The 133,795-nt window shown below is 38.7% G+C and overlaps 5 protein-coding genes and 1 non-coding gene across 12 annotated transcripts; 4 read left to right on the top strand and 2 right to left on the bottom strand.

Annotated features, from left to right (window-relative positions):
• Positions 1–4,511: 4,511 nt before the first annotated feature.
• Positions 4,512–28,072, top strand: LOC145774239 (alpha-1D adrenergic receptor-like). 3 transcript variants are annotated; one of them, XM_082585424.1, is made up of 7 exons: positions 4,512–4,648; positions 6,275–6,472; positions 8,519–8,656; positions 12,848–13,031; positions 14,246–14,407; positions 17,854–18,008; positions 27,683–28,072. In XM_082585424.1, the coding sequence occupies exons 1-7, from the start codon at positions 4,605–4,607 to the stop codon at positions 27,840–27,842; spliced, it is 1,041 nt and encodes a 346-aa protein (XP_082441550.1). In that variant the 5' UTR covers positions 4,512–4,604; the 3' UTR covers positions 27,843–28,072. The 3 variants fall into 3 exon arrangements, with proteins under 3 accessions (XP_082441550.1, XP_082441549.1, XP_082441551.1); XM_082585423.1 differs by having other exon boundaries at positions 17,842–18,008; XM_082585425.1 differs by lacking the exon at positions 17,854–18,008.
• Positions 10,939–11,045, top strand: LOC145774933 (U6 spliceosomal RNA). The gene has a single exon (XR_014290105.1). It is a non-coding gene; the product is annotated as a U6 spliceosomal RNA (small nuclear RNA).
• Positions 28,073–45,764: 17,692 nt separating the features above from the next.
• On the bottom strand, positions 45,765–50,950 carry LOC145773806 (protein FAM200A-like). Its single transcript, XM_082584934.1, has 2 exons — positions 50,226–50,950; positions 45,765–45,873 (listed from the first exon to the last, which is right to left on the bottom strand). Exons 1-2 carry the CDS (start codon positions 50,948–50,950, stop codon positions 45,765–45,767), a joined length of 834 nt encoding a protein of 277 aa, XP_082441060.1.
• Positions 50,951–71,232: 20,282 nt separating this feature from the next.
• Positions 71,233–92,914, top strand: LOC145774823 (uncharacterized). Of its 5 annotated transcripts, XM_082586145.1 has the most exons (7): positions 71,592–71,731; positions 72,203–74,403; positions 74,554–74,679; positions 79,883–79,957; positions 81,350–81,565; positions 81,689–81,847; positions 86,239–86,578. In XM_082586145.1, the coding sequence occupies exons 2-4, from the start codon at positions 72,232–72,234 to the stop codon at positions 79,910–79,912; spliced, it is 2,328 nt and encodes a 775-aa protein (XP_082442271.1). In that variant the 5' UTR covers positions 71,592–71,731; positions 72,203–72,231; the 3' UTR covers positions 79,913–79,957; positions 81,350–81,565; positions 81,689–81,847; positions 86,239–86,578. The 5 variants fall into 5 exon arrangements, with proteins under 5 accessions (XP_082442269.1, XP_082442270.1, XP_082442267.1 ...); XM_082586143.1 differs by lacking the exon at positions 86,239–86,578 and adding an exon at positions 92,903–92,914 and having other exon boundaries at positions 71,233–74,403; XM_082586144.1 differs by having other exon boundaries at positions 71,233–74,403; positions 74,554–74,673.
• Positions 92,915–98,861: 5,947 nt separating this feature from the next.
• Positions 98,862–101,686, top strand: LOC145774622 (uncharacterized). The gene is made up of 4 exons (XM_082585905.1): positions 98,862–99,433; positions 99,742–99,865; positions 99,992–100,139; positions 100,449–101,686. The coding sequence occupies exons 1-4, from the start codon at positions 99,355–99,357 to the stop codon at positions 100,761–100,763; spliced, it is 666 nt and encodes a 221-aa protein (XP_082442031.1). The 5' UTR covers positions 98,862–99,354; the 3' UTR covers positions 100,764–101,686.
• Positions 101,687–119,288: 17,602 nt separating this feature from the next.
• On the bottom strand, positions 119,289–120,683 carry LOC145774419 (5' exonuclease Apollo-like). Its single transcript, XM_082585669.1, has one exon. The coding sequence runs from the start codon at positions 120,633–120,635 to the stop codon at positions 119,289–119,291; it is 1,347 nt and encodes a 448-aa protein (XP_082441795.1). The 5' UTR covers positions 120,636–120,683.
• Positions 120,684–133,795: the final 13,112 nt, after the last annotated feature.

The following is a 133,795-nucleotide window of genomic DNA, read 5'->3' as shown; positions in this document are numbered from 1 at the left end:
AAGTAAAATTTGTGACGTTTCAAGAAACATCTTATGCGTCGATGTCTTCACATATAGGCAGACGTTTTTGATGTGTGTCAGCTGTAAGTGTTCTATTATAGGCCTACCAAGAAATAAAATTAATAGGGCTAGTTGAAAAATGGTTGATGGACTTAGTTGGAAAATGTTTTTGATAGTAGCCTAGTATGGCTATAAAGTATGATATAAAAAAGTTGTCATGATATAGACAGTAGTATATGCTCTAATTATAGCCTATATGTTTTCAGCAAACATAGGCCTACTGGTAAAACTTTAGTTTGAATATTTGGAAAGTGCTATATATACGATATCACAAGTTTTCACAATAAGTTTATATTAAAAAAACGCTTTTGCGGCGATTAGGTGTAGAATTTATCATATCTTAATTTCAAAGCAAGTAAAAATATTTGCTTACATGTAAATGTTTGGTGATTCTAAAATAGTATCCAGTTAATTAGTATGCAGTAAACTGAGTTTTTTCAACTAATCTCAGGTATGGGGTTAGTTGGAAAATCAATTGTTTATTTTAAATTTACATTAAAAGTTGAATTAACTCAACAGGCTAGGCCTACTTTGTTGTTGTTTTATTTGTTTATCTTTATCCTGCATTGCGGTAAAGCGGACTTGAGCGCTATGCATCGGTGTACGCCTTCCGAAGTACACCTGACCCACGCTGCAGCCGACTGCAATGTCTGTTTCCGGTTGTCTACTCTACTTATGACTTAAATTTGGTACTACCCATTACTCGAAATTGATCACTGGGTAAAGGCAATTATCGTAAAGTTTCTTGCCCAGAGAAACAACAGCAAGTGCGGGTGGCTGGAGTCGAACATGCAGGCTCTCGACTGCGAGCCCAACGCGCTAACCATTCGGCCACTGCTGCCGATTACTTATTTCTGGGTGTATGCTGCCGACTACTTATTTCTGGGTGTATGATTGAGGACACCATAGACTAAATAGATGCTTTATAAATTACTGCTTTTAGGATGAACTTTTCAAATCTGGAAATCAGAATCTCAAATTGGGAAAATAAATATCTTCAGTTCGCCTTCTACTATGTCAGTAGCCTGTGTAGTGTAGGCTATATTTGATTTGCTCATATTCCACACAAGGAGCATCTTGTCCACTCTTCACCTTCACCAGGTTTCATCCGCTCTTTCTTATGCGTCAATGCTCAGGATGCAGAAGTAATTACCCTTTTCATCGTTAGAAAACAATAGGTTATTAATTTTTTGAAAGATCTTTGTATTGAAATCTTCTTTTGTTTGATGTCAATTATTTTTCTTTTATTGCCAAGTAGGCTAAATTATTTTTCTTTAGTTTTTTTCCTTCACTTCCACATAATTAGAGAAAAAGTTGACAATTCTGATTACAGTTAAAACATTCGAGTAGGCTAATTTTACCACAATTTTAGTTTCAAACTCATTTATCCTACTGCATAGGTAGCCTATTACTCCAAAGGCATTTTTCAGCAGACAACGACAAGGCTCAAAAAAAACAGTCAAAACTTATACATTTAGGCTAGAACAGTGGTTTTCAACCTTTTTGGTGAAACGGAACTCAATGAAACATTCCAAAAGCTCGAGGAACCCCTGTTCAATAATTTAATTGCCTTACGCAAAAAATATTGTTTGATTAACAAGAACTCCTTGAAGCGAAGAAAACACGTCGACAAAGTTTGGCGGAAAAGCATAAAGTTAAAGATAATCGCACCACAAGAAAACAACAAAAATTCGGGATCGCAGCGAACGTGTTAAAGTGTAGCAAAAGACTTATAGGCCTACTGGCGGAACCTTAGGGTTCCGCGGAACCCTGGTTGAAAACCACTGGGCTAGAACAATTAACTTATCAACATTTTTCAAAACAGTAGTTTGACTTAGTCCATTGAAAATGTTCTTACGGTATTATTTCATTGATTTGGAAAAGTCAAAAAATTAAAATTGCTTTTACAGCTATAGTTTAGAAATTGGAAATCGTGCAAGATACATATTAGTCTGTAGCATTTTTAACCACTTAAGCCTATTGGAAATGCAAGGAAGTAGGCTATCCATTGTTTCATAACGGCATCTACTTCTGTGCATTGCTGGTGCAATGTGTAAAGCAACTATTATAAATCAGCTCCAAAATAAATCGAACTGTGTTGCGCATAGCCGTAGGAGAGTAAAACATTTTAAGGGGGCAAACGAAATTTGTCTAAATTTTTGTCTTTGTATTTTCTAACAAATATTCTTGAACTAAGCAAAGCTGTTGTTTTTTTATTTTAATTGCATAACAACAGTACGATACTTTACACTTTTTGACATTATTCTCATGGAAATATATAAAATGATTTTGTCGGTAACAAACATCCATTGCCACTATCGCGTTACATGTCCTGAACATCAACAACACCATTATGATGATGCATTTCTTACATAGCCGGAGGGTTAAAACATGAAACTTATTACAAGCTTTCTTACAAGTCTGTAAAAAACCTGTGAAATTTGGTTCTTCTTTGGCAACACATCACTCATCACTGTATTCTTTTTTGTTTTTGTTTTTATTGCATTAGAACTCACATTGGTGGGTTACACACGTTGAGCAAATGCCTGGTTTGGTTGTTGCTTGTTTGTGTCGTTTATCTGGACAACATGGCCTTCTGGAATGCTAAGTTACAATGCTTTCGTCGACGCAACGCTAAAATTACGAGCAAACTCACAGTTACAAGATCAAAGAACGCAGCCGTCTGAGTCTACAGTATCAGCAAAGCGTATAGTTTGGGAAAGGTTACACGCTCAATTACGTTTATTTTCGAACTTTTTTTATAGCGTTGTTGTTTTTAGAATCTGATATTGATTAGCAGGCACTGTGGTAACTAACCACAAATTCATCTAATTTAGATGGGCAGTTGAATTTCAAGTTTTTGAAAGTTTTACAAGGTAAAAAATAACTTTAGTTGTAAAAACTTTTTGGAACTTTCGTCACGGATGGTATATGTTTTATTGTACTTGTAGGTTAGGCTGCTTAAAAATTGTGGGAAAACCAGACTGAAGTCAGGTCGGCACCAAACACAACTAAGGATAAAGGATGAAATTCCTTTTTTCAGTGATAGGTCTAGGTCAGTGTTACTCAAACTGTGGTACGCGTGCCAGTGCCGGTACGCAAGCACTTAACTACCGGTACGCGATTAGCTAGGAAATAGTTGATTGATTATTGAGATTTTTTTGTGTTGGCCAGCATGTGCTTTTCACCATACCCAGATGAAAATCACATAGGCCTATTAGTTTTTCTTTCTCGAGAGAATTTGCGTACTTTCGTATGTTGGGAAAGCGATGACTTAATTTTTCAAATGGTAAAAAGTGGTCACATGGACAGGTATCCTAAATAAATACAAAACAATTTTAAACAGTAGGTTCCGCCTTCCGGTAAAAAGTAATATTGGAAGTGCCAAAAAGTTAGAGGTAAAAAAAAATATTGAAGTTTTGTTCGACGATAGGATACATCTTATTTAAAATTTGGCTTTATAGCAACAGATGATGCTAGTGTGCTGAAATCGCAGTATGTCGCTACTCGCTTGTGAAGCTGTACGCAGCAATGACCCCATGAAACTTCAGATCTAAACAAAGCACTTACGGACACAGTGCTTTCGAAACATGAAATTAGAAATAATTCAAATGTTCAAAACACAAAATTGGACATAATCCATTAAAAGCAAAACAGGTTAAAGCTGTTCAAAAACAAATATACAGACACGCTCACATAAATATAAAAATTTCACGTGCATACTGTGATGTAGGCTATTATATAAAGTAGCGCCAAGGATTACAAAATCTCGAAAATCACACACCCTTAGTGAAATGTCAGTGAAAGACTGTTTGTGAATTTGTACATTGTAAACTTATAAAACCAAGGTTGAACTTGTTATTGTCGGCTTGATTTTGTTAGAAATGTTGACCGGCACACCAAATGACACTAAGACCTCTGCCGCTACGAGGTATTATGAAGTTTGAGTAGCACTGGTCTAGGTACTGAAAAATCAGGTAATACTCTAAACCGCTAAACATAATACAGAAAATTTGTTTGACGAAAAGACGTTTGATGTTATATTTGTAGTCTACATGAAACTTTTATGTAGCTGCAGTTTTGCCTGGTTTGCCTGCTGAAGGAAAAACAAACATTAGCATATTGTAGGGTACACAAAGTCTCTGTTTCGAATGTTTTCAATTTTAAGTTTAGTTTCCGAACATCACAACAAAAGCAATCAAGTGGAATAACAAGTTGACATCACACTACTGTGACGTAACGTTTGCACTACAATTTGAGCTAAAAGGAAATTTAAGCGCTTGACTAACGAACCCAAGCTTTCTATAACAATGCTTTTTCGTCAAGAAGACTTGAATTGACGTAAAAATAATCTATTTGGTAAACAGCGACGTTACACCAGACTAAATCAATACTCTACGCCTATTGCTCAGGCTACTTTTTCTCAATGCGAAACGAGAATAATACTTTCTTCGTAAACAGTGCTGAAATATCGTGGTAGTTGTTCTGCATAGGCTTCTTGTTGATGAGTGTTACTGTAATAAAGGAAGACTGGGGATGCAACTATGAACAACACCACAGAAATAATATCTGAAGATGTCAAAGCGAGGTAAGAGATTTGGTTTGACATGATTGATTCAAATTCAGCGACACCCAGATGCGTCGTTTGAAACTTTGATAGGCGTCGCATAAAGATTTAGTTTCTCATCAAAAACATTCATATCAAAGAGTTAAATCTTTTTTATAGGCCTATGCATGTTTGACTTAGTTATTTTCAGGCAGGGGTCACCAAACTTTTTTCTCTGAGGGCCGGATTGCTGCGAGATTAACAGCTGCGGGCCGGATGCAAATTGCGAAAAGATATATAGTACAACTATTAAAAATCTTCATTGACTTGAATTGAGCACAATAAATAACAAAGTCAGCAGTGGAATAGCAAAGTTGTGATGAAAATCGAAAGGTTGCTGGAAAAGTTATCCCTTGCTGTGATACACTACAGGACACCGTGCTCTTGAAAAAACATTACATCTTTCTAAATTTGGCCTAAACTGTCCCTATTTGTGGTGGCCTAATGATAAACAGCAACGTCCCCATAAACATTGGCTCGTAAAAACACGAGAAATATACGTGTATTACACGAGTTTCCTCAGAATTTCACGTGTTTTTCACGACCAATGTTTATGGGGGTCCAGTGGCGTAGCCAAGGGGGGGTTTTGGGGGTTACAACCCCCCCCCCCTTTGGCACGCGTGTGACGTCACGATACTGAGAATGATGCTTTCAGTCTAAAAAAAAATTGCCTAGTTTTAAACAAAATTGCATTAAAAGAGCGAGTTTTGCCAATACCAAACATCTCAGCCAGGAATTAGAAACAAGAAAACATAGAGACTTAGCTTTATTTCCGAAAAATGCCGAAGAAAACATGATCTTATCCTTTTGCTATGCCACCGGACAGCACCATTTTACAGGAATATTCAGACCCACATTTTTGTTGAAAATGCTCTCAGAATGCACCAAATTCAAAGTAATTTTTCAAAATTTTCTGGGGGAGGCCCCCCAGACCCCCCGTCGCTGGGTGGTCAACCCCCCCCCCTTTCAAAATTCCTGGCTACGCTACTGTGGGGGTCAGTCCTTTACAAAAAGTTTGGTAACTTTTTCCTTAACAGTTGTAGTGCAGCTATTATTTACGCAGCACCTGGCGGGCCCGATGAAATCAGCTTGCGGGCGGTTTCGGCCCGCGGGCCGTAGTTTGGTGACCACTGTTTTAAAGTAACAGATTGTTGATCAATACATAATTTAGAAACACAAATGTTTGTCAGCATCTCACTAGTAGCCTACTTACAATTGCCATGACTGCGATTAAAGCGAAATATTGATTTCAAATAAAAACGTAATAAAGACCACAAAAACTCTATCAATTTTCGATAAATTTACAGAAAATTCAGAATATCGTTAGAATATAGATAACTGATTCTTAACCCTGTCTGCTAACCTGTAGCTGATACCATAACTTTGTCAACGTCATCAATCGTCATAAGTGATTCGCGAGTTCAGCAAATTCTTCTAAGTGCATCGGTTCGGAACTTTTATACTAAAATTTCAGACACGTTGATTTTTAGGGGTCCTCAATCGTTTTGAGGGCACCAAAACGTGACCGCTAAGACAAAAAAACAGAAAACAACTGCTTTAGATGTTAGATTTGCAGCTATGTTGATCACCACCCCATTATTGTCACAGAGGTATTGGCATAGCGATTGGAATCCTTAGCATTATTTTCGGCACGATTGGGAATTTGTTGACAATCGTGGTGTTTTGCCGCAACCCTGGATTCCTAACCGCGTTCAACTATTTTATTACAAACCTAGCTGTTTTTGATATGGTAACATCAATTTTGGTGCTTCCTTTCTCTGTGGCGGGATTTGCACTCATGGAATGGTACGTCATATGATAATAATGGAAATATTCTATTGAACTCTGATTCGTTATACAATCTTAGTGTGTGTGGTTGGTACCGTAGCTGACTGTTTAGCAATGCTGTTTTGCTTTTGCATAAAACAATGATAGCAACGAAGTAGCAACTGATTAATATCTAAATCAAATTAGATTAACTACTGTAATACAAAAGCAATAATGTTGTTGATTTGCCTGTCTCATCTCGGTAATATAATAAAAACTCAGTCTTCTAACTGCCAACATCTGTCATTGGCTATCAGTTGTGGATCAACAGCCAACCAATCTATCCTCATATAAAACTGGATAGGCAAATTACCTTCAAGCAGTGCTGGACTTTACGATTAGCCTCAACTGGACAATAATCTTTTTTATTATTGTGTGCTTCCATCTGAACACCACAGCTATATCCAGCGGAGTTGTCCGGCATTTCGCCGGCTCATGTGCTTACTGAAAAGTTGGGCTCTGCAATATAATCAACAAACCCTGCGTTTTAAACAATGTATTGCGTAATCGCATATCCATAATCGACAACCCAACTAAACAGTGTACGTATTATACCAGCTCTGAGCTTGGATCGTCGGTTGCAATAACCGAGCAGTGAAAAACTATACACCCCTCAAGAGCATACGGCTGCATCTTTGGCAGGACACTTAATGGCATACATAAAAGTAAACTCGAAGATTGTGTTTCCATATCTTTCGCGTCCAGTTAATGTAAATCTGTAAAACACCGGCCGTAGGCTAACCCTGAAAACGACAAAGAATTGTCAAAGCCCCTTTCTGAGACATGTTTCAAAACCCGGGTTTGCGAATATTGACATCTTGGATAGCTGGGTTGAAAAAATCAGTAACCTCTTGCACCAAACGGAATGTCCCTCCTCTGCCTATTTGCTGACTCTTCCACCATCAATTGCCCACATGGTTTCCACTTCCAGAGGTAGGGCTGTGAGACGTAGAACCGTCGCCCTCACAAGAATAATTGGCTATTTAAACGACTATTGACATCTTAGGGTATGAGGAACTCTGTCGTATGTTAGTGTGGTAAGCCTACTGTTAGGCTGTAGCCTATAGTGCAAAAACTAGCTAATAGCATAGGCTACGTTTGGCAGCCCCACATTGTATTTTATTTTCAATGGAATAAACCGTCTCTATAGCTCAGTTGGTTAACGCTTGACTAAGTGAAGGAAAAAGCTTCAAGATTAAACGGCGCTAGTTCGACTCTCGGGGTATGCGCTTGAGCAAGGCACGTGAAGGATTGATATTCATTCAGCGGCATCTAATGGATAAGTTAATTCTCCCGCAACAGCACTTCAACGCTCGGAAAGCTTCACTCTGCCAATCTCGGTAACCGGCCCTGCGTCAAAAGCATCTACAAGCATGCAAAACTACCATGAATAACCTATCAAGGCTTTGTCAGTCCGAGAATAAAGATTCAAAACCAACCACGCCTTCAATACTAACAATAAAATGTCGTAGACGTCCGACCATCCAGCCAATAACAACATTTTTGCTTCATGTGTACGATGATCAGCCCCTGCATCTTTCATTCAGTAGCAGACCCCAAAGGGGGCAGTTGGTCTCGTGCCCTTCTTCTCGTCCCCCCCCCCCCCCCGCCTAAAAAAAAACAGCTAGAAACGCATGCGTATGATCTTTATATTTACCATGGACACTAACGTTGTTTATTACTGTTTTCTCGTAATTGTAGGCTACGATGTCATAAAATATTATATCGTTTTATTTTTCGGCATTAAAGCGTCCGGAACGAAAAAGCTACTACCAGTTACAACAGTCGCTATACCAGCACGTCAATGGATGAGAAAAGGTGGCAAAACTTTGAAAGGTTTAAAACGTGCCTTAGCTGTAGACTGATCAGGTGCCTGATCATGTAGTGCGGGTATATCTGCAGTTAACACGGCCACACAACCCAAAAACAAACAGAAAAAATACAACAGATTAGATTCGCCCAGTTTTGACAATAATGTTGCATTTATTATATTACTTTTTACCAGACAAACGTTTGTGTCTACAGGCCACTAGGAACACAAGAAAGCTTTTCCGCCTCTTTACACGCATACTCCAGCATCTGTTGCAACTATACTTCTATTTTATGTTTACTTGTGATCACAGTCAATCGATTTATTGATGTTTTTCATCCGAATGCTTATCTGTGAGTATCAAGAATCTTTTGAATTTAAATGGTCATTATTATGCTTTACCAGCAAACATCAATGAAAAGACTAAGCACGTGGTGTTGTGATCCAGAAAAAATGTAGCCTATTAACGACATCAATTATATTGTGGAATATCTTCTCAAGCCTGTTTTTACAGAATTAACTTACCAAAGTAATAACAATGTTATGGTTATATTTATTTTCGCTCTACAACAGCTAAGGTCTTTAGCGACAGGGCTTATTTTTAAATTTTTATCAGGTTTTACGATATTATCACATTATCCTCCGACATTCTCTTTGTGTTATGCAATAGAGAATACAATCAGTGCCGCTTTTAAAATCTTTGGTATGACCTGACTTGGAATCAATCTCAGATCTACCAGCAATAGAGCCGAAGGCGATAACCGCTCGGTCACTGAGCTGGTTTACTTACCACAGTGCACACTTTATTTATCTGGCCTCTGGAGTAGTGCTCTTCGAAGTTGTGCGCTTTCAAGGTCAATGATGTAAAATTATTAACGGTAAATTTTCAATTTCTTCAACAGTCAGAATTTTTCTTGAATGTTTTCAGGTATTGCTTGGAGGTAAACCAATGTTTTCCAACCTGCTTGATATAAAAGTTTTATACTTTGACAAAAAAAAAATGAAAATGAAGTTGTTTCTGGAAAATATAATGCAGCAGGCTAGAACTCTTGTTTTGTATGATTATGAGTTACAGGTAGCGTCGGCATGCAGCCCACCAACCATAAAATTTTAATGCATTGCTAGACAGCGTGTTGCTTCGTTCAAGTTACGTTACTATATAAGCAAATGTCATTCATAGAGGCAAAAGCCAAAAAGGTATTTAGGTGATTTGGTTAAAATAGTAATTAAACTGCTTTCTTCTAAAAAAAAAAGGTATTATAAAGGTTGTGCATCCCCTGCAGTTCTTATAGACAAGCCGCCATTGCTGTTTACTGAGAACGCTAAGTAGATAGCTGTCAAGCTGTCTAATGTGCGAACACGAAAAGTTACAGTAATTATTTTGATCGTTCTTTCGGACGAGAAAGATTTAAAAAAATGGTTTGCTTGTTCTTTATTGATTTTTTCTACTCATTGCATTTTCTCTTTTATCATAAATAATTTCTTGACTCATTCTTACTCATTTAATAAATTTTCTTACTCTGTGTTTGGTTTCCACTATTCAGTCTTTGCAAATTAGGCTACATTTCTTCATTTGTCTGGTAATCACTGACATTTCCTCGTTGGAAAGATGATGTGATACCACTGGAAATTGGAGTTCTGAGCCTAACATTGTTGTATAGCAATATCACTAGTTTGCAATCGGCAAAAGGCCTATTCCTCTTTATGTAACAGAATAAAACCAAGTGCGACGTGTAAATTATTATCGGTTTATTTCTTGAACGTATAAAACTGTCTTTCCATGTTTTCACACAACCTAAAAACTATAAGAAATGAAAGACCAACTTTTTTAAGTCAACATTGGGCAGCTTGATTAAATTCTTTAGTTGTTTCGTTGGTACTCACACGTAGGTCTGCTACTGCATGTTTGATACTCTAGAACAGGGGTCACCAACCTTTTTTGCATGCGGGCCATTTTGGCACTAAGGAGAGCTGTGGCAGGCCGCACTAATAAAATTTTAGTTAGGTTGACTCTTATGCTAGAAAAGAACGCATTTCGTACCCAGTAGCCTATCCAGCGTTACATGTTGTTCATGTTTATGTTAGAATACCGCAGCAACAAAATTAATCGAACAACGCTACTGTCAGGCCAAGCTCCTTTTACAACACTTTTGACTTTTTAACAATACCTAATAAACGACTTGTTTTGCGCACTTATAGCGAGGCTACTTGTTTTGCGCACTTATAGCGAGGCGAGCGGTTTCATCAGAATAATCATCGCCAAGCAAGATTGGTGTTGTCACTTCGCTTTACAAAAGATATCTTGCAATTAACAATAATTTCAGTAAACAAGGAAATGTTTGACACATCGCAATACAGGCAACAATAGTGATCTGCAAACATATCAGTGAAAAATAGGCTCCAATAAAAGGGAAAAATAAACCAGTCACTATGAAACAAACGCTTGTGGAAATCATCGAAACATCGTAATTCTATCGTAATTCATGAACAGTGTTCCCTCTAAAAAAGCAATGAGTTGGGTGTTCATCCTTTTTGTGAGAGAGTATAAAACCGTCGTCTTTCTTTTATTATAGACAACTGTCGCTTGCGGTGCTTATCAGCGTTGCAAGAATTTGTTGATTAACAACATTTTGCAGTACTTGCTTCAGCAGTACATATGCTAAAATTTGAGCGATACAGAGAAGATTAGTACGGCCCCTGCGCAAGGATGACACGAAAAATCGTGAAGCGTTCCATATTTCTTTAAAAACAAAAAACATTTTGCCGTACTAAGCTAAATATTTTCATTATACAATCAGAAAAAGTCTTTAACTTAAATATATAATATTTTGCCAATTTATTATAAATTGAGTTGGCACACCGACCTAGTTTGCCAACAAAAACTTGCATAAAGAGAAGACTGCTCGAGAAACGCAATAACGGTGAAACGCACACTAGTGTTTACATGACATTTGCAAACTTAAAATAAGCAACCCTATGCTCACAGACAATTTCGAAAACAGACGTTTTAATCAACCACTGGGATGGTGTGGCTGGACATCGCATTGGAATAACTTTAAGCAACCCCCACCTAGAACTATAATCTGATTGGTCGGTCGGTGAAATTGCATGCAAAGCAAAAATATGATTCCCGGAAAGTATTTTTTGCCTTCGTGCTCATTAACTCCTCAAGAAAAGTATTTTTGGTTATACTTGTACGCTGATACCTTCCGCGGGCCGCAATGATACAGCGTGGCGGGCCGCATGCGGCCCGCCAGTTGGTGACCCCTGCTCTAGAAGTTACAAAAGAAAATGTGCTGCCGTGATCACACTTTTGATTGTTTATCATATCACAGCTCTTCTTTATCATCGCAAAAATATGCTGTCTCTACACATTAAAATTAGGCCTGGCAGCTAGAAAGAAATCATCCCCAATAATGATAGGCATCATCGATCCTATGATCACACATCACTGAAGCAGGAGCGTTTTGCTGATATAGTTGGTACTATTTGTATGCTAAAATGGACAGTGTTGAAGAAACTAATGGTAACCGTGGACACTGTTGAAGAAACTAGTGGTACCGCACCATTAGAAGAACTAGTGGTGCGGTACTGATGAGCCCAGCCTCATGGGCGAAACACGTGTCTATCGCTGAGCTCCTGCTACACTCGACTGCCGAGAAACAAAATGGACACTGTTGGAAAAAGAGATCGACATAAGTAAACTAGTAACAATAATTAACAGCAAAAGGAAAACTGTTGAAATAGACAAGGCGTCAGAATTCTCCATCACCACCGGTAACAGGCTTTAACCCTACTGCATCTTAATACGAGCTGTTTTCGTACGCGGAAAGCACGTCACGGGATATCTTGGCCCCGTGCTAATTAATCGCTAATAACGGAAGCTATGAAAATCACAGAGCCAAAATATTTTACAAGATTAAAGCCATGTGTATTGTGCGTATAGAAATTAAATTTTTACCCAACAAATTTATTGAAATAAATTGTTTGAGATGAAGAAACGTCAGAAAGTCGGTTGTTATTCTAAATTCCCGAAAATAGCTTCAAAATTAAAATTTTTGAATTATAACCTAGAGTAATGCTAAACTAAACAAAATATTACTTTTTCTCATAAATATAAGCCATTTTAAGCGTTTTTACATTTCAAAGTAATTGCACTAACATTAACATAATTATATATAACTACCATTGCATGAAAATGTCTAGCCACCTGAGACGAAATGCTTATTGTGAAGGGCAGGAAGGTAGAAAAATGACCAGTTTAGGTTGAGAAAATTCGCAAAGAATAAAACTAAAAGTCAAGAAATTTCACATTTCTAGCATATTTCCTTCTGTGAAATATTTCACTAGTAGAGTGAGGTGTTCTCATAAAGTACCGTGTCGCTACAGATAGGGTTAAATGTTATCATTGCTGCCGCACCTGTTAGTCACGCAATGGAATTTTTAGGCAAAGTCTACCAGGATAGCCTCAAAATAACGTGACTGAACTAAGATCCTCTTTTCGAAGTACCGCCATATCATAATGAACTAACTATCTTCTGCAGATCCTTGTTCACTAAAAAGAGAGTTTACATTATCATTGCTTTGTTATGGTTTACTGCACCTGCAACTCTACTTCCTGGCTTGGTGGGAAAAGATGCAAGCGGACGATCAATCATGGGTTGGCGACCTGATGAATACATGTGCACATTCACTGTTGAATCGGGAGTGTGGAATACTTACAAACAAGTAACCCAAGTTATATTTAGTGATTTGCAAACAGCAAAATATCACGCACCCAGCGTATGATTTGGAAGGGACAATTAAGCCTAATTTATAAGTATTGTAACTCTAAAGATATGCTTTTTAGAGTGATATTCCACCAATTAGTACGTTTAAGTGGTTATCTTGTGCAGGGTTGAAGGAGAGACACGTTTTTTACTTTGATGAACAGACTAAAGGAAGTGTCTTGAACCAAACCCGATTACTTACTTACAGTGTCTATTTGTGATCATATGTAATTGAGGATTGGCAATGTTGGCCAATGTGTCCAACTGTTGGCAAGCTATAGGGCAGGCTATAGCGTAAGGTAGCCGACGGCTGCATGGATAAAGCTTTACAAATATTAGGCGTAGCTTATAGCAATACCTATCACGTTGAAAGATGTGCAAGAAATTCCAATGAGTTGTTATGTGTAATTGAAAACCCCTCATTACTTTTAAACCAACTATTTGTTACCAAATGCTTCAGCCTGGTGTCAATTAGGGGAGATGCGAGGGAGACCTTTGAAGCAAAAGTAGGTTTTTCAAGTCCAAAAGGTTTACTTTTCAAGCAATTTCTACAAAAATTTTACACAACAATTTACGTAACAATCGCATGCTCATGCTTTTATTTTATTTGCGTCCATTGCGATCACAGATGCGATGCAATAGACAATGACAGGAAGCAGCGAAGTGGCATAGCCTTCGAGTCAGCTGCTCCCCTTAGTTTGGCTTGTCATTGAGTGTCTTTGCCGAGACACAGCGGCCTGCTCTGGAGCAGTGACGAACCCACGTCCTTTCGAACGTCGCTCAGACGTTCTCACCTCTCGGCTACGCAGCCGACTAAGCTTGAATCTTTTTTTTTACTTTTATGTTTTGTGAATTTGCAAGGATTTTAATATTTTTAGAAAACTAGTTTAAAGGTTGCATTAGAGTGGGATCTTCAAACCACCTCTGTGAGACCTTTAAACTGCTTGGTGAATTCAAATTTGGAATAAAGGGGTAATTAAAAGATAGTTATATTTAAGTTTAAATACAATGCAAGCAATAAAATAGATTCTTGTAGCTCAAATCAGTCTAAACTAGTATAATTTTGTGTTGTTATCCTACACTTTGTGTTGTTTATGTTTGATTACATTGACCAAGCGTTCCAACTATTTTTATCTGTTTCAAAAACTTAAAAATTGAAAATACAAATTTCAGGTTGTCCAAATCATATTCATGGTGTTGCCAATGTGTTTCATGGTCATTCTCTATTGCGCTACACTTTGGAAATTAAAGTTGTTGAACAATTCCAAAAAAGCATTTTTACCGGGTGGAGATGCAGCATCAGCTTGTGGAGAAAGAAATAATCTTGTAACAATGGTAAAGATAAAAACTTAGGCTATTGTTTTTTGTTACACAAAATTGCAGTGATATTTAACCTATGATTGCAGGTCAAACGACCGTTGGTCTAAACGACAGAGAGATTTCAGAGGTGACTAGGATTTTGTGAGATTGGTGAATTTCGGGGTAGGCTAGCCTACTGATGGTAGTAATTTTGGATGCATAAATCCTTCAAAATCACCCCAAATTCCATTCACCAAAGTCTTATTGTTACATAGTCTATATCCCGTAGCTTCAATCTCCCAAGTGCACCAACCTCAAAATTTTCCAATAATTACAACCTTATCCCAATCTTCCAAAAAATCTTAATCCCATAACAAATCCCTTATCCTAATGTCCTTGTCGTTTCATTAATTGTGATTCGATCAATTGTTATCGTTCGACCAACTGTCGGGATATCATTCCTTCATGAGGTGGTGGGTAAAGAGGACGTTGCATCACTTAACCGTTCAAAAAATAAGATTTTCTTCTGGAATATTCAGTGTAGTCGTACAGTGGCTGGTTTTCAATGCGTTATAGGCTTTAGCGCGCGTCAAGTGACGCTCCTGGCTACAGTCAGAGATGGGCAAGATCACCAGTATTGGTGATCTTGAAGATCAAGATCACCAAGAATAGGTGATCTTGAAGATCAAGATCAAGATCACCAAACTATGTGATCTTGAAGATCAAGATCAAGATCGTGATCTTGAAGATCAAGATCACTTTCAAGATCACTTTTTGTGTACTTGAAAAAAAATGAAGTTTTTGATCAATGATGTAGTAAAAAATAATCACTATAAGCAACCTGGCCTGGGTAAAGGTATATAGTTGGTATTGCTAACTTTTACTTTTAACTACTCGATCGCTGGCCTAAGAATTGTAATAAGTTAGTGACTGTTGCTATCAGGCCTATCAATTTTTGACGTAGTTTGCGTAGAATCACAACGTCACACCCAAGGCCGAGGTTAATTACAGTAGTAAGTTACTGAAAAAGTCGCAAAATTTGAAATTGTTTGTATACTTTTTATTTATAATAAATGAAAATAAATAAACTTTAAACTGCATAATTTTTTACCAAATTTTTGTCTGGTTCATGTGGGAGTTTTTATACGTGTTAGGCTTACTAAGTAGTTTTAGCTTTCACTGTAATATGTCAATGTTTATTGCACCATTTATCCATCTTGCAACCTTGATAGTCTTGATACTGTTGTCTGCTATCAAAAAAGTTCAGAGGTTTGCGGTCAGACAAACCGCTCCATACTCAGACCCTAAACAAGTCTTGGTCTGGTTGATTTGCTGCAATAAACCACTTTGCTTGACCAAAGTCGGCTGGAGTCCAGATTTTTTAACACCGCCATTCTAGACTTTTGAAGCATCTAAAATTGGGTCAAAGAAAGCAAACATTTCTATTAATTCACACATGGAAATTGTGAACAAAGTTAAATCATTTTTTATTATACGTCAACATAAAGTACACGGAAGTTGACTTCTTTATTATGACCAACACAGAAAACTTTTTCAATTTTGAAATGGCAACACTGACCAGATTAGATGGAGACTTTAAATCGTCTTTTGTTGGACACATATCATATTAACAGTGGCTCAATGTTAGTAGTTACCACTAACTACTTTGTGCAGTACGAGTTCTAAAAAAATGCCTCTATCTACTAAGTAAACTTCAATTTTAAAGTGATCTTGATCTTATTGTTCTTCAAGATCAAGATCACACAAAAAAAAGTGATCTTAGATCAAGATCACCAAAAAAAAAGTGATCTTGAAGATCAAGATCTTGATCTTCAAGATCACTTGTGATCTTCAAGATCAAGATCATGCCCATCTCTGGCTACAGTACAGTTGTGCTTGGACATCTGGAGTTGGCGGATAGCTGCAATCTTGCGACTGGATCGAAACAAAATGCTTAGGTTGAAGAGAGATTATGGTAGAACATAAGAAAATTCTTTTTGGCGGTAGGCTACTAATAAAGATCTAAAGTGTTGAGGAATGTTGCTACAAATGCTGCACGATAATGAGTAACAACAACTCTTAAACACAGCCAGATAAGCGCGCTGAGAATTACATATAAATCACCTTCTCTCCATTTTCAAGTTTGGTACCAATAACTAACTTGTTTGTTTGTTTGGTTCAGTTCATTTCAGCAAGTAATGGCCTTAAAAAAAACCCGTAGGCATTTCTCTCTAGAGCAGCGCACTGTTTATACATGAAAGATATCAAGGGCTATAGTTGAAGGGACGCCACTCCAGAATCGACGGAGTGTCTTTAAGTGTCTTGCTAAAGACACAGACACATGCTCTTGAGCGGTGTCGAACTGGCGGTTCTGCGAACGTCGACTCAGGGTTCTCACCACTCGGCGATGCAACCGTTTATTTGGTATGTTTGTAACAAATAACTTGTTTGGTATATTTTGGCCCTCTGTCACCTCTAATAATACAATCCAAGGAAGCAAAATTGTTATTATGACTGTGGACTAATCTTTAGAGTTACAGCATGAAACAAAATAATTAAGAAATTTCTAATTCAAACTAAATATGCAAAACTTATCTAGGCCTACTGTAGGCTACCATACGCTATAACTAGATTTTTTCATGATATTACCAGCCTGCAACTGATAATGGGTAGCCTGGCCATATGTCGCCAAATGAACTATCATTTGTATGACCTTTTGCTGCATCTATTGTTCTTCAACAATTCACCTCTAGTTTGACAAAATCTACCAATAGGCTAATCTCTCCGTATAAGTGAGTGAACTCATAATCTTGCTGAAAAAGTGAAGAGTCGTAGGCTATTATGCAGAGATGTACGTATACGCCGCAAATTCTACGCCGTAGACTTGCAGCGTAGACTTTTTGATTACGCTAACGCTTACGGCCACATTTTTTGGATAGTTGTCGCTTGAGGCTACGCCGTAAATTTTTCGCGGTTTTTTAGCTTATAGCGTCAACGTATACTTTCTGATGTATTTTTTTCGCTACAACACGCCAATACCTTCCAACGCTGCAGTTGAAAGAATGTTTGCAATAGGCAAAGACATATTGAAACCCAAACGCAGCAAAATGTCAGATGAACACTCTCAGATGCTTGTGTTTTTTCGTGGAATTTCAAAATAAAACTTGTTTGTTTCGAGTGGTTTTTTCCGTGTGAATGTTTGGCACCTAGCAAACAAAATGAGTTTACGCTAGTGTATGCGCTGACTCTTACGCCGCCAACTTTTTTTTACAAGTTACGTGGACGCATACGGAGTATGGTTTTTCGAACGTTTGCGTTTACGCTGACGGCGTCAATATTTTTTGTATACGCGTACATCACTGCTATTATGGTATATTGATTGTAGGCTAATTTTCATGTCATATATTATTGTGGATGCTAAAAAATTGTAGCCTACATTGGTGCAATAATCTGAAGATGGTTTATTTTAGAACGACTTACAGTTAACAGAAGAGGAATCACGATTGGCAAGTTCAATGAGATCGAAAGAAAAGCTGAAACGGCAACGAAACTCATCAGTAGTTGGTCTCACCATGACACTTGTTTTTATATCCCTTGCTTTGCCAAGTGTTGTTACGTATTTTATGGAAAACGCAAGGTAAGCAAAACGAAAAAAGCTAAACAAATTTGTGTTTCGATCTTAGGAATGTCTGCAGTGCACTGAAAGAAAGATGATTTGTATTGCTTTAATGTTTCATTTTTGGATTCATTTGGCTTTAATTCTTCGTTCTTTGGATATCCTACAGCAGGCCTAGTTGTTTTGGTGACCTAAATGAAGGATCAAAATGCAAAATGAAACGAAAACTGCTGACCTCAGTCTGCAGTTAGGCTAATAATGTCGTATTAGACCTCTTCTTTCTAATAATAAAAGAGTTTTGAAATTATGTAGCCTACTGTAGCCTTAATGTTCACTTTGTGTGTAACCAAAGATGAGCTTGATCCTGATTTTCTAGATCACTTTTATTTAGGTGATCTTGATCTAAAGTGGCTTTTTTTTGGTTGATCTTGCTCTTCAAGAACAATAAGATCAAGATCACTTTAAAATTGAACTTTACTTACGAGATAGAAGCATTTTTTAGAACTGGTAGCCTACTCCCTACGTGGTCATAATAAATAAGTAAGCTTCCGTGTATAGCCTACGTATGATAAAAAAAAAAATTTAACTTTGTTCATAAGTCTGTCTTGTGAATTCTAAAAAAGTTTACTTCTTTGAGACATTGTTAGATGTTTGAAAAGTTTAGAATAACGGTGCTAAACAAAACTGAACTCTACAACCGAACTAGGTCATGTAAGTGGTTTATTGCAGCAAATCAATCAGACAAATATAATTGTTTAGGCCCTAAACAATGCCCTAAACTTTAGGGCATTGTTTTTTTGTTTGTTTTAGATTATCATGAACCATGCTAATCCAAAATAAATGATCAGGGATCATATTTACCACCTCTACTATTTAACATCTGCTTAACACATGCCAGCCAGTAGGCAGTAGCCTACTTGTCAGAATGGAGTAGTGCCAGATCATCAGCATAGCCCTACTGGCGTGACGTAGTTTTTTGCATGTCACTGAAGTGTCACATGTGACAGTAGTCACCACCTCCTCAACCAGATCGTCCTAAAATCGTACCTCCAAACGCCCCAGTGCTTAAAATCTTGACGCTCTTTTTTCCGCCATGCTGCAGCTATATAGGCCTACAACTCCAATTCCACATTTCCGAAGTTTAGAATAGAATAGTGAATGGAAAGAAGTCTCGGGATCAGTTCAAATCACGGCCCTTCTCTATATCAATCCTCCACCAGAAGCAGAACTAACTCGGAAGGAATGGGTGAACCTCAATCTTTTGCGAATTGGGGTGGGCCGTTTCAATAGTAATATGTTTCAATGGGGCTACGCCAACTCACCATCTTGCGCATGTGGCTCAGATTTTCATACTGCATACCACATTCTCTACCAATGTCTTGTATACCTACCCAAGGATAGACATGTGGGCCTATAACGGTACCCGGTCAGTTGGTCGACAGACATTTGGTCGACAGGACAATTGGTCGACAAGACAATTGGTCGACAGGACGTTAGGTCGACAGAAAGATTCATTTTAGGGTTAGGGTTAGTTAACTAATCTTAACCCTAACCTAACCCTAATTCTAACCCTAACCTTAACCCTAAAATGAATCGTTTTGTCGACCTAACGTCCTGTCGACCAATTGTCTTGTCGACCAATTGTCCTGTCGACCAATTGTCTGTCGACCAATCGACCGTACACCGCCTATAACAACGCTCAATGAACACACAATTCATTTTCTGCTGCACCTGGATGTAACCACGTGACCTGCGGCGGCCTCAAACGCAAGAAGAAGAAGAAGGGCAGTGGTTTATAAAAAATAAAAAAACATGTCTAACAATTCAATCCAAAAATACAGTGACATAGCCTACGCAATGACTGCGAGAGTTTATGTTCCACCAACAGATAGCTTCGGCTAACTTAAACCTTGGTCAGACTTTAAAGTAGCATTAGACTACTCTTGATACAAAAAGCCAAGTTATATCGAATGCTCCCCTGCCCTCGTAAGAAAATCCTGCACAGGTTATGCCATTGAACTTACCGTCAATACGCGTGGTTCATTTGGGTTGAGTAAGCTAACCAAGTCGTCTCCATAAAACATGGTATGCGACGCCACGGATGTTATAAGTTAGGCTATTAGGCTACTTTTTTTTCAATACAAAATCTGTTCAAATGAGTAAACTAGTTGCTGCAAACTAAAAAAATTATCGTCAATATGATTTGCTGCTTATTATGAGCACCTGGGCGTTTTTTCAATTCGTTGTCGTTTCGTTTCGAAAAAAATTTGAATGCCCCTCCCCACTTGAGAAAATCCCGCGTACGCCATTGGCAGCAGTCAGGAACTTATTACAATTCTTAGGCCGGCGATCGAGTTGTTAGGTTAATAGCAACAGTTAGCAATATCAACTATCTTTAACCAGGTTGATTACAGTAGCCTAATTTTTTTTACAACATTCTAGATCAAAAACTTTTTTTCAAGTACACAAACAATGATATTGAAAGTGACCTTGGTCTTCAAGATCACGCTCCTTTGGTGATCAAAACTTGATCTTCAAGATCACCAAACCAGTGATCTTGCGCATCTCTGTGTGTAGCCATAGGTGGGCAAAGTTACTTTCAAAAGTAACTGAGTTACAGTTACAGTTACTTGGCCAAAATAGTAACTGAGTTACCGTTACAGTTACCGATTTTAAAAAGTAACTAGTTACCGTTACTAGTTACAGTTACTAGTTACTTTTGGTTACTCACAAATCTGAACATAAAATTCTGCACCTGGCCAGCTCTGCATGCAAGTCCAGTTTAACCGCAATGTTTGATATATTGTGTTAGAGCCATCCATGCTAACATAACAGCACAAGTACAAAACCAACAAGGTTTTATTTAAAAAAAATTCTCAGTGGCTTATATGTTTATTTCCTTTGAGAAATACGAGCATTTCAAAGTGCTCGTCACTCAGGCCTGCCCTTTTGGGCTTTAAAATGTCCTTGCCCAATCGTCGTCGTCGTGTGAGCCTCTGGGGCCGAGAGTCTATCCTTTTACAGCCCCAGATTCACGATGTTCCCGGAATAGGTGGCTTGAAGATGTTACAGTCATTGATGATGTCCGCCCCGATAGTTCAATTGGTTAGCGCGTCACTTCTGGAACGAAGAAGCTTCAAGATCAAGCTGCACTGGTTCGACTCTCAGGGCATGCGCTTGAGCAACGCACGTTAAGGACTGCTCTCCATTTAGCGGCAACTAATAGATGGAATAATTTCCCGGCAACAAGACTTCAACAATCGGAAACTTCACTCTGTCAATCTCGGTGACCGGGCCTGCGTCAGTGCAAAGCCTTTTATAGTCTACAAGTATGCGAAACTGCCAGGATTAAGTTCTGCAAGAAGCTTTCCCAGTCCGAGGATAAAGATTTAATCAATCAATCAATGAATGATGTGGTCTGCGGTCTGTTCCTCGGCACCACATTCACAGGAGGAGGAAGAGGCCATTTCCCATTGGTGCATGGTTGAGCGGAAAAGCCCGACGCCAGTACGGAGACGGTTGAGGCGCACCCATGCCTGTCTTGGTAGTGTCAGGTCGATCGAGCGTGTGTCGGCGTCGGGGATGAACGAGTAAAGTCTGGTGATGAACAAGTGCTGCAATCAGGGCCGGATTTAGCTGATGGGGGGCCCGGGGCACTTTTAGATCAGGAGGCCCCCCGGCAAAAATTTTTTTCAAGCCTACGGCGCGAAAAAACACCTCTGCGTCTACAGTAGCATCAATCCAGCACTGCACAGCATTTTGCAGAAACTTGAAAGGTTGAAAGGAAGAAAAAATAACAAAAAATCACATTTTTTCCATCTAGGGAGGCCCTTCAAAATTCGGGGGGCCCGGGGCACCTGCCCCCTCTGCCCCCCCCTAAATCCGGACCTGGCTGCAATGAAAACAATCTTTCCAATGCATCACTTGACAGAATGGGAGTGTTATGTTTTTAAAACAGTTTTTTCATCGGTCCAATTGTGAATCTGGATCCGCTTAACTTGTCCTCAGGGTCCGCTTCCAAATACTCCTGTAACAGATTCAACGTGCATTGCTTTCTTGGTTTTTGCGTAAAGTGGTGCAAAAAGTCCTCCGTGGCTCTACCTACCTCCATCCACTTCAGTGTTGCTGCTACTCCCCTCTTCAGCAGAGCAGTTTGCTTCTTCAATTGCTTGAAGCATGTTCTGTTTTATTTTGGTCTTCAATTCAACAGTGTCGCTTAATGATCAGGCATTAAACACAGATAAGTCTAAATTGTGGGTGGAATGCAGTCGCAAGCTGAAAGTCGCTGTCCTCGAACCAATGACCAAATCTGGTTTTATTGCTTCCACAAGAACGTCCACCAACGGCAAGCAAACAGCAATGCTGTTGCTGGTTTTAATGTCAAACACTCTTTTTAGAGGCATTGCAAGCGTTACACTAAATGCAATAAATTTCAACTTCATGAAGGTAACTAACTAACTGACTATAAGCATCAAGAAATTGCTTTTAATTGCTGCGTGTTTTTGATGCTTATAGTCAGTTAGTTAGTTACCTTCAAGAAGTTGAAATTTACTGCATTTTTATAAATATTTTCAGGTTCCTGATGAGGGTTTAAGTTAAACCGAAAACGTTTGACTGTTAAACTCATTTGTAAATATGTAAAATATATTATTATAATGATCAACCCTGTTGTATTGTTGTGTCTTGCCCCTCTTTGGTACATATTGATTAATCGCCAAAAACAATTAATTTAGCCACATCAGTTATCAAAAATCGCCAAAAAAGAACCAAATCATAAATATGAAGCTAAACGTCTTAAAAAATCGCCAACATGGCAACCCTTCTCCACCAGACCACAAAACAAAAGTACAACCGCGCATGCGCAGTGCTGCGCAGATACATCTGCGAGAAAAATGCATTATTGCGCAAAACGCAGCAAACACGCATTAAGCAAGACACAAACACGTGCAGAGAAATAAACTGCAATTAAAAACTGAAATTTCAATACAAAAGTAACTTGTAACTGTAACTGTTGAAAAAGTGCTAAAATAGGAACTAGTTACCGCGTTTCGTTACTTTTGGAAAATAGTAACGAAGTTACCGTTACAGTTACTCAAAAAGTAACTAGTTACAGTAACTAGTTACTTTTGTAACTAGTTACTGCCCACCTCTGTGTGTAGCCTACCTACCTACCTATGCATGAGAGGTTGCTGATCTTTTTTTTTTACTTTTTGAACCTATATAAATCAATTTGTATCTTTTGTGGATTCTTTTCTTGCTTCATGGTCCAGTCCTAACTACGTTTTATCGCAACGTCGTGCATGATTAGTTAACCGTTTCATAACGAAAATATGAAAAAACTTGAAGTCCATCAGCACATGTAGTTTTAGGGATTTTCTACAAGCAGAAAAATTGTGAAGCAGGTAAATGTAAAATGGTAGGTAAAAGTAGTTTTGAGAGAAATAAGAAATGTGTTATTTTTTCCTACGATGTTTCATCGTTGTCTTAATCGAAATTCTGGGATAGGTAAGGGTAACTTATTTTGAAAATGGCGGCGATATTAACAGTTGAGCCACTTGCAATGTTCACGGTTGAGCCATGTCTTTGTCATAAGGAATGTAGCTTATGAGCCGATGGTCCTTACGTACTGCCCTAGTTTTATTGTACCGTACTGCAGGGCCGGAATAAGGGTTTATGGGGCCCTGAGCTGAGCTGAAAGTGGGGGCCCTTATTAAGTGACATTTTTGGCTAAAAAGGTTATGGATCAATGACGCTAAAAGCATTTCTCAGCAGCTGGGGGCTCCGACTCCAAACCCCGAGTTGTGTGTATTGTGTAGTTGGTACAGTGGCGTAGGCAGAAAAAAACATTTGAGGGGCCAAATATTTGATGAATTGAAGAGAATAACAAAGTGTTTGATTTAAGACATCGGCACCTGATGTGCTGTGGCGTATCCTGGTGGGTTAAGCAAGGGAATCAATAAAGCTGGTGGCCAAAGGCACGCGTATTCTAGGGTGGTCCAGGGGCATGCTCCCCCGGAAAAATTTTGCAAAATTACACTCAAATAATGGATTATAGCGCTTTCTGGAAACACTTTCAGGGTAATATTTGTATGAAATTTATCAGCAGATAAACAGCTATTAACTTATTAAAGGTAGCTGACACACGAACGAGCAAAAACTGCGGCTAAAATTAGAGAACACAAAAAACTCAGCTACACAAAAACTACACAAAACCCAACAGAGTAAGCGGTTCTGAAATTGCTTCTCCACAGATTAGATAAAAGAAGCGTAAATCGCGTAAACTTTGTGCGATTTACGATTTGCAAAATTTATTGGTGTCTTTCTGTGTGTCTAAAACAAGTCCTGGGGGTGTTAATAGCCATATGTCTTGGAAAACGATATAAATTTATACAAACTACATTATATTTTCAACAAAGGGTTCAATTTCGGAATCCAAACTTTGAAAATTTGGGCGGGGCCATCCCCCTTTCGCCCCCCTGGCTACGTCTATGAGTTGGTACTGTGCTTTTGCTGTGATTGGGATCGAAAAAATTGTTGGCTCTGTAGAGGGCTCATCAAAATGCCTATAACGTTGGGTTTGAAGTCGTTTTGAAGAACCTGCGTAGGTGTTGGATCCACATTTCTTCTTACCTTTTTCTTCATATGTTTCAAAGTTGGATTTTTCGCTTTTGACAAAGCTCATGATAGCCTACTTTGTAACAACTGTACTGCATTATTCAAACACATTTCACTTTTTTTAAGAGACAAGTTTGTTTTTTGAAACCTTTCCAAAATTGCACTCCACATTTCAAGCAAAATAGCTGTCTCCAGTTGTTTCAACTTTTCTACAAATCCTTTGACTTTGCTCTCTAGATTGAACATCATCAGAGGCCAATTCTTCAAGCGCTAAAATGGTCTCACCGTATCCTTTTTTTAATGCAGGGGTGTGCAACGTGCGGCCCGCGGGCCAAATGCGGCCCACGAAGAAAAATTGTGCGGCCCGCGAAGATGTGCCAATTCTGAATTGTGTCCGGCCCGCGCAACGTGTTTACAATTTAGTTTAGTCTGGTACGTGGGAACAATTTGTTGTGGAGCGGATTATTGTAGATTTCACACCTTCTGTTAACCACTTTAGAAATCTTCTACCGGCCACCGCTAATCCATTGTATTTAATTATTTGTGGAAAGTAAAAATGTATGGTCACATAAAAGGCATTATGAACAATTTACGACTTTGAAAAGCTCACATACAGACAGGAAATATTTTTCACTTTCTAACTTTGAGAGACTATGGAATGCATCCTGAGAAGAAAACTGAACTTGCAGACCAACTTGAAAACATTGTATGAATTTTTGGCTCATTTCAAGGACTTCAAATCTCATGAACATTTGTTTGGTATATTCTCTTCGCCATTCAACACAGACATTGACAAAGCACCAGCAGATATAACTTGAACTTATTGATCTTCAAGAAAAATAGGATTTGAAAGCAAAGTATTTAGAAATGAATCTTGGCAATTTTCATCGAAAACATCTCAACTAGGATGACTTTCCACATTTCAAAAAATCCATGGTTTCAAAAATGGCTCTTTTGGGCTCAACGTATTTGTGCAAACATTTTTTTCTAAAATGGGCGTCATGACATCACCCTATCGATCAGTTCTGACAGACAAACACTTGGAAAATGGACTTCGAATTGCGAGCACTTCCATTAAACTAAATTTGGAAAAATGCCGTTGGGAAAAGAAGCCAACTGCAAATTTCTCACTGAACTCGTTTAAAGACGGTGTCACAATAAATTAGAATAGCAGTTTTCTTCAGAAATTTATGTGTCTTAACTTATTATTTCTGAAAGAAGATAGCCCCTAAGAACGCCATAAGAATAACATGAATAACAAAAAAACTACTTTTTTGTGCCTGCAACTACTAGCCTAGAAATCATGTTAAGTAAACGTGCGGCCCGCGGCTTCACCTAGTTATTTATATCTGGCCCTCCTGTAATAAAGGTTGCACACCCCTGGTTTAATGCACTGACTGCATCATATCTAGCTGACCATCTTGTATCAGATAATGTCTTTAAAACAGGCAAACCATCTAGGAATTTTCGATGGACTTGCCAACGATGAGTAGCCTAGACGAGATGAGCCTTGAATAAACCTTTGCAACAATTCAAAAAGCTCAGCGGCAGAGCGGCATGTTTCTACAGCATATTTACGATACACATAACTCGGATATGAAAGTGACTAGGAAAGCCGCTCCTGCTTGGTTTGAGATACGAATTAAAGCAGCAATCTCCAGCTGTGCAACTAAAGAAATTAATAGATTTTTTTCTTTGAGGTGGGGGCCTCCAAAAGTAGGGGCCCTAGGCTTCAGCCCAGTCCGCCCCCCCCCCCCCCCTTAATCCGGCACTGCCGTACTGTGGTTGATGCGTAGAACTGGTGGCGTAGCCGGGGGCGGTCCACTGCCCCCCTTAAACTTCCATAAAAGTAATTCTTTCTGTAATGAGCCAGTTTGAGGGTAATTTTTTTAGTACTCCCCCCCTTATATTTTTCGATAGCAACGCCACTGGTTGCTAATGTTCGTTTTCTTCACAAACCTTGCGAAATCCTTTCAGAAAGGTAAAAGCACCTTCATGCAAAGTTTCCTATTCAATGATTCTCAGTGTTTTCAGTAGTATAAATTTCTGTTCGTTCAGTGTTCACTATTATTTCATTTTAAGACACTAGACGCAATACACAGTTTAAACATTTTTTAATTGTTTATTTGCAAGATGTTCAAGAGAAAAGTTTATTGTGTTTGATGCAGATTGAGTTCTCTTTTGGGATATCTTTTGGAAGTAAAATAATAGTGGATCAACCGTGAACAATGGGTGGCTCAACCGTGAAATTTAGGGTATCATTTGAGCCGGCTGAGTTTCAATTTCAAAATGCCGATAAATGATATGAATCGTGGTCAGTCGCAAACACAAACATGCTCACAAGAACCACTAAAAACTGAAATTTATCATGATGGATTCGAATTTTTGGTAAAGTTTGTCGTTAAATTTTTATTGCAGAAACATCGATTTCTGGCTCAACTAACTAGACCTTTCCCTATACGCTATCATACCGATAATCAAAATTTTGTCTTGTTAATGGTTTTATAAGAGCTCTTTAGTTCTATTAATGTTCCAAAAATTGTTACCGGTAGCAATTGCTTGAGAAACAGCCGTTGAGACTAGCCTACACATCATTCAAACTAAGAAGGTATTTAAGATAATCTTGCTTTACACTGTGGTTGTTTGTCCAATTTTAATAAACGTGTAATTTTTTTAATAAATTAGTATAAAGTTACGTCAGTGGAGTACGGTGATCATTTTTTAGGTGTTTCCATTTTTTAGAAAGCTTCAAACACATGCTTGATTTTCCCATTGACTCTTTTATACCATATCACATCAGTTGGTTTTGATATGATCTGATCAGCTATTAAGAAAACTGCTACGGTAGCCTACCCTAGTGAGTGTTTAAAGCCTGGTGAGAAAAAGTGAACATCCAATAAATGGTCACCGTACGCTACTGCGTGATATTGGTCTTGCATCATCAATTCTTGCATCAATGCTTGACATAAGGGTGCGTCACGTTTATTGAAATAAATACTTCTTAATGAAAGTTCATGATGAAGAAATTTCAAGAAACGTCCTCGATGAATCTTTAGTGACATTTGTTTTGCTTGTTTCAGACGAGCAGTGAAACCTTCCCAAGTTGCGATTTCTCTTATCATCTTGTGGTTAAAGAGCTGCGTGAATCCGATCATCTATTTTACTTTGAGCCAAACGTACAGAGTTCAGTACAACGTTGCACTCCGGTACATTTGGTTAAAGATATCTTGCAAACTGTAATTTGCAAAACCTATTTGAAAAATGTAACAAAACTTACATAGGCTACCTTCAACAATAATGAGTAAACGGTCGTCGTTATCGCCTGATCCAGCACTGATGGTGAAAGTAATGTCACCTGAGTCAATCAAATCGATTGTGGTATTTCCAGGACTTATGGCAATGATGTGAAAGTTTTTTTTACGATATTACTATTTAATAAAGAAAAATACACTCTTTTGAAGTGTTAAAGCTGTAAATGTGTCATGTCTGCTTTGAACCAAACTGTGTGCTGCTGGAGCTTAGCCTCACATTAAATGACCAGGCCTATAGCCTAGGTCAGGGGTCCTTATAATCTAGGCCTACCATATTTTCGTCGCCTTAAAAGAGGACACAAAAAAAACAAGAAACAGATTGACTAAACGTTTAACTTATTTTTTTCTTATTTCTAGTGCTTCCTTAAGACAACAATATGATCTATTTTTAAGAGTCAGCAAAAAGTGAAAAAAAAACATAATTTTTAGACAGTTTCAGTCAGACAACAATGATCGCAAAATGTGAAACATCAGGCACGACCTCCAGGTCAAGCCTCAACTTTTTTCAACAAGGAATGGTCAGCTTTAACAAAATTGTTAAATTATTTGCAAGAAGTATGACTAAAACAGTAGGCTGCACATTACCGTTAAGATGCTAAAAACGGCATGAACTAAAAAGCTGTTCCTTTCCTTGCAAAGCTGTAGGCCACTACTAGGCCTATCCATGCCACGATTTCGTTTGCTGTAGGTTAGGTGTTATAGGCTACACATCGCACTTTCAGACATTCGTTTCGATTTGTTAAAGTACCAAACGAACCAAACTGAGTTGGTAATCAACAACCTCTACAAGCGTTGTATCAATATAAAACGTATGTAGGTGAAAGAATAATTTTTTGTGAAAGTGAAAGTGTGAGCATGGCCTTTAAAATGTCGTTTAATATCTTACAGTGAACCAGGCAATGAACGTTCAACAACGGCTCCATAAAATGCCCCAATTTCTTGTAGAGTTTATAAATGAGCATGTTAGCCTACATTGGTATACAAAATGTTTAGAAAACAAATAGCCTACTGCCCTACGAGCCGTCGCTGTAACGTCATCAAGCAATATAATCCCGTTGAAAATATAAGCATGAAAACCCAAACTGTCAAAAAAGAGGACATTTGAGCATTTTTTAGTGTCCTCGGAGGACAATTTATTTTTCTTGAAAAAAGAGGACAAATCCTCTTTAAAGAGGACATATGGTAGCCCTATTATAATCACTGGGTCGCGAATTGTTACCTAGTCGTAATAACACTCAATAAAAATGGTCGTCAAGAGTGCGAATTGGTTAGGTGTTTAAATTTTAAATAATCTCTTTAGCAATAAAATAAATTAAATACAGTAAAAACAATTGCAGTCACGCACTAAATAGGCTACGTAGGCTACAAACGATACAAACCCCAAGTAGTGACGCACATTTGATTTCATTCCACATTTGATTTTATGTGAGAAAGGTAAATCGCAAAGTACAAAGTGTAGAAACCCTGTCTACAGAGACTATTTGAAATGAGCACTAGCAAACTTGTATAAAAATGCAGTTTATGAATGGGAGCTAGCAAATATGTGCAACAAAGGCAAAAACTTGGTCACCCAGGTCGTACATGGCCGAGAGGCATAAAGAAAGAAAGTACACAAACAAAGATGAAAAACAAAAGGTTCAAACATAAGCAAATACCAAATCACCAGGTAACACCAAACAGGAATCAGAGAACAATAGCCAATAATGGCGTTTATGACAAATTAATTGTGTCTTTCAGCAGGTGATCAAAAACTGATTTAAATTTAACAATGTTCCAGTGCTGATACATAAAAACAATATTAATAGGAGATTAAAACCCACATTTACTTACAGTGCTCTTTCCATGGCGGACAAAAACCAAACAACTAAATTTATCGAAATGTACTACTAGGCGTGCCTTGCGGAAGGCGGTAGAGAGCACCAACAAAACAAAAAAAGGAGCAAAGGAAACTGGCCGCTACACCCGCCCCAATGTATCAAATTATTCAAATTATTACTCAAATTATTCTTTCCAGGGTGGCAACTGACTAGTTGACCGTATGGTCGTTTCGTTGTCTCCCTATCAATAACAAAACCTAAACATTGTATGTATTATTGTTTTATGTCACTTTTGTGTTTTGTTTTTTGATAAATAAACGATTGATTGATTGATTGATTGATTGTAACCATAGATATCTTACATATAGATATGCAACTCAGTGGTGCGTAACGATGTTTGAAGGCTAACAGCGTAGCTATGGCTGTATGCATTGACTTCAAACTTGGCACAGCAAAACAACTTTATTTTTAATATATTTTTTTGGTTTTTGTTTAAATAAAACTTTCTTCGTTTTCAAGTTGACGTATGGATTGCTTGTGATGACGTCACATTCTCGTTCCGCTTGGACTGCTTTATGAAGATTCTGGCGATTGAATACAAATCACAGAGGGTACCTCTAAATACTCATTGTCAGGCATTGTAGGCATTGTCGGGCATTGTCATGCATTGTCGGGCATTGTCAGCTTTTTGGAGGGTTGTGGAGCATTTTCAGGGGTTGTCGAACATTTTCAGGGGTTTCAGGTATTGTAGAGTAGGCTACTTTCAGGCATTGTTGGGAATTTCTAGGCATTGTGTAGGATTTCCAGGCATTGTCGATCATTATCAGTGGTTGACAGGTTTGTGTGGCATTATCGAACATTTTCAGGCATTATCGAACATATTCAGGGGTTGTCGAGCATTTTCAGGGGTTGTCAGGCATTGTAGAGTAGCTACTTTCAGGCATTGTTGGGAATTTCCAGGCATTGTCGATCAATATCAGTGTTTGACAGGTTTGGTAGTCATTATGGAACATTTTCAGGCATTGTCGAACATTTTCAGGGATTGTCTAGTATTTTCAGGGGTTGTCAGGCATTGTAGAGTAGCTACTTTCAGGCATTGTTGGGAATTTCTAGGCATTATCTAGGATTTCCAGGCATTGTCGATCAATATCAGTGTTTGACAGGTTTGGTAGTCATTATGGAACATTTTCAGGGATTGTCGAGCATTTTCAGGGGTTGTCAGGCATTGTAGAGTAGCTACTTTCAGGCATTGTTAGGAATTTCCAGGCATTGTCTAAGATTTCCAAGCATTGTTGATCATTATTAGTGGTTGACGGGTTTGTCAGGCATTGTCAAACATTTTCAGGGGTTGTCTAGCATTTTCAGGGGTAGTCAGGCATTCTAGATTAAGCTACTTTCAGGCATTGTTGGGAATTTCCAGGCATTGTCTAGGATTTCCAAGCATTGTTGATCATTATTAGTGGTTGACGGGTTTGTCAGGCATTGTCAAACATTTTCAGGGGTTGTCTAGCAGTTTCAGGGAAAGTCAGGCATTCTAGATTAAGCTACTTTCAAGCATTGTTGGGCATTTCCTAGCATTGTCTAAGATTTCCAGGCATTGTCGATCATTATTGGTTTTTGACACGTTTGTCAGGCATTGTCGAACATTTTCATGCATTTTTATGGGGCCCGGGGCACTTTTAGATCAGGGGCCCACGTGCAAAAAATTCGCCTACGGCAGGAAACACCCCCTCGACGTCTACAGTAGCATCAATCCAGCACTGCACAGCATTTTGCAGACACCACAAAAGCTAAAAGAAAAAAAATCACATTTTTTTCACGTAGGAGGGCCCTTTAAAAGCCGGGGACCCGGGGTACCTGCACCCTCTGCCCCCCCTAAATCCGGGCCTGTTTTCACATGCTTTTTCTTAAAGAGGCGGCAAAATCTGAATCCACCCCGGGCGGCACATTCCCTAGCTACGCCACTGCCGACAATGCCTGCCAGAAAGAATCTAAAGTACTTTGCAATGCCTGAGAACCCCTGACACCTAAAAATGTTCGACAATGCTTGAAAATTTCCGACAATGCCTAACAACAAGCCTGTCAACCATTGATAATGATCGACAATGCCTGGAAATCCTAGACAATGCCTTGAAATTACCGACAATGCCTGAAAGTAGCTACTCTACAATGCCTGACAACCCCTGAAAATGCTCGACAACCCCTGAAAATGTTCGACAATCCCTGAAAATGTTCGACAATGCCTGAAAATGTTCCATAATAACTACCAAACCTGTCAACCACTGATATTGATCGACAATCAGTGGCTCCGAGAGGGGGGGGGAAGTCGGGCCAGTTTCCCCCCTAGCAAAACATTGTAAAGGAAAAACGAGTAGTTTTTTGTTTTTGCATTTTTGAGGGGGCCCATTTTTAGTACTAAAGTAAAAATGTACCAACTAAATAATCAACAAATTTATAAATGAAGTGCGTAGTTCCAAGTATTTCTCAATCATTGTAAATGTCACTCTCGATGCTTCTCATCAAGAACAAATCATTTTCGTGTTAAGGTAGGCGATGTTGAACAGCTTCAAGACGTAAAATCTGAAGCTGAAATGATTTCTGTATCACTGAACGGTTTCGATTGTATTGATAGTTTCAACTTGAAAACTGATGCCGTGTTAGCTAAGCGGGAACTATTTTTGCTTGACAACTGAACCTTAACTCCAAAATCTGCGTTGGCCAGGCATAGGATGTTGTATCCAACATAAGTTATCTGTGAAAGTTAAAGGTATCAGTCCAAGCACGATTAAAGAAAGTAAATCCTGTATATTTTTTGTTTATGGATCATCATCATCATCAGTCATTTTCTCCGCCTGCATCAGATTGCGCATCAACATGGGTTATTTGCTTCCAAGAGTGACGATTTTGAGCCAGCTCGCCCAGTGTCGCCAAGTTGAGTCCGGTCCATGATTGGATGTTGTCTTGCCATCGTTTTGGTTGTCTGCCACGTTTTCTTTTTCCTTCTACTTTTCCTTCTGTGCAAACTTTGCTGATTCCGAATTGTGATCTTTTAATGTGGCCGAACAGTTTTAAAACTTTTGATTTTATTAACTTATTGCTGGAATTGGATGTAATTTTGTCATAGTTAAAAGATCTTCTGTTTTCGTGTGGTCAAGTAGCCTTTTGTTGGTCATGCTTCTCATGATGTGATTTGGAAGGTAGTGAGTTTTTTCTTTATTTGAGTTTTGTTTATGGATGTTGTTGCTTAAATCTAGTTGGAATTCATAATGTTGCCTACAGACAGCGTTGTTCAAATGTCTTATCCTTTTTTGAGTAATTGATTATCTGTAGGCTAAGTTTGTTGTGGCATCTTTAAAGTTATAGACCAGTCACAGAAAAATTTCTGAAAAATCTAAAGAAAGCTGTCCTATATCATCTTGCAAAGAAAATTGACTTCGAGAATGTAATCAAGGCGGGGTGCAGTCAAACCCAATGCTTTACATTACCCTTTTGCAATTGGTTCTCTAAAGACGTTTCTTAAATGCATCAAGTTAGAACCAACAAGAGTTTGATCGGAAGCTGAGTCAATGCTAAAGTAGCCTACAACTAGCAGTTTTAAATTTGTGACTGCTTTGCATTATGTGGATTACGGTCCTAAACAAGATTCACTGATGAATTTTATAAAATTAAAGGAAGATGTAATCTAAGTAAGAGAAAGCTGAGAAGAGTAGGCTACTACTCGCAAGCTAAAGTTGCAGTGGCAATTATAAATTTAAAAGAAAATGACTTTGTTTTCCTGAGGACAGAACGCTTTTATAACTCCACTTAACTAGCTGAATCATTCGAAGGAAATGTATTCTACCGTACATTGCAAAGGATTCGATCGTTGTCGGAATTGACAAATGCATCAACAAACTTAAACATATCGTCGATGAGTTTGAAGTTCCATGAAAATTTCATCGTATGTCTGTTGTGCAGTTGCGGGCATGTGGGAAAAATTTAAACCATTTGTAGGCTACAAATGGGATATTTTTCAAGACATTTTGGATGAGTTGGTACTTTTGAAAACTTCAGCTGCAAACCAGAACGAACCACCCCATAATCTCTACACAAGGAATCATTGATTGCAACTTTCGAAAGGTTTTTCCAAATAATTTTGTTATGATTTTTTTGTGTGTTCCGGTAGCTACCTCCAACGGTTGTGCTTTGAGAACGTGGTTTCAGCAATTACTGAAATTTGTAAAGAACTGTTTGCGCTCCAGTAGGTCTATGACTCAAAACCGATTGAAAAGCCTAACTAGACATGTTGTGCATCAATTCAGACGTCGCAATATTTTATCATTTGATGCTGTGATCCGTAACTTTGCATTGCAAAAAGTTCAGAAAGGGTTGAATTAAATCAGGGATGTTCAAAGTCCGGCCCGCGGACCAACTCGGCCCACGAAACGTTTTTGTATGGCCTGCGCATGTTGTACAATGTGTTATTTTTGGCCTGCAGACACACAAAAATCATATAAATTCAACTTGCAGTTTTCAGAAAAATTATTGTGGCTGTTGGCCCGCGAACACTTATTATCAAGACTGGCTCGCGTGGGAAAAAGTTTGGACACTCCTGAATTAAATGCTTGGTTGAACTATTTTCGTTGCCTGTCGGCCTATTGTGTGTTTACAAAGCTTTCTAGACAAAATAGTTTGCCTCAATGGCATTTTTGCTGCAAGTGTAATCCAGTGATTATATATTGATGATTTTTACACTGAACGAAGTTCTTTTCATGCTGAGAAAAGTAGGCTAATTTCAGCTTAACACGAACATGCAATGCAATATTTGCTAAAAAATATTATGGGGCCCATTTTTCGTGCTGTTTCCCGACCAGTGCTGATTTCTCTCGGAGGCCTTGTCGACAATGCCTGGAAATCCTACACAATGCCTGGAAATTCCCAACAATGCCTGAAAGTAGCTACTCTACAATGCCTGACAACCCCTGAAAATGTTTGGCAATGCCTGAAAATGTTCTATAATGCCTAACAAACCCGTCAACCACTGATAATGATCGACAATGCCTGGAAATCCTAGACAATGCCTGAAAGTAGCTACTCTACAATGCCTGACAACCCCTGAAAATGCTTAAAATTTTCCGACAATGCCTAACAACCAGCCTGTCAGCCATTGATAAGTAGGTAAAGACCTGTTTTGGAGCTGTAGTTCCAGGACAAGCTGAAGTTTTATTCAATTAATCTACTGAGTGTTACCAAAATGAAAGTTACTGCTGGCTACCGAAAGCTGTGCTATAGCATTTGTTAGCCTAGTTATGGTGTGTACCAAACATTAAAATTGTCTTGGTTTGGCGGTTGGATCCGTGATGCTAATGAAGCTGTCTCAGCAGGGGGGAGGATGCCCCCTGCCCTCAAATTTTCTCTGGATGGGGGGCAATGGTGCCCTTTTAAGGTCATGTAAGCTACTGCAAATTTTGCAATATAGGCTAACAACTTCTGCTATTCGCTTTTAGCCAAATTATAGGGCCTATAGCCTACAGTAGGCTCACACAAATTATCCCGTGGACACATTTTATACTTTGCAGCAGATTGTGATGCTATGAATGTGAAATTTACCTTTCGTTTCTTGTTCAAGCTATTGCAATTATTCATTTGTCTCACATTTCGACTTTCATGGCTAATAGCGGGAAAACGAACGAGTTGCCCAGCATTATCGCTACCGTATATCTCACCCTAAAATCGTTCCGGCGCCCCTCTATCTCAGGTTTGTAAACTGCCTACAGCAAGCTTTAATGAGTCACTGGAAATAAGCTTAAATGAAAGTTCCAACGATCATGAAACAGAAGTTGCATAACCTACGTGAAGAAAGATTATTGTCATACCATAGATACGCTAGCCAAGCTGGCAACCTTGATTGTTGATTAGACGTGTTCCCCTTACGACCATCAGCACTCTTGATAACGCACCATGGCCGATCTTCATAGCAACTGTCCATACAAATCTTAAATATATCAGCTAAAGTTATGTGGGCTAATAAAGCTATAGCCTAAATATATGTTGTTTAATTGTTTTTTTGTAACATTTTATTTTTTTATTTTCTCTTTATATCTTAAATTTTTCTGAAGGTGTTGCGACCGTGCCAAATTTCTTTCAAATCAATAACTTACTTCGGTCTCAAGCACGTTTTAATGTTCGCGTTTTGTCGCTTCTACCCTTTTCTCGACCTTTGCTATGTTGACGTGTATTGTTTTGATATGATGGTCAGAAATAAAAACAACTGAACTGAACTGTGTCCATAAAGTCAGTCGAGCGTGACGATAATTCCACAATTGCTGAGTTGCATATCTATATGTAAGATATCTATGATGTAACCATGCCATCCAATGGTTATATTTAAGTCAAAGTACACGCACAGAAGTATGGCGAACACCAAAAAAAAAAACCCAAAAAACATTAATGTAAGAATGTAAGATATACAATAAAAATGCATGCACACACACAATGGAAAACAGCGATGAAAAACAACAATTCGTCGTACAATAGTCCTTACTCCACGGCCTCCAACAAGCAGAGTTTTTGCACATCTCGACGGGGAACTTATGGGCCGCCCGTTTAGAATTCGCTCCACTTTGGTAACAAACGTCAGAAGTTCTTCATCATCTAAAGCCTTTTCATCAGTTAATGCACATAGGATTTTACGAACCGATCTTATCATTCTCTCCCATATGCCACCTTGATGGCTCGCGGCTGGAGTGTTAAACTTCCATTCGTTCCCACGGCAACTCAGCTTGTTGGCAATTAGGTTTGCATTCATCTTCTTCAGACCTTCTTTGAGCAAGCGGTCGGCGCCAACAAAGTTGCTGCCATTGTCACTGACAATCTGATTTGGAGTACCACGGCGACAGGTAAACCTTTGCAAGGCTTGAATAAAGGAAGCAGTTTCAAGAGAAAGAGAGATTTCTAAGTGAATGGCTCTAGTGGCCAGAGAGGAGAAAACACAGATGTAAGGCTTAACCATGCTTCGACCACGTTTGACGATGATAGGCCCCATGTAATCTACCCCAGTGCACGAAAATTCCGCATTCCCGGGAGCTACGTGGAACTCAGGAAGGGGTGCCATTAGCTGTTGGCCACGAGGGGCGCCAATGCTGCGACATTTTAAGCATTTCCTTGAAAACTTTTTACCGTGGACCCAGCCAGCAAGCCCATATGGGCCCCACATGGGGACCCATATGGGCTGATGTACGGGCCCCATGTGAGCTGCCTATATGGGGCCCATACACATTGTGTCCGCGGGCATCACATTGCCCCCATATTCATTTATGGGTTTCATGTGGGTTGCTCACACTCAACCCACAAATCTAATATGGGCTGCCCATATGTAACCCATAAATCTAATACAGGCTGCCCATATGTATATCAGGTATATATATATCCGCAGACAGATGCCAGAGTGCTCAAACTGCAAGCAGTGAACTTTGCGCAATGCATAGCAAGGTGCCCCCAGTGATATACACTGGAATGGCCATGAAGGTATTATTGAAGGAATGGCCATGTGACATTTTCCTATTTGTGGTACGTAAGCACCAAAAATAGTAGCCTACTACTGCAAACCTTGCCAAAGTGCTCCAACTGCAAGCAGTGAGCTTCGCGCAATGCATAGCAAGGTGCCCCCAGTAATTTTGCTTGTTCAATTTCATTTTGTGTTTGTTTAAAAGATCAACAAAAGTCGTTTAAGACAACTAAAAAATCTCAAAGTCTAGAGAAATGCTGATCGAGGTGTATGTCATATTAGTATGGGTTGCCCACAAACCTTTGAATCACTGTGTGGGTAGCCCATGGTCTGCCCATAAAAAATGTGGGCAGTCCATGGTCTGCCCATAAAAAATGTGGGCAGCCCATGGCCTGCTCATGAAAAATATGGGTAGCTCATGGTCCACCCATAAAAAATGTGGGCAGCCCATAAAAAATGTGGGCAGCCCATGGTCCGCCCATAAAAAATGTGGGCAGCCCATGTTCTGCCCATAAAAAATGTGGGCAGCCCATGGTCTGCCCATAAACAAAGTGGGAAGCCCATCAATATTTCATGCTTAGCCCATGATCAATAATTTTATGTGGCTAAATTTATTAAAATGCATTTATATGATCACGCATTTGAAGATTGGAAGTTTTATATTCCACCTTGTCATTTAGCAACACATTCTGAAAGAAAGCCCATATTGGGCACATATGGCAAAAACACAAAAACCCACATAGAACCCACATGCCCACAAGCCCATTAAAATAGTATATGGGGCCCATATGGGCTTGCTGGCTGGGGAGTGGCCTTTTACAATCCAAAATTTTTCGTGAGTGGTGCAGAGTGTGTGTAATGTGCTACAGTGTCCTTCCTTGCGATGGAAGAAATCTACAATGGGGCCTGTGACATGATGATCACTAGGCAAGATAACGGGGTGTCTCATCTCAAAGCAAAAAGGTGATCTCTGCGGACGACCCCCACCCCGTAAAATACCGCCGAAAAGGATGGGACAAAGCTTTCGTAGTGGGGAGAACTTAAAGTTCACCGTATATGTATGACTTGAGGAAGCATTAAGGGTCTCATGATCAGGCAATTGCGCTATCTCCCTTGCAAAGGTCTGCTTTTGCACAAGCCTCACTATATCGTCTGCTGCCTCGTTTAGCTCCTGTGCGGTCAAGCTTGCTTTACTGGGTTCATCAACCGCACTTTCCTTGACCTTAAATTTCAAGAATTGCTTGAAGCGCCGCATCCAAGCCACAGCCCTTTTAAGGCGAAGGTATGATGAAAAGTGGTGCAATAGCTGAGCAAGTTTAGAACTCGGACTATCAGACTGTTGGGTTAATGCATTTATGCGATACTGTTTTTTCAACTCAGGATATTTGCTTGCCACAGAAGACACCTGATTGGGAAAAGAAGGCCGGTCGTTTTCACTAATTTTCACTGACGTCTCCATTAGCAAAACAGTCCTTTTGTTATTGACGGAGAGAGAAGAATCACCAACGTCAGGGCCATCATTGGAGTCGTGGTTATACATACGTTCCATCTGAGTATGGAGAAGAGAACTATCTTTATGAATGAAGTTAGCATGTGTCAAGCTACTGTTAGGAACTTGGTCATTAATCGGACCTACCAGAGTCCATCCAAGTTCAGTCTTCAATGCTACAGGACCTCCAAGCGGACTTTCTCTGCGCTGCAGTGAACGGTGGGCAACTTGCACATCTGCACCAATCAAGATTTCCACCTTCTCACCCACAAGCTCTGGGAATCTAACATCACTCAAGTATGCGCGTCCTTCCGTGTCCCTCATTGTAGGGATGCTGTCACGTAACTCTGGTAGGTTTGCAACAACAAGTACATTTTTCAAGGGCACCACAGTGCTCTCATTGATGCCTTTAACCAAAAAGGAAAGCCTGTATCCTTGCTCTACACAAGTGCCACTTACAGTAGAAAGAGAGTACTTCACACTTTGTCCTTTCATTTGCAGCCGATCCATTAAACTAGTGGAGCACAATGTGGTATTAGACCCTTCATCCAAAAACGCATATGTGTTAATACAATGCTGACTATCACTTCCATACACTGTGACAGGAACAACCTTTAACTTCACCATACCATCCCCTCGGGAGCACACAATGCTACTTGCACAAGTGACCGCTACGTCTTCAGTATCACCTTCAATAATCATGTTCGTGGACACCCTTGGATGCCCTTCATTCCCACCATGCAAGGGGCCTTGCTCTCCTTCTTTCCCATGAGATCTTCCGTTATGAAGCAGGGAGTGATGTTTCTCTGGACAAATGCCACACTTGCTATTGCTTTGGCAATGGCGAACGAAGTTGTCTCCTAGGCAGTTGAAGCACAACCGATGGACCAACACCAACTTCCATTTTGATCTTTGGGGCATATGATGGAATTTTTTGCAGTCAGCTAACATGTGATTTTCGCTGCAAATTACACATTTAGATCTCTCTATCGGTGAGCCATGGGTGAAGTATGAGGATGCCCCTGTACTCCGCCAGTTAGATGCATCCGGCTTCATTTTATCTTTCCTTTGGCCAATTAATTGACCAAGAAAGCTTCGGTCAACTTCGGCGCGAGCTTGAAGAAACTCCATGAGGTCGCAGAATTTAACCCGGTGACCAGCTCCTAACAGCAAACTTGCTTTGCTAGCAAAAGCCTGCTGCAAATGGACTGGAAGCCTGCTGAAGATCTTTCCAATAGTCTGTTGTGTATCCAGATCAGACATCTCATAACCCTTGCAAGCCATTTCACAATTTCTCATCTCCCTGGCCAATCTGTTTATACCAGCAGGATCATTGGCCCTGATTGGTGGACCTTCAGTTAACTTGCTTACATAAGCACCAACAATGGTATGCCGTTGGCCATAGTGGGACTCCAGTAACTTCCTTGCTTCTTGGTAGCCATGCTCAGAAGAGAAACACAGTACACAGCTCGCAATGCAATCTCTTGCATCACCTGTACAGGAAGATATAAGTCGATCCAGTTTAATAGCTGGATCCAACACACCTCGTATGACAAAGGAATCAAAATGAAAAATAAATTGATGGTACTTAGTAGGCGTACCATCAAACAATTCTTCCTCACGCAAGGATTGGCTTTGATATTGCATGGAACTAGCCATGCTGTAAATAGCGTTGGTTAAGGAATGCAACTCACCAAGACTGGGTGCTTGTAAGCTTGACCCACAAGGCGTAGGCTACCGCATGTAGCAGAATTGACAGATTCTGGTGTCCATGACTGGTAAACACCTGACGACTGTTCACCAGTTGCAGGTACTGGCAACTGCTTGTCGGTATGATGAGACTTTGGGTCGTCGCGGCAAGAAGTCCAACTTCCAGACCTCCCCCCTGTTTGGTCGAGAGTAATAAAGTCACTTATATCGGTCGCTTTGGGGGATTTTTTAAAGACTTGCTTTGGATCTGTTTGACTCGCAGATACTAATGGAGAGGTAGATTGGTTTTGGTTAGGGGCACTCAGCTCATACTCTAGTATGGCTTCACGAGCCAATCTACGCATTCTTTCCCTGTTGTTGTTTTGTATATGTCGCACACCGGTTATCCATTGTCAGTTTCAGTGAATTCAACCTCTCACACTGAGCTCTGACAATGGATTTCCTTTCCATGTGCACATTGTCCGAAGGCATGGCACTCATAAGATCCAAGCAAGCACACATTGTGTCACTATGACTACCGAAAAAATCTTTTTCTAGTTCTCTGACCTTAGGAGCGCTAAAACCATCAGCTATGGCAGCTAAAACATTTCTTTCAGATTCGAGCAATCCCCTCATTTTAGTATTGTATATTGCTTCTAACTTGGAAAGTCTACTACCAAAGGGGCAATTAGGAATTGTCTGATACATGTTTAAAAGAATTAAGACCTAAAGAAGTAGTTTAAACCAACAAAGGATATGTCCTACTGTTAAACTTAAATGATGTAGAAACCCTGTCTACAGAGACTATTTGAAATGAGCACTAGCAAACTTGTATAAAAATGCAGTTTATGAATGGAAGCTAGCAAATATGTGCAACAAAGGCAAAAACTTGGTCACCCAGGTCGTACATGGCCGAGAGGCATAAAGAAAGAAAGTACACAAACAAAGATGAAAAACAAAAGGTTCAAACCATGGCTTACTTAATACAGGCCTTGCCATCGTGCGAGCTGGAGGCGAACAAAAACTCATGTCTATAACTTGCTAAACACACTTTTCCAGGCTTGTTTGCTCTTTTTGTATTTGCGTTACTGACGTTAAATCAATGTTAATAATAGCAGATTATGCTGTACTGTTTAATTTAACACCTTTTCTTTCACTATGTGCTTTATTTAAATGTGTCATTCATTGTAAATCGAACATAGAATGCATATAACTTATCAACTAAATTTAAAAAAAAAGTGATTATTATTTACTGATATGGTATCAATCGAGCACGATTTAACAAAATGGGCAAACAAGCCTTGAAAAGTGTGTTTAGCAAGTTATAGACTTGAGTTTTTGTTCGCCTCCAGCTTGCACGATGGCAAGGCCTGTATTAAGTAAGCCATGGTTCAAACCTAAGCAAATACCAAATCACCAGGTAACACCAAACAGGAATCAGAGAACAATAGCCAACAATGGCGTTTATGACAAATTAATTGTGTCTTTCAGCAGGTGATCAAAAACTGATTTAAATTTAACAATGTTCCAGTGCTGAAACATAAAAACAATATTAATAGGAGATTAAAACCCACATTTACTTACAGTGCTCTTTCCATGGCGGACAAAAACCAAACAACTAAATTTATCGAAATGTACTAGGCGTGCCTTGCGGAAGGCGGTAGAGAGCACCAACAAAACAAAAAAAGGAGCAAAGGAAACTGGCCGCTACACAAAGTCCGAATTATGTGCAACAAGGATACTGATAAAAAAGCACCTTATTATGAAATAAGCGGGGAATTGAAAAATGAATCTTCCCTAGCAAAAACATATGAAGGTGCGTCTACACGAGAAAGTGCTCTTGCTTAGAAATTCTTGCTTAAGCTAGTTTTTAAGCTTGTTTCGTCTATACTCACAATCTCAAAAAAGAATTTTGCTTGCTTGAACGCGGTCACGTGAGTATTTCAACCGCAATGACGTCACGTTTCAAAAAGTTCGCGCCAAGGCAAGAAGCAAACCAGCTGTTTTTTAACAACTAGTCGGCAGTCGCAGTGAGCTGGCACTTTGAGTTGTTGCAGTCATTCAAATGATTCAATGATTTAATAATGGCTTTCAAATGTTAACGTGTGTTATTTTTGTTGTGATGGTCATGGTCAGAAATAAAAGCAACTGAGCTCAACTTGTGTAAAAAATGCTGCAAAAAGATAAGGTTGCAAACGCGCAATGTACTTCAGAAAGAAGTGTTCCGACACCTTAGTGAAGTTAAAAAGTTAGAAACAGGCGTGGCCAGAGAACACTGGGTGCATTAAATACAATACAACAACTACAAACTTCCCACTTACTTGACTAGAAGCCAGACTACTGAGTCATGGACTTCTAAATAGTAGCACTATTTGTGAAGTCCTGCTACTATTTAGAAGTCCATGACTGAGTGTAGACCTGAGGTTTTGCCGCGAAAAGATTTCTAAGCAAGAGAACTCACTTAAGCGCTCAGTTTTTCGCTCTGGAGCGTATTTTTTCTCGGGCACTCGCTTACTCGCTCAGTTTCTAAAAATTTCTGGAAAGATCTGGAATCGAGCCGATAGACCTACTTACCAGAATCAATACTGAAAACTCTATTCTTAACAAACAAAACACCTTTGCGAAAAAATATGGCTACACCCAAACCGACAAAAAAAAATGAACTAAGCTTTTATAAAATTAACTTAATTAAACCCTGCATATTAACCGATCTATAAACTTTACGGCAGTGGTCCCCAGCTGTGTGTTTACAGTTATAAAATTTAAACAGCATTATGATGATAAATCAAGCATGACTTTGTTAACTTTAACTTCAGGTTAAAAAGTTGCTTTGTGAATAACTAAAAATATGTTGGTTAAGTTTTAAAGTATTTTTAGTGTCATATCTTAAAGTTATTGCATCCACCTTATCTCTAACAAAAATCATGATGCATTTAGATTGCATAAACCACAACTTCGACGTCATCTTTTGTTGTTGCGTCCATAAATTGCTTGTTTGTTTGTATTATAAATGAAGTCAAATCTTTGAAGTCACTACGAACTATGTCCCGCTCACAATGTGCAGGAAGTTGAAATGTCCAATGTGTGAGTACTTGAAAAATACGCTCACAGTATTGTCCAAAAAAAAAAAATATGCTCACAACATTGTCTCAGAAAAATATGCTCACATCATTTTGGCTCTGGTTATCGTCACTACACTTACCGTTAGTACTTTGCGTCACCACTTTTTGATGCTTTGATGCTTGGATGACTTGCATCATATGTTTTTGCTAGGGAAGATTCATTTTTCAATTTCCCGCTTATTTCATAATAAAGTGCCTTTTTATCAGTATCCTTGTTGCACATAATTCGGACTTTGTACTTTGCGATTTACCTTTCTCACATAAAATCAAATGTGGTATGAAATCAAATGTGCGTCACTACTTAGGGTTAATACATTTACAAGTCCGTTCATCCTTGTCATTCATATTCATAACTACATAAAATCAAATGTGCGTCACTACAGTAGGCCTACTTAGGGTTATTACATTTACAAGTCCATTCATATTCATAAATATATAAAATCAAATGTGCTTGTGGTACAAAATCAAATGTGCGTCACTACTTAGCGTCACTACATTTACTTGTTGGATCATACTTTCTATACTACTGATAAATCCGCGTTTTTATCAAGTAAACGTAACAAGCAAAATTTTATAAACTTATTTTCGGATACCGGTAATCTTAGTAGTGACATCACTGTAGACAAGGCCGAAGGATATGGAGACGCTGATGTTGTTATCGTCCGTAAGGTGCTGGAAGAACATGAAACCTATGGTCAAATAACTGTGATGGCTGACGATACTGATACACTCACCCTTTTGCTTTATCACGCACCATGCGGAAACAGCATTTATATGAAAACGTCTAAAGCGGAAATTTCCATTAGTCGAGCTCAGTTTGCTCTCGGACAAAATATGTGATCATCGTTGCTATTTTGCCACGCGTTCTCTGGATGCGATACAACATCCTTCTTTTACGAAACGGGAAAAGTAAAAGTTTTTAAAATCTTAAAAAGGCTGGACAAAGTGCAACGTAAATGTGCCGCCTTCGGAAACAAGGAAGCTTTAACTCTTTCGCGACCACGGACGTATACACACGTCTTGGGATTTTGCCATGATGACCAAGGACGTATCCATACGTCCAAGGTAAAAAGGCGTTTCAAGCAAAAAAATGTAAAATGTTTCGATCAAAAAGACTGTAAATTACGTACATTTTTTGCCTAAAATTTTCCCAATTTGTCCATATTCATTCTGCTGTATCTCCTAAAGGATTGCGCGCAGAAACGAAGTAAAAATTTTCTCATGTGCAGATTAGTTTTTGCATTATATTAACCTACATATATTTTCACATTATTGTATCATGCTTGGGTAGTAAAGATTATAATGAAGTATACTTTTCTGACAATTTTTAATTTTTTTAGAAATTAGAAAAAAAACTTTTGGGAAGTTGCTAGTTGTACATTGAATGTTTTAAATTTTATGGCAAAGCTTTGCATCTTTGGGTAGCTGAAGATGTATGCTTTCATTTCATGTCAAGATTGTGCGCCTACGTCATTCATATCAGATGTTATTACGGCGTAAATACAAAAGACTTTTGTGAAAAATGTCTGGTTATTTAGATTAAACGTCTTGACCTCGGTGGTTGCGAAAGAGTTAAAAGAAGACATTTCCAGAATTGGAGCAGAATTTGCCCAAATTTTCTGTACAAGCAAGAGTTTTCCATGAATACTTTGAATTTATTGCGCTACAATTACGCTGTATCCCCAAAATATATAACAGTTGAAAGAATGCCTCCAACAAGTAGAGAGCATGCTACTTTCACAGCCTTCGTGTGCATCTTCAAGTGTCAACATGGCGCCATTTAAAAACTGTGCTGAATCCTACTTTCTATGGATACAAGGAAACAGCTTCTGGTTTGGTCCCAATAATGACAGATAATAATGGATGTGCACCCAAACCTTTCTGAAAGAAATTAGGTACAATTGCAGGAGCGCTAAGCGTTTATGCACATCTTGTGGTTGCTCCGAGAAAGGCTTTAAATGCAGTATTCACTGTGCTTGTGAAGCTCAGTGTGAAAATTCATCACTTTTAGAGTGTTAGATACCCAAGAGCTGTAAGTGTAGAAGTATATTTACTTTAATAAAAATAGTTGTAGCTCTAAAACGGGACCTCAAATTGTCACTGTGGTAGTTTTTGCAAGTAAAGTATTTTTTTGCAATGAATGATTTGTAAATGAAAGTGAACGCATGTATTAAATATACGCTGCCTTTTCTGTTGAAGCAAAGAAATAGTACTGAATAAACGACATTAAATTGTCTTCAGATAAACATTAATCGCTCAAATCGCTGATGTCCATCTTTTTACCATACGTTGATTCATCTGCCAACGTTGTATCATCATTTGTTTCAGTTGCTAATGTTCTTGAATTGTCATATAACCTACATTGAATTACAATTTAACGTAGGCGATTATAATTGCGTGAAAATCATTTTAAACTGTAATAAATGAGCAAATGCATTACAAACATGGGTGTCGGAAGAAAATATGCAGGGGTGGGGAGAGGCAGGGGTTGCAAAGACACAATTTTTGAAGCCAAATTCATCTTGTAAGCTGCAACATAGTTAAAAAAAGTTTTAAATTTAAAGTAACATTTGAGTGGTGATGTGCGAGAATTGTGAAAAAAACTACTGTTAACGTCTGATGTAAGTGATTGTTGCGCCTACGGCGAAAAAATATTTAGAAAAATCAAAAAAATAAAATAGAGTTGGTTGAAAACCTGATGGAAAAGTGTTTGCCTGGAAGGCGAATCCGATTTTGGAAAATTGCACTCTTGCGAGCAAATTACATGTAAAATCATAATCCGGGGAGGGTTAAGTGCCCCTTCCCTGCCGACACCTATGACCACAACCTTTTTAAATAGTTTTAATACACTTATCTTCTTGTGACTGTTAATTACGTGTATATATGTGTCATAAGTTGCATTTTATTTAGAGCAAATATTTACAATCGCTAGATGGCGCGCAATGCAAATTTAAAATGCAGTTTTGGGCAGTTCCTTAGGTCCGATTTTTGCCGAATTTTGGAATCGTTGGTCTGACTACCAGACAAGTCTCCTGCAACCAAAAAACGGTTGTTATCAAAAATGTCCGGGTCCAATGTCACTTCTTACTCGCCTATGTGGAGTCATTAGCATATTGTAAAATTGTGATCGCACTGTGAAACATGCACAGCTGTAATACTGACATATCTCCACGTAAAATTGAAGATATACCTCTACGTCAGTGGTCGGCAACCTTTTTTAACAAAAGAGCGATTCTGTTACATATTTTGGCAGGTATGACCAGCTGAGAGCCACAAAACGCAATACATATTATGTGTTTCAAGTAGATCAGACTACAGTTTCTTTGCAACCGAACAATTCTTTTTTATGCCGTCATCTCTATCTGTGTACGGCTTTCCTCGCTTAACAATCTATTGAGCTGCCACAAAACTAGCAGCATTGGTGTGGCATGGGGCTCGATCGTCGTCGTCGTGTGAGCCTCTGGGGCCGAGAGTCTATCCTTTTACCACCCCAGATTCACTATGTTCCCGGACTACACTGGAAGGCTACTAGAGAGCAGCTAGTCTTTGGTTTCATCATCTATGACACGCAGACCTTCCACTCCGTTAGGTGGCTTGAAGATGGAGCTGTCATTGATGATGTGGTCTGCGGTCTGTTCCTCGGCACCACATTCGCAGGAGGAGGAAGAGGCCATTCCCCATTGGTGCATGGTTGAGCGGAAAAGCCCGACGCCCGTACGGAGACGGTTGAGGCGCACCCATGCCTGTCTTGGTAGTGTTAGACCGATGGGGCGTGTGTCGGCGTCGGGGATGAACGAATAGAGTCTGGTGGCGGTTGACTTCCATTCAGAACTCCATATATGGTGCGCCCAAGCAGCCGCAGAGATGTCTTGTACATCAGCACGTTGATCACAAGAAGTTGAGCGGCTGGCACGAATGAGTGTCTTCATTTCAGTCGACGGGGGTGCTCGTTTGGGAGAGCAGAGATCTTGTGGTGGAGAAGGTGGTTAGGCTCCAGTGCCCGTCGACAGAGGGACAGAGTGGCTTCTTCGCGACGAAGCTCAGCAGGTTGGATGCCAGCGAGAATGGGGAGATTGTCCAATGATGTGAGACGCAGGCATCCGGTCACTGTGCGCAGGGCGCTATTTATGACAGTGTCGATGTTGTGACAGTGAGCACTGCGGCACCAAACAGGTGCACAGTACTCTGCTGAAGAGTAGACAAGGGCTAAAGCTGCTATACGCAAAGTGTCAGTATCTTTGGCATGGGGCTGTTATCCATTTATTGAAAGCTTCCTTAGCCTTCTCTGCTCCGATTTTTGCATAAGTTCGAATACTGCCTACTTTAACTAATCTCCAAAATGGGATAATGTGCAGCAAAATTAATGCTCTATGGCTGTTCTGACAGTGCCTTTTGAAGTCATTCATTTTGGGAGTTTTTCCCACATAGGCTATTAAGCATGCAGATATGCCAACATCATTTGCATTGAATGCAAAGTTCATGTTTATGTTCACTTGTCTATGCTGAATAACATCTCTGTTTTCGCCTAAAACTTTTCTCTTTTTAAAATGTAATTTTGTGCATGGCTACTGATAAAAACGGGTATGCTGTTCAGTGTTCGCGCCAAAAGCTGTAAACTGACCTGATGAAGTCAAAACTTAAATAACAAAAATTGTAAAAAAAAGTCTATTATGTTCTGATAGAGTGTCACTCGATCAGAGTTGGCTCATTGCTGCATCATCTTGCACAACTAGTAAACAACGTTTTGATGCCGTTTTTTTTTTTTTTAATCACCGTCGAACGCATAGGCTATATCAAATCATGTCAAATCTGGAGGGAGCCGCTTCAGAGGAGCTAAAGAGCCGCATGCGGCTCCGGAGCCGCTGGTTGCCGACCACTGCTCTACGTAAATAAAGGTGAACTTTTTGATGACCTAACTCTGTGCCGTTGATAATGTTTTTGTTACAATTGCGTGTAGTTTTCAAAAAGTTTTGAAACACAGAGATACATAACCAAATGGGGAATTTTGTCCTTGATTTTGAAAAAATTCAAAGTCGTTGGAGACGAAAATTTGAAATTAGATAAATTTGAAGTTCCGGGATAAAGTCAGTCCTGCAATTTAAATTTGCCAGAACCGGAGTTTGAGAAAGCAAAGATCTTGTTTTTCAAAGACTATGCGGAAAATAGCGCTTCGGAATAGAATGAAAACAAGACAATTTGCTGCGAAAAATGCTGGTGAAATGGAGTGCTAAAAAAAGTAAAAAGAGGTGCTAAGCATTGTGAGTCAACACTTCAAAGAGTTGGCTAACAATTTTGACGATCATTTTGCGTAACATGAAGATCCTCGACATGAAAACTTTTGGATAAACAATCCATGCATCGATGATGTCAACACATGCGACTTCAATCTTCATGAAAAAGTCTGATCGAATTACAGTATGTTGTGCTTCCACTTTGCAGTCCAGATTCGAAAAACATGATTGTCACACTTCTGGTTATCTCATGCAAACGAATTCGTGCCTAACTTTCAAAACAATCGATTTGATGGTAACTGTTTCAACTAGCTCTTTAGAAACGACAATTCTTTTTCATCTCTAGCTTTAATAACAAAGCAAATTTCCCACTGACATTGATATTGTATGCAAATGGACATTTTTCTGTTTGAGTTGATTTGATTGCCGTTTTATTCCAATTTTTGTCCTGAATACAAATCATATGCTAAAACCTTGCATTATGGTGCGCAACGACAACTTTGGTTAACACAACGTTACAAATATTCATTCTATTCACTACGGTACGATCTTTGGTTGCCGGTCCGGGAAAATTTTTAAAAATGTTGCCGGTCCCCCACTGTTAAAAGGTTGAGAACCACTGTCTTAAACCATTAATAAGTTTTGCCACCTTTTCCTTTTGTTGGTTTTGTTACTGTATTTCTTTTTCACAAAATCATTTCTTTAGCATTCTGACAAAGAAAAATAAATTGAATTGTTGAAGCCTTTGCAACGTCTGAAAGCTTGAAAGATATAATAACCTCAAGTAGAGGAATGGGCGATAGCGAAAAAAACACAGTTTTTAATCTTATCTGGCAAAAAAGAATTGAAAACAATACACTGGAATTTCAAGCGGCTCGCGACCCCCAGGTTGAAAAGCCCTGTTCTAAACTCAATTTCGGTAAAAGTGGCGTCTACGTGGTGTTGGAAATGAGCTCTTTATATGCATTGACTCAACTCAGTCATTCGTTTTTAAGCAAAACTGTAGGCCTACTGTACTGGATCTGTATCACTACCAGCCTTACAAAAATGAGGGCCGAATTTTTCCAGGGCCTAAGGCTATAGCCTTATTAGCCTAATGGTTAATCCGGCCCTGTATCTATGGTTTTCATACTTGTAGAGTAGACTCTTCAACCTTTTTGTCCGTGGTACACCTTTTTTCAATTTTTAATAACTTCGTATACCTCACAAATAGCAATGTTTAATTGTGCACAGGAAGTAAAAAAAACTAATAATTAATTAATTGTTTGTTAAAGTGATTATAGTAGCTGATAGTAGTCTTGAACTGGGCACAAGAAACTACGCATGCAAAAGTGCAAAAAACGTCAAAATTGAAGATTTAATAGCTAGCTTGTTGTTGCATTGTTTCGGCAAGTTGGACATAACGTGGCGTTAGCTCTTTCTCTATTCCTCCCCGCATTAAAGAATCAGTGTCAAGTATCGAGTTTCGTTTGTTTGACATGATCTCAACAAGACTGGAAAACCCTTCTTTACATAAATAAGTGGTAGGCATCTGCACCAAGACATCAATGGCTTTTTGGGCGAGATTTGTGTATTCGGGAAATTCAAGAAGAGATACCCAGCATTCTGTGTAATCCACTTCTCGGAATGAGAATTTTTGATTTAAATCAGCCCGTAGTTCCAATAATTCCTCATCCTCAGTTGGTTCTTCATTAAATGGTTGGATATTCCACGAGTTTGCTTCCAGACATTGGTCGTTATCTTCAGGAAAATACGTAGTCAAATTGTCGGCAAGTAATTTCAGGTGACCAACAATAAGGGCAGACAAGTTATCTTCAGTAGAAACGTCCTCAAACTCCCAGCTAGACTCTTTCATGTCTTGACTTAATACAGGAAAGTCATTGAAGTTCCTCGACAAAGCACTCTCTTTCCAGAGTGCAATTTTCATCTTCAGCGCATTGATCTTGCTAGTTGACCGAAATATATCACCCCCTCTCCCTTGAAGACTGATATTCACTTGGTTCAAACGATCAAAAATCGACGCCAAGTATGCCAATTTTGCAATCCAGAATATGTCACGAAACTTGGAAGCCCTTGGGTCTTCATGTTCAGTGTAAAATGCCCCTAATTGTTCGCGAAGTTCAAACACACGGGAAAGAACTTTCCCTCGCAATAGCCACCGTACCTTTGAGTGCAGAATAAGTTTTTTAGAAGAGGAGGTCATTTCATCACAAGCCCGTACTTGCGCATTAATGACGCAACAATCCCAAAGTCAAATGCGAACCACACTGCACACGCATGCAAAATGAGCGTATCTGTTTCAAAAGCACAAAGCAGGTTGGCGAGTAATAACCGCACACCAGTAGGTCCGGTTAAAAGTTTATAAATATGCCAATTGCTGTCTCTGTTGTGACTTTCACTATCACAGATCTAAGCTGTATACCCTTCTCCAGCTGTAACTTATACCTTAGTTTTGATCTGGTATAGCCTACACTTGAGTAGCCTATATAGTAGGGTGTTTCATTTTTTTACCATTTTTGAAATTCAAAATGCCTGGGGTCCCATCTGGTGGTATTTGGGGTAAAAAGTTTATACCCCAAATTTTTTTCAATTATGACGTCATATTGAGGTGGTCCACGAGGTTTGAAACTTTTGGGCCTCAAAATCTCGAAATTTGGCCGTATCTCCGGAACCGCTCATCATAGATCGACAAAATTAGTTTGAAAATGCGCAGAAGGGTCGGTTTCCTATACCTGATGTAGAGAATATTAAAGTCTATCTGCTTCAGAAAAAAAGTTATTTCAAAAAATCTGATTTTCGGTCTATTTTCTCCTGATGAACATAGATCAGGTGATCAACATAAAAGTTTTTCTGTATTTTTCTACTCTTGGAAGCTGTTATTGCGTAATAATAGTTGGTGTTAAGGTTTCAGTATTGGGCTTGTCTAGTCTTGCTATCTGGTTAAGCAAAGCCCCATCTTGCATTGCTTCGGGACTCTTCTTGGCGCCGTCCACAAAAGAAATGACATGGGAAAGATATATTTCGTTTATGTGGAACATGCGTTAAAGGGTATGAATATCATGACCAACTTCATCATTAAAATATTTGACCAGTCGAGTATTGACTCCGGACTTTTTTCCTGTGTTGAGAGCAGTCGTATCAGCCATGCCATGACTGAATATACTTGGGATAGGTGAACTCTGCAAGCCTACTGGATGATGGTGACAAAAATCAGTTCTGCAGTGACCGACACACTTTTGGGAAAACATTTAACAGCAAGCACACTTTCGTGCTTCCTGCCATTATCATCAACAAGTTGGCCCAAGAAAACGTATCGATCTATTTTATCGACAACGCGCCCATCGTAACACAAATGCATGGCAGAAGCTGAGTTGAGAAGTTTCTCACTTTCCATCAGAGATTTTTTTGTCGTTGGCAGTATACTGTCGAAGGTGATGCAGCATTGCAGCTACTTGATCTTTTCCAAGAACCGACCTCATAAGATCTGACTGCTGGCGTACCGAAGTCATCCTACGATCAGCAAGTAGGGGAAGGTCGGGACCTGTGAGCCACTTTTTTCCTTTAGATGCATATCTTCTACGTTTCTCAATATTTTTCTCTAAAAATTGGTTTTGCAATGCCTTGTAGTGCTACCTACTCTACAGCAAAAGTACAAGTTATTAATTCAGCGAATGTTTAATTTACGCTCAAAAACGTAAACACGCGCCAAGCGGCTTATCGCACCCCACATGTGGGGAGCGATAAGCCACAATTGCGATAAGCCAAAAAATGTAGTATTTTAGCAAAGAAATCACTTCGCCATATCAAAAATGCAATTCTAAAACATAGTTGTAGCCTATTATTTATGTGTGAAATCAATCTTTAAGCCAGCTTCCAAGCTTTAAATTTTGAAATAAGCGATGAAGAATTTTCGAATGATTCCTTGGGATGAGCTGTCAGAATTTTCATGTGAAATAGCATAATTAATAGTTGCAAACGAAACAAAAGTCAGAATTGTGACATATCCTAATGGAAAGGTGTGAAAACAAAAAAATGATGTCATATGACACTTTAACATCTACTATCACAGGCACTTGTCATGGCTTGTAGGTCCCAACACAAGGTGACTCAAGGCTCCCTACCTGATCGTTCAGGAATGAAACAACAGCTGAAAAAAAACTAACATTGCTATCGAAAAACCTTTCAGCTTAATCTCATCATAAATACATCACCTACCACTACAAAAAAGTTCATGAACATTTCTTGCATAACAAATGAGTTATTTTAAAACAAATTCAGCCAAAAAAATTTACTTTTTTAACCCAAAACCTATAAATCCTTTTTGCACCTTCATTTTTAGTACAATTTTGACCAAAGGATTGTGGGAAAGTTATCTAAGCATAAAAAATATAATGACATCAAAAAATGCAAAAAGAGTACTTTGTATTAAAAAAAACGGGGGTGGATTATGGCTCCCACCATGATCATGGGTCCCGACCTTCCCCTACACAACTTCTATCATTTATGGAAAAAGAATGTACTTTCTTGTACACTTTTCCCCAACAGCTGGTTTCAGAGGCTCGTATTTCTTATCATCTTTCCAATTCATATCACCATCAGAGTCGCTTTCGCTACTGTGTAGACATCTAACTACTTCATTTCTTTTTTTCTGTTTCAAACATAGTAGTGCCGATGCTTTGGCAGATTGTATGCCAGAAGTGCTAGGTTTCTCTGTTTGCTATGCACTGGAAGACCAGCTTTGTTCCATATGCCAACCCGCACAGCAAACAATATTGGCTGATCGGTGGCCAACCGTCGCGAACGTCGCGGTCGGCTTTTCGTCGCAAAACAACCATTTGCCAACTAACATTATTTCTTTCACTGAACAAAGAATCACTAACAAAGGGTACAACATGTTATAATTTGGCGATATAATCCACATGAAACATTTTTTTACCAAATATATATTGTGTAAAACTTGGATGTTGACACAACGTTAAGGCAATGGTGGGCCAACGTCGCATTTGTCGTCGTGGGCATTCGGTTGAAAGCCAACCTCCAGCCACCGATTGTTTATTTTTATATTCCCGGTGAAATAATCTTACATAATGAAAAGTACCCATTACAATTCTGTGAACTGAAGCTTTTATAAATTTTTATTTCAACAAACGTCAATATAATAAATAGGTTGTTAACACAACGTTGAACCAACGAAGAGCCAACGTCGCGTACGTCACCGTGGGCATTCGGTTGTCAGCCAACCTTTTGAGAATAAATCTTAATTTTGGTATTTCTGGCAAACGAATTAAGAATTATGGTAAGTACGTATTATAATTCTGTGAAATGAAGAATTTTAAAGCTTTATTTCAACAAAAATTTAATATGAATGATAGTTGTTGACTCGACGTTGAGCCAATGGTGGGCTCCACAGCGCGTTCTTCGCCGTGAGCATTGAACGGTTGTCAGTCAACTTTTTGAGAATGAATCCTAATTTTGGTGTTTCTGGCAAACGAATTAAGAATTATGGCAAGTATGTATTATAATTCTGTGAAATAAAGAATTCTAAAGCTTTATTTCAACAAAAATTTAATATGAATGATAGTTGTTGACGCGACGTTGAGCCAATGGTGGGCCCCACAGCTCGTTCGTCGCCGTGGGCATTCGGTTGTGAACCAACCTTTCTACAACAAATATCATTTTTCGTATTTACAACAAAATAATTCTAACTATTGGCCAGTATGTGTTACAATTTGACGAAATTAAAGTGAACGAAGGTTTATTGCAACAAAAACGCTATATAAAAAGGAGTTTGTTGACGCGACGTTTAGCCAATGGTGGGCCCCACAGCGCGTTCGTCGCCGTGGGCATTCGGTTGTGAACCAACCTTTTGCCAACAAATCTTAATGCGTATGCAATTGAATCAAATAGTTTTCAATTAAAGAAAACATAAGTCTCAAGAAACAAAATGTTACAATCACTCCTATATTAAATACTTTATTTCATTGAGAGGTAGTATCATATTCACATGGCATGCTTTATTTTTTGCGGCTAGTCGTAGTGCTATAGTACGTAGCCTATAAAGTATAAAGTAAAAGATTGATTATAATGGGAAAGCTTTTTTGGAAGCACAATCCTGATAGTTTTGCGTTTGGTACCCGGGGAAGCTTTGATCGAAACTGACAAAATGAAGTTTCGGCTTGTTGTTAAGCGTTGTTTCTCCAAAATTTTGGCATCCACTAGGTGCCACTAAGTAGAGAGTTTGCTTTGGTAGAGAGAATCTAGTTTTTCCATTTCTTTTCTGAGCAAAATTAATTATTTTTTTTGTTTTTAATATGTTTAGTTCGTTTTGTTTTGCTGCGTAATCTAGTGTCTACACCAGCTCAGTGGCCAAGTGGTTTCGTTTTTGGCTCTGGTACTGGTAGATTTGAGATCGATTCCAGGTCGGGTCAAACCAAAGACTTACGGGTAAAAACAGTACCAACTGTATTCTTTATTGCATAACGCAGTAAGAATAAACCAGGTAATAATATGATAACATCGTAAACCTGATATAAAATAAAAACGAGTCCTGTTGCTAAAAGACCTTAGCTGTTGCTGAGCGACAATAAGTAAAAACCATAACATTATTATTATTATCTAGTCTTAATCTAACCACCTCAGTGGCCGAGTGGTTATCGCTCAGCAAAAAATGGAAAAACGGATCGATGCCTTCGAGCTCTGGTCATACAGGCAAATGTTAAAAATTTCATGGAAACAAAAGATCACTAACGATGAAGTATTATCCAAATTTAATTCAAGCAAAATTCTCTTACAAATGGTCAAAAGAAGAAAATTGAAGTATTTCGGACACAAATTAAGGCAAAACTCGTTACAAAGATCATTAATAGAAAGGAAGATAAACGGTAAAAGAAACAAAGGCAGACCAAGATTGACTTCTTCAGGGGGCTAGACCAGGTAGTGACTACCTGTCTAGCATGGCAAAACACAGGACCATGTCACTGAAATGAACTAAACATGCAAAATGAAAATTCAACTTCTAGACAAAAAATTATCGCGCGCAAAGTTTGAAATACGATAACTTAGAAGAAGGGACTTAAATGTTAACCATCAACAAGAAACAAGAAATAACAACAGGAGAGGAGAGTGAACGGCATGAGTCATCATGATGAATCGAGTTTTGTACGCACTACTGCACAGTTTTACAATCAGCATGAAACCAATTTAAACAACGTAAAATAAGATCTTACAATAGTTTTTTGTAGATCGTAGGAAAACAGATGCCATCATTGCGATTCATCACATGAGGCTTTTGATTGATGAACCAACTTTCAGAAAACATTCGCTTTTTATAATCACTTTCAACTTTTAGAATTTTAGAATTGGTACCGGTATATAATAAACTTGAATATGTTAAACTTGATAACGTTGCTCGGCTTCGTATGCCTATGGTTCAACAAGACAAACTCTCTACCGAAGCTCTATAATTTTAGAATCGCTCCAAGTTATTTTATGATCTGAAGTTATGATATGCATGCAAGGAGCAGAATGTTCCGCGTGTTGATATTTGAAAGCTCTTTTGTGTTCATTAATGCGAGATTTAAGATCTCGTTTGGTTTGGCCAACATAAATTAAATTGCAATCATCACAAGAAACTTGGCACACTAAACCTGAGATTTCGCTGTGTCTTTTAAAGACGGCAAAAATTTACTTATTGTCAAGAAAGGTTTCAAAGCGACTTTTACACTAATTTTATTTAAGATACGCCGAATTTTTCAGAAACTCCCTTAACATAAGGTAAAGAAACAAAAACTTATACTGGGTATAGATGGAGGTATTAAACTTTTTGGTTGTCGTTAGCAAGCATGCTTTCTTGTAAATCCATTGAGGAACAACGTAGGCCTATTGTGTATGCTTTCTTCTGTCGTGAACGTTCATGCGGATCTGCGACATGTGTGTCAATGCTGTCATACAAAGTTTTAGCTGCAGTAAGTTTTTGATGTTCGGGGTGGTGTGAATTAAAATTCAAATATCTGTCAGTGTGTGGGTTTTTTGAAAATTGTAGTAGTCAAAGTGTTTGTGGTATAGTGACGAAAGCTAAGACGTCTAAAAATGATATGAAGTTGTTTTTTTCATGTTCTGTTGCGAATTGAATTGAAGAAGATGTGCTGTTCAAATGTTGATGGAATTGGTTGACCGCAGACTTTTTATAATGTAAAAAGTGTCATCTACATATCTCACCCAAAGTTGCGGTGGTGTATGGAATGAAGCGATGGCAGTGCGCTCAGTGTTTTTCATGAAAATGTTAGCCACGACCGGGAAAATGCACGAACTCATCGGCGTACCATAAATTTGGCGATTAAGAACGTTATTATAACAAAATGCAATGGACTCAAAACACAATATCAAAGCTTCTGTGACGTCATTCACAGAAAGTTTAGTGCGTTCGTGTGAAGACTTATCTTGCGAAAGTAACTGAGAGATAATCTGCAAACATTCTTTGAGAGGAACGTAAGTAAATAAGCTCACAACATCAAAAGAAACAAAGCAATTATTGTAATCAACAGAGGTGTTTTTGATTAATTGTACAAATTCAAATGAATTTTTTACGGTGTATCCTTGGTTCAACAATGGCGATTCAACAAATTCAGGTTCAACAATGACAATGGCGAAAACCACGCTGAGATATCCACCAAAGCAGCTGCTAAAATCAAGAAAGCCATTTGTACGCGCTGCACAAGACCTTCTGGCAGCCTCTGGTGGAAGCCCTAGCAACCAGTGGTGCCATGCGGCGTGGTGTGAACAATATGGTCAAGCAGCACATCCCCACTTCGCCAAGTATTCAGATCCCCGCCCGAGAACCAGCTGGGCCATGGTCGCTCTAGACTTGCCTCATCAAGGCGTAACCGTTTGCTCACTGGTGTTGGACGCTATGGTGCAGACATGTTGCGCTGGGGCTTGGCAGAAAGTGCTACTTGTGAGTGTGGTGAAATGCAGACGGCAGCCCACATTATCAAGGATTGCCGGCTTTACAGACCAAACGGCGACGGCGATGAAACAACGGCGATGAAATGTCAATTAAAAATTTCAAAAAATTATAAGTAGGCGAACCGATAAAGGACGAACAATACAACAAAAGATATTCATGAAAAAAAGTTAGCTGCTTTACGACAATCACAGCTCTCAGAAAGAAATGACGCATCATAGTTGACAAACAGATGGGTGAAAAATCTAAGCCAGAAAGAACTCACTTAACGTCAAATCAAAGTGTTGAAAAAGGGTCACAATTTTGCCATTTTGCCCAAGTCAATTCCGAAATTGGATATTGTAGCGGCAACAGAAAAACGATACAGAGGTGTGAATGACGCAGCTGGTGTTGCAATCACCAGATCAAAGATTACTCAAATTCTGAATTCGGCAAGACCCCCTCCACCCAATCTTCTTCCAGAAGAAATGACAGCTTTTAAAGAACAGAAGTTTAACAGCTCCATGAAAATAATAAAAGCCGATAAAGGGAACGCTACGGTAATTATGGACAGTTCTGAGTATCATAACAAACTCTCTGAACTTTTAAATGACAATACTACATACAACATTTTAAGACGTCAACCTAATCCCATTGCATCTATTGAAAAATCTGTAAACAAATTAATTTGGCGATTTGCAACTCAACGAAAAATCACTATGCCGGTTTATCATCGTCTTAAGTGTAATAAGAGTGCAACTCAGAAAATTTATAGATTGCCCAAAATTCATAAAAACCACACCCCTCTTCGACCTATCGTGTCCTTTATCGGTTCGCCTACTTATAATTTATCGAAGTTTTTAATTGACATTTTATCGCCATTGTTGAACCAAGAATACACCGTAAAAAATTCATTTGAGTTTGTACCATTAATCAAAAACACCTCTATTGATTGCAATAATTGCTTTGTTTCTTTTGATGTTGTGAGCTTATTTACTTCCGTCCCTCTCAAAGAATGTTTGCAGACTAAACTTTCTATGAATGACGTTACAGAAGCTTTGATATTGTGTTTTGAGTCCATTGCATTTTGTTATAATAACGTTCTTAATCGCCAAATTTATGGTAGGCCGATGGGTTCTTGCATTTCCCCGGTCGTGGCTAACATTTTCATGAAATACATTGAGCGCACTGCCATCGCTTCATTCCATACATACACCACAGCAAGTTTGGGTGATTGCCATATTACTTTAGGTCGTCTGTCAGGAGACACCCACCATCAAATTTGTCTGTCAGATACATTTTTGTGAAGCTTAACACTCATACATTAATTTTCAATTGGTTTTATCCGGTAACTATTTCAGCTGACCTAGCTCAAGTTAGGGGGGGCTACCTACTTTAGGTCGTCTGTTAGGGGACACCCACCATCAAATTTGTCTGTTACATATATTTTTGTGAAGCTTGACACCCACAGATTAATAATCAGTTGGTTTTATCTGGTAACTTTTCAGCTGACCTAGCGCAAATTTTTTGGAGGGTAAAAAACTTGTCACCGAAAATGTCTGTCACATACCAGACAATCATGTAGAAACAATTTACTGTACAACCAACTAAATTTCAAGCGGTAACTTTTTCAGCTGACCTAGCGCATTTTTTGGGCCATAAAAAATGCCCCCTATTCCCACACCCACCACCGGCGGCCCGACAGACTTCCAGATTATGAGTAGCCTACCCACATACCATCGGACATCGCTGTATGAATGGAAATTGGTAACTTTTTCACCTAGAGTGAAGGTCGCGGGCTCCCGGTCTAGTAAGCGCAGAAAACCCCCTCTCTCACACAGGCAGGTAGCAACAAATGGCTGGAGAGCTTTTACTGCGTGCGTGCAGTGGTGCCAAAGTAGGGGGGATGGGGGGATATATCCCCCCCAATAATTCAGAAAAAAATTAGTTGCTATGAAGTTGTACTTCGATTTAGTTGTTTGCAAGCATCTCAAATTGCTGTTGTTTTTCATTTATTGATGTTTGATCACAGTTCTAAATTGTCTTGGACTTAACGCTAGACAATGAAGGACCTTCATTGAAGGTATTAAGGACGAGTTGGACCAGGCCACTGGCCACGGCACAGCAGTAATGAAGAAACTGCAAAAGCGTATTTGGAACTTGTGCTGATTTTGAAGCCTTTGGCACTTATAGAGCAATTTAGTATCACGCTGCAAAGAGAAACGCTCGACATTGACTCTTGTGAAGAGCTGTTTCAGACCCTGAAAATCACTCAAGAGAAATATTGTGATATGGAGTTTGAGAACAATTACAAAAATGCAGTTTCACTTCCGGAAAAATTTGCTGCTAATTTTATCAAGCCTTTGCAAGCACCACGGAAAAGAAGAGTTTCTGAAAGATTGGGTGGAGGCTCGATGGCAGCTACTGCAGACACTCAACTGCATTAAGTTATAAAATACTTTACAATCAGTTCATGGACAGAGTTATCTCTGAACTGACCGAACGGTTTGAAAGTAGCCTGAATTCCGATTCTGCAAAGTATAAAGAACTTGCACGAATTTTCAAGACCGGCTTAGTTCCTGAAATGGTCAAAAATTATTCAGAGCTGAATAGACAATCGATGAGTTATCAAATTGATTCATTCAGCAAGGCAACAGGAGCAAAATCTCTGTTGGCTACGATGCTAAAAGAGCTTACCAGGCATTGTCCGAGTTGGAAAAACCTTTCTCTATTCTCAAATTTAATACTCCAGCTGATTAAAATCCTCTTTTTGCTTGGTAAGCTCTGCTGCTTGTGAGAGGTCATTTTCCAATCTTCGTAGATTGAAAACCTGGCTGAGAAATACTTTGGGACATGAAAGGTTAAATGCTAGCACATTTGCAACATTCACCAAAATATTTTTAATGACATCAGCATAAATGACAGTGCTAATGTATTTTCAATGCGCACAATCGTAAGACGCAATTCGGTTGTAACAAGTTCTTGTGATGTGCTTGAAAGTTAGTATTTTGTCATAAATTTGCAGATGTTCTTCTGTAGCTTCGATTGTTTTCAATCTCCTGACTACTAGTGACTTTGTCCTATAGCGCACTAAGTGTAGTGATTCTAGTGAAGGAGAGCGCAAGAAGAAAAGTATAACTTCTGTTTTTTTTTGGAAAAACTAAGTATTCATTGGAAGTTCATAGGTTCGAATCCCGCTGGAGGTACCAATTTTTCTTTGCTTGTTTCTTAATCTTGCAGCAGTCATTCACAAGAGCACTGGTAGCGCTTTTATCTCCACAATTTCTTGTCTGTATATTATTAGCCTATTATGCTGTTAGCAGCTAATTTACCGAGGTCCGGTGAATGTTTAATAAATTTAATACCAGAACCACTAAAATTGTGTATAAAAGTATGTATCCCCCCAATGTTCAAAATCGTCTAAAATTTGATAAAATTTTGATTTATCCCCCCAATCTTCCACTAACTTCGGCACCACTGCGTGCGTGCCAACAACAGTTTTTTTATTTGTGACTTTGTCCAAAATTGACCAATGGTTTCTTTCTTAAAAGAGTTCATCAATACACTGTCGCACTGAATGTCAATAAACTCCTCTTGAAACTCAAAAATGCATAGGTAGTTTTCCTATAGGGTATCTACATCAATAGCAAATGGATTGCGCACCCATTCCAAATCCTTTGCATTTTTAGGGATAATCAAATCAAATTATCGCATCAATGAACCCAAATGCCTTTCTATGACAAGCTGAACATCGTCAAAGCCAAACTCCGTATCTTGCAGTAACTGTTTCAAAACAGCAGCCTAAATGATGGTGTTTTCTGGGACACGAACTTCTTCCACAAATTCAGCTTTTCTGTAAAAGCAATCAGTTTTTCAAATACATCGACCAACATTATGTTTGGTCCTTGCAAAGATTTATTCAAGATAATCAGCTGCGAAAATATATCAGAAAGATACACCACAAACAAAAGCCACTTTTGATCAGCAAACTTTTTTGCCAAGCTATACTTCTTGTTTATTAAAAATTCCTTCACCTCCTTGCGCACCTTTTTCCTTCTTTGAAGAGGATGTGGGAAATGCGTTACTTTTTTATTTGATAAGGTTTAAAACAATTAATTGTCCAATTTTAGCAATTAATTGTATTTGTTTGGTGTGGTTTTTGAAGCAACTAATTGTTACAATTCCCTAGTCTAGTGTGTAGGCTACTGTTGTGTACACTTCACCGCAAAATGCGTGTGGCAAAATCATCGAGTGAAACCCGCAGCGTAGAATAGCAGAAATTACGAAAACTAAATTAGTGGTAGGCAGTTTTCACTTTGCTCAAGAGACATTATCTTTTAGTATCACATCTTACAGCGACCCAGCCAAATGAAACGGCGAACCAGTTTTGGGTCGGGACCCAGGGGTTGAGAAGCACTGCCTTATGTTAAGGGAGTTTCTGAAAAAAATCGGCGTATCTTATACAAAATTAGTGTAAAAGTCGCTTTGAAACCTTTCTTGACAATAAGTAAATTTTTGCCGTCTTTAAAAGACAAAGCGAAATCTCAAGTTTGGTGTACCAAGTTTCTTGTGATGATTGCAATTTAATTTATGTTGGCCAAACCAAACGAAATCTTAAATCTCGCATTAATGAACACAAAAGAGCTTCAAATATCAATGCCCGGAACATTCTGCTCCTTGCATGCATGCAATGACTTCAGATCATAAAATAACTTCGAGCAATTCTAAAAGTTGAAAGTGATTATAAAAAGCGAATGTTTTCTGAAAGTTGGTTCATCAATCAAAAGCCTCATGTGATGAATCGCAATTATGGCATCTCTTTTCCTGCGATCTACAAAAAACTATTGTAAGATCTTATTTTACGTTGTTTAAATTGGTTTCATGCCGATTGTAAAACTGTGCAGTAGTGCGTACAAAACTCGATACATCATGATGACTCATGCCGTTCACTCTCCTGTTGTTATTTAAGTTTCTTGTTGATGGTTAACAATTAAGTCCCTTCTTCTAAGTTATTTCAAACTTTGCGCGCGATAATTTTTTGTCTAGAAGTTGAATTTTTATTTTGCATGTTTAGTTGATTTCAGCAACATGGTCCTGTGTTTTGCCATGCTAGGCTAGACAGGTAGTCACTACCTGGTCTAGCCCCCTGAAGAAGTCAATCGTGTCTGATTGACGAAACGTCGAAATAAAAGCAGATTGTCACTGTATACATCTGGTGAGAGTTTAGCTTAATTTGCACCAGTAGAACCCGATGTAGTACTATTAAATGCAATATATAATTATTCATAAATTTAGATTTTAGGACACACCTGGGCATTGGTGTAGCCAAGGGGGGCGAAAGGGGCCATGCACCCCCCAAATTTTCAAAGTTTGGATTCAAAAGTTGAGCCCTTTGTTGAAAATATAATAAAATTTATATCGTTTTCCAAGACGTCTGGCTATTAACACCCCCAGGACTTGTTTTAGACACACAGAAAGACACCAATAAATTTTGCAAATCGCGCAAAGATTGCGCGATTTACGCTTTTTTTAACTAATCTGTGGAAGCAATTTTAGAATCGCTTGCCCTGTTGGGTTTTTGTGTAGCTGAGTTTTTGGTGTTCTCTAATTTTAGCCGCAGTTTTTGCCCGTTTGTGTGCAAGAGATACCTTTAATAAGTTAATAGCTGTTTATCTGCTAATACATTTCATACAAATATTATCCTAAAAGTGTTTCCAGAAAACGCTATAATCCATTGGCCCCGGACCCCCCTAGAATACGCGTGCCTTCGGCACGCTCTAAGCCCCCACCACTTTTATTGCTTCCCTTGCTCAACCCACCGGAATACGCCACTGCACATCAGGTGGCAATGTCTCAAATCAAACACTTTGTCGTTCTCTTGAATTCATCAAATATTTGGCCCCCCTAATTCTTTTTCTGGCTACGCCACTGCGTGACCTGGGTGTGCAGGGTAGCGATTTTTTTGTTAGATTTGATAATAAATTACTACATAGATAATCTACTGTCTTTTCAAGGAAGTCAACTTTTTGTAGCAAGCTTGCGCTGTGCGTTTTTTTTGTAGGGATTATTTGTTTTGTTTTATGTCGCCAGTTTTGTGGCTCAGACTGCTGTGTTGTATCGCAATTTTGCAATTGTGGTAGGCTAAGATATAATTAACCAAATCAATTAGTTTTTACATAAAATCTCAAAAACACACTAAATTATTTGGTTAAGTTTTTGTTAGGTCAATAAGGTCATTTTTTTTTACATTTTAAAGTAGCCTAACTTGTTTTGAGTTTTCAGGTCGATGAAAACTTGCTCGAGTTGTAAGGAATGAGCTACATCAAATTTTGACAATCTTTTTTTACTCCAAGCACAAGCATGGTCTGAAATTGAACAAACGATAGATTGCGTGTAAATTAAATGTGATTAAATCCAAAATGTCTATTCCGAGATAATTTATTTTTTTGTGGCCCGACAGCAAATGCATCGCAAACTTGTGGTCGCTGACCTCTTCTGTACATCACTGTTAAGTTTAAGCGTTGAATGAACATGGACGTCGCCAGTGTTTTTTTTTAAGGTGTTTTGGGGGACCGAAACGGTCCCCCAAATTTCTCAAGCGGTTTCCCAAAATTTGGACTTGCAACCACAGTAGAAAAGTAATGGTTGTTTCTATTCTCGCTATGTCTTAAGCAAATATGGCTATTTTTTGGTATCTAAATGAAACATTTGCGGTCTCTTAAAACCAGGGGCTCCGGACACTTCCTGAGAGTGGGGGGGTAATTTAGGCAAGGGTGGGAACGATGTTTTGACATCGACAGGGGCTCATTGGATTATCGCATCACATATACTTCTGAAAGGTCGCTCCCCAGACCCCGTTCGAATTACTGAAAGTTTCAGTTTTCTTATACAGCGCCTTAGGCTGCATGTTTCGAGCCGAAAGCGCAAAATTTTTGCCTTTCAGCACGATCTAAAATCGAAAAATTCTTTTAACGAATCTGAAATCACGAGCAAAAGCTTTTTAACATTTGCCACATATTTTTGAGGTTTTGAGACAATTTTGACTGGAAGAGGGGACGTACGCAAAATTCCTCTCTGTATTATTCCTTGGCTCAAGTCCTCCAAATTTTGCACTTCAGACGCTAAAGGGTTAGATTTAAAAGGCCAAAAGCGTTAAGATCAAAGCTATAATCTATAAAACTTAATTTACAATTACATGAATACAGCACGACAACCTGTGCCATAACATCCATAGTGAAGTGAAACGTTTCAGCATCTAGGGTTAGGACTATTTTCAACACAGAAAAAAAAGAAGCTAAAATGCATTAACTTTTACAAAAACTGAAAATAAGAAGACATCTTGATCGATACTACAGGAAGAAGGCCTACCATCTGCGCCGTTATGAGAAATAACACCAAACAAAAAATGCAATAACATTCAGGTAATAAGCCTACTTTGTGCCAAAGCAAAATCTCACAAAAACTACAAAGAAATAACATTATAAACGAACACCTCAACTCAAACAAAACGCTGTGTGCACTCTGCTTCTATTCTGAGCAGAACAGTCAGAAGTCGCCAAAGACTTTAAATCTTTGTGCATTGTTGAAAAAAATTCTTTGCAGATTTCATCTACACTTAGTTCATCCTAATAGCCTACACTTAATGGGCATGGCACATGGCAATGAAATTGAGTCTTGAAGCAGTCATTCTGCTTCGGAGCCATGTTTTTAAGCGGCGTAGCCAGCTAAACGATCTTTCAGCTTCTGCAGAAGAGCCGTTGACCAATAACAATTTTACAAGTTTTTCCACACGGGCATAAAACTCTTTGACAATAATAGGCCTAACTCCCATTAACTTGTTTCGAACATCACACCCATACTTGATCGGCCCAAATTTATGATGGAAGTGGCTTAAAACTTGGCCCAAACTTTTCACGTCGAAGCCATATCGTTCCAATGCTGTAACAGCACTGTCGTTGACTGTGCCAGATACTAAAACTTCAAGCATTTGGTGAGTTTTGATTTCTTCACCATTAAAGCGGTGGGTGAGGCCTTGCACTATACTGCCAATAGATGCATAGAACTTCCTTCTGTAATGAGAAGCGAGGTCATGAGAAGCACTTTGCTCACAGCTCTTTTTTGAAATTGGACTTTAGCTAAGCCTAAGCTATCCACTTGCTACTGAGATTTCTTGTATAACTGCATAAATTGTTCTTCATTTCTAAGACTCAGGAAATTAACTTTTGAGTTTTCAATCAGCTCCATCATGTCGCTGATGGTATAGGCTAAGACTTGATCTGCAACAGACCAGTTGTCTCTTCAAGTGGTTTGAATAAAACTTGGAAAAACTGCAATGCAAAGTATGTGTTGCCTTGCAATAATTGGGAATAAAGGCCTAATGATTTCGCATTGTTAAAATTTTGATGTGTGTTTAGCAAGGCTTCGTAGTTTGACAACACTGAAGAAATGGCCGGTACATGTGTCAGCCATCTTGTTTGGCACAAAGTGTGCAAGCCATGGTGGGATTCCTCTTGCAGGGCAGTTTTGAACTTGCCAGACTGATTTTGCAAACTACTTAGCTCCTGAACAATTCTCATAGCATTATGCAGGTCTCTATTGCATATTTGCGTTGTCTTGCGAGTCGGAGTTTCCAAGCAAACAAGTAAATAACTAAAAAGTTATGCAACAAAATAAAAAAATGAAAATAAAACACAAAAGTAGAAAAACATAAAAATTAAATTTTGATCTCTACATTAGTGGGGGGGGTAATTTTGCATTAGTTACCCCCCCACTCCAATTGGTGGGGGGTAATCACCCCCGCGGCTCCCCCTCTAACGGAGCCCATGCTTAAAACTACTTAAAGGTCACCCAAACCAAACCTTAAAAAAAACCTGGACGTCGCTATTATAACATCACGGACAGGAAGCTAAACGCTGCCGTGCAAGATGAGGCTCAACAAGATTGTCATATTGGAGTTTTTAATGCCAAGTTTGAGAAATTTGGCGTTTTTTTAATGCATTTGTTTTTTTTTATTTTGAGTTTGGCCTTTTGACATATTTTTGGCGTTTTTGGAATTTTTTTAGCATTCAAAATGATAGAAGTTTAAAAAACTTCGGTAGTAAAAATTGAAAAATGATAGAAATCATGCTGTTGACAAAATCAACTAGCTCAAAATGCAATAGTATAATGAAAAGCATTATCAGGATGCGGGCTTTTCAAACCTGATGTTTTATAATCACTGCGAATTGATAAAACAAAGTTTTTTACACTTCTATTTCAAATGTTAAAACAATTCAAAAAACGCCAATATGGCAATCCCGTTTGAGCCTGATCTTGCACGGCAGCGTTTGGCTTTCTGTCCATGATGCTATTCAACCTTCGAATTTGGTGTCGGCAATAGACCTTTTGCATAACAAACCAACAGAGCGTGACGTTGGAGTCGTGAACGACTTGTCGCTGTTTACAATGCTGTGCGCTAGGGTTAGTGGCGTAGTTTGCAAGCGAATAAATTGTTTTACGTTTGCTTGAGCTGTTGTTTTGTGGTCTTTGCAGGCGTGTATCAGTGTTTCGGTATAATTTGCCAGAAAATAAAAGTCTTTTAAGTTGTAGACTTAGGCTACAGAAGTGTAAACCTTCGACCAGTTCTTTGCTGTATTGGAAGCGATCTTGCCGAGCAAAGATAGGAAGAATTTCCTGAATTATACAGCTTCAAAGGCTAAGTATGCAAATCAAAATATTGATGCAGAACTTGATGACGATGCTACTTTCGAAATACCTCAAAATGCTACAGGAGCACTGCATCAACATAGATTAGCGGTGGAAGATGAATTTTTGTTGGTGTTGATGAAGCTTCGCCTGGGTTTGTTTTATACAGACGCACAAGGTTTGATATTAGTTCTGCATCTGTACTGTACACAGGGCCGGATTAAGGTTTTGGTGGACCTGGGGCTATATGGTAATCTGAGGCCTATATTTCATTCCCCTCATTGTACCAATCAGAATTAAAATGAAATAACAAAAATTATACCCGAAGTACAGTATTTAACATTTTTACAATAACACATTCAAATGACATATTTTTTGGATTTAGACAAAGCAAAACTGTTAATAACATTATCGGTGTATATTTTTCCAAAATTTTGTTTTCAATGAAGAGTAGGCTATGGCTAAGGAATGCAGCCTTTTCTGGCCCATGGATGAATGCAGTTGATTCTTTACTCTTTGAAGCAATAAAAATGGGTGCAGAAAAATAAATCATCTTTTCAGGCAGTGATTCTTCTAGAATCTAGATCGTCTGGATAATAGAGAAGCAATGTTTTAGCACTCTCTTCAATTTTACAGTTATAGAGAGAGAGAGATGTTTGTTTATTTGCCTTTCTAATACTAACTTAATACATTGTCTAGACATGGTGTTTAATTCCGCCAGAAACGAAAGCTTATTTGAAGACGATCGTATGCTGCAATTGGGATTTCATACACAAAATAATTTGGTCAATGTTGGCAAATATGAGTCTACTTTGAATCTGCTCGATGGATCAAGTGATGTGTCTTCAGATCCACCTTCACTATCCAAGCATACTTTTCTTCTCTTCTTTCTTGAAATTTCTTCAATATAATGATGACGGTCACCTAGTCTACCCTTTTCTTCGTATTCTTAAATTGGGATCTTAATATTTGAGCAAAGTCATGTAGACCAATTTTGTTGCTTTATTCAAAGTAATTTTGCTATCCTGCAGCGTTGGCTAGTTTTACGAAACCGTTCCATTATGCACGACCATTACTCAATTAAAATACCGGTTTCAAGCTTTTCCGTTGACAAGATAAACCCTTAGCTGTTTCTTGAGTCTGGATTGTTTGTCATTGTCATTATACATTGCTTTCAAGACTTGAAGAACTGCATTTTGATTGTCATAGTTAACCCTTTGAAATACATAGCAATAAACACTTTTGTTTTTGAAAATTGATCGTGGGGTAATTGGCTCACTTCAAGGTGGAGATTAGGGTAACAGCCAAAAAAAGGTTGAGAACCACTGATTAGCTGTTCATTCTTTAACTTGGATCTAACTTAAACAAAAATTAAGTCTTAAAAATTGCCCACCTAGTTTCAAACTAGAGGGGCAAAGAAAGGACTAGAGTGGCAAGAAAAGGGACTAAGTGGTTAATTGCCCACCTAGTTTATATGTGAAAAGATGCTATGAAGCACCATGATCATCATCGACTGCACTGAAGTAGGCTACGTCTCGAAACACCATCCTCACTTCACCGTCAGTCGCAAACGTACTCGAACTATAAAAGTACGAACACTGCAAAGGCATTAGTGGGAGTTGATCCAAGAAATGGGCGTATTATGTTTGTATCTCAGTTGTAGCCTACACTGGTAATGTGAGTGACAAAGAAATATGTCAGAAAAGTGGATTTTTTCACTTTTTGAAGCAGATAATAGCTGCTAATGAACTGCACTTCAATGATGCTGTTATGGCCGATAAAGGGTTTCTTATAGAAAAAGACTTAGCCTACATGATATTGGTCTACATTTGAATATCCCACCGTTCCTAGGTAGAAGGGCTCAAATGAGCGAAGACGAAGTGTTGAATACACGAAGTATTGCACGCCATCGCATTCATGTAGAGAGGGCCATAAAAAAAAATCGTCAATGTCACATCTTCGACAGGAAAATACCAGTGACCATGCTTGGTATCATCAATGAAGTGTGGTTGGTTTGTTACATCTGTTATGCAGAATCAAAATAAACTGTTGCAAGACAAGGTAGGTACCATTAACGTGATCCATAATTCCCGGTCAAAACGAACACGCTCCACAATGGCCGTCCTAAATTGCCTTTCCTAGTCTGTTAGCCAACACTATGATTAAAACAAACAAGAACTGAAGTGTACCGATAACATACGACAATTCATAAACACAAAAAATTTACTTTCACCTGCCAGCGACTTCATGCTTGCTTGCAATAACAAGAAACGCCTTCCTAAACCGTAGTAAACAAGCGCTTCTTCACCCTCAGACTCCGCGTAACTCAAACGTCACGCTCTGGTGATTTTGAATGTGCAAAAGGTCTATTGTCGAGGTACATGCTGAAGTAATCTGACAAAATATGAAGTGCGTCGGCTAAAATAGTGCGGACGCAAATTTTGAACTCGTGTTGCATACAGAAACCCAATCAGCAAATCAACCTTTTGCACACTGATCCAACGCCTGCAGACGTTGAATCAATGCAAAAAAGGGCTGATGTTCGCCAGCAATTGCTTAACTGGGTGAAAAAGCATGTCCAGTAGAGCGAAGGGAAAACTATAACTCCTGACGTGAGCGGTGGCTAATAAGATCAAAACCATTGAATTTAAACAAAACTAGGTCAGTAAAATATGCGATGAAGACTAGTACCCAGCTAGAAATTTCACGTGTATTACACGTAGATTCTACGTACCTTGGGTCGTGTATTATACGTTAATTTTCACGTATAATACACGCATATGTGTAGACACTATTTCACGTATACTTGGTGGTGGATTTTACGTGTTTTACGCCCGCATTACACCTAATTTCCTCGTATCTGACACGTAGATTCTAAGTTCCTTGGGTCGTGTATTATACGTTAATTTTCACGTATAAGTGTCGACACTATTTCACGTGTATTACACGTATATTTGGTGGTGGATTTTACGTGTTTTTACACCCACATTCTACCTAATTTCCGCGTACCGTATCTGAAATCAACAATTTAACACATTTGTATTTATTTAACACATTTGTATAACACATATTGTTATAAGAGGCTACTGTCCAATTGTGACCCTTCTAGCACTCATTCGGAGAGTTAACGCTTGTTTTGAACTTTATTTGGAATTAGAGAAGAAAAAGAGCAATAGCAGTGGTGGGAATCGAACCCGCGTCAATGAAAGCCAACCAGCTGACAAAACCCCTAAGCCAACCAGCTGACAAAAAAACCATCACTTAATTTGCTTTCTATCAACTTCTTTTCGCCATTTTTACGTCACTTAAACCGGAGCTTATTGTTGAGGACGATTCCTATCATTTCATGTTTGCCCCTTTTTGTTTACAATTTATTCTTACTTGAACCTGTGTGACAATGTAGCACAACGAAGTTGCTGATTTCTTGTGTTTTCTTTTCATGTGGTGTTCGGTCGCAAGGTGGACGGTAAGAAAACTTTAGTTTAAATTGCTTCCTATTGGTTAGTTACTGTTAAAATTATGCTGTTTATCACTTGTTAATTACTTTCTGGTCAAATTACAATTTTCATGCTGACTGTAGTTTTTACTTGTGGTGAGAGTCAGGCTAGACTGGTAGGTTAGCGATAAAAACCAGCCATCCACCGAGCGGGATGCTACATTGGATTTAAACTAAAGGACCTCTTAATTTGTGTTGTGTTAAATTGGATTATTCCTAGTAAATGATTTGTGGTGTCTTGTGTAACCACTAGTGTTTATGCATTGTAAATTTCAATGCTAATTGTGTCGTCATAGTGCTGTTTGCACTTGGTCTTTAGTGAATTTGTTTCTTTGTGTAATCAGTTGAAAGGCTAGTCATTTTAACTTGCTTAGTGTTGATTAACTCTTGTGCTGTGTTGAGAAATTGTGTTGTGCTGTTAAACTTGTGTAGAAGTTGTGAGACATTGTTTAATGTTAAGGATAAAGTAAGTGTTGAACTTGTGTTTGCTGGTGGTGTAGCCTCATTAAGTGAATTTGGTTGAATGCACCAAAGTCAGCATAATTATTATCTTAGATCTCGTGTTACCAGTTGTAAGAAAATGTCTGAGCAGTCTGATACAAGTAACAGTGTAGCTGTAGAAAGTGACAATGGGGCCGTACTCGGTGTGAGTTCTGTGGCCAGTCATTCAAGTGTCAGTGAGCCAAGTGGTTCTGAAGTGACAACTGTGGTGAATAAACAAGTGTCTTCATCCAAGGAATTGTCCTTGCTGATGAAAGGATTTCTAAGCGTCGAGAGAAAATTATGTGAGTTCAAACATGAGATGTGGACTGCCATTGGTCAACCAGATGCCGATGAGTTGGTCAATGAGCTAATCGAAAGATGTGAGTTGGCAATGACAGATGCCAAGTTCTTATATGAGAAAATCAATGCTGGTACTAGTTTTTCTGATTCGGCCAAATCTAGAGCCCAGAGATACTGGAATAGCTTAAATGTGACTTTAAGTCAAGTGAAGGAGTTAAGTGATTCTAGAATTTCCAATAACATGAGAGATGAGAATCAGTCCCATGTTCAAGTTGCCACTAGTCCTCAACCGGTCGTAAATAATCATGAAGAGCCTAGGCCTAGGGCAACAGTGGATTTGCCAGATCCTAGTGCTAGTACTTCATACAGTATTCCATCAGTGCAATCTCCAGTGAGAGTTGTGAATGAGCAAATCCCCATATTCCCAGGTGTCGCTGCTCCATACATGCGGCCTCCACATCTTGGTGTTGCTCCTCCAGTGACATTAGATAAGTTTAGTGGTAATGTGATGGACTACTTAGAGTTTAAACGTAAATTTACAAAATTTGTAGAGAATGTTTACCAGGATGATGATGTACGCATGTCATACCTGCAATCTCTGTGTGTTGGAGAGGCAGGTAGGGCAATTCGTGGCCTTGGTGGTCATGTGAATAGAAGTATGGCTTACCAGACAGCGTGGAATCGCTTAGACCAAAGGTTTGGCAGTCATGACCTCTTGATGGCACAGGTGCGTAATGAGATGCTTAACGGACCTGTCATCAAGGCATATGATTCGTCAGCACTGAATAGTCTAAGAGACAAAATGTTTGAGTGCGAACAGAGTTATCTCAGTCTTGGTTGTTTAGATAGTTTAGACAGTCATGAGGTAATCCATAAATTGTTCAGTCGCTTGCCTGAACAACTTCAAAGGGATTTTGTTCCCTTGTACAGAAAGGGACAAGGTAGTTTTCGTCAGTTAAGAGAGTTGGTAGATAGTGCTGCTGCGGACGCTGAGTGTGCTCTTGGAAAGAAGCTGTATCAGCTGGACCTCAAACCAGCTGGAAGAGCAAAAACTTCCAGAGACCAGCATTCCAGTAGCCATTTTAATAAACGTGTAACAGTAAGTGCTGTTAAAGAAGTCCACTCAGGTTTACCGAGGGCAGAAGGAAAATGCTTCACATGTGATGGTGGACATAAACTGTTAAGCTGTGCTGTTTTTAAACAGAAGTCGGTAAATGAAAGGAATGATATTGTCAAAAGTCTCAAGTTGTGTTTCAACTGTTTGTTACCAGGTCATCGTGTGGGTGATTGCTATTCCAAACAGAGATGTCAAGAGTGTGGCAAGCGACACCATAGCTTACTGCACTTTCAGAGACATCAAAGAGAGGTGAGGAGTGTTGGTGACAGTAGCCCTGAAACTAATGACAATGTGTTAGTGGCGTGTAACTCTTGTCCAAGTTCTGTTGATGGACTGGGCAAGAAATTGCATAAGGTGGTTCCTGTAAGAGTGTGGCTGCATGATCCAGCAAAGGCTGTGCATACTTGGGCCTATATGGATGAGGGGTCGGAAGCAACTTTGTGCACCCGTGCACTTGCTGAGAAGCTTTGCGCTCCTTTGTCCAAGGCCAAGGTGAAAATATGCACGGCTAATGCTGTGTCAGAAGCTTCGTGGCAGATGAATAACCTGCATATAAGAGGAGTTGACGAGTCAGAGGTGTTTCAAGCGAACAGAGTGTTGGTGCAGGATTCCATCGTGAATGTAAGGTCTAGTATCCCCACCAATGATGTTGCGGAAATGTTTCCACACTTAGAAGATTTGTCATTCCCTAAGATGGAGGTAAATGAAGTTGAATTGTTGCTTGGTCAAGATGTGCAAAACGCATTTCGTGTCACTGAACTGCGTTATGGTGATACTGACCAGCCATTCGGCTTTCATACTGCCCTAGGTTGGGCTTTGTGGGGAGTTGACAAAGTGACGCCCGGTTGTTACTCTAACCAAGTATGTGTTAGTTTTATCAGTGAGTTAAGCCTGCCAGATGAGTCTTGCCAGCAAGTCTTGCAGATAATGGACCAAGATTTCAAGGACCTTGACCTTCCCCAGAATGCTTGTCTTTCACGAGAAGACAAACGTGCGGTCAAGATTATGGAAGAGTCTGTGAAGAAAGTGGGAGATCACTACCAGGTAGCGTTACCATGGAGAAAGGACAGGGTAGATCTCAAAAATAACAGAAAGTTGGCAGAGAAACGTTTAGCTGGTTTAAAAAGAAAGTTAGAGGCTGATCCAGAAGTGTGTCAAAAATATTGTGAAAAAATGAACGAAATGATAGAAAATGAGTATTGTGAACTTGTTCCATTGACTGATTCGCCTCCAGAAGGAAAAATCTCGTATGTCCCACACCACTGCACATCATTGTTAACAAAGTTTCGTGTGGTTTTTGATTGCAGTGCGAAGTGGAATGGTTCTTCTCTTAATGATGGGCTTCTTCAAGGCCCAGATTTAACTAATAGTCTTGTAGGTGTTTTGATGCGTTTCAGGCAGGAACCCATTGCTGTTGTGGCAGATGTCAAAGGCATGTTCTTCCAGGTTTTGGTAGATGAAAAGGACCGTGATGCCTTGAGGTTTCTTTGGTTCCCAGGCCATGATCTGACTCAACCTCCAGCTGAATACCGGATGAGGGTGCATCTGTTCGGAGCGACTTCATCGCCATCAGTTGCTGCATTCGCCCTACGAAGGACAGCTGAGGAGAACCTCACAAACTCTGGTCAAGACACAGTTAAGACTGTTTTTAACCATTTTTATGTAGACGATATGTGTAAATCTTGTACAACTGTGTAAGAGGCAGTGAGACTAGTGAAAGAACTGCAAGAGCTTTTGAGTAGTGGTGGTTTTAAATTAACAAAATTCCTTTCCAATAACAAGCAGGTTTTAAGCTCAATTCCATCCAAGGACCATGCTTCAGGCGTTTTCGATTTGGAGCAACGTGAACTTCCAACCCAGAAGGCTTTGGGCGTCTACTGGGATGCTGAAAGCGATAGTTTAAAGGTGAAGGTAAATATAAAAGAAAAACTGTGTACTCGACGAGGGCTCCTATCAATGATTTCGCAGACATACGATCCTCTAGGGTTTCTCCAACCATTCATGTTGCCTGCTAGGAAATTGTTGCAAGAGGCCTGCCGCTTGAAATTGGCGTGGGATGAACCTTTACCGGTCGTGGGGGGTGGGAAAAATAGTTGGGAAGAATGGGTGCAGGCACTCCCTAGTTTAGAGGCGGTGTCTCTTGCAAGGAGCTTCAAGCTCCAAGATCGTGTGGTTGACTACATTGAGTTGCACATTTTCACTGATGCTTCCACCACTGGGTATGGTGCATGTGCTTATTTACGTATAGTATATGTGGACAATTTCATTGATTGTGTTTTTGTGATGGGGAAGTCCAGGATAGCTCCCTTAAAACCCGTTAGTGTTCCCCGATTGGAGCTTACTGCTGCTGTTCTTGGTGCTAAACTTGGTAAAATGATTTGTAGTGAATTAGAGTATTCTTTGAGTGGTGTTGTGTTTTGGACTGACGCCACCGTAGTTTTAAGGTATTTGCATAATTCTACCAGTCGCTTTCAAACGTTTGTAGCTAACAGACTGGAATTATTACATACTCTTACGTCAGTGCAGCAATGGCGTTACGTGCCCACCGACCAAAATCCCGCTGATATAGCGTCGCGCGGTATGGCGCCCTCTAAGGTGTCCAATGCAGACATGTGGTTTTGTGGTCCCGAATTTCTACACGCGCGCGAAAACGAATGGCCAGGACAGCCAGATTTTGTGAACAATATCGAACAATGTGATGCTGAAGTGAAGGTTTGTTCCACTCAACTGTCTGATCCATCAAGTGACTCGATCCATCGATTGCTGCGGTACTATTCAGACTTCAGTCGTCTTCGACGCACGTGTGCCTGGTTATTACGTTTTAAGAAGTTTCTGATGTGGAAAGCTAAATCAGCTCGTAATGCTCCTAAGTGTGGTCTGTTGAGCATGGAAGAATTAACAGAAGCTACGTCCGTGATCATCAAAGCTGTTCAAGTTGAAGCCTTTTCCGACGTGATGCAGACGCTTTACAATCACCCAAGTTTTGGTGCCCCGTTTGTCCCAGTAGAAGAAGCTCAAATAAAGAAATGTGCCAATTTGCGAACTGTTCAGTCGCTCAATCCGTATCTTGTCGATGGGGTGCTTCGCGTTGGCGGCCGTTTACAAAGATCTCCGCTGACAGATGAAGAAAAACATCCCATTTTGCTCCCAAGTGATCATCCAGTTACCGCTCTCCTAATTTTGACGTGTCATCAACGAGAAGGACACAAGGGAACCCCTCATGTGTTGTCTTCGCTAAACAAAACCTACTGGATTCTGAAAGGAAGATCCACCGTGAAGAGAGTGCTACGTTCGTGTCTAAATTGCAAGTTTTGGGCGGCGAAAGCAGGTCAGCAACAAATGGGTAATCTGCCTGCTCACAGAGTGACGCCGAGCCCCCCCTTCAGCGCTTGTGGGACCGATTTAATGGGTCCATTGCATGTGAAAATCGGAAGAAGCTATGTGAATCGATATGTTTGTATTTTTAACTGTTTAGCCAGCAGAGCTGTTCACCTCGAAATAGTTCAATCATTGGACATGACTGCGTTCATACAAGCCTTTCGAAGATTTTGCAACAGAAGAACAACCAAGGTTCGTGATGTTTACAGTGATAATGGTGGCAATTTCGTTGCAGCTAATCGCGAATTGAACCAATGTATCAAGCTTTGGAAAAGCAAGAATTTTCAAGATGTCATGTTGCAAGAAGGCATCCACTGGCATTTCGGGCCTCCTCTGGCCTCACATCAAAACGGTTTTACTGAAGCCTTTTTCCGTATTGTCAGGAAAATCTTTCGTTCGGTTGTCGGAGAAGCTACACTAGAAGAATTCGACTTACTGACCTTGGCAACAGAGGTTGAAAGAATTTTAAACAACAGACCAATTACCAAGCTTGCCGCGACCCCAGGTGATTTAGCAGCCTTGACCCCCAGTATGATCCTTACTGGATCGTTATGCGAAGGAGTTGCCCCAGGTGTGTTCATGAAGGCTGATGCGTACCGCAGATCGTGGAAAAAGACACAATACTTAGCAGATGTATTTTGGGATCGATGGTTACAGGACTATTTACCGCTGCTGCAGCCACGCCAGAAATGGTTTGGCACGTCTCGTAATTTGCGCCCTGGTGATCTTGTTTTAGTTGTGAACGAATCGGTCAAGCGTGGTTGTTGGCCGAAGGGTGTGGTCGAGGCCGTAATGCCTGACAGTAATAATTTGGTTCGAAGAGTGAGAGTTCGAATGGCTCACTCAACCCTCGTAAGAGATATTCGTAAACTTTGTTTGTTAGAGGGTTTCGCTGACGAACAGTAAGTTTCTCATTTTCGTGTGCATGTTTTTGTTTAGTTTACTGGTGTATTTTGAATTGTTTTTTTTGTTGTTTAGAAGCAACAACGACGTTTAAGCATAATGTAGAGGCGTACTTGAGTTTAAGCCTTTCATTGATACGTTTAGCTACATCAAGTTTTATGTAGTTTCAAAGTTAGTCGTTGGATAGTCTGTATTCGTACTCGATGTCGTGATCGCATTTGATTTCGACTTTCGTGCTCATGCACGGTCTGCTATTTGTGTTGTCTTCGCTTGCCTGTCGCCTACGGTACTGTTTCAGTTGCTCGTGTGCCAGTGTCAATTTATCTCTTGTGTGGCATCGTCCTTAGTTAAAAAACGTTCGTTAGCAACTTACGTTTTTGTGGGGAGAATGTTGAGGACGATTCCTATCATTTCATGTTTGCCCCTTTTTGTTTACAATTTATTCTTACTTGAACCTGTGTGACAATGTAGCACAACGAAGTTGCTGATTTCTTGTGTTTTCTTTTCATGTGGTGTTCGGTCGCAAGGTGGACGGTAAGAAAACTTTAGTTTAAATTGCTTCCTATTGGTTAGTTACTGTTAAAATTATGCTGTTTATCACTTGTTAATTACTTTCTGGTCAAATTACAATTTTCATGCTGACTGTAGTTTTTACTTGTGGTGAGAGTCAGGCTAGACTGGTAGGTTAGCGATAAAAACCAGCCATCCACCGAGCGGGATGCTACACTTATGATTGGTTGGCGGTTTCATTTTAGTCATTTTTAGTGGCAGAATTTCGACTTGTTAAAGTGGCTACCGTACCACACCTTAGTAAGTAATTGTTTAATATCAGTAAGCGAGACCACTTAAATTTACACTAAGAACTATCGTTAAAAGATCACACTAATTTGCGACTAAAAAATGTCATGAAGTTTCCTTTTTACATAACGTAATAAAAACGTGTAAAGACACCTACAAAAACACATAATCTAACTTATATCCTAAAAAATGCGGAGGAGTGTGGTTGACACCAATCCACTTGAGTGGAGAATTCTTTTTGTTTATACCGTCCTTGGGAGGTAGTTTTACCTAACACAGATTAAAAATTGCCCAAATGAACGAAAGAACTTCAACACGTTTAATATACGTGGAAAACACGTGTTACTTTTCAACAGATGGAAACGTGCAATACACGTGGAAACAACATATAATCAAAATATAAAAAATTCCGATAAAACATCCTTCTGCTCGGGTAAACATTTTTTCTCTTTTGTATGCCCTCTTCTGGGTGTGATTTTACCTTATATACCTTAAAAATTAGTCAAATAATCATAGGATTTTGAACACGTGTAATATACGTGGAAAACACGTGCTATTTTTGCAAGAGTTATATTCAAAAAATAATCCCTGATAAAACTTCTAGAATCATATTTACACACTAGTCATACTAAATGATAGCTAAAATATGTCTCTAAAAAAATGTTTTTTAAACTAGTGAATTTGTGTTGGTGTACACAAACTCCTTAATAACACCTGAATTCTACCTAAGATACCATACTACCTAAAATCAACCAAAAATCAACGTGTAATATACGTAGCTTTCTAGCTGGGTACCCATGACGTTCTTCAAGCAAAGATAGGCCTACTCGTAATGTGTGAGAATTGAATTGAAAAATGATACAACATAAGATGTTTTATGGCTTTGGTCGCAATTATAAATATTACCCCCTTGACGTTTTCAACATTTGCTTGTTCGATTTTCGTGCTGAAAACGTCACACAATTTGAAAATGGTAATGCAAGTTACTGTTTAACGATGAAGATTTAATATTGCCGTTGGTGGTGGGTGTCTCGCTTTCGACTTTTCGAGCATTTTTACTTCATTTTTCTGTGTTTTTATTCTGTTAAAGTTGTTTTTCTGGTGTAATCAGTTGCCTGCATTAGCGACGTCTATTACCATTATCATTACCTAGCCAACCTTACATCATTATTTTATGCGGCCGCTGAAGTTTGAGATTGAATGCAACGATCATGGAATGTTACGTATTATTAAGAACGATTTTACACACAAAAGTAAAAAAATTGATCGCTTAAAACAGTTCTTTTTGCACTCTTGAGCAGTGAATGCTATTTTCTAAAATGTAGTTATTTTGTCTCGTGAGCTGTGCTTAGCCCTATTGCTTGACAAGGGCATAAAGTTGTAGAATCGATAGGAAATCATTAAATTTAAAAATGCGGTTTAAATTATGGCAAATAAACGTTGGCTGGAGTAGAAATATGCTAATTTTGAACCTTGGTTATTATAACGACGCCCACGAATTGAGCAACCAATGAATTTGACATCTCTTCAATGTTGGTATGTCGAATTATTTTTCACGTGGCCGGTAACACTGATATCTGTTTTAAAGATAGGTTTTTGTTCGTATAGTTGTGTTTTTAAAAAAGTAAAATTTCACAATTAATGATGCCTAAAGAGAAACTACACAAACTACTGTCATCACGTACAATAGCCTACGCCGCAATGCAAGAATGCAAATGCGCCAGCATTTTGAAGATTTGTCGCAACAACGTTGTAGGCTATCTGGCTCCAGTCATTCAAAACGAAGTAATGGAAAAAACTGATTTTTCCAGTAAATTTGGTGAGATTTCTAGCCGTAATAAATAAAAGCCAAGAGAGTCAGACTTTGCATATTTTTTCCCAAAAGTTTGTAAGTTAGCCTATGTTTCAATCCATCGCAACATAGTCTTTCTATTATTCCTGTTTATAAGCTGTTTTCAAGAAATATAATTTATTTTATTGATGCATCCTACTATATTAAATGTTGAAGCTCTAAAAAATTTCAATTGTTTTTCAGGTCTCCAAACAGATGTTTTGCAAGATGTAAATGTCATTGATGAGGATATGTCTCTGTCAAGATTTGAAATTAAAGGTAAATCTGAAAATCTATTGCATTACTTTCTTTAGTGAGTTATGTTATATGTTGCTAGTTCCCAAAACTTATTTTGTAAAAAACCTTCATAGCCTACCTAATGGCGGTGGGGTGGCGTAACGGATAAGGTGTGCGCTCTCCAATGATGCAATCCTTGTTCGATCTGGTTGTCGAAAAACACCGCTCACTTCCACCTTGGGTGCAATAAATTGGGTGGGCGTAGTTTCTGAATGGAAGGCGGCCGAAGTCTCGTCAGTGCCAAAGGTTTAACCGTTTAACTGTCACGGGCTCTTTAAAGAGCCCAAGCCCTAAAAATAAACACTTTTTGCAATCACCATAACTCTGGTGTTTGTTTTCCAAACTGCATGGGTCTTACTTTCCTAGAAAGAGGAAGACTTGTATTGTCTAAAAGTTGAAAAAAATTACTTGGTTTGCATTTGAACTTTTTCTTCAATTTTCAATCAGTTACAGAGAATTTTTATTTTTTGTGCAAAGTGAAGTTTATGCGGTTCTTTCTTCGCATAAGGGAACGTTCAAATATTACGTAACGCTTTTTTTCCGAATTTTTGACCCCCCCTCCCCCATGTAACGCCAACGTAACGCTTTTTTCAATCCCCCCCTCCCCCATGTAACGCTTTGTCACTACGAATTCAGCACAAAAAACTACCATTTCGTACTCGAAAGCGTTACGTAACGTTTTGCTTGAACCCCCCCCCCCGATGTGACGCTAACGTAACGCTTTGCATAAACCCCCCCTCCCCCTCGAAGGCGTTACGTAATATTTGAACGTTCCCTAACACATAAACATTATCATGACAACGTCGCCTGCAAAGCTTGACACTTGCCTGACGTCTAGCGGTGACGTTTACCGCAGTTTAAATGTTTTTTTTTTAGATATCTAAACGAAAACAAATAAGTCAAAAAACACAAATTTTTGTAGTTTGTCAGAAAGTTTAGTCATTTGAGGCATCTTTTTAAACGAAATACACAAAATTTGTAAACATATTGTAAAAGACTGTTGAAAATGCAACAACTGTAATGTTTTGATTTTTTTCTGGCAATTACCGTTCTCAAAATACGGCAGTACAAAATCAAAGCCTTGCTCAAGCTAAATTCTGAAAAATGCATCAAAAAAAGGGTGGCAGTTAAAGGGTTAGCCTAATGTGAACCTTTTCTTCTCAATATTGCCCAAATCTTAGAATCGAACCACCTTTACTTTTACCCCTTTACCTAATGTTTCTTTTTCAACAAACTCTCAGTTTTTAGTGAATAAGCCTCTGTTTCGGCCTTTTAGGCCTCACCAGTGCCGTTATGACTCTTTATTGAGTGCTTTCAGTTTTATTCTAAATTTAGCAAAAAAACACCATTCAATTACAGTAAAATGTATTTCAGGTTTGCGACAAAAGCATTGACTGGCATCGAGGTACAAAAAATGCAGCAAGCCAAGACCCACATGTTACTTGATTCTCTGGTGAAAGCACAAGATGATCATCAGCAGTGTCTAAGCGAGCCTCCTAGTAATCTTGTGCTTCCACTCAACAGCCAGGATGATGTGCTGTGCAGAACATAGAAACATTTCTAGAAGATAAAGATATAAGAAAACAGTTGGTGAGTTACTTCTAAAATATTAAGTTCCAGCTGCAGAAGGCCATTTTGTCTGTTTTTGTAGTTGTTAAGATCGTCTTGTTTAACATAGGCTACCGATACATCTAAAATTATAATATTTTACAGGTTATGTTCTTTGGATGCATTGGAGGAAAAGATGTCTTCAGCACTGTTCAGAGGCTCATGAGCCATGTCACGACGAATACATTGGCAAGAGAGTTCAACATGACTGGAAGAAATTTTAAGCGTTCGTTTCGAAAATTAAGCCTTCTCGAAATGTCCAGGGTGAGGAGATTTAATGCAATATTGCATGAAAAAGGTTTTTATTACTGTGACGAAAAAATCACAATTTTGTATTTGTAACAGAAGTAATTCGCAAAAACTTTGAAGAAATGATTTCAAAGTTTATTTGTAGCAGGATAATTCCCATTTTCTTTTCCAGACTGTTGTAATCAACGTAGCCTAACTCTGAGTTTATCAAGCATGGAAGATGCTTTCAGAGCTTTTTTCAGTGCGATTAGTTCATTACTTTACGGGAAAAAGTTGTTTGTTACGTGGCTTCAGCAACCGACCTTTTCCACAAGACATATTGGTTTGGACCAGCTATTTGCAAATTATCCGAATGACATTCAATTCAATTTATTTTTTGTTGCTGGCGCAAACATGTAGCCTACAGAACGGCAAAGTAAACATATGAATTTGACACCAACAAAAGGGAAAGATGGCAAAACCTAAAGGTTTAAAATATACATCGATAAAACAGTGTTACCACTATCTTAAAATTGCACAGCCACCAAACCTAGAAGCGAGATAGAAAAAAAAACTTTTTTTTTGTGAAAATATAGCCTACTACAATTACAATAAACACTTGCAAGTGCAAGGGCAATTAAACTTTATGATTATTATTGTAACTGTCTCCGCCGCCAGTGTAGCCAAATCGTTTGGCATCCGCTGGCTTCGATCAGTCTTTCAACAAGGTTGATAGGATCTCCATTCTGTTTTGTCCTTTGCGATGTTTTGCAATCGATGGAGATGTGGTGTGCTGAGCAAGGATCCCAGGCCAGCTTTTCTGATGTCAGATCTCAGCAGTTGTAATAAATTGGTACGGTGACGTCCGGTTCGGCCTTGGTACTTTTTGCTGCCAATTATTGCAAATTCAAGGGCTTTCTGAGGAGGTGAGTCCTGGTGAAGTCTCAGAATGTGTCCAAACATGTTCCATCTCATGGTGGAGATCTTGCAAGACAATGGTTCACTGTTGCATATTTTGTAGAGATTTTTGTTCGAGATAAGACTGTTTGGCCAAGTATGACCAGTTATGACACGTAAATGTCTTCGATGACAGGCATCCAATCTTTCAAGACTTGCTTTGGTAACAGACCAGCTATTACAGTTGTAGATCATAATTGGGATGCAGTACGCGTTGTACAATCTTAGTCGCAACTGTAATGGGATTCTCGATCTCTTGCTCCATAGTTTCCAGTGTGATCTGAAAGCGACATTGCCTAAATTGCAGCGGGATTTGACATCGGCAGTGCTGCACAATAATGATCCCAAAAGTTTGTGTGTACGCCATTTTTCGTTTCCTCGAATCGGTAGGCTATCAGTATCAGTTTCATTTGTGTCTGCAAGAAATATGTGGGTGAATTCAGTTTTAGTCTCATTCATGAAAAGATTGTAGTTTTTCAGGTTCTTTGTAGCAATAGATTGTAGCATATCAAGTGGCTGTCTTTCCTCATCCAGAAACTCAACATCGTCTGCATACTCCATTTCCAAAGGCATGCATGTGTCAGATATAGGGGGGTTTGGTCTGGAGGACTGCTCTCGCACTGAGCTCAATGCTGCAGATAGGTAGCAGGTGAAGAGTATTGGGGAGAGGCTGTCTCCTTGAGGGGAACCGATGGTAGTCTCAAAGTTTGCGGATATTTCGTTGTTAATGCGCACATACAGTTTCGTGCCAGCTAGCAGGGCGCGGGTTAGTCGCAGTTCATCTTCATCACAGCCAGCTTGGTCTAAAATTTGAAGGATTTTTTTGCGTTTGATGGTGTCTAAGGCTTTGGACATATCTATTCCCATTTTGTGGAAGTCCCATTTTCTAGCCATTACCACTGAAACGAGCATACGTTGTGCCCAGACAATGTCAGCACAGCTTCTGCCACGTTTGAAACCGCTTTGGAAGGGTCCAGTGAAGCTGTCAATTTTGTCTCTAATCCGATGCAAAATGATGATGGAGAGGATTTTTCTGATGCTATTGAGGAGCACAATGGGTCGAAGATTAGCTGGTGGTCCTTTTGGTTTCTTGGGTTTTGGTATAGCAATTAGTATGCCTTCGCCGATGGTGTCTACTGGTTTGTGTTGTTTGAAAGATTCATTAATAGTCTGTGATATTAAACCGGAGGTTATGTCTTTGGAGAATTTGAAGAGTTCGTTGTTGACGTTATCAGGGCCAGCAGCACGACGGTTTTTCAAAGAAGAAATTGCTGCAGACACTTCCTCAATGGTTATTGGTGTTTGCAAGGGTCTTGCTTCTCCGGTGAATGGTTGTATTGGTTCATCATCTGAATCTGTAAATTGTTGCTGAAACCATTTTCTTACAATCTCTACTTTGCTTTTGTCTGAGAGCACAAAACTGCCATTGACATCTTGAATCATGATGGGGGTAGGAGGCTTTCTCGCTTTAAGTAGTTTTGCTGCTTGGAACATTTTACTGCTGTCTTCAGATGCGGATATTTCTTCTGCCAAAGAGTTGGCTTTTTCTATTGCAACCTCCTTTAATCTTTTAGATATGCTGTGTAGGATGTTTGTACGTTTCTTTCGGAGGTTAGAGCGTTCCATGTTGTTTGTGCTTTGATAAATTTGTAGCCTTAAGGCTTTTTGTTGTTTGGACAGATCTGCTACTTGTTGATCAAACGTATGTTGTGGTGGGTTGCTTCTTGTGATGCCGGCAGCTTTTATGGCTGAAACTTTCATGCAGTCAAGTAGATGGTTTATAGTTGTGTTTGGATCATCGTTGCGGTCTAATTCGCTCAACATATTCTTCAGAATTTTCCTATATGATTGCTGGGTCTTTCGATCATCTCTCAGACGATGGATGTTGATTCTCTGTTGCTTGGATTTCTTTGGATGGCGTTTGTGAATTAAATGAATTTTATCAATTCTTAGTTTCGTGGAAACAAGCTTGTGGTCAGAGTTTAGGTCCGTGCCTGCAAAAGACCTTGCGTTTTGTAGTAGGCTAGAGGGCGTGCTTTCTGTTGACAGATGACGTAGTCAATTTGGTTGTAAATAGGCTTACTTAAGTTGGGGTTGTTTGGATCTTTAATAAATCCCGTCCAGGTAGTGCGGTGTCTGCTTGGGTGTTGAAAGGCAGTGTTGCTAGCAAAGTAACCATTGGCAGAAAGGAAATCCATGAGTGCATTACCGTTCAGATTGCGTTGGCCAGTGCCGTAACTGCCCAGGCATGCGTTTAGGCCCGTGTTAATGTCATCTTGGGTAAGCTTTCCGAGTTTGGAGTTCATGTCGCCACATATAAAAGTAAGCCAGTTAGCGGGGGTGGAGCTAGCAGTGTGAAGTTCTGCATAGAAATTTTCAAGATTTTCTGGTGTTTCTGCTGCTCTTTCAGAGGTTGGTCCATAGGCGTTGATCAGTCGCATTTTTGTTAGACTACCATTTCGAGTTGGAATAGCGAGGTCCATAGTTGCAATTCTGTCGCTAACGTACTTATAGTTCACAACGTGGTTGATCAGTCTTTGGCCAATAATAAATCCCAAGCCATAATGAACTGATTTGTTTTGTTGCAGCAGGACAAGTTTGTGCCCTGTTTGTAAGTTGACTTCTTGGTGGTCCTTGATTTTGGTTTCTTGAATGCATAAGAGGTCAATATTGTAGCTTTGGCAGTCTTTGCCCAGAATTTGCTTTTTGGTTTCAGCATTAAGGCCTCGTACATTCCATGTGCCGATGGTGATTTCCCATGGTATAGTGTTGGGCCTTGAAGGTGCTTGTTGAAAGTTAGACATCTTTCCGAGGTTGGGCCGAGGGTTTATCCTTTTACCACCCACTCGGTGTTTATGCGGCTGTCAGCCCGCAAGCCTAGACGATGATTAGCTTCCTGAAAAATCAGTACTGACAGGGTGAACCGCGAGAAGGTTATCGAAATCTAAAAGCTGACAAGTTTCCTAAACTTTTGCTTTGAGAGTCTTAAAAGCATTAAAAAAAAGTGATGGCATAAAAGACTCAGCAAGGCAAAAATTACAGGAAACCGGCTCAGTATGACGTCGCACGAATTTAGAAAAAATTAATCAAAAGCAAGGATACGATAAAAAAAAATGCATGCATAGCCTACTGCTCTTTTTTTCTCAGTTTCTCTTTGTTTTACAAAAAAAAACGTGCGTACAATGTTATTAACACTTGCAATAAGGGCGATTAAAACTTTAGCAAATTCAAGACCTGAAAAGTTTCTCAAACTTTGAAATTAGGTACAGTACTGTAGTCTTAAAGACAATAAGCAAAATGAAATTGTGATGTCATAAAGGAATAATTCAGCAAGACAAAAAGTTTCATAAAACCGGCTCAGTGTGACCATATGAGTTCAGAAAAACAAAATAATAAAAAGTGAGATATATCTAAGTGTAATAAAAAAAACATAGATGAGATTTACTTTTTAGATACATTATTATTTTTAGATGGAGTACGAATAACCCACAACTTGTCCACAGCAACAAATTCAAATATCGATGCCGCTATTTCAGACTGGTTGAAATACGCAAGAGATTGGGATGGTGGGCGTTTGAGAAGAGGAAGACAGGAAATTTGATTTCAATTTGCCTCTTATGCCCTTTTCTGGACCGCTGTTATATTTAGCATGTTTTTTGTTTTTGCTGTGATGGTTAGAAATAAAAACAAACTTAACTGCCATCTGTCCTACTTTTTGCTTGTATGAATGCCTTTTCTAGCAATGTTGTACCGAGTGGAATGATAGGTGATAAGGTTTACTGCGAATTGAGGCCTCGATCCCACGTCTTTGTGGTCATCATTATCAGCACAGATGAACTCGAAAAAAGTGAGTTAACCCTTTCATTCATTCTGTATCATATAAGATACATTTTTCAAAGTCTTGTCTTGCAGCCCCTAATCATTTTTTATTTGTCAACTCACTTTGTATCACGCCTGAATGCGTATTGGATTGAAATTCAATCAACCGTGATTAGCAATTCCCGGTTTGGCAAGAGTTGCCAGAGGTCAAAGTACAAGTTTGTTGAGGTAGTGTATGTGCATGTCAACTTAGCTCTGTATTTCCATTTGTACAGTTGTAAATAGCTTAAAATGTTTTTATTTGTAGTGTAGAGACATTAGAGACTTCGTATCATGTTATTTTGCTGGTTTTAGACTAGATTCTCATAAAATATAGATACTTTTTGACATGTGTATCAGATATGATACAGAATGACTCAATGGTTGTGGCATATGAATGAAAGATTGCTGGTTGCACATGAGCATCTTGTGAATTTAGCTTTTTTGTAACAGTAAGGAAAACTAAATGTATCTTACCACCATAGTAGCAATGAACTGAATATTGAACTATGATAGCCAACATCTCACATGACCTATAAAAATGAAATCATATTGAAATATCATGCCATATTTTTCTTCGGCTTCCAATTTCTATTTTTTGGAAATTCTAAACTTTTCACATGTTGTTTGTACTCATTGCAGGCTTGTTATGCAAATGATGAATTTAGCTGTTTTGTAACAGTAAGGAAAACTAAATGTATCTTACCACCATAGTAGCAATGAACTGAATATTGAACTATGATAGCCAACATCTCACATGACCTATATTATTGACCTAAATGAAATCATATTGAAATATCATACCATATTTTTCTTCGGCTTCCAATTTATATTTTTTGGAATTTCTAAACTTTTCACATGTTGTTTGTACTCATTGCAGGCTTGTTATGCAAATGATCTTATTTCTATAATGGCGAGTAATAAAAGAAATGCAGCTGAAGTTGCACGAATGCTTAGCGAGGTGGAGTTTGGTGATGAGTCAGATATGGATGGCTTATCAGATGGTGAGGATGATGGTGTATTAGAAGACTTGCAAGTTAGTTCCAACGACAACAGCCATAGTGAAGCTCTACTAAATGAAGATAGTGAAAATATTGAGCATGACAAAGAACCACCTGCTAAAAAAAGCAAAAACACTAATTCAAAAATTACATGGGTAAAATCCAATTTTACGTCAAGTGCACCGGTTGAAGAATTGGAGAATGACTTTTTTTCATAACCAATGTCACCTTACTCATATTTTTCTAAATTTATCAGCGATGATTTTTTTGAACAACTCAGCATAAAAACAAACATGTACCACTTTCAACAAAAAGGAACAGATTTGAAAACAACTCCTCTGGAACTCAAAACTTTTTTTGGAATGCATATTGAGATGGGTAGCATCCAATACCCCCAGCTTCGCCAATATTGGAATAAAGTACGACGCTATCCATTGATTGCGGATACTATGCCATTCAATCGATTCAGCACTTTACGCACAAATCTCCATTGTGTTGATAATATGCAGAATAATGAAAAAGAAACAGATAAGTTCTGGAAAGTGCGACCAATTATGAATGAGTATTTGAAGACTCTCATGGAAGTAACACCAGAGAAGAGAGTGTGTGTTGACGAACAGCTCATTCCTTTCAAAGGAAGGCTTAACTTGAAGCAATATATGAAAGGAAAACCCAATCCATGGGGAATCAAGTTGTTTTTTCTTTGTGGAGAATCGGGAATACCATATAATTTCATGGTATATCAAGGAAAATCCACCAATCTTCCAGAGGAGCATGCTCACTTGGGCATTTCTGGAGGTGTGGTAATGACATTATCACAAGGCCGGTTGCCATCTTTTTCCAATTACAGACTTTTCTTTGATAATTTTTTTACTTCACCAAACCTAGTGCATCAGCTGTTGGAAAATGGAATATATTCAACAGGAACAGTGAGATGTAACAGGGTCGGAAAGTTACCCATCAAAACTAAGCAAGAACTTGCTAAGGAAGGTAGGGGTGCAATGGATGGCTGCACATCATCTGATGGGAAGATGTGTTTGGTTCGCTGGAATGACAATTCTATAGTAAATATGTTGTCTTCTGCTTACGATTGGGAAACTGAAAAGAGGTATGCATCACGTATTGACAAAGCAAAGAAAAAAGAAGTGGAAGTCCCATGCCCCCTTCCTGTTTTGGAGTACAACAAAAGCATGGGAGGAGTTGATAAATTAGACTTCTTGCTGTCTTTGTATAGGATCCACATCAAGTCTAAAAAGTGGACATTGCGTGTCATTTTCCACTTTGTGGATTTAGCAGTGGTCACATCATGGTTGCAATATAAAAAAGACTTTGAGTCATCTGGGCAACCTAAGTCAGGCATGGCCTCTCTTCTACAATTTAGATTCAGCATTGCTGAATGCTTGATAAAATGTGGCACTAATACTCTTTTCAAATTGACACCAGGTAGACCACGAAAAACATTGCAATATGTTCCTCAAGATGAAGTGAGGTCTGATGGAGTTGGCCACTTCCCTGAGTGGAGAACGGAAAGGCAAAGATGCAAATGTCCAGGATGTGAAAATGCATTTTCCTATGTATTTTGCATAAAATGCAAAGTTTCCTTATGTCTGAACAAAAGTAGAAACTGTTTTCTTCAGTTTCATTCATTGTAAATTTATTGTGTATATGTGACATGTTAGTTGTGATCATTTTTTTACCTTGTCCTTCCTATTGTGGATAATCAAAGGGGTATTCGACAAATGTTGGGTGCTGTTTTGGGGGAGAGCTGACTGTAGGGGGAGGGTAAAAAAAGCAAGAGCATGTCATCATGTGTTTTAGTTTAATAGTTAATATGTATGTTAGCAAAATATTACCATTCCTTACTTATTCCATGTTTTGTTGTAAGACACAATTTTGTCATTTTGCACCCATGTAGTCATATTGTATCATATTTGATACAAGCAATTTCTGCCGAAGTAAAAATTTTTGGAATCCAAAATGTGGTTAATGATGTTCAGTGTACTCAATTTAGTCAGAATTGCATAAAAAATCAAAAAAAATATGAAAAAAAATAATTCATGACTGAAAGGGTTAAGTACACGCCACCATGTGGTCAAAGTTTAAAAACTTTTTCGGTTTGGTAAGGTCGTTATGTCTATCCCTTGTCAAAGTAGAATGTGAGCGTTTGATCGTAGATTAACAAATGTTCAGTTCAGTTGTTTTTTATTTCTGACCATCATATCAAAACAATACACGTCAACATAGCAAAGGTCGAGAAAAAGGTAGAAGCGACAAAACGCGAACGTTAAAAACGTGCTTGTGACCGAAGTAAGTTATTGAGTTGAAAAAAAAAAAAATGGATGGATGGCCAACGCTAGGCCCACGAGTAACCAAATCGTTTTCGCCACAGAGGAGATGATTGTAAATTGCGTCATTGATTCCACGTCGACCCAACGAAAGTGTTTGGTCGTAGGTTGGCCAACAGTGCACCAACGTTGGTTCCACCATTAAACAACTCTTTTTTGCCACGGAGGATAGTTGTAAATTGCGTCGTGGATCCCACGTCGAACCAACGAAAGCGTTTAGTCGCAGGTGGCAAATGGTCGGGAAAGGGTTGGCCAACAGTGCATCAACGTTGGGTCTACGATTAGTAGGGTGGCTCTTAAAATTGAGTTTTTGAATTTTGCTTGGGACACCCTTTCAAATGGTGAGGTTGTCAGAAAAAATAACTCTTGCAAATTTTTTTTTAATTTGAAGTTGATTTAGAGGTGGCCCTCCCCCCCTAAAGTTCTGTGCCCTCCCTCGAAATACCAAATCTGCGTATCTCGAAAACCAATTGAGCTAGAGATACAGTTTTTGTGTTAAAAGATGCAGAAAACATGGTTTTCTATCTGCTTTCTGAACATTGAATGCATCTATCTTGAGTAGAAAAGCAGTTATTTAGAAAAAACGCCTTTGACCAAATCTTGATTTTACAACCTTTTTTGTGACCACGAAACCGTCTACAAAATTTCGTTTTTTTGTCTTAATTTTTGCACCTTAGAGGGAACACTGGTAACGATATTCATATCAAAATGTAATTCTGGTCAGGATCATACTGGAAGAAGCGATATTATCGACAATATTTCACATATTGCCTTGCGCATCGTGACAGGATGTCTGCGACCTACACCATTGGACAATTTCCCTGTCCTTGCAGGCAACCAACCAGCTGAGTTTCGTCGCGAAGAAGCCATCCTGTCTCTTTCTCGCCGCACTACGAACCCCAACCACTTGCTCCACTCAAATCTCTACGAGTCTGTGAGCGAGCAATCGAGCATCCTCGGCAACTGAAATCGAGACACCCATTTGTATGTGACGCACAACTTCTGATGAAAACCGCTGAAGACCAATCCATCAGCGCGGCTACCTGGGAGAACAGCAAATGGAGCTCAGAGTGGAAGAAGAACTCCTCAAGACTCTAAAGTTGTATCTCCGACACCAGCCCCCATCCAACCGGAATGCATAATTTGCCAAGGAAGGCCTGGGTGCGGCTCAACCGCCTGCGTACTGGGCTAGCCTACTGGAGTCAGACTATTTCGCACCAACATGCACAAATTGGGGATGGCTCCATCCGCAATCTGTGAGTGTGGCAAAGAGGAACAAACCACAGACCACACCATCTGTAACTGCGCCAAATGGTGTGCGTGGTCTGCTTGAACTGGATGACGAATCAATGGACGAATCAAAGGATTGCTGCTCGACACCTGCTCAAGCATCTAAACCGCATCGCCACTGCCCAAGAGTGGTAAAAGACAGAGCCCTTGACCCCTGGAGTAACAAAGAAGGTTTAAACGAAGAAGAATAGACAATATTGTTCTTGTTGGAATTTGGAAACAGTTTTCTGTGTTCAGTAACAACTTGCAAAAGAAACTGAAGTTGGTACTCATCTTCAGTTAAGATTTTGTTAAAATCCTGGATTAGACTTAGAGCAACTCCTCTCTCTGCTCTGTCATTGACTACTGAAAGTCCCTTTGCCATGTGTAAAGCTTGAATAAATGCACCATCTTCAGTCCAATGAGCAGGATCCTTTGAAAGTATAATTATTGCTTCATCTTCACCCAACAGCTGAAGAAGCCATTTTGAATTAGAGGTGCAATACTGTTCTAGACCCTTATTGCTAAGAAACGCATCTACTTTGATGCTTGGTCTCCTTGGTGGACGTTCTCCTGTTTCATCTAACATGGTTGCCACCATTAGCTTTTTACTTTCCACAGACAATCGAGAGTCAAACAAGGCTAGTCCAACCATTTCTTCGGACAGATACCATAAATGCACACCAAGCTTTTTGCATAAATCGCCTTTGCCATCCAACAAGTGCGATGCATAGCACCTGAAGCTTGAAAGCGGATTCCACGCTCAGGAGTTTCTCCAAGGAATATAATACAAAACGGGCATTTTAGCTATGCATGAATGCATTAAAGTTTAGGAATACTTATTTCGTTTATTGCTTTACCAGTTTTACCGGTTAGTTTATGAACTTTGTTTATTGAATAGCTTGGGCCACAATACTTGTTTAGCACTGTTTTGTGCTAGAATACCGAAAACAGGTTTTTTCTAAATAACTGCTTTTCTACTCAAGATAGACGCAATCACTGTTCACAAAGCATATAGGAAATCATGCTTTCTGCATCTTTTGACACAAAAACCGTATCTCTAGCTCAAGCAGTTTTTGAGATATGCAGATTTGGTATTTTGGAGGAGGGAGCAAAACTTTAGGGGGGGAGGGCCACCTCTAAATCAATTTCAAATTCAAAAATTTTTTGCAGGAGTTATTTTTTCTGACAACCTCACCTTTTAAAAGGGTGTCCCACACAAAATTCAAATTTTTTTCATTTTTTGCCAAATAAGAGCCACCCTAACGATTAGCCAAGCCTTTTTTCGCCACAGTGAGGATAGTTGTAAATTGCGTCGTGGATCCCACGTCGAACCAACGAAAGTGTTGGTCGCAGGTGGCAAATGGTTGGCCAACAGTGCGCCACCGAGGGATCGACGTTTAGCCAACCGATTTTTGTGACTGACGATTCGCCCACGTTGGCCCGCTGGCCAAATATCTTATGCGTCAACGTCGGAAACCAACAGAGGGCCAACGGAACGTTTCCGATGGTCCAACGACACGTTGTTGTGCGGGAACTACATCTTTCAGCAGTTCATCTTTCGAATCTTTGAAATGGGGTATTTTCTTCAAAAACTTAGGATTAGTTTCGGCTACTTTCTTCCTCAAGTAAAAATAGTGACTGACTATATCTGAATTCAGGGGAAGCACATTTCTCTCCAATTCCTTGAAGTTTTGCATCGACTTACCTGACCTTAATGCCATAATGACACTTAATCTAAAGCAGGTGAGCAGCATACCTCTTCCTCATCGGTTACATTAATATTATAATAGTAATACCTTCAAATTACCATTTCATCTCTTGCAAAACGAACAAGGACTATATAATGCGCAAATTCCAAGATAAAAAAATACAGAAAAACTTCTTATCTTGATCACCTGATCTCTGTTCATCAGGAAAAAATAGACCGAAAATCAGATTTTTTGAAATACCTTTTTTTCTAAAGCAGATAGACTTTAATATTCTCTACATCAGGTATAGGAAACCGACCCTTCTGCGCATTTTGAAACTAATTTTGTCGATCTATGATGAGCGGTTCCGGAGATACGGCCAAATTTCGAGACTTTGAGGCCCAAAAGTTTCAAACCTCGTGGACCACCTCAATATGACGTCATAAATGAAAAAAATTTGGGGTATAAACTTTTTACCCCAAATACCACCAGATGGGACCCCTGGCATTGTGAATTTCAAAAATGGTGAAAAAATGAAACACCCTAGTATATAGTATACCCGGTTGAAGAGCACTGGAGTAGAGGCTCGTGATGCAGGGCCGGTTACCGAGATTGACAAAGTGAAGTTTCCGATTGTTGAAGTGTAATTGTTGCTGGGGAATTATTCCATTCATTAGGTTTAGGCAGTGATGTACGCGCTTACAAAAATATTGACGCCGTCAGCGTAAACGTTCGAAAAACCATACGCCGTATGCGTCAACGTAACTTGTGAAAAAAAAGTTGCGGCGTCAGCGCATACACTAGCGTAAACTCATTTTGTTTGCTAGGTGCCAAACACTCACACGGTATAAACCACTCGAAACAAACAAGTTTTATTTTGAATTTCCACGAAGAAACACAAGCATCTGAAAGTGTTTATCTGACATTTTAATGCACTTTACTAATGCAGTTAAAAAATATAAACTCGACAGAAATTTTCCATTATAGCCTACTTTGATGAGCAAATCAGTAGCGCACCCAGAAAAAAAAAATTCTGGGGGGAAGGCTAATTCAGAAATGTCGACCGAGTAATTTGCAACAGTGACAATAGGCCAATGCCCATCCCTTTGATTAATATTTAAAGGCACTCACGGCCCACAACCCACCGATCAGTGTTCCCTCTAAGGTGCGCAACTGAGCAAATGCGCAGTACCACCAGACTATTTGCGCAGTAAAATCTCATTCTTGCGCAATTGCAATTCAACATTATTTTTGGACAGAACGCTTAGCTACGCTTATCGCATTTATACCGTGTGCTGATGCACATGAGCATACAGTAGGATACTGGTACCCTCAGGGGGGTATCCTCAATAGAAGCAAGGGAAGCATTGCTTCCCCCTGTCAAAATTGAAAAAAGAGAAGATGATATTTTTCAATAAAACGATCTCGTAATTTCTTTACCTGAATACAAATTGAACAGTTTCTAACTCATGTCCCCGTATGATTTCATCTCGGTTTTAATTTTTAAAAAGTTGGAAGCTTGCGGAAGCAAAGATTCGCATCGCTTCCCTTGCTCTCGTTTTTCAATCAGAAGAAACAAGTGAGAAAGGAAAAAAGCAGCGCAAAGTTTGCGCGATCTACGTTTCTCTTAACTAATCTATGGAAGCAAATTTTAAATTGCTTCCTCGGTCGCAGAGTTTCCTAGATTGGCCAAATTCCTCGAATTAGGCTTTTTTTTAATTAATTCTTCAAAATGCATAATAATCAATATTTATCAAATATCGTAACCTTACCATATTCACCATTGTTCAATACATGTTCTATGCTTGTTTAATACTCGTAATGTGGCAGATTAAAACTCATCTGCTACAATCCTTTTATACTTGCTATTTTTCGGGCTACTTTCAGAATTATTTTTGCTATAATTTATTAAAATCCGCTACAAGTCATAAAATATATGTATACAGCCTACATATTATTATTTTTAATAGAAACAGGTAAATATATCCATACAGGTAAAAATACAAAGCATAAGACAAGCAAAATGTCATACTCTGATTATTGATGAAAGCAATGATACTTCATCAACCAAAATGTTGATATTGTACATAAAGTACTGCACAGCAGGTGATTGCAGCTTTACTAAGACAGTGTTTGCAGGGATTATGCCTCTTATTAGATGTGACAGTCGATCTATTCTAGAAGAAATTAAGAAATTTTAGAACACTAATAATATTGATATTCAAAAAATGGTTATGTTTACAAGTGATGGTGCTGCAGTCATGCTTGGTAAGCGAGGTGGCGTAGCAAAATTATTGCAGAATTCCATCCCGCATCTAGTTGAACAGCACTGCGTAGCTCACCGAGAAGACCTGGAAATCGACGGGGCGTGGTCTCAAGTTTCTCTTATGCATGACATTGAAACGTTGGTAAGAACTGTCTATACTATGTTCAGTAGACTGGCCCAAAAAAAAGAAAAATCGGAAATGTCATGCTCCACAAGCATTATCTTGTTGCATTTAACCTAAAACTTACTCCTGCCAATTTTTTTTCAATTTGAAGAATGTTTGGAGGTAACTCATAACTTTGCATTTGAGGGGAAAGTAGGCGAATTTACAAAATTTGATGCATTTCCAAAATTTTAACAAAATTTTCATTTATTTTCAGCTGTTTAGTGTAATACGTTCTACATTGCATATTGGAAATTTATGAGGATAATATTTTATTCTGTGTTTGATCATGCCATCCGAAACTAGAAGTTCTCCAGAAATTTGGATGCTGGGGCATTTCCAAGAAGATATTACCTCTTCCGGATTACCAACAAATTAAGAGGTCCTTCGAAAATTTATGTTTCATCATCAAGAGAAAGGCTTGTGTATAGGTGAAAGTGCTAAAGTTGCAGTAAATGCAACAGTTAGTTTCTGGAACAGGACACATATACCTACCCAAAGAATTGGTTCTGCTATCAGAAAATTTACCAAACTTCTCAAATATTATCATGCTATTAAAAGCCAACCAGCTCAAACAGCATGACTGCTATAGAGCAAAGGAGGGATTATTCCAAGCCGATTTAGATAATCTATTTGATATCTCAGCAAAAATTGGGAAACAACAATGTCAAATGAAGAAGACAAGAAATTCCTGCGTATGCAGCAAATTGATACCACTAGGTGCAGCATGGCTGGAATTGATGGCACAAACAGAGTCACATAAACGAATGCAAAGTGAAGCATTTGCATGCCAGATGCAGCGCTCAGCAACCAAACTGTACCACTTGCTGAAATCTTATCAGAGTCTGGTAATTCGACTGAATCATCAGAAGATGATTTCAACCAAGCAGCAAGCACTGTCATCAACTTCAACTTCGAAGATTAGAGTTGTCACCAGTGAAGTTGCAGCTTCTCTGGATCGCACCAATGTTACAGACCGTAATGCAATGTTCATTATGGGAGCATACACCCAGGCCATGGGCTATAATCTAAATGATGTCGTTCTCTCAATGAACACTATTAAAAGATCTGTATTGTAACATGTAAAGAAACAGCTGCATCAATCAAGGCACAGTTCACACCGAAATCCCACTTCTTCTGCACAGGGATGGAAAATTATTGCAGTACTCAGTAGTGTCAAAAACGAGCCCTTGAACTTTATCTTTTAGCTTCCACTCTTCAAGTGCATTTAAGCATGAATCAGCTTGTGTTTTCCCAGTGCCTCTACCAATTTTTGGTACACCAAGAAGCTGCTCTACTTCTGTTCCTCCAGTGACTGGGATAGCAATGCGATCTACCATTTCCTGGCCACTAGCATCGAGTAATAATTTTCCATCCCAGTGCAGAAGAAGTGGGATTTTCGGTGTGAACTGTGCCTTGATTGATGCAGCTGTTTCTTTACGTGTTACAATACGGATCTTTTAATAGTGTTCCCTGAGAACGACATCATTTAGATTATAGCCCATGGCCTGGGTGTATGCTCCCATAATGAACATTGCATTACGGTCTGTAACATTGGTGCGATCCAGAGAAGCTGCAACTTCACTGGTGACAACTCTAATCTTCGAAGTTGAAGTTGATGGCAGTGCTTGGTTGAAATCATCTTCTAATGATTCAATTGAATTACCAGACTCCGATAAGATTTCAGAAAGTGGTACAGTTTGTTGGTTGCTGAGCGCTGCATCTGGCATTCAAATGCTTCACTTCGCATTTGTTTATGTGACTCTGTTTGTGTCATCAATTCCAGCCATGCTGCAGCTAGTGGTATCAATCTGCTGCATATGCAGAAATTTCTTGTCTTCTTCATTTGACATTGTTGTTTCCCAATTTTTTGCTCTGAGATATCAAATAGATTATCTAAATCAGCTTGGAATAATTCCTCCTTTGCTCTATAGCAGTCGTGCTGTGTGAGTTGGTTGGCTTTTAAAGCATGATAATTTTAAGCAGTTTGTTAAATTTTCTGATAGCAAAACCAATTCATTGCGTAGGTATATTGTGCCCTGTTCCAGAAACTAACTGTTGCATTTACTGCAACTTTAGCACTTTCACCTATGCACAGACCTTTCGCTTGATGATGAAACATAAATTTTCGAAGGACCTCTTAATTTGTTGGTAATGCGGAAGAGGTAATATCTTCTTGGAAATGCCCCAGCATCCAAATTTCTGGAGAACTTCTAGTTTTGGATGGCATGATCAAACACAGAATAAAATATTATCCTTATAAATTTCCAATATGCAATGTACTATACTAAACAGCTGAAAATAAATGAAAATTTTGTTAAAATTTTGGAAATGCATCAAATTTCGTAAATTCGCCTACTTTCCCCTAAAATGTAAAGTTATGATTTACCTCCAAACATTCTTCAAATCGAAAAAAAAAATGGCAGGAGTAAGTTTTAGGTTAAATGCAACAAGAAAATGCTTGTGGAGCATGACATTTCCGATTTTTCTTTTTTTTTTGGGCCAGTCTAATGTTCAGCAGACCTTCAGTTAAGAAGCAAGGCTTGCAGGCTATAGTCTGAGCGTAAAATGCGAAAATATAGGGCCGCCTGGAATAAATTGCGACCTTAACAAATTTGGTATCGTTGGAAAGCTTAATTCCTCTAGTTTAGGATTATCACTCTCCTCCAACCAGGGACCCTTGGCAAAAAAAGTTGTGGCCGTTTTTTAAGCAACACCTTGCGCCGCTAGTGGCGCAGCTAATCTAGCTATGTTTTCAGCAGAAACAGCAAGCCGTGTAAAATTCTGGCAGTCGAAGTTGCTCCGGTGACCACTGACCAGCTTATTAGCCATGTAGTGGTATCCATCTTGAACTCTGAGCGTTGCGCAAAAAGAAAAAAAAAATAGCCATGAGGTTTGAAAGTAACTAGGCAGTACTGAGTAGGTTTGGGACAGCAAAGATTCTTGATCTACCACTCTGCACTGACTGCAGTACTAGCCTAAATATCACAGAACTGAGTACCGTACCAGGCAGGCCTACCGTAGTTTAATATGTTTTGGGAACTGTTTGCAAGAACATCATTATCGGTACTGTAAGTTATGTCAGGTTATTCATTTAATTTGGTTTGCAACAGAAGTCAAAACGTTAGATATGGTACCTGGCAGCAGGCGATACACAGATGCACTAGGCCTATAACAGTGTACAGTACGGTATGCTGGGCTATGATGAAAGTTAGAGGAAACAGGTCTAAATGTTCTTTACATGCAGCATGTCTTATCATCTCTAGCTTATGTTAAATTTTTGAGTTTTCTGTTGTTCTTTTAGTTGAGTTCTCTTTCATTTAACATCTTGGATTTTAAATGGCATTGCATGCAGGTGTGAAGTATTTGTACCAATGTATGCAGTATGGTAGTAGTAGTAGTAGGCCACTGTTACCAGTGCACTGGTGCACAAACTGACAAAGGAAGGGTGTTTATTGAGACCTGGTAGCTTCTACTGATATCCATGCAACAATACGTTTTCTGGTAATTGCACACACTATCAGTTAAATAAGGAGGCCAGCCTACCAGTAAGAGCTATGGTTCTTGTTACTTCTGAGACCACCTGTAAAGGCTATAACATATTCAGATATAGATTAAGTTTGAAAGAGCAAATGTTCTGTGTGGCCATTTTTTTCCCAGGTCTGATGTTAGTTTTCTCTCTTTACAGCTTTAAAGATTTTTATGAAATACCGGTAATGATTTCTAAGTTGTATAGCTTAGTTTATTAAACAGTTAGAATTGATAGACTAGTTTTCAGATGTTATGGAGATAATTGAATAATGGAAAATCAGAATCAAGCTTTTTATAATGAAAGTTTATGCATCAAATGCCAATCTCATAATTTATCGAAGCTACAAGAAGTGAAACGAGGTGGACTGAAGACATTAATCAGCTATGCACAAAACATTGGTGACAGTCATCTTTATCAATATCTAAAAGAAAAAGAAGAGAGCGAAAGTAGTTGTAAGGTGCATGAGGTGTGTCAAAAATTACTTGCTGTTTGCTCATGCTTGGAGTGGATGTGATACAACTTCTGCAATATATCAACAAGGTACCAGTATAATTAATCAGCTTTGGTAGCAGTACATTTTAATCTTGCTTTCAGTGTTTTATATATAGTGTTTGTTACAGTGTTTTATATATTCCTGAACTGCTTACCATGCTTGTCTGAAAGTACATTTTTACCATTTTCTGATCAGCTTTTAAAAGATATGCAAGAATTCAGATGGCAGTCATTACCCAATCCACTCAATATTATTCTAATATTGTAATACTTTTATTTGGAATGCCAATGTATGGAGTGTATGCACACATTATTTGGTGACAATGATTAATTATGTCATCTGTCTTGTTGCTTAGGAAAGCTAAAGATGTTCAATTACCTGAAGAAGGAAGAATTTCAACAATCTGCTGATGTATTTGGGAGATTAGATTCTACACGTGAGCAAATAGCTGATGCTGGAAGAGATTTGTTATTGAAAAGGTTAGTTACTGGGACTGTATTGGTGCACAGTTAATTAAATAAGAAGAAATGAAAATGTTGCTGAGTAGCCTACCAGTCTGAATGAGATTCACCGATAGTAATGCTATATTTTGTTGATCCATCAAGCTTTAGTGCAAAACCTGCCGATTCACTTGGCCAACTACGGTACGTCAATTACATGCAGATGGTTGCAACAGCTTCCACTGTTCATCCTGAAAGATTGCCACCCACCGAAGCTGCAATTCGTTTTCATTCCTTCAGAGTACATTTGCAGGTGAAATAATAGTGCGTAGCCTAATGGTATTGTAACACAATACCGGTAATCATTTAGTATAAAAGCGTCTTTGCTCTATAGATTATACTGTACCACTTGAAGATATTTTTCAAGAATTGTTTATTGTCGGTAACTTCAAAATATTACAGCAAATTGCGCTATTAAACTGCTGTAAGGAAAAGATGCAAGTTATAGCAAAACAACTTGCGTTGTAATAGGACTAGCATAAACATGTGGTGTACTACAAATCAAAAATTTTATGGCAGCAAGACTTGATTTATCTAAGTTGATATAAAACTGTTGCTTCAGGTATGTCAGTGGAAGCATCTTGACACTGAAATCTTGGATCTCGCACAATGGGGATGGAAAGCTGACGCAGCAGGTGCAGTTATGTCAATAAAGGCCAATTTAGATCCGGTACCAGAATGGCTATTGAACGTTGTACGATGCAAATGCAAAGAAGGAACAAAAAATCAATGTGTTACAATGTCTTGCAGCTGCAGAAAACATGGCTTAAAGTGCGTAACAGCATGTGGAGAGTGTCGTGGGGAAACTTGTTGCAATCTCAGTTGTGTACAAGACGACTGCCCTGAGGATTGCGACATTTTGATCATGTTTCAATAAATGATCTGTTCTGCCAATAAATTAAAATCAAAATTTTACAAGTGCTCCAGTGATATTAAAAATGTTCTATTCCGTTCATATTGTACTCCAATGTATGCATGTCATCTGTGGGAAAATTATCTTCAACGTAACATTAATCGCCTGCGTGTTGCCTTCAATAATGCATTTAGAATTATACACAATTTGCCTAAACATTATAGCGTACGTGAACATCAAGTCTTGTGCAACATTATAACATTTGATGCATTACTTCGGAAATATGTTTTTTCTTTTGTTGGAAGATGCGAAGTATCGTCTAACTCTATTGTTGCCTCCCTGATGAGGTCCGATTGCCATCGTATATCAAATTATCGTCTTCATTATAATAATTCTATGTATGCTGATATCTAGTTTTGATGGCTGCCATGTCATCTGATTATTTTTATCGTTCTGAATACTTTCAGTTCTTCTAACTTGCAACACTACCGTACCATTGTCTGTAAACTTGTAACATTAGATAGCCTATTTAGTGAGATTTTGTGCATTTGCAGTTTGTGTATTATTTCTTTGTTTTGTATATTGACAGCTTTGTCTGATGCAAATAAATATTATTATTTGTGTAGCCTATTGCCCAAATTTGGGCTACCCGAAAGATTCCACTGGATAGTTGAGCTGTACTCCTCAGACATGGCATATCCACTAGCAGTGTGAGTCGAATTTTCACCGTCGACAAGAACAATAGTTACACGCCTTGGGCAGTGGCCGAGTGGTTAGCGCGTTGGGCTCGCAGTCGAGAGCCTGCATGTTCGACTCTAGCCACCCGCACTTGCTGTTGTTTCTCTGGGCAAGAAACTTTACGATAATTGCCTCTACCCAGTGATCGATTTCGAGTAATGGGTAGTACCAAATTTAAGTCATAAGTAGAGTAGACAACCGGAAACAGACCTTGCAGCGTGGGTCAGGTGTACGTCGGAAGGCGTACACCGATGCATAGCGCTCAAGTCCGCTTTCCCGCAATGCAGGATAAAGATAATAAAACACTCCACGGCATAATTAATGAAGCAAAGTTTTAAAAAATTTCGCATTTTTTGTATAATGCCCATAATATACTCTCGCCACTTGTAGCGTTTAGTTTCGTCATTAAACCGGACCTGAGGTCAAAATGCCCCCTTGAATCATTATATGAAGCTCCGTTATGTCTAAAAACGATTTTTTAGAACAAATGTATTGGATCTGCAATTATCAATGGGCTGAGAGTAATAGGTAAGCAATTTTAATTTGATGACGTCAGAGTGACGTCATTTAAATATAAACAATATTTTATCAAATGTGAGTTGTCTCTTTCTTATACACATAGGAAAAAAAGTTAAAAATGAGCCTAAAAACTTGTGTAAAAGGAAAAATACAGTTTCGCCACTAGCGGCACAAGGTGCTGCTTCAAAAACGGCCATAACTTTTTTTGCCAAGGGTCTCTGATTGGAGGAGAGTGAAAATCTTAATCTAGAGGAGTTAAGCTTTTCAACGATACCTAATTTGTTAGGGTCGCAATTTATTCCAGGTCAATACGTTTTACGCTTAGACTACTATTGCTCAGGCATCTGGTCATAGCCTAATATCTTTCAAAGCCATACATGATGTTCTATATGTAGCCAACCCCTGCAACACTGCTTTATTATTTTATTACGGTTGAATGCCTTCCACGTGTATTCATTGAACTTGAGGTCACCTGACCAGCAGTTTGTCTCATGTAAGTGAATGACTGTGCGAACGGCTTCGTGCTAATAAAAGTGTTGTATGCACAGATATTACATGGTGTCAGAAGTGAATTAAAGTACTGTATAGCCTACGTAGCTTACAGCATGGATCGAACAGTGCCAATTCCTGCTCAAATGCAGTGGTCTGATAATATCAGCAAGAATTGGGATAGGTTCATTTAAAGATTTCGCCTTTACATAACCGCCATTAATTACGATTCAAAGCCTGACAAGGTAAAGACTTCGCTGTTGTTGTATTCGCTGGGCGAGGATGCCACAGAAATTTATAATTTGTTTCGCTTTGATGACGGCGAGGAACAAAAATATGAAGTTGTTGTCGCTGCATTTCAAAAATATTGTTGTCCAAGAAAAAATATTACCATCGAACGCTACAAGTTTCATTTGTATGAACAACAGCACGGGCAAAGAATAGACCAGTTTGTCACAGAACTCAAGCTGCGTGCAAAGAGTTGTGAGTTCGGCGAAATCACTGATTCTTTAATATGTGATAGACTGGTCTACCGCTGTTCAAATCAGCAACTGAGAGAGCAACTACTGCAAGTAGAAAACCTCAGTCTGGATAAAGCTCTCGAAGTTGCGAGGGCAAGAGAAGCTGCTAAACGTTACGGGCAAGTTATTGCCAACCAAGCCGAATGCAGTAATGCTGTAGCTGAAGTGAAGACAACCACCCGAAGATATGGAGTTCGTAACAAAGAAAAATTCGTATTAAACTGTAGATATTGCGGGCGGCAACATGAACGTCGAAACTGCCCGGCATATGGAAAGTTGTGTTACAACTGCAACCAAAAAAATCATTTTTTGAAGTTTTGCTCCTACCGCCGAAGAGAACAACGCAAACAAGTGAACGAAGTGTCAAACGAAAGCGTGATTGATTCACACCTGCGCGTTGATTCTGTAAGTACTTCTGCACGTGATTGGACTGTACCATTAACTATCAACGATACGCAGCTTCATTTTAAAGTTGATACTGGTGCCCAAGTGAATCTAATTACCTTAGAGCAGGGGTCACCAAACTACGGCCCGCGGGCCGGAACCGGCCCGCGAACTGATTTCATCCGGCCCGCCACGTGCTGCGGAAATAGCAGTTGCACTACAACTGTTAAGGAAAAAAACTTACCAAACTTTTTGTAAAGGTCTGACGTTGTTGTTTATCATTAGGCCACCACAAAGTGGGACAGCCTAGGTCAAATTTGGAAAGATGTAACGTTTTTCAAGAGCACGATGCCCTGTAGTGTATCACAGCAGGAGATAACTTTTCCAGCAACCTTTTGATTTTCATCACAACTTTGCTATTCCACCGCTGGCTTTGTTATTTATTGTGTTCAATTCAAGTCAACGGAGAATCTAAATAGTTGCATATTTTTTTGCAATTTTCGGCCCGCAGCTGTTAATCTCGCAGCAATCCGGCCCTCAGAGAAAAAAGTTTGGTGACCCCTGCCTTAGAGGATTTCGAAAAGTGTAAATGTAGAGCACGTGAAGTGATGTTTTGGCCTGGAATTACTCGCGACATTGAAAATGTTGTATCAAGTTGTTCAACGTGTGCGTTATATAATCCTAAACATCAACGCGAACCTTTGCAATCTCATGAATCTTCAAAACTGCCGTTTGAAAAGGTGGGCATTGACTTGTGTAGTATTAATGGCAACAATTATTTTGTGCTGTGTGACTACTATTCGGGATATCCCGAAGTGTGCAAATTACAAAATACTTCATCGCAAAGTGTGATTTCTCATTTAAAAGAAATATTTTCTCGCCATGGTGTTCCTAAATGTGTTTTTTCCGACAATGGCCCACAATTTTCCAGTTATCTCTTTCAAGCGTTTGCTTAGACGTGGAATTTTCATCACGAAACCTCCAGCCCGTATTACGCCAGATCGAACAGCTTAGCCGAGCGAACAGTTCAAACTGTTAAAAATTTATTGAAAAAGTGTCTGTTGTCTGGCCAAGATGTAATGTTAGCACTGCTCATCTATTGATATACGCCATTAAAATGTGGCTCATCTCCTTCGCAGTTGCTTATGGCTCGGCGCTTGCGTAGTAACTTTCCCATGTCTGATGCATCGCTTCAATTTAGTGTTGTAAATCGTCATTTTGCATTGAAAAAGCAGAAGCAAAAATTGTATTATGATCAACACACAAAGTCTCTACCCAATCTCCAAAAAGATGATCGAGTTCGAGTATTCGATTTTAACGATCGTACCTGGTCTTAAAAAGGTGTTGTTTTAAAAATGGTTGCCCCAAGATCCTATGAAGTTAAATTGAACAACGACGTAATTTGCAGGAGAAATCGTTGTCATATCCGAAAAGACTACAATTATGATGATGATTTACCCAATGTGTTACCTTTATCGCCGCCTTTTATTTCGTCTGATCAACCCAGTAACGTGGTTTTACCTCGACGTTCAAATTGAAGTGTAAAAGCTCCAAACAGATTAATTGAAACAGCGTAAACTTGGGTGAAGCCCAAAGTTTATCAATATTGCTCAACTGCAGGGCAAGATAGTAGTGGAGCCAAAATCCCGGAATGGCCCGTTTCGGTGAATCCGATTCGGTGAGTCCGATTCGGTTAGTCCGATTCAGTAAGTCTGATCCCTTAACGGGGGATTTTTTCAATTTTTTTTTTAAATTATCGGGTACCGTAGCCTAATTATCATTGCCGTTTTAGGGTTACAGGTTAAGGTTAGGGATTAGAAGTTAGGAACTCACCGAATCAGACTCACCGAATCGGACTCACCAAATCAGACTCACCGAATAGTAGCAGACCCCAACAATCCAGTAGGCTACATTTCTAATAAGTTATATATGTTTTTCTCTTTGTATTGTACATTATCTTTTCTTTACAATTACTATTATTTGCTTCATTTTTTTGTTGGAGAAGATGTTCTATATGTAACCAACCCCTGCAACACTGCTTTATTATTTTATTACGGTTGAATGCCTTCCACGTGTGTTCATTGGACTTGAGGATTGAGGTCACCTGACCAGCAGTTTGTCTCATGTTACAAGTGAATGACTGTGCGAACGGCTTCGTGCTAATAAAAGTGTTGTATGCACAGATATTACACAAGATGTAAAGTGGTTGTCTCGTCATTTTGCTATACAAGCACTAGTACAAAACTATGATGTACTTCTTGAATACTGCAAAGAAATAGGAGCTCGTGATTCTGTGGCTGTTTACTGTGCTGCAAAACTGGAATCAACGCAAATTAAAGCTGCATTGTTTGTCCTGAACGATACTCTAACAGAACTTGCAGATTTATCAAAAACATTTCAAAAGAGTGACATAACTCCTATGGAAGCACAACAAGTCGCTTACAGCAAGATTGCCAAGCTTCAGGCGCAGTACTTGGGTGAACACAAACACTGGAGTGCGACTGTCCAAGATTTGGTAAATATATCAACATTAACTATGGAGGAAATGGCTCCAGTAGTCAAATTTATTGAAAGACTGTGTAATCATTTGAAAGAACGATTTCCTGATAACAAACTATCTAATTGGTGTATATTTGACTACTACCGCATAAAACAAGCTGATTTCGCTTTTGGCTTAAATGAGATGGATGAGCTCTTAAAACAATACAGCTGCTTCTTTCACTGCCAGGGCTATCGGCATAAAAGTGATACTAAAAGTACCTACAATGATTTCAAGTTTTTGGCAAAGGAAATGTTTAAAGCAAGCGGCAGCGTAGGCTTGAGTGACTTGGCTAGAATATGTTTTGGAAATGAAAAGTTTTCAACTATCCTTTGCCTCCTTCAGATATGCTCTTCCTTCCAAGCCTCCAGTGCCGACTGCGAAAGAGGCTTCAGCCTCATGAACAGAATCAAAACAAAGAATAGGTGCAGGCTGGAGCCATACGGAATCATTTGGACCAACTCATGATGGTCAAGTCCATCATTACAGTGCTATTGAAAACAGCTGATGATGAATCAGCTACCTACGAAGATTCAGCAATGAATATAGATATTTAAAGTGTATAAACATTGGAAAACCACGAAAACAAGAAGAAACTGTTTGAAGTAAATGTGTATGATAATTTGTTCGCTTTTTATATTAAACTTCTTCAATACCAGTGGTTGCAAAACTCGGTTCACAAAGTTGGTAATTCATTTTAACTCAGCATTAAAATGCTCATGCTCACTAAATCAAATATTTGCTCAGCGTAATATTTTCTTAGAGGGAACACTGCCACCGATACATCAGGATTCGTTCTCTCAATCAGATTAAAAGTTGGCCTAGTGAACCCAATGCTACTAGCAGTCTAGCACCCTCATCTCTACACGTCCATGAATGGAGCTATGGACTGACTACTCTCGATTTCAAACATTTGTTAATGCCCAATGCCCATTCTGTTCCAGAAGTTAAAATTCTGCAAGTCTTTCTTACAAATCAGTCTCCTGTGGTATACAACTTACCGCAATATTTAGCTGTAGCCTATAACAACAATCCTCAGTTGATGTCAACAAGCTAAACATGGATAATATTGTTGCTTTTACTGTATGTCAGAACAGTATGACCCTAAAAGATTTTTAATTCGTGAAAGATATAAATTCTGGAGTGATATGAAACGTCGACCAAGTGAATCTAACAATGATCTAGTTGCTCGGATCAGACAAGATGCAATTACTTCTGACTTTTCCTCTATTACAAAACAAACCCTCAAGATGAGGCTATGTGCACCAAATTTATTTGCTCTATCAAAAGTGAAGCAGTTTTAAAAGTAATTTTCTCTTCGCGAAAGCAATTAAAATTGCTGTTGAGATTGAAGATGCCGCTCACGTTGCAAAAGAAATTGTATTATATAGTGCATAATATGGCTCAAATGTTTTTCAGCAAAACCAAACCAACGTTGTTAAGCATCGCCAAGAGTATAAAGGCCCAGAAAAGAACCGCTTTTCTAGTAAATATTCAGGCGCTGCTAAAAACCAAAGTGAAATGGGTTTGGCCTAATTTGCATTTTCTGCGACAAGAATGGACATTTGCCTAAAGTTTGTCGATATAAAAATGCTAAATGTCACTACTGTGATAAAATAGGTCACATTGAACCAGTCTGTTAAGCTAAACAAAAATATCAATCTGTAAACACAATTACTCCAGCTAAACTACAAACTGTGAAAGCTATTAATGTTGTTCCGCAATTAGAACAAACCATTAAAATTGATGGGAAAAACATTTCGTTTGAAATCGATACTGGAGCAGGTGAAGACTTTTTGTCAAAAACTTATTGGAGGAAGTTAGGAAAACCTTGTCTGCAGAACATTGACACAAATTTTGCGTCAGCTTCTGGACACAAGCTTCCTATACTGCCCACAGCAAGTCAACCTTATCGAAGATAGTAAGAAGCTAAATACTGACAACAAGGATGTGACTTTCATCATTACTGAGGTACCACATATAAATCTTTTAGGTAGAGATGCAATTAAAACATTGAAACTATCAATTGAGTAGTGATACATTATTGCGAAAGGCATGCCAACAACTATGTCAAGAATTCCCTAAATTGTTTGAACCAGGACTAAGGTCCTGGCCACAAAACTGCATCTATCCATGTATGTGGTTAGTGGTTACTGTTAATTCTCAACTATAGAAGACGCATCTTAGGCAACCACTCCCAGAAGAATTGATGCAAAAGAGGCATTCCATTATAATTCAACAAATTTTAGTAAGAAATGTAACCACTAGGTTTCAAAAGGTGCTGGTTTTGATATATTTTGTTGTTTACAAAATTTGAACATAGGCAAAAAAATTTTTTTTTAAATCGGACAAGCGGTTTTCGAGATATCGCGGTTTTAAATTTTGTGGCTGTCACTAGGTGGCGCCATTGATGTGTCCAATGTTTTTTGATTTTAGGGTTATATTTGGGGTAGAGAGTTGGTTGAAGTGTCTATTCCACCTATTTTCATGATGCAGAATTCAAAAATGATGTCAATTTTAGTCTAAAAGCATTAGCTAAGGAATTACGGGGCATTTTGAAAAATTTGGGAGACCAAATGCCAACCCTCAAATTTTCATGTGGGCAACGAGATATCCCGAAAAACAATCGTGTTCTTGAAAGTTTCTTGCATGTGCTTCATGGTAATATAACCTTTTTTTATGAGACTTTTGTCCTTTTTGCACAATGCAACCTTTTATCAAAGACTTGCATGAGAAGTTATATGATCTATTAATGCAATATTTGAATGATGCTTGCTTATGACGTCACAATAACAAATTACAGATTTTCCAAAAAAAAATTTTTTTTTCATTGTGACATCATCATGATTCCAACCTACATTTAGATTAATGCAATATTTGAATGATGCTTGCTTATGATGTCACAATAACAACTCACAGATTTCCCCAAAAATCTTTTTTTTTTGTAACATCATTATGATTCCAATCTACTCATGTTTTATAAAAGTTGTGACAGTTGGTTGTTTAATTGTTTGAGAAGTTTAGATAAATTTTACGATTAATCTCAAGATAAAAAGAATGGAATTAATGATGTTGGGTAATCTTAGTTTTTATTTTTGTAGTGTTGGTAATCAATTGATGTGCAGTACCAGAACAGAGAACATTATCAAGCAGTTTATTACAATAGCAGAGCAAGTATTGATGTTTAAAAAGCAGTTAAGTACAATCATTAGTCAAAAGTGTCTGACTGTCTGTCCTGTATCGGCTTTCAGCACTTCATTTGGTGGTGAAAAGCAGGTTTAATTTGTAAGTCAACTTTTACCTATTTGTAGATTCTGGTACTGATTTAAATAAGTGTATTGTAATATCAATGTTTTGATTGAGTGTTTATAAACACTAGTTTGATGCAAAATGGAATCTTGTCTTATTGGAGAAAAGAATGGAAATTCTTGTCATGAAAAGTGGTATTGTAGGTTACCTGGTTTAAAATCACTATCTTCTCTTTCTCCTTTAGAAATTGAGCTAATCACATGGAGATCTGGAATCAGCTTGTCTGATCACGAAATTTCATTTGATAGCATTTGTTGTCATCATCACGCATACTACCTTCGAAAATTTTCTCATGTTGTGAGTAAGAATTGTTGTGATGTCTTCGAAATTCATTGTGGGAAAAAGCCAAAGGGTACTCATTCAATTACATTGGACCTTGCTAAAGTAATTTCAACTACACTTCCTCGTGTGATACCTGGACGAAAATTATGTGCGACTTGTTGGAAGAAGCTAAAAATTCAGCCGGACTCCAGTGCTCCAACAAGTGATATGTCCATTACATCCGAAGGAGAGTCATTCCATATTCACAGTGAAATGGAACAGGCAGAAGAAGATATGTCCAGACAGAAACTTGATTTAACTTTAAAGGCTATAGAACAATCCCCGCTTGTTTTGCACAGCAAGCCCAAGCAAAATAGACGAGCAATAGCAAGAAGAAAATTGAAAGCTGTTGCCCAAGATCTCAATGAAACTTTTTCAGCTGTTATGGGAACAGAAAAGCTAGACATATCAATTGATGAACCATCAATATCTTGCAGGCAAAAAGATCATCATGATTTAAATCAACTCATGGGTGACTTAAAGTTAAAATTTGAAAAGGCAAAAACACATTCCGACAAAGTGCAAATTTTAACCCTCAAGCCAGCTTCTTGGACCATTGAAGCAACTACAGAATTTTTCCAATGCACTCAATATGCCATCCGGCAGGCAAATGCATTAAAAAAGGAAGATGGAGTAATTGCTCGACCAAAACGTTCATCTAAATTAGGAATCAGTGATGAAGCAAAGTCAATCGTGAAGTCTTTTTACGAAGATGATGAATATTCTCGTTTAATGCCAGGCGCAAAAGATTTTGTTAGTGTGTCTTATAAAGTTCATCATCAAAAACGTCTCCTGCTTTGCAATCTCAAAGAATTATACACATCATTCAAAATTCAGCATGAAGATATTAAAATTGGCTTAGCGAAGTTTTGTGCATTGCGTCCAAAGTGGTGTGTCTTAATGGGTTCTTCAGGGAGTCATACGGTTTGTGTATGCTCTATTCACCAAAATGCCAAACTGTTAGCAATGGTTTGTGAAATAGACTACAAAAATCTGATGAAACTTATGGTGTGCGATTTAGAAAGCAAAACTTGCATGGTACATCGCTGTGAAAATTGCCCGGGAAAACCAGCCCTTATTTCAAAATTGCAGTCAATTGACATTCTTTCAGAAAACGAAGATGTTGAATATAAGCAATGGCAAGCTACAGACAGAACATCATTAAATTCTCTCACACTACCTTTGGATGATTTTATCGAATTAACTGCCTCAAAGTTTGACTCTCTAACCTCTCATTCATACATTGCCAAAAGTCAAGCTCAATACCTGAAAAATCGAAAAGCAAATCTTCAACCTGACACTGCCATAATTCTAGCTGATTTTTCTGAAAACTATTCTTACATCATTCAAGACGAGGTCCAGGGCTATCATTGGAATAAGGAACAGTGCACTCTTCACCCAATTGTGATGTATATCAAAAATCCATCAATCAGCATTTATTCATTGTGTTTCTTATCAGATGACCTTACTCATGACGTTGGCTTTGTGTATGCTTTGCAAAAGAGATTAACCCAGTACATTCAGGCAAATTTTCCACAAATCAAATCTATTGAATACTTTTCAGATGGCTGCAGTGGTCAATATAAAAACTATAAAAATTTTCTGAATTTGACATATCACAAACAGGATTTTGGTATCTATGCAAACTGGTCTTTCTTCGCTACAAGTCATGGGAAGTCTCCATGCGATGGTTTAGGTGGAACGGTGAAAAGGAAGTTAATGCGCGAAAGTTTAATGAGACCTGTTGATAATCAGTTACTGTCAATTCGATCAATTTATTCGTTTTGCAAAGAAAGTATCAGTGGCATTACAGAAACATTCCTTGTTTCCAAGGATGAACTTTTACTGACTAGATCGTTTTTGGAGGAAAGGCATTCACTTGCAAAGACTGTCCCTGGCACCCGATCATTTCACCACTTTGCATCCGATGATGTGGGTGTTTTGAAATTTAAACGAGTTTCAGATGATACCAGTTTCTGCGGTACACACAATTTCACTAATGCTATTCCTACTGTTAGTATTGCCGATGTTGCTGCAATGTCTTATGTGTCTTGCATATATGATGATGAATGGTGGATAGGAATTGTCAGCAAAGTATCTTTGAATGAAGGCGAAATAAATGTTAATTTTCTGCATCCATGCGGCCCATCTACATCATTCATTATACTGGCCAGCACGTGAAGATGAATGTTGGGTTCCTTTGGCCCACGTGTTGTGCAAAATTCAACATCCTGATTTAGTAGCTGCTGGACTCCGTTCTGCTAGCTTAAGATACACTATTTCCAATCATGAACAACTGAAGATTCAAAAGTGCTTTGCCTCATTACAAAAACTATAACTTAATAACTGCAGTGATGCCAGTAGCCTATAATTTATGAGACACAGACTGTCAACAAAATTGCATTGCAAAATTATCTCTAATAATTGATTTATCTGTCTAATTATGTTTCAAAAATTGTAGCATTATTTCAACGAAGCTAAGCACTCTTTTTGAGTCTCAATAAAAAGACAACCATTAGACTCAGATTCACTCACGTATCAAATGTCAAAGTCTAAGGGACTTCCTGTGCATGCCCTTCTGACAATTCTCAGACAATCATACTTGGCTATTTTAATACAGGGCATAACTTTGGGGTTGCAACTTGCAAGTCTTTAATCAAAATTGGGTTTTATAATGCTTGACTCAGTAGGTTATTATCGTAGTTAATAGGTAGGCCTATTGTACAGTCATGATATGGTAGATAGATACCATGACTAACTTTTTGATCTAAATAAAAAGGACAAAAGTCTCATAAAAAACAATTATATTATCATAAAGTATACGCAAGAAACTTTTAAAAACAAAAAAAGTTTTCGGGATATCTTGTTGCCCACAAGGAAATTTAAGGGTTGGCATTTAGTCCCCAATTTTTTTAAAAATGCTCCACAACTCCTTAGTTAATGCTTGTAGACTAAAATTGACATCATTTTTGAATTCAGCATCATGAAAAATGGTGGAATAGACACTTCAACCGACTTTCTACCTCAAATATAACCCTAAAATCAAAAAACATTGGGCACATCAACAGCGCCACCTAGTGACAGCCACAAAATTTAAAACCGCGATATCTCGAAAACCGCTGGTCCGATTTTCAAATAATTTTTTTTGTCGAGATGCATTTTTTACATACTATTACATATGCTTTAGTCATCAAAATTGAAGACTTAGTGGTTATTTGGATTTGTTGAATTATAATGGAATGCCTCAAAAGCTAGGAGGCCATGGTTTTACAAAAGTAGATATATCTGATGCCTTCAATCAAAGTCCATTGACCAGAGAGTCAAAAATGTCTTGCCTTGAGCACACACAAAGGTGTACTTTTGCAAATGAGGCTTCCATTCGGTATCAGTTCAGCTCCTGGTTATTTTCAGGAAATCATGTCTAAACTAACTGCTGATCTTAAAGGAGTTGCCGTATACCTTGATGATATATTGGTAAGTGATTCAAATGACGAGGAGCACTTGCAAAACCTTCGAGCACTTCTGCAGCGCCTTCAAGAGAATGGTTTTAAAATTCGTTTAGAGAAATATGTATTCGTTCGCTCAACCTAGTGTCGAATACCTTGGACATCGGAGCTGTATAAGAAAAATGTTTATTTCACAAACTAATTTGAGGGTTAAAGCCCCACAGTGAGGTTAAGCCCCACCTTGTGGCAGGCCTCAAAATTCACGGCGGACATGTCCGTCGTCACAGCATGTGATGCCCGCGGGAAGTACCCTCTAGATCGGTCATATTTGTCCGCCGAGAAATAACGCAGGAACTAGCGATGCAAATCGTCATTCATAGCACGAGCAATTGTTGCAAGAATATAATTTGCGCTGGGAATGCGAAATTATCGCATTCTCAATGGAGAACTATTTTAACTATTTTATTGTTTCTAGCACTAGTTGCAATGTTTATATATCTGATGAAAGTGAAAACTCACTTTCATCGGATGAACGTTGTAACTAGTGCTAGAAACGATAATTGTCCTGATGAATACCCAAGCTTTTCAGTATTCAACTATTTTATTGCTACTAGAGATATCTAGGGCCCGCAAAAGTCAACAAAGTCAAAACTTTTTAAGGACCTCATTTATCCACGAATCAAAGAATAAAGTTGTTTTCAGCACCTAGGGGATTGTTTTTAAGAAGTTTATAGGTCAAAATAAAGCCAAATTGACAATAAAGTCAAAATATTCAATAAAGTCAAAATTGCAAACTTATCGCATTCTCAGCGCGCATCTAGAAAAAGTTAATACTGTATTCCTTAGCTTCCATTCAAGCAGAAAAACTTTTGATTTTTACGTTGCTTCTACGATTGATGAGTGACATTGAATCAGCGTAACAAAGGTGAATTCTTTGCTGATAATCGATGGGAGTACCGACCGCTACTTCTACACTATTCACGCCCAACTTAGTTCAAGTCTTATGTCACAATGTCTGGCTTTAATCTGCGAGTAATATTGATAAGGCAAGGTTGGTTAAAGTTAGATAATACGAGTAGGTTACTACAGCAAGATGCAGCAAAACTTAAGTTTTGGTATTACAGTAAGAAAAAGACCCAAGAAAAATTCTGAAAGTGAGAATGAAGGCGATGAACCTACTACTAGGAAATTTGGGTCTGGTACAATTCGGCGAGTCCGATTTGACTAGTCCGATTCGGCGAGTTCCCTATTCGGCGAGAGCCTTTTTCGGCGAGTGCCCTATTCGGCGAGTTTTTGAAATTTTTGAAAGGAAATTATCGGGTACCGTAGCCTAATTATAATTGCCGTTTTTACATAGTTTTAACGTCGCTAAACGTTGAAATTGTGCAGAAAGGAATAAAAATAAAATGTTTGAACTATTAAATTAAAATTCGTCATGTCAGTTCAGTTGTTTTTATTTCTGACCATCATATGAAAAACAATACACGTCTACATAGCAAAGGTGTAAAAAAGGGAGAAGCGACAAAACGCAAACGTTAAAACGTGCTTGTGACCGAAGTAAGTTATTGAGTTGAAAGAAACATACGCGCCGACTTCAGGGGGGCCGGCGCCCACCGTAAATTTATGGTTGAGGGGCAACAAAAATGGTGATGACAAGTGGTGTTTCAAATATAAAACACTTCGCGAAGGAGATTTAGATAATTTAAACGGACTTAAAGAATGCCGAAAGCAAGAAAAGCCTACGTTGCTCTTGCCCGCAAAACAGCAGCTGATCGCATGGCTATCTCATACGGTATGGAAATTTCAAAGTAGATGGTAGAGTACTGCTGGAATAGTCACGTAACTATTCACTGCAATATTAAGTAAACCAGCTAAATTAGACGCGCTATTTTCAACAAGGTCTTCCCGCTGTGAGATCAATTGTGATTCAACAGAACACATTGTTTTTGCAATGTGTGAGAATTAAATTGAAAACCGAAAAAAGAAAAGGTGTTTAATGGTCTTGGTCGCAGATATTGCCTGCATTAACGACGTCTCTTACCGCTATTATCACCTAGCTAACCTGACATCATTGTTTTATGCGACCGCTAAAGTTTGACATCGACTTTAACGATCATGGAATGTTACGTAACAATAAGAACGATTATATCCTACACGCAAAAATAAAAAAATGATCTCCTCTTTCTGTTTTGTCTCGTGAGCTTTGCATATTGCTCAACAAGTGCATAAAGTTTAGAATTGACAAGAAATCATTGAATTTGAAAATTAAGTTTGAATCACTGCAAATAAACGTATTCAAAACTTTCACTTAAGCCGACGCGATTTCACAATCCGTAATCTACGTCGACAATGATTTTTAGTGCGTTCATTTTGAAAATTGCTGAGCTGGAGACAACAGCTTGTCCCGTGTTAGTTGAACTTGTCTTTTTGAGGTGAAAATCACTTGCGAACATCTCGACCTTTACTCGAGTATAGCCTACTGTATTCAATAAAAGACTATAAACAATTTCGATAAAAAACAGAAGAGAAAACACTTCGCCGTTGTCAACGCTTTGAAAGTAAGTAATTAGCGAAACGAGGTTAATAAAACTGATACCGGGTTTTCACTCTGCTTGAGATCATGATTTTTTGCGTTTTATTTCGATAACTTCACTGTCTTGATCGTTGTTGTTCACTCGCACGAAAAGGAAATAAATCGGCTTGTTTTCCAACAGTTCCAATTATGAGCTAACAATATCAAAATTTTTACGACTAGGCGTACTGCGTGCGTAAAACTAATCCTTTCAAGCAGCGCTTCTAATAAATTCGGTTTGCGACCTATTTGTTAATATAAACACGACACTGAGCTTAATCAAAGACTATTTTAATTGAGTAAATAGCGCTATGGTTATGACGTTATCACCTTTCTCGCCCCCCAAGGTTTTTTGAAAAGTCGGCGCCTATGGAAAGAAATTTGGCACGGTCGCAACACCTTCAGAAAAATTTAAGATATGAAGGGAAAATAAAACGAAGAAAATGTTACAAAAAAAAATAAAATAAATCATGTTTATGTCTGTAAGTTAGCACTTTTGAATAGTTAAAATGATTAGTTTGGATCAACAAATGTGTGGCCTACAGCTTGGATTTAAAAGAAATTATCGGGTACCGTAGCCCAGTTATCCCAACCAGCAAAAATTTCCGTTTTTACATCGTTTTAACGTCGCTAAATGTTGAAATCGTGTAGAAAAGAGAACTTTGCTGACTAGGATACGTTGAAGCTGAGAAACATTCACAGAAGCCCTTCGAATTGTTCCAAGAACCCATTTAGCATAACATTTCATTTGTACATTGATTCAACGTCTGAATACATTATCTTAAAAATGCAACGTATCGTAGGGCTTCTGTGAATGTTTTTCAGTTTCAACGTATCCTAGTCAGCAAAGTTCTCTTTTCTACAGGATTTCAACGTTTAGCGACGTTAAAACGATAGGCCACACATTTGGTTAGCCTTTTCATTCTGTTACTACAATGGGTTCTCATTTGTTGATCCAAACTAATCATTTTAACTATTCAAAAGTACTAACTTATACACATAAGCATGATTTTTTTTGTAACATTTTCTTTGTTTTATTTTCCCTTCATATCTTAAATTTTTCTGAAGGTGTTGCGACCGTGCCAAATTTCTTTCAACTCAATAACTTACTTCGGTCACAAGCACGTTTTAACGTTCGCGTTTTGTCGCTTCTACCTTTTTCTACACCTTTGCTATGTCGACGTGTATTGTTTTTCATATGATGGTCAAAAATAAAAACAACTGAACTGACATGACGAATTTTAATTTAATAGTTCAAACATTTTATTTTTATTCCTTTCTGCACGATTTCAACGTTTAGCGATGTTAAAACTATGTAAAAACGGCAATTGTAATTAGGCTACGGTACCCGATAATTTCCTTTTAAAAATTTCAAAAACTCGCCGAATAGGGCACTCGCCGAAAAAGGCTCTCGCCGAATAGGGAACTCGCCGAATCGGACTAGTTGAATCGGACTCGCCGAAACGGGCCATTCCGAGGAAATTTAGTGGTGATGGACGCATATATTAAAGGAACAACGAATGTAAGGATTAGCTCTGTCAAAGATCACAACACATCGTTACCTCATATGGCTGCAGCTTCAACATATGTGGCCGACAATACCCCAAGCCATCAATTTCCGATCACCAAGGCCCTCGACAATATGAGTGACAACGAAAATAATCAAAATTAAGAGGTTGTTTGAAATCATAGGCGCCTAAGCCGTGGGGGCCAGGACCCCACGCATATTTCTGCATGGGAGCAACTTTTTATGCTGCATTGATACATAAAACAATAGATAAACTAGTGATCGGCAGCAGGAAAACATTTTTGAATGCAAACCGCAACAGCTTCGCGATAAATAATCACTAGAACGAGTAGCGATGCTACAATCCCACCCCAGACAAAAAAATCTGTCATTTTTACATTGATTTAACGTCTGCAGACGTTGAAATTTCACCTGCAACACGAAAACCCCCACGGCCAAAAAATAGTTAGGCGCCTATGTTTGAAATCGCATATTTTATTGCTGAACAAGAGAGCGCATTTACGCTTTTCCCTCAATTAGCCAGTCTGGAGAGAAGACACGGAGTAGATCTCGGTATTACGCATCTTAATGATAAGCAATGATCGCGTGGAGATTGGCGCACGTTTTTAAAGATCGATACTATTGAAGCTCTCATGTGCATATGCATGGACACTGACTGCGCTGATTATAGCCCCGAGCCTGCCGTGATCTCGTGGAATACTGATACTATTTTGGAGAGGCGACCGCATCACGGAGAGAGCAAAAAATAATTGCGCTTTTTCTAATGTTTTGTTTATTCTTTTCGTCACTTTCGCTCACATTACACGCAAAAATAAACCTAAAGAAAAAGGCCTAGTGAAGCTTCGCACAGCAGAAAATAGCGCTAGTGTAGAAGTTTTCCGACTCGTGCCCAGAGCATTGTGATGCAAGAAGCCACACGACTTCAGAGGTGGAAGTTAATCAGTTATGCGGCGTATTGTTTTTTTTATTATTTATTTGCATCAGACACAAAGTCCATAAAATTAAAAATTTTAACAATCACCATATTATCATCATATTTAGCAGCTACACGGCGCTTTGACTCTTCAAGCGCACCTCGCTGGTTTGACAAAAGCCTTTTAGAGTGACTTTGCTGAAATTTTAAAAAGCCTAAATCATAACTATGGTTCTCAAATGGCGAAGACTTATCAAGATAAAGTGATTAAGTATGACGATCGACGTTAAAACTGGTGTGTCCGCCGTGAGACTTAATTTGTCCGCCGAGATAGCTGCTCAGACCGGACACGTTTGTCCGCCGTCAACAAAAATGAATTTCGAGGCCTGTTGTGGTCATAAAAAAGTTGTTTCAAAATCAGTGGAACATGCCCAAACTGATAATACAAGTTCTATCTCTGTACTTTATGATGTTATTTTTAAGTTACAACCTATTTTGGGCCAACTTTGGGTGTCCTTTATTAGGAAATGCATCACATGGGGCACCTAAATGGACTTGTTTCAAGGCTTATATGTGAAGGCATAACATTTGGCAAAAAATTTGTTCTTGTACCTTATAATGTTAATTTGTGAATTTGGGGGGTTATACCCCAAAAGTCAGGTTAAACCTGACCAATGCCACCATGGGGCCATAGGTTTTATTTCTTAGCACCTTAACATAAATTTGACCACAAAATTAGGTTTTTAAATTTTATAAATTTATCGGGCAATGGCCCCCAAATGCTCTAGCAGTGAAACTATGGATGTGGGGTTCTGTGGGGTAAGTTTGATAAAACACTCAAGCCTTTTGTACCTTATGATGTTACAAACAAATCAATGGAAAATATTCGGGGGTAGGGGCAACCAGATAATTGGAAATAAATAGTATCATACCATTTCATAGAAACAAAGAGTAAGTAGATCTACAAGTTAACACTATTAGTTGTCGGAATGGCCCGTTTCGGTGAGTCCGATTCGGTGAGTCCGCTTCGGTGAGTCCGATTTCTTAACGGGGGATTTTTTCATTTTTTTTTTAAATTATCGGGTACCGTAGCCTAATTATCATTGCCGTTTTAGGGTTAGAGGTTAGGAACTCATCGAATCAGACTCACCGAATCGGACTCACCGAATAGTAGCAGACCCATTAGTTGTAATGCATGTGTTGTAATGCAAAAAAGAGCATATGAAAGGTTAATCAACATTTCAATAAGTTACCTTTATCCACTTGTCCACTACAACTTTATCAAATCATTAACAGCATGCAGTATCTCATTTTCAATTTCTGTTTTTACATCATATGTTTGGTTTACGATACATTTTGTAGGTTCATCACAATCTTTAGAAGACAGCATACTCTTTTTAATCGCAGTGTTACATTGCAGCACTAAATTACTGCTTTCACTGTTTTCGTCTTCAAAAGAAACACCTCGTTTATGCAACATTTTGCGACTTGAAGCGAATTTCCTTTTACCAACACTTGAATATGGTTTGCTGGAGAACTTTACCTTGAATTCAGGTTCATGCTTGCTTTGTTTGAACTGATTCAACGAATCAACCATATTTGTTTGCCAATCTGATACTAAAACCTGTTTTGGAGACAACAAATAATCAAACTTGCTCATATCAGCACGAAAATAACTTTCCATGCCTGAAGTTTTACATCTGCCAGGGACAATGGGAACAATGTTGATCGGACGAACTATTTTAACAAAGTTGAACAACTCCTGAAAATTGCAATGATTGCTGTAAGGTACCACATAAAGTTTCTCATCAGAATTCTCTGCAATATGCAATGTACTGCCAAACATAGCAGTGGGCTTTATTCCAAACGTTAAAGTTTCTTGGTTACATGTTTTAATAAATTGGCAGGTTAGTTGATTATTTGAGATAGCGTTAAGTCCTGAAGACTTTCCAATACAAAATAAATTTGGAACACCAACCACGCTCATACGCTTCATAATATCTTCTTCAACATATATATATCTGGCCAGTCGAGTGGCAATGGTAACCAATACACTTTCATGACCAGTCCAGCATGTTCCAATGAAAATTCTGGCATCACAATACTTTTTGCATAAACTTACTATCATTTCGACAGCATCATTCCTACATGGATGACAGCAAGAAGGCTCATTATAGGTATTGTCAAGATATAATGTATCAATCAAAGGTCCATCACATATTTGTTCAACAGAAGATATCACATCAGAATCCAATCGGAAATCTCCTGTATACAACACTTTTTTGGCCTTGCTCTCAAACAAAAACATACAAGAACCAGGGCAGTGATTAGCTGGAAGAAGGGTGACAGTAACGTAAGAGTATCCACATATCAATGTGTAGCTTTCATTGACTTCTAAAACATGAAAAATACCAGGTGGTATATCAAACTTGTGTTTTACTAAGTTAGCAGTGTTGTAAGTGCAGTAAATTGGACATTTCCAAGATGATGAAAGACCAACAGTGTGATCAGAATGTGCATGGGTCAAAAAATATAGCTTAACATAGCTAAGAGTTCTTTTAAGGAAACAATCCACAGAAATTGGGAAATCTTGCAAAATGTGTCCATTCATCTTCATGAAATTTTCATTGAATATTTAGTCATAGCAATTATCTGTTTCAAGAGTAGTAGTAGTACGATAGTAAAAGAAAACTAACCTACCATACTGTATAAGCCAAAAATAACCATCTACAAAATGAAACATGTTATATAATGTAACATGCTTAATTAAACTTAAAAAATAAGTCCTGTAAATTCCATTTACTGGAACACTATTATTTTTTTTCATATATTTTACATATATATTAGGGTGGTCCTTATTTGAGGGTAAATTTTTTTTTGTAAAAGTTTCAGGTCTGATCATGCCAAAACGTTCTCATCGGCTTAAAAACACTCTGTGTAAAATATGAAAAAAATATACATATATCTAGAGGTTGCCCAGAGTCGTTGAAATTTGGAATTTATAGCGAAAAATGTGAATATACTAGATGTCAAAGAAATAGAGCACAAGTGTTTTTTACATCATTCCATGATTGTATAGCAGTCATCAGTCAATGCTATCTGTGCTAACGATGAACGGCAAGTAGCAAATTCTTGGAAATGAGGATGCCTGGCTAGTCACATCACCTGTTCTGATTCAACATTTTGAACTTTAACATCTCTTTATTTACTGTGAGGGGGCCAAGCTAACTGCTTGGCGAAGGACCATTAATAAATTGATGCTTTAAAGTCCTAGCGTCATAGATTTTCATCAGAAGAACATCAACCATCACAGAGTAACACAAAATGTTTATTGATTGACTATACAGTGTTCAACAAGTTTTTGTTCAGTTTAGAAATCATACTGATAACACAGTAAATAATATATATATAGTTATATGCCGATGCCCGATATTCTATATTTCTAATACCCTTAATTTAGGATATTATACTGTACAATGTCCATGTCCTTAGTTAGACAGTATATTCAATATGTCAACCAAGAGTGCCATGGTGACCAACCAATCATTGTTGCATTAAGGTCTTTTTGAGGGTTTGTGGATATTTCTTGCGGTGATCACAAAACGACTTAGAGGAGGAATTGTAATTGTTCTTCATCTTTTGTCCAACATCCAGAGAAATCTTACACAAGAGCAACTCCTCTTTCAGCATGTTTGTTCGTAACAGCCAGAGACTTTACAGTTGCTTTAGCGGTTTGAAAATTATCATTTTTCTCCCACTCTGTTGCTGGATGTTGAAAGAAAGAGTCTGGAATGTTCAGTTTCTTGAAGAGTGACGATGTGTTACTGTTACATTGTGTTAGTTGTGAAGAATGATCCTAACATTTTTCCTTCAAGGTTACCAAATACTAATGTAAGTTGTAACCTGTTTTACCAGGCCTTCTCCTGCATTGCTGGACATTGCTTGCACCATCTCATCATTCAGATCTGTTGGAATGTCATCATCAAACAGGGAAAGACCCACTAACTCTTCCAATAAATGCCGCAAATGGGCAGCCATCTTCTTAGCCGTCACCATTGAAATGCCTTTCCTCATCATCTATGACAGGGGTCGGCAACCTACGGCCCGCCAAGCAAAATTATCCGGCCCGCAGCATTTTTGCAAATTGTAGTTGGCGGGCCAAAACGAACATCCCATTATTTTATGCTGCCATTTGGTTTTACATAACAGAATTAAGATTACTAAATGTTATGTAAAACTTTCGCAATTTTTACTTTTCCATATTTATCCGTAACGCTCACTTGTAATCACGTAGCCTGTGTACTTATGCCGCAACAATGCTTAGTTAGGGCATTGTCGCCATTTTGAATTTCCTTGATATTCTTTCTCTGCGAACTGCATTTTAGAGAGAGCGACGTTGCAGGCCTGACAGATAGTTTGATAGATTTGAAGTTTTAAGAATTAGTTTGTTTGAAGGTTGATAATTTAGAAATATGTGTAGCTTAGGAAGCAGGAATTGGCCTTTTTAGTGACAGCCGGTCCAGACTTTTAAATTACTTTATTTTTTAGAGTTATAATTTACTCCCAGTTCCATTTTTCCGTTTTTTTCAACAAGTGATTCTTGTCTTTGAAGAATTTGCTACTTGTTAGAATCCACCAAGCATAGGAAATTATCACAAAGCGCCTTTGTACCCGCGACCTATCGATCACGGGTCGCTTTGTTATAGTAAACTAGGTTTGGGGCAAAATTTAGCTTAAGCTTGCAGAAGGTAGCATCAAGGTACTTGGCAGTTTCACCTTGAAGTCCGGTTATATTAGCCTATTTACTGCATGCTAGTTGCAGGCTACATGAGTTGCGTTAGTAATAGTCAATTAACCGTATATTTAACGGCAAGTTGAGAACACAACTTACTGATGACCACTTGCAAGATGTTATGATTCTTGCCTCATCCAACCTATCACCTGACCTTCAGAAACTTTCTAGCAGGAAACAACATCAAATATCACATTAATGTTGTGCTGTCAATAAATAAAGTACTTGGTGTTTTTTGTTACCAATTGTTACTATTTTTCTTTATATTAATCTATATAAGCCTATAGTAGCTAAATATGGAGATACTCTGATAAGAACGCCAATTTTAACAATATTATGAAAAGTAAAGAAAACGGAAGTGCAAATGGAAAACTTGTACGGCCCGTTGACATCTGCGCAGTTTTGTTTTGGCCCGCGACTGAAGAAAGGTTGCCGACCCCTGATCTATGACATCTTGGATATAAGTTTTGTTTCTGATGACTTCACAAAAAAAACAACTTGTATCAAAGATGTCATAGAAATGCCTTTATTGATGCACTTATAATCAACCAAGCTCTTCAAAAAACACAGGTCACTGTTGGGAGCTTTAACGGCAAGTGGAGCAAGAATCCAGGCTTTTACATAGATTCTTCATTCTTACAATAGTTTTTGATATTTTGTAAACCTGCATCTCGCTCAGCGGCTTCAACAAGTTCACCCATGCGAGATGACGCAACACACTTGACGATTGATGAGATTGACGAAACTATGTTATAACTTATGAGCTATATGTTGGCACAGAATGGCCCGTTTCGGTGAGTCCGATTCGGTGAGTCCGATCCCTTAACGGGGGATTTTTTCAATTTTTTTTTTAAATTGTCGGGTACCATAGCCTAATTATCATTGCCGTTTTAGGGTTAGGGGTTAGGAGTTAAGATTAGGGGTTAGAAGTTAGGAACTCACCGAATCAGACTCACCGAATCGGACTCACCGAATAGTAGCAGACCCATGTTGGCACTATGTTAAGTTAAACATTGAACAACAATCCGCTGTTTCAAAAGAATTAAGTAGGAGATAGCCAACATAGCTTTATTAAAAGGTTTAAGTCATTAATATGATATTTTTTAGTTAAGAAACCAAATCTTTGTGCAATGTCCTTTGCAATTTCAAATGACGCTCCAGTGCGTTGCAACTTACAGTTGGAGAATCACTGTAGGCTAATATCATACATAAACAAAGTACAAACAATTTTTAAATTTCACAATTTATCAATCATGCAGAAAACTGGGAATCTTTCACGGACCCCTTAAAATCGATTCACGGACCCCCGGTTGAGAACCACTGATCTAGAAGGTACACCCTTTTTCGACGTTTAGACACACTTGCCATTATTTTCTACTTAGCTTAACAATCGGTTTAGAAAATAAGAAAGCATTGTTAGAAATTCATTTATGAAAAATGGTGTAAATTAAATATGATGAACCGAACAACATTCCGTCTATTGGGGTGGTGTATGGTGATTTTTCATTGGTCTTGGGCAACCTCTAAACATCAATATTTTTTAAAAATATTTCACACACAGTGTTTTTGTGCCTAGTAGCACATTTTAGTAGGGTCAGACATTGAACTTTCCAAAATTGAAAAATAAGGACCACCCTAATATATATATACTATAGATCATAAATTGTTTCGAAACTTTTTTGCTAAATAGCAGGATTATTTTTAGACAGGCCACACCCTCATCATGAGAACTAATTCATGGCTTGAATAACCAAGATTGGTTGATAAGGTTTGGTGGGCACTGGGCACACCTCTACAAAAGATTGATAGTTCAATATCCTTACTAGCTTGAAAGCAATATCAGCAGAGGAATTTTTAGACTTGTGTTCATACATTCTCTTAACACTAACACCGTCACAAAATAAACCTATAGTTGCCCCTTCACAATGGCAAGCATTAGGCTATATCCCACATTGGAAAGTTTGGCCTGCGCAGGGGATAAATCCCCTGCGCACTTCATTTTCTAGCCGCGCAATTCACTAAAAATCACAACCTTAGCCACGCAAAATCGCGGCCGTCTTTAAATGTAGCAAACCTAGCAAACCTCGCAAACCTAGCAAACCTCGCAAACGTCGCAAACCTAGCAAACGTAGCAAACCTCGCAAACCACAAGGTTGCCAGATGGTATTTTTTATTGTATTCTTTTAAATTTCTTGGCTTTTTATTTGTCGGGTGCATGTTTTTTAAAACCCTTTTGAACAAGTTACTTGTTTAGTGTTGATGTTGCAGAAGTTCTATTCTCATCTATAAAAAGATATCAAAATCTCTGCTTTGTTGGGTATGGTTAGTTTTGATATAAATACATTTAAAGCAATGCCTTTGCGATCAACATTTGTGAGATAGCCTATTGCAAGTTAATATTAACGCAATATTTAGTAGTCAGTCATTCGAGAATCAGTACTCCATCCCTTAGTTAGACCATGGTTGGGTGAGTTCACTAATTACTGGTTTTCTAAACACCGGGCTGCAGACGATAAATAAAACTTAACTTTTGCAGACGACCGTACGTCCAGCCCTGGGCTACGCAGTGTGATACAAAACGAATAAGTGCCTAATGACAAGTTTTTGTGTGTGTTTAGAAAGTAAAGGATATTTTGTGAACGAAACCGGTTTTTCCAAGGTTTGGTCATTTGAAGTGTGTTTAAAATACCTATATGCTTTGGCTCTTTTTTGGGCTACTTGCAAAAAAATGGTTTGTTTTTGGGATTGGTTTGAAACGGCCTTGGTTTGAGCCCAGCTCAGTGGTTACGCGCCGGGCTCAAGATCACACGGCGCTGGTTCGACTCTCGGGGTGTGCGCTTGAGCAACGCATTTCAGGACTGCTCTCCATTCAGCGGCACCTAATGAATGGAATAATTTCTCGGCAACAAGACTTCAACAATCGGAAAACTTCACTCTGCCAATCTCGGTAACCGGCCCTGCGTCAAGTGCCTCTACAAGTATGCGAACAAGTACCAGGAATAACCTATCAAGGCTTTGTCAGTCCGAGGATAAAGATTCAAAACCAAACCAAACCAAACCAAACCAAACCAAAACGTGTTTTGGTTGGGTAATTTTGTGGAATCTGGCAACTCTGCAAGGTTTGCTTCTTTAAATGTAGCAAACCTATCAAACCTCGCAAACCTCACAAGGTTTGAACATTTGTACAATTACGGGAAACCATTTTTTGTGTTATGAGGTTTTCTCAGCGGGCGTCTTTAAATGTCGCGAACTCCGAATTCCTCGCAAAGCTTGAGAAGGTTTCTTCATTTGAAAGCCTACCGCAATAGGTTTTCATAGTCTCCCTAAAGATGATAGATTTAGACTAGCAGCAAGTAATGATAAGGTTGTCTGTAGTCTAGGCCTATCTATTTGGTGCAAACTATGAACAGTTGAAAACCTCATCGGCCATCAATTTATTGTAGAAACCTTTCTCAAGATTTGCGAGGTTTGCTAGGTTTGCTATATTTAAAGAAGCAAACTTTGTAAAGTTGCCAGATTCCACAAAATTACCCAGCTAAAAACACGTTTCAAACCAATTTTTTTTGCAAGAACCGTAGCCCAAAAAAGAGCCAAAGCATATAGGCATTTTAAACACACTTCAAATGACCAAAACTTTTGGAAAAACCGGTTTCGTTTACAAAATATGCCTTACATTCTAAACACACACAAAAACTTGTCATTAGGAACTTCTTCCTTTTGTGTCACACGGCGTAGCCCAGGAACTACGGTCACCTGCAAAAGTTAAGTTTTATTTATCGTCTGCAGCACGGTTTTTAGAGAACCACTGATTAATGAACTCACCCAACCATGGTCTAAGGGATTAAGTACTGATTCTCGAATGTCTGACTACCAAATATAAATTGCGTTAATATTACCTTTCAAGTTTCAACATCTCACAAATGTTGATCGCAAAGGCATTGCTTTAAACGTATTTATATCAAAACTAACCATAACCAACAAAGCAGAGATTTTGATATCTTTTTACTGATAAAAATAAGACATCAACACTAAACAAATAACATAATCAAAAGGGCTTTTAAAAAAATGCACTCGATAAATAAAAAGCCAAGAAATAAAAAAAAATACAATTAAAAAAAATACCATCTGGCAACTTTGTGATTTGCGAGGTTTGCTAGGTTTGCGAGGTTTGCTACGTTTGCTAGGTTTGCGAGGTTTGCTACGTTTGCTAGGTTTGCGAGGTTTGCTACATTTAAAGACAGCCGTGAGTTTTTGTTAAATCAAGAAAATCAACAATTTATGTTCCATTGTTTCACCTTATGTGACGTAACAACGAAAATTGCCCACCCCTGCAGTGCTTCCACTTTGAAGGATTTTATCTCGAAATTGGGATTTTTCAACGCTTCGAAGGATAAAAAAAGGAAATGAAAATCAGAAGGATTTTTTAAGGATTTTTAACAATTTTACAAGGAAATTTTGTCTTAAAAAGGGAATTGTTGTTTTTAGCAATTTTAAAGAAAATATTATTACCATTCCCTTTCAAAAGTTCTAAAAATGACTGGAATAACGATGATCAGCTGGTTTCCGTCGTCACTCGCCACCAGGAACCCCCTCTCACTCCCTTTCCCATTCTCGCCTTTCTGTCGCTTGATTTCTATTTTCGCCATTTTGGGAATTGGACGTGAGTGCAGTGAGTGAGTTAGTTCTCAATTCTTTTAGTTAAAATTAGGTAATCCGTTGATTCACAGTTGAACTTGAGTAGCAATGACAAAGTTCACTGAGCTTCGACTAGTGATAGCTTCGACGTACAGTTAGGCATGATAAGCTTAGGCTAGTGGTATTCTTCCGGTTTAGAAAAGTTAGTTATAGCCTAGCCTATGCCAACCTATTATGCTGTCATAATAATAGAGCTAGCTAGGCTGTGTATGTGTAGGCCTATAGCCTAGGCATAGCCTATGCTAGGCTATTCTATGCTATTCTAGGCTGTGCTAGGCTATGCTAGGCTATGCTAGGCTATGCTAGGCTGTGCTAGGCTGTGCTAGGCTGTGCTAGGCTATGCTAGGCTATGCTAGGCTATGCTAGGCTATGCTAGGCTATGCTAGGCTATGCTAGGCTATGCTAGGCTATGCTAGGCTATGCTAGGCTATGCTAGGATATGCTAGGCTAGGCTAGGCTATGCTAGGCTAGGCTATGCTAAGCTATGGTATATGATATGATAGGCTATGGTATATGATAGCATCTAGCCTACAGCATAGATACTGTAGGCCTACACAGACTGAGTCAGTATCATGAATAGGCCTAGTATCTTGAAGTTTTTCACCAGTCTCAGATCATTGTGAAGACGTTATTGACAAAGAGAAAATTTTAGAGAATATTTGCATCCCCCCCGCCAAACTTTTAGGGGGAATAATTCTCCTCTCTCCGGGATTTACGCCTATGATGGCTACCCATTGACAAACTGGTGTCGTTATTTAATGATTTTCATATTTTCAGACGTACTTAAACGGCGATAAAAACGGGATATTTGTGGAGGAGTAAGTAAAAAAAGAACGAAAAGCGGACATGAAAAAACGTCGATATCCATTTGCTTAGTTTGCTTTGAGCAAAACAAAAGTAAATTTTGGTTGGGAAGATTCAATACTTCAACATCAAAAGCACACATTGGTTCTGTTCACAAGAATTGCAATGTCTCAACGGACAAAATTGTCTCAGAACACAGCCTGCTAGCAAAAGAGGCGTTGAAGGCTTATCAACGTACCCTCACTTCCAAGTAGCCTAAGTCTGGTAAAATGCCGTACGTTTTTCTGCTGAAGTGTGGTCAAACTATGTTTCTGATTTCAACTTTGTTTTAGCTTAGCCTTGTTTCTAACAAATATTTTTTAGTCTGTGCCGAACCATCATTTTCTGCCCCGCAGCGCAAACTGTTTTTTTGAACAGGACAAACTCAGAAAAACAAGACAATTTATGTAACATTCACGAATTTTACAGTAATATAATAACTCGACGACCAACGTATAGGAAACTGTAACTTATAGATTATAGAATGTATCTTGTATAATAGTAGGCTATAATGGTAACAACTTTTTAGGAGATTGATTACATGTCGCGGCTGATTCGGTTAATGATTTCGTGTCTACTTCCACTTTTTAGGAAAGTAACAAACCCGAAAACAGCAACATCCAAATCCAATCCGGCATTCATTGATTTATCGAAATCACCAACGAAACCACTAAAGAAGTTACCACCGCCTGATTCAAACAACGTGGATGATGCCTACCAGGATTTATCGATGCAAAACATGAATAGCCTACCTTGCCGCTTTCATATCTGGCTCTTGAGTGTTTAAATAACACTACACATAATTTTTTTGCTATTATTGTGGTCTCCCTGTGTACAGACTGTAGGCTACTAATTTCATTACCGTACTATAGCCTACTCCAGTAGTTCTCAAACTGTGCGTCGCGACGCCCTGGTGCGTCGCTTCACTTTTCCAAGAGCGTCACAGAATAGTTCAGTTTTGTGGCTGAACCCGGTGTATCTTATAAAAATTAAGTTAACCCTTTGAGGACTGCTGGAACACATGTGTCCCATGCACTTAGCCGATTACACCGCAATTAACTAAAAAAAATGCCACTGCTGATACCCTAAGGTAGTATTGGATGTCTATCCTTCAAAATAAATAATAATGAAAAAACTGGAAGCTCTGAATCATTTTTTTTTTGGGTGTTATTTCAGTTTGAAAACAGTGAAGAGTTGAGGTTGCAAGTACATTTTTTCCCTTCAAATTTGCGAAGCATATTTGGGAAACATTTGTCCAAGCTCCAATCAAAATTTGCAAAATACTTCACGGAAAATTTTTCAAACCACGAATGGATTCGTGATCTTTTCGTAGTAAGAAATCCGCAAATTTTTGGACTCAATGAATGACGATTATCCAGGTTTGGTAAAAGAAAGCACTGCGAATTATTATCGCATTCGCCACGTCGTATTTATGTGAAACAAGAGTTTCTGCCTTGGCGGTGATAAAAAGCAAATATCAATCACAAATAAACAGTGAAAGAGAAATGCGGGTGGCAATTTCAAAAATTCTCCCAAAATTCAATGAACTTTGTGAAAATAAAAAAGCCCACACGTCACATTAAATAATATGCATTGATTTTTGTTGTTGTATCAATAAACAAAACTTTAATCATAAGTTTCTTCATTTACTTTTATTTGCTGGTGCGTCGCAAGTCCAAAAAATTTTTCCAGAGGCGTCGCAACAAAAAAAAGTTTGAGAACCACTGGCCTACTCTACCAGTTACAATTACGGTGTAACCAGACGCAGTAAGTTATAATATGATGAAGATGATATTTAACAGTGCATTTATGTAAACGTAAATTTGCAAGTTATAATGCCGGGTCTGGCAATGTAAATAAATTCTTTCGTGTATTATGTTTTGTAATTATGTGATTGAAGAGCACGTCATTAAACCTATTGTACCTGTTTTATTATAGTAACCCTTTGCTACCACACTGCCATTGGCGTAGCCAGGATTTTTGATTGGGGGGGGGGGCAAAGTTTGAAGTACAGATGCCAAGCAAAATTTGTCTCCTCCGAACATTTTGACTATTTTTGACCAAAAATAGCCCTTTTTGGTAGTTATTTTTAAACCAACAATGTCAAAATCTTTCCTCAAAATTGGCATTGATCAGCGGCGTACGCAGGGGGGGGGGGGGGCATTGGGCCATGCCCCCCCCCCTAAAAATGTTTTAGTAGTTAACGACGTAGATTAAGGCATTTAATATGTTTTGCATTGCTCTGTCAAAGCAATTACTGTAACAATGTTGTTTTATAGACTAAGCCAATACGAAATGCATGGTCCAATCCACCTACCCCACCCCAGGTATGCCAATGTAGCATAGTGTTCTGTAAGCCTATTATAGTCATCAGTGAGAAAGAAATGGATAAAGTCTAAACTAAAACCATTACTGGGATATCATGAAGACGTCTGGGATATCAATGGCCAGTGGCATAGCCAAGGGGGGGGGTCGGGCCTTGGGGGTTACCGCGTGTGACGTCACGATATTGAGAATGATGCTTTCAGTCTCTTTATGCTTGGGAATGATGCTTTTAGTCTAAAAAAAAACTAGCCTAATTTTAAACAAAACTGCAATCAAAGAGCGAGTTTTGCCAATACCAAACATTCAAACATCTCAGCCAGGATTTAACAACAAGAAAACATAGAGACAGCTTTATTTCCGAAAAATGCCGAAGAAAACATGATCTTATCCTTTTGCTATGCCACCTGACAGCACCATTTTACAGGAATATTCATACCCACATTTTTGTTGAAAATGCTCTCAGAATGCACCAAATTCAAAGTAATTTTTCAAAAATTTCTGGGGGAGACCCCCCGCCGCTGGGTGTCGTGTTAAGCGAAAACGCCGTCGGGCTTCGTCCGCCGGTCATCAAAAACCCCCTTTTCAAAATTCCTGGCTATGCTACTCTCAATGCCCCCCCCTTGAGAAAATCCTGTGTACGCCACTGGGCATGATGTTAAATAATATTGGTTTTACTTCGTAATCAGCTAAATTATTGTTAAAGTGAATTCAATTAGCCGCAATTTATTGAAAAATTTGTCCAAAATGTACAAAAGTTGCAATATATCGCTCATAAAATTGTTGGATTGGGGGTCGGGCCCCCTAGCTATGTCCTTACACACTGCTCAATACTTAAAAAAACTGTAAGTTACTGTGCACGCCACTCTTAATATTTTTATGTAGCCCCATGTCTTGCGCACTGGTCGAATCATGCAAGAGCGCTGCAGCACATTTAAATTACCGAACCGCAATGAAATTACGTGCGAAATAATGTTTTCTACTGCAACGCCTAACAGTCGTCGGTCGCGTTGTTAAAAAAACAGGAAAAATTTCATTGTTTTTAAAAAACAAAATTTACTTTTGGATAGAAAGTTCAGTTCAGTTGTTTTTATTTCTGACCATCATATCAAAATTTTACGCATTTAAGTTAAAAATTGTTTTGTGCCATGATACGTAGCCTAGATTAAAAATAAATGATGGAATGAGGATGGAAGACCTTCTTCCATCCCATCATCCAAATCTTCCATTCCATCCTTGGATCTTCCATCCCAAAATATGCCTCCCATCCCATGCCTTGCTCCTATGGCACGTTAAATCAAGCCACAGCTTATGTTATACCAGTGGTTCTCAAACTGGGACCCGCGGTCCTTTTGGGTCCGCGAGACAATTTTGTAGGACTGCGAAGCACCTTCGAAAAAAATAACACAATCCCAAAGAAAAAATTTTTGTGGAAAGTAAAAATTTTCAGGCAACTTGTTTTCCAAACCAAACTTAAGATATATTTTAGTAGCCTAAGCTGGCTTGGCATCCCTTCACACAGTTTTTTAAGCCTGGCCTTTTGTTTGATTGTGACAGCCTTTGTTTCGTTTCTATCCATCGCCTTTGTGACATCAAGGAGAGCAAAGTAGTGAGATCAAGAACAGAATTACGAAATATACTTGACTAAAAGGAAGTACGGTAGGCGAAGTTGATTAAGGCTGGTTATTTTTATTGATTTAAGGTTTGAATTGAATGCTTTTCCGAACTTTTAGCTTTTTTAGCCTTATTCAGATATCAAAAAATGTCGTAGTAACCTAAGAGAAAATCAAAAAATGCACCTACACAAGTTGTCACAGTAGCCTACGTAGCCTCCGCTCAAATCGGTCATGTCACGCATGATAGCGCTACCAACATCAGTGATGTCATATGTCACGCATGATTGCGTTGACCAGTGGAATACGGTATGTTAGAGTGCCTACTGTGGGATCATAGATACTGTGGTCAAGATTAGCGCAGTTATTGAGCTGTTATGCTATTTCCAAAAGAAGCTCAGCGAGACAGGACAGCATTGCAATTGCAAAGTTAAGGTTTCAGTAAGCGTTTTCCTTACGTTTTTGTGAATAATTTTCAAACGCGCAATTTCCAGCGTTTGATATTGACAACCGCGCAATTTCCAGGGTTTGATGTTGACAACCGCGCAATTTCCAGCGTTTGATGTTGACAGCCGCGCAAATGCAGCAGCTGAAACTCTTCTCCCCCGCGCAATGTTCAAACTTTCCAATCTGGGCTATATCTAGCCAAGACCCATAACAAAACAATCTTGCAGGCTGGCAATAAACCCTTAGTCTGCTTGCAACTGCAGGGTAAAATCTGATTGCCTTGGAGTGGTCAATTCTTGCAAAAATCTAATATATATAGTACCTATTCACAAACCTTCCAGTGATCAAAAAGTCCTACATTACTTTAGTTAAATTATAAAACGATTTCTAAAACTTGTTTCTATAATAGTTGATGCTCTGATGAACGATTGATAGGGTGCAACCTAGTTCGTACCTTGAACCATTCGTACAGTCAGTTCGTACCCTGAAAAGATCGAGTGAAAAAATTAAAAAAAGCCGAAGTTGCTGATCGCAGTTTAATACCACAAAGCCAAAGTCGCTGATTGGAGTTTCCCCAAACAATTTGAAACAAACTCGAGGTTAGGGTTAGCGGAGACGGCAAAACTGCGAAAAAAATGTTTGCGGAAACTGCGATCAGCGAGGGTTAGGGTTAGAGCATAGATTACTCTACTCTATGGTTAGAGTAAGCGGAAACTGCAGAAAAATGTTTGCGGAAACTGCGATCAGCGAGGGTTGGGGTTAGGGTTAGAGCATAGATTACTCTATGGTTAGAGCATAGATTACTCTATGGTTAGGGTAAAGATAAGCGGAAACTGTGGAAAAATGTTTGCGGAAACTGCAGAAAAATGTTTGCAGAAACTGCGACCAGCGAGGGTTAGGGTTAGAGCATAGATTACTCTATAGTTAGAATTAGGGTAAGGGTTAACGGAAACTGCGGAAAAAATTTGCGGAAACTGCGATCAGCGAGGGTTAAGGTTGGAGCATAGATTACTCTATGGTTGGAGTTAGCGGAAACTGCGGAAAAATATTTGCGGAAACTGCAAT

Source organism: Aplidium turbinatum, chromosome 7 (assembly GCF_918807975.1).
Source record: "Aplidium turbinatum chromosome 7, kaAplTurb1.1, whole genome shotgun sequence".
NCBI classification, from domain to species: Eukaryota; Metazoa; Chordata; class Ascidiacea; order Aplousobranchia; family Polyclinidae; genus Aplidium; species Aplidium turbinatum.
This window is presented reverse-complemented; position numbering and strand designations above follow the sequence as displayed.

Coding starts and splice junctions, on each gene's coding strand:
- LOC145774622 (XM_082585905.1), top strand. CDS start 99,355: ATGAGGTGTGTCAAAAATTACTTGCTGTTTGCTCATGCTTGGAGTGGA. Junction 99,866..99,991: donor AGAGATTTGTTATTGAAAAG/GTTAGTTACTGG, acceptor TGATCCATCAAG/CTTTAGTGCAAAACCTGCCG. Junction 100,140..100,448: donor CCTTCAGAGTACATTTGCAG/GTGAAATAATAG, acceptor CTGTTGCTTCAG/GTATGTCAGTGGAAGCATCT.
- LOC145774823 (XM_082586143.1), top strand. CDS start 71,392: ATGCACCAAAGTCAGCATAATTATTATCTTAGATCTCGTGTTACCAGT. Junction 74,404..74,553: donor CAAACTCTGGTCAAGACACA/GTTAAGACTGTT, acceptor AATAACAAGCAG/GTTTTAAGCTCAATTCCATC. Junction 74,680..79,882: donor GCGATAGTTTAAAGGTGAAG/GTAAATATAAAA, acceptor ATTGTTTTTCAG/GTCTCCAAACAGATGTTTTG.
- LOC145773806 (XM_082584934.1), bottom strand. CDS start 50,950: ATGACCTCCTCTTCTAAAAAACTTATTCTGCACTCAAAGGTACGGTGG. Junction 45,874..50,225: donor TCCAGTCTTGTTGAGATCAT/GTCAAACAAACG, acceptor AATTCAATGTAG/GTTATATGACAATTCAAGAA.
- LOC145774419 (XM_082585669.1), bottom strand. CDS start 120,635: ATGAAGATGAATGGACACATTTTGCAAGATTTCCCAATTTCTGTGGAT.
- LOC145774239 (XM_082585423.1), top strand. CDS start 4,605: ATGAACAACACCACAGAAATAATATCTGAAGATGTCAAAGCGAG. Junction 8,657..12,847: donor TTTCATCCGAATGCTTATCT/GTGAGTATCAAG, acceptor TATCTTCTGCAG/ATCCTTGTTCACTAAAAAGA. Junction 18,009..27,682: donor TATTTTATGGAAAACGCAAG/GTAAGCAAAACG, acceptor TGCTTGTTTCAG/ACGAGCAGTGAAACCTTCCC.